The sequence below is a fragment of the Molothrus ater genome, chromosome 5 (genome assembly GCF_012460135.2).
Source record: "Molothrus ater isolate BHLD 08-10-18 breed brown headed cowbird chromosome 5, BPBGC_Mater_1.1, whole genome shotgun sequence".
Taxonomy (NCBI): domain Eukaryota; kingdom Metazoa; phylum Chordata; class Aves; order Passeriformes; family Icteridae; genus Molothrus; species Molothrus ater.
In genome coordinates this window covers 50679395-50816417 of record NC_050482.2, presented here as the reverse complement: position 1 = coordinate 50816417, position 137023 = coordinate 50679395, and the positions used below count along the sequence as shown (strand labels likewise).

Below are 137023 nucleotides of genomic sequence, written 5' to 3'. Positions count from 1 at the left end.
GCTCTGTCGCTCTGGCTTCTCCAACATCCCCTCCCCGTTCCCTGGGTACTGAGCCGCTTCCCGAGCCCCACGGTGCCGCATGGAGAGGAGGGCCACGCTGGCAAGGACGACTGCAGCTCCAGAGACACCGCGGAGGAGCCGACGGCCCATGGCTCCCGAACCGATCCTGCCGCAGCCCATATCCTCCCGAACGGGACAAGCTCTGCTGCACCTCCACGCGACGCTGGCTGCTCTTCTCGAAGCCTCCGAGGGGGCAAGATTTGTCAAGAGCAAGGTCTGAACAGATGTGGTCGAGGAACAGGGTGGGCAAAGACCAGGAAGCCAAAGAGTCAGCCGAGACGAAGGATCCCGCTGAAGCGGGGGGGTTTCACAGACTACGGAGAGCTCAATGACCCAGCGAGGCAGGGACACACCGCTGGAAAACACTCCGAGGTGACAGCACGTGGCTGGCACAGGCTGCCAGCAGGAAAGCGAGCATCCCTGCTTCCGAGGGAGAGGCTGCGTGTCCCAGGCAGGGTGTTGAGGGGGCGGCAAAAGAGGTCAGAGCCATGAGGGGGAAGCCTGGACCGAAGGCATCAGAAGACACCAGCGCACAGGGGCGAGCCGGCGGCTCCGGCAGCAGGCGGGCGGCAGGGACGCGGTGCAGTGTGCGGCGGGGCTGCTCGCCACCTGCTCCCCGCCGCAGCCCCGGCTCCCGCCCGCAGCCCCTGACCCTGCCAGCCCCTGCTCCTGCCCCGCAGCCCCTGCTCCTGCCCCCGCAGCCCCTGCTCCTGCCCCCGCAGCCCCGGTTCCGCCTCCGGGCACGGGGCGGGGCGGTGGCCCCGCGGAGGAAGGATGGAGCAGGAGGAGGCCCGTGTCTGACAGCGGGTTTGCCTCACCAGGGCAGCCCCGCTCTGAGACACCTCCGAGGTGACAAACGGCAAGTCTGGATGACAAACCTGTTGCCTGACTGATTTCCCCGCTTCTCTGTGACAGCTCGGCCCGATCTCTGCGGGCCTGCTCATCCCCCTGCTCTTGAGAGAGGAGGGGACGGTGACACTGATGTGGGCTCTGGTGAAGTTAAGGTGCGGGGTCCTCTGTGGTTCTTGCAAAGAACGATTTTTCCCCAGGAATTCCCTTAGCCCCAAACTTTTCCTATGGATACAGGTCTGAGTTTGCTGCTCCTGCCTTTCAGTCCTAGCTTGCCTCCCAAAGCAGGATTGTGTATTCCTTGCTGTCCCTCCTGCCGCCACACCCCAGCCTCTCAAGCTGGGGTGTGACCCCCACTTCTGACACCCATCTCCCTAAACCATGACTCTGCTCCAGAAGGTCCCTTTTCCTCTGCCTCCAGCCCTGCAACCCCCACTAGGATATCCAAGGACATTCTGCTGCCCAGGTGGCTGCAGAACCAGTGACACGCACAGGAAGAGGTGCACCGGCAACCAAAAGCATGAGGAAGGGCGTACTGCCTCCCTTCCAGCTGTAGAATCACAGAAGGACTTGGGTTGGAAGGAACCTTAAAGATCATCCAGTTCCAAGCCCACTGCCATGGGCAGGGACAGCTTCCCCTACATCAGGTTGTTCAGAGCCCCATCAAACCTGGCCTTGAACACTTCTGGGGGAGCACAGGTGGGGGCAGGGGGTGCAGTGTCACTGCTGAGTTTATATCCCACCCAGGTCCTTGCCCCCTGCAAGAACTGCAGCCCCTGCAGGGCTGAGCTCATCCATTTGTCCCTTGTGGTTTTCGTGCTATCCAAGATGTTGCTTTCCTTTCCCTAGGAAAGGAAAGGGAATGTCCTCTATCTTTGGAAAACCTCAGAGACCTGCAGGCACAGCAGCAAAGTGGCACCTCCAGCTCCTTCCTCATCCCCCACCTTCACCACTGGTCTCCCCTGAGCCACTTTCACTTCCAGCCCACTGGGTGCCAGCAAGGGACGGGGATATCAGAGGATAGAGACAAGGACAGAGACCACCATGGAAGGGAAATTTTGGGGTGAGTACCACAGATTGCTGCATGCTTTTGCTGGTTCAGTTAGACATGGGGTAGGTGACCATGCAGTCCCCTTCACACTACCTGCAGGCCACTTTACAGAGTGGCCAGAGAGATCCAGAGAGACCACCAGCCCAGGAGGGGGGATGATATCCATGCCCCCATCTCAGCTTCCCTGTGCAGCAAGCATGGGGACAGCAGGATGGGAGTGCTCTACATAAGCTGCTGAAATCAGAGCACCTCCTCAGGGAGCTACAAGCTGTGGGCATCCAATCTCAGCATAGCAAAAAAATAAAAATAAAAAGTAATAAGTTGGGGCCCAGGAGAATTGGCAGGGGTGTGGAATGGCTCCATGTTGAAAAGGACACCCCGCCCCATGCACATGTCAGATCATGGGGCCTTATAACAGAGGGGTGGGCAGCCTGCCAGGGTCCCTCTGTGCCACACTCCCACCATGTGTCCAGCCACAGGCACTTCCCAAACACACAGGGAAGATCTCCCTGCAGGGCTAAACCCATGTGCTCAGTTTCTCCACATCACAGACATACTTTCACTCTGCCCCTGTCCCTGGCTACAACTTTTTACTTTTGTAAGGGAGAAACCATTGAATCCACTTCTCTTCCCTCCTCTCCTGTATTTCTCTAAGTCTCAAAACTTCTGCCTTCCCCTGAAGCAAGAACGTCTCCAGAGCATCTCCCATATCCCTTTGGAGAGTCCCTGCAGGTTTTATTTTTAGATCCCTTTGAATACTGATGCTTTCTTACACTGATTTGGGGCACGGGGGGAGTCATTCACCTTCAGGCCTTACATTACTGCAGGGATGTGAACCTGGTGTGACTGGGATTGCTCACACGGCTGGCCAATGCTCCTGAACCAGAAAGTAACCTCCCTGAGTGCTCCAGCCACATGCCAGCAGCCTCAGGCACCTGTAAAGGAAGCTTCTGTAGCTCCAAGGCATCCTGCAGCACGTCACAGCTCTGGCTTAGGAGATCATTTGGGAGGCACAAGTGGGGCACAGGCAGGGCCCCTTACTGATAGCCCCAGCAGACATAACAAATACAATTCAAAGCTACCTCAGGAAACTCTGCTGGGGCAGGGGGCCACTGTGGACTTCCCAGGGTGACACATGTGCCACCTCAACAATCCTCTCCCTGGAGAGAGAAATCTTGCTCTCAGTGACTCTTTACAGGGGTTTGCACAAGGCTGTTACAGCTGGTAATTGGTGCCCAGGGCTGCTAATTGCATTGTGCCTGTTACCTAACCCGTGACTCATTCCTCCAAGCAGGCAGCCACCCACCTAGGAGGTAAAAAAGTTGGGCTGGAGTGTGCAGGGCAGAGAGGGTCATTTATGTTTGCCTTGGAGCCCTCTGCTCCACCCATGTCCAGAACAGGTTAAGGCTGGATTTTTAAAGCCTCAGGGGAGAGAAGCTGGATAAAGAGAGAGCCTGGAAGAAGCCTGGGAGCAGGGGAGGCAGTGCTGCTGCTGCTTGGCTAGCTGGGCAGTGCCAGCCTGCCTCCCAGAGCCTCCCTTTGTCTCCCTTTCCCCGTGGCTGAGAGCACTGATGGCCCAGGGAAGTGCTGGGGATGTGATTCTTTGGGAGGGCAGCAAGGGCTGAGCTGGGTAAGCACATGCTGACTACCCAGGGTGGAGGGGCTGCTTTTAACCCCCCATAGGGCTGGGCTGGTTCCCAGTGCCAGCAGGGACAAGTTTGAAGCCCTGAGTCACAGCGCCTCAGACACAGTGTTTTCCCTGAATACTCAAGCACTACTTTTGCCCAGCAAAGATGCAAATTCCAATCTCCAAATCCATGACAGGGTGAATGGGAACTTGTTTTGGGACTTGTCTTCTCATCAGCTCAACAAGAATCCCACTTTGTTTGCCTGCAGGGCAAGCACCCTCCCCGGGGACTGGCTGTGCTGGAATGCTCAGGCTGCATCCCCTGGAGTGGATGCCACTTGGGAGCTTTCATCTGGAGCCCTGTGTATGCCAGCTCCCCCTTCCCTGAGAGAAGAGTTGCATGGCTCCAGGGCAGAGCAAGGATTCTGCTCTACATTTTAGTGACTGCAAGTTAAAAATCTTCATTTTCTTTCCTCCCTCCTTCACTCTCGTCCTCATAAAAGACACAGGCAACTGGTTTAGAGCCTGAAATAACACCTCACAGGGGACTCGTGAAGATCAGCAAGTTAATCTTTGCTCAGAGCTTCACAAATGCATGCCACCAGCAGTGCCAAACCACAGGGGCAGGGGGACACAGAGGGGACCTGACTCTGGTGCTGGCTGCCCATCTTCTCCCACTGAGCCCAGCATCAGCAGACTCTGCCTGACCTCATGCCCCAAGAGCCCCAAGCCTCCCAGAGACACAGACTTCATTATCCTCTGGCCTGCCTCAGGAAAAACCACCTACCACCACAACCACCACCTCTCCCCAGCATGGGTATCCTGGCACCTCTTTCCTATGGCATCTGCTAATGGTGGCTGCATAACAGGATTTGGGTCCATGCAGTTTAAGTGAGCACTGCTGTGGCTGCCCAAAGCCTCCATCTTCCCCCTGCCAGAGTCTGAACCCACTCTGGCCCCATGTCAGGGTGAGAACCCCACCTTGCAGGGGCACTGTCCCCCTTTCTCCCAGCAGCATGGCTGGGCTCAGTCTCCTTGCTGCCCCCCGGAGGCTGAGGTAGCTGGCTTGTCACATCATGCCAACCAGGGCATGGAGGGATGCAAAGCTCTAGGGACCCCAGCCAGACACAATTCAAAACTCAACTGAGTTTTTCCCTGACTTTCCTAAAGCACTCTGACCAACATCAGTGCTGGGGAGAGCAAGGGACTGAAAACCAGGGGCCAAGTAGAAAAAGGAGGGGACTTAGTCTGTGGCACGCTTAGCCTGTCCTCTCCCCACACTTCTTGCTGCCCTACAAGAGCAACGTCAGTGCTCCCTCCCTCCCCTGGAGAGCTGGGCAGTTGGGTCTCACCTAAAGGAGGAGAAAAATATCCCATTGTGCATCACCCACACCTTCCCAGTAACACACAAGCCCGCAGCCTGCCACCCATTCCCATTATGAATGGTATTTAATTCTCCTTTACAGGCGGTTTGCCAATGAAAGGCTCCATTAATAATTTACAAGCAATAAAGAGTACAGCTCTACAGCTCCTATAAAACGAGGGTTTGTTGCAACCGGAATGTCACTCCAGCCGCCGTGGGTCACAGGTGTATGAGCCATGCTCCCTGTGCCTTGGGGCCAGAGACGAGGTAGATGGGAAGAGACGACCCGGAGCACACGGTGACACCGGGCAGGGGAGATGGAGGTGACAGGAGAAGAGCTCAGGAGCTTGAAATCTGTGTGAGAAATGCTCCTAGGCAGCCTGACTCCACACAGTTCCCCTACGTTCCCTGTCTGTCAGTCTGACCACGTACAAGGGCAGCCCAAGGTGACAGGGAACAGCCCACAGGGGTGCTTTCCACCATGGTGGTGGAAGATGCCTTTCCAATGAAATACAGGAAGCTCAGACAGGGGAGGCACTGTTATCTGTTACTTCCTGGCTCTTGGTGGCCCTCAAGGGGGAAGAAAGGCTACCCTGGGGAGCCTTTAGCTACCAGCATCCCCTCAGGGAGGAAGAACACACTACCTGGAGGGGCTTGGGAAGGCAGGGACCTCTGAGAGCAGCTCTTGGGGACAGTAGGTGGCAGGAGCCATTCTGCTACCCCCCCATTCACTCTTCGCCCTCCTCAATCCACAGTGGGCGGGTTTGCTCCTGGAAGATGCAGCCACGAACCACCTTGGGCAGCTCCTGGGCATGGCTCCAGGCGTGGGGCTCCACCCGGGCCCAGGAGCAGGGCAGGGTGTGGAGAGCCCGCTCCAGAGCGCGGCACATCTTCAGCACCTCCGAGTCCCGCTGGCCCGCCTTCCCCAGCAAGCTCCTACGGAGAACAGGGACAAATGTCACCCTTGGCATAAAGAGCCAGGGTGGAAAAACCACCCAGGAATGTGCTCACATGTACAGAAAGGAATTGCTCCCCTCACAGCACTGAGCCCAGCACACACATCCAGTGCTCTCGCCTGATCCTTGTCCTGTCTCTGATCAGAGACCAGGGCTTCTCTCTCCTCCTGTGACACCCTCCATCCATGCCATGCTCTCTCCTCACCTGAGTCCTCTAACGTTCTTCTCAGTGACCTCGACATGGATAACGATGGGGTATATTTCACTTTTAATTAGATCCCTCACACCCTCAACTCCCAGCTCTAGCAGGCAGTGTTTATTCTGGAAAGGAAATTGAATAGATTTACTGATTTAAATGGAGAAAAAATAACCCCGGCCCCTGACAGTTACATTAAATCAAACCCCATACTGTGCAATATCATTGCTTTTCCAATACTAATTCAATTAAAAGTGAGATTTATGGACAGTGCCAATAGAAAAGGAGAGAATTAAAGAGCAGGGTCACCCACTCCATCACTGCCAATCCAACCCAAGAGCTCACTGGACCCCTCTCTCAGCCACAACTCATCTTCACATCCTCTTTGTCATCTCTGTCACCCACAGCCTCACATTTCTGCCCTGAGCAGAGCTGTTGCCACTTTGTGAACATGACAAATGTGAGAGCAGGGAGGTCACTTCTGAGTATGGCACGTCCCACTACCTCCCCCACAAATCCCCAATTCCCATTTATTTTATCTGAGCTTATCAGAGACTCAGGGAAATGTCCATATCTGTTGCTCCACAGCTCCACGACACCTTGACCTGAAACACTCTCCAAATTACACAACCCCCAAGCAAGCAGCTCCTTTTCTATCACCACACCACTCTCCCTCTTCCCCCACTCAGCTGCCCCCTCCTCTCCTCCAGTGTGAATGAGCTGCCCCATCCTGTCCCTTTCTCCCCACACCAAAAGCCTCAGCACCTTCTCCATTGCCTCCCGGATCATGTGGATTCGTCCGCTCTCCCTCTGGTCCTGGCGGCCAGTTCTAGGCACAGGCTGCTCCTGAGCGTGGGTTGTGCTGGGATCCCCTCCTGCCAGCTTCTCTGCAAGCCAAGAGAAAATAGGGAGAGAGAGATGTCAGCCCCTTCTCGCTCCTGCACAGGCTTTCTACCTCAGATCCTACACACTGACTGCTGCACTGGTGCTTATCAAGTTCAGTGTTTACAGATTCTGGAGAGCAAGACTAATTATACAGCATCACACTTTGGGCATGGATCTCCTGCAGCTTTCTGGGAGGCAACAAGCAAGACATCACAGCTGAAGACACCTTGCATGGCAAGAGCAGCACCTTGTGTTGTATCACAGCAGCCTAAGCTGGCTCACAGACATTATTCACCCACTGCTACACTGTCCCAACCCCTCCCTAACAGAGCATGGCAGAAAAATAACCACTTTATCCTGCCAGATAGGGTTTGAGTGCTACACAGGCTTATACACAGCTCCTGTAAGTGAGCACCACGGCTGGGGAAGCAAGAGGAGTGGGTGTATGCTGGGTGAGTGGGAGGAAAATGGGTATGAGCTGAACCTCCTCTTGCTGGTGGGAGCCTGCTCAGAGGCAGGACAGCACACAGCAGCCAGCACCAGGAAAGCAGCAGAGAGGTGACGCTGGGACAGAGAACTGGGGGCAGAGCTGGATGCAGCAATGGTCAAAGCAAGGAGAGCCAGGTGCCCCTGGTAACTCCCAAAGGAGGCTGACACAACACACACACCCAGACCTGGCTTGGGAGCCACTGGGCCTGCACTCCAGTGTGGCTGAGGCAGGAGCCAGGCTTTACCTGCCCACCATGCTGCCCTAGGCAGCTGCCCACACTGCCACAGAAACATGAGGAGGCATCATAAAAAGGCTTTTAAGAGCTGCTTGTCCCTAAGATGGAAATAAAATAGTAGTTTTAGCAGAAGGCATGTTTGGAACTGGGTCCAGAGCATGTTCCAGTTATACCAGGTTCCAGGCTGGCTGGGCAACCTCTGCCTGGTGACACAGTACTTCCCAGGCAGACCTGGATCCTGCAAAGCCGTGTTTCCTTGCAGGCTCTCCTGGAAGATTGAAAGAAAATACTGGCAGCAAAGAAAAGAGAAATGGCTTGGGGCTCATGGATTATTTTCCTTCCCTCGCAGCCAGCAAAACTAGCAGGGGACAATGGAGTTTTTGCCCTCAGTGTAAGCTCCCAATCACAGTAAAAGCTTGGAAGCAGGTGCCCTGTGCAGTGTGAGGGGAACCCTGCAGAGGGCTCAGCAGGACAGGATATATGGCCAAGTCACTCAGCTGAGAAGCCTAGCAGCCAAAATTTTCAGAGCCATCCTTCAGCAAACCAGAGATTTTTCACTACCTCCATCATTACCCCGCAAACAAATAAACCAACTCATTTTTCAGTCCTGCAGTTGGCAAAGAGAGAACTCTAAACACCAGGAAAAGAGAGCACTGGAGAAGTGAGGAGGAAGGAGGAAACAGGGAGTTGTCCTCTCTGAATATTCCCTATGGGAGAAATGCCCTTTCCCCAGCAGCCTCTTCAGCCGTGTGTCAGCATCACATCTCCTGGCAGAAGAGGGGGATAACAGCTCCAAGGTTGGAGCCTCCTATTCCTGGGCAGGAAGAGCTGGCATGAAGTCAACCTGCAGATCCCACATCAGCGAGGGTTTTCATCTCTGGGAAGAGCCACCCAGAGCAGCAAGGCAATGCTACACCACTCAAGGAAAGAGAGAAGAACCCCATGTCTCAGGTGACCAGAAGGGAGGGCTGGCTTCCCAGTGGGCCAAAGGGATAGGACACAGTTAAAAACAGCAGGTAACATCTTGCAGACACTCAGCCCAATGAAGTGACATGTCAACAGGCATTACATGGGAAGACCAAAAGATTCCCACACATATCCTCTGAAGAGAGATCTCATGGGCTTTTCAAGACTCCGATGAGACCATAACTCAACCTTCCAAGAAAGGAGCAGCTCTTCAGTGAAACAGACTGAGCAGCCACATGTTTCTGCCTACCTGCTGGGCACACGTGGAAGTCCAGGCGAGAGGTGGGCAGGTCCAGCAGGTTCCTGATGAGCCGTGGTGCAATGCAGCTTGGCAACAGCACCACGGGACGGGGTGTCTTGACCACCACAGGGCGCACCAGGCTGTAAGGCTTCAGGTTCGTGTCTGGGTCTGGAAGACAGCATTGAAAAGAGAAAGCCAAAGGTGAGAACACAGGAGACCAGGACAGCCTACAGACCACCCCAGCGTTCTGTACCACCTCCTCATCCTGAATCATGGAGGCACCTACCAAATCATCTTATGTCCCAGGAGAGACCCTACCCTGGTTACAACACTCACTCAAGGACAGATACCCTGGATGTAGACCCCCTGCCCATTTTCTGGGACTCCCTTGAGTTACGCAGCAGTATATTCTCCACAAAAAGTTGGATGGCCAGGGGACAACTGGGTCTCCAAGGGTGACAGAGCAGGCACAGGGCTAACAGCTCACCTGAGCAGGGGTCCAGCCACAGCTGCTGGGGAGGCTGTTCTGGGCTCTTCTGTGGTTTGGATTTCACCAAGCGCAGCTGGCCCAAGGCCCGTTTCTTTAGCTGAGGAGAAAGTGAGGGCAATTAGGCTGAGAGCACTGCCCTTTTCACACACATGAAGAACTGGCTGCAGAACATCCTCTGACAAAAAGGATGGAGCACCCTTACAAAAAGCAAGGAATTAGGACTGCCATCCATTAGGTTCAGTCTGGGAAGTGGGGAAGTGGTAGAAAAGCAGCCACAGAGCAGTAACACTGCGTGGCCTAAAAGCTTTGTTTGCTAACCCATCTGCCACCTCTGTACAAGTTGGTTTACCAACAGAGTGGGGCAGATTGTCTCTGAGGTGGTGAGATGGCCATGGGCACACACCACAGCTATCATCATCCGCTTCTTTGGCTTACAGTATTTCTGTGGCCTCTCTGCTGCCCGGGCATCTGGCGCTTCTCCTGGATCTTCAAAAGCTGATGAGCCCTGAAAAGACAAAGAGCTTGCACTCAAGCAACTCCAGAAGCCCCAGGGACCATAGCCTGCAGGGATCCTCTTCACCAATCCCACACACCTGCTGAAGCACAGGCATATCAAAGCCCTCACTCAACCTCCCAGTCCCTCAAATGCTCCCAAACACTACCACACTGGTCCCTGAACAAGACTTAGTCATGCTACACCACCAAGAGAGCCCCAGGACTGCTAGGGGATGGCCAGCACAGACAAGGGGCAGGCAGCCCCTGCCTCCCTCCTCGTGCTGGTTACCTGCTGTAGTTGGGCACCGTGCCCTTGTCCAGGTCCCGCAGGGTCAGGGGGTCGACGCGGGAGCAGTACCACTCCAGGCGGCCCCTGTGCATGGTGTCCGTGACGTGCAGGATCTCCCGACACCTCACACACAGCGCGTACGGGTCCGACGGCTCCAGGAGCGACACGTTGGTGCGCACATAGAATGAGTCCCCGGAAAACTTCTTCCCTTCCTCCAGGGCTGCCCGCAGAGGCTGGTATCCTGGAGCACAGAACACAGGGCACCACAGGTGGGGACGCAGTAGACAACAGTCACCAGTAAGAAAGCCAAGTCCCCAGCACAGTTGTGACGCTCTGGATTGGGGTTGGGGTGCAGAGGAGGCAAACAGACAGAAGGTCTGTACCTCTGTCCCGAAACTCAGAGGATGCACAAGTCACACCAGAGAGGGAAAGCTACTGGAGCTATGGCCAACCCCTGTGTCTGACATGGTGGCCTAGGACCAAACAGGAGAGGAGAGAGAATAACTGAGATTAATCTCCAGATTTAGGTGGAGGGTCTAGAAAGGGAGGCAGAAAGCTCAGGTTCAAAGCTGATGTAGCTGCCAGCACCTTACCTTCTAGGTCAAGCTGAAAGATGAGACTAGACGGTTCATCCCAGTGCAGCAGGCTCAGGTAGGCAACCTCCCGTGTGCAGTTCTCCAGAGAAAGCACCTCTTCCTTCAGCAATGGCACCCTCAGCTAGCAAGGACCCGATGCCGTTAGACCTAAGGGCTGGAATAGCACGCACCCCCCAGGCTCCCTCACCCATCAGGGTTACACAAAAGGTTTACAGAGTGAGGCAGGTCTGGGAAAAACTGTATCTGAGGACCTGGCATCCTCAGTCTGCCTCTGGCTGATACCTGCTGCCAGCCATCACCCAGTCTGGATGGTGGGCTGTGAAAGGAAACGTATGTGTGCATGAACATGTGTGGGAGCAGGAGCACTGGTTTGTTTTCAGTTACAGGTGGGATATTAATTCAAGTAGTGCAGCTGTATTTCAAGTGGTGTCATTCTTGGCAAAAGAAATGCCCTTCCCTCCTTCCAGGAGCCTTCTTCAGAGCAATTATTCTCTGTAACTCAGGAGGGTCACAAAGGCCTGAGAAATCTTGCTCCAGAATTGATTGGTTTGTGATGGGCATGTGCAGGATGCAAACTGCTCTGAAAAGCCACAAGGTGACAGACACAAAGGTGAGGGACACAAAGGTGTACTGGCATCTTAATTGTGTGACTCATTTTTGTTTCTCCCTTCCCACAGCTCAAGGAAGGGTTTCAGAAGGTCTTGGCATTTTTACATGCACAGGTACACTCAAGTACTATGAGACCTGGGTGGGTGTTTGTGCTGTGTAAGCTCTAGACAGGGGGCAGCCCTGGAAAATAAGAGAAATAGAGGTGGACTTCAAGCTGGGGAGAGGTCATCTTGCACTGGGGATCACTCTGCACTCCTTGCATCATCTCAGGTGCTCTGCAAACCCACAAAAGGAGCCCATTCCCAGACTCACCTCAAGGAGCCGGCACCCTTCCCTGAGTCCTGCTTTTTCAGCCTGTGAGCCCGGCTTGACCCACTGGACATAAATTCCTGTCCTGTTCCCTCCAAGGATGGAGATGTCTGCTCCAAGCCTCTTCTCCTGGGGTGAGGGGTGGCTGGGATGACCCACACTAGTGAGCTGCACCACCAGTGACCTGGCAAGGAGAAATGCCAAGTCTGGCAACTGAGGTTTACTGCCTTTTCTAAGAGCCAGTCCCCCAAGCCTTGTGTCCAGCTACAGCAGCACAGAGCTCGTGACTCACTAGGGCACACAGAGCTGACAAGGCCCCACAGCCTCTTCTATCCCACCAGCCCCACCACCAAAGCCAAGCTGGGTTCCCACAGTCCTTCCCCACCTAGGCACTTGCATGTCCAGCCCAGAGCAACATCTCCACCCCTGCCATAACCAATAGGATGGTGCAAAAAATTGAAGTCCGGCTAGGAAGCCAGGACTGTAGGATCTTCATTTCTCGCCTCTCCCACTAGCAAGAAAGGGCCTGCAACTGCAAGGGAGGGGCAGAAAGGAAGGGCCTCCCAAGAATGGTCCCTGGCACCACAAAATGCCCCCTCAAGCACCACCACAGAGTGCCCAGCTCAGAGAGCAGCAGTCACCTCCTGGTGACCTCCTTGCGGCTGGAAAGCGTGGACAAGCAGATCTCCGACTTCACCCTGGTGTAGGTGCTGCTGGAAGAAGAGGAGAAGGCCCCCAGAAAGGTGCCAGGAAAACTGCTGCCTAGGAAAGAGCAAAAAGGAGAGGGAGCACTTTACCTGTGCTAATGCTAGAGGTAGCTCATGCTCTGGGGGTGGCAAGGGTCTGCCATCCTCTCCTGACCATTTTCTAGCATCTAATTGGGAAACTGAGGTTGCAGGGAGGCTTTGAATAGTCATCCTTAATAAAAGGGTTTCCCGTGTTTCCTGAGAACAAGCAAATATTTGTTCCCTTCATCAGCATTTTGGTCAGAAGGCAGCAGCAGCCAGGGCCACCTGGATGTGCCCTAGAGATCAGCCACCAGCACCCACCACAGGACCTGCCAGCACCAGGAAGCAGGATGCTCCTATTCACTCCAGGAGACTTACAACCCATCACACAGGTAGTAGCAGGTGAAGGGAGCATCCAGTAACACCTCAGGGCAAAAGTATTTCCCTCTTCTATTACCTACTCCCCTCAACAGCTCTCCATGAGCCAAACAGAGCTGATGCAAACAGCTACCTGCTCTGCAGAGGAAAAGCCAGCTTTTCCAGCTGCTGTGCCTGACAAGGCACGGGGGGATATGAGGGGCCATTGTACCAGGCTACAGGTTCAGAGCCCTCACAATGAGCTGCACAAACCAGAGGTGTGAGGGAGGGCCACTTGTCCAACCCCTCTCCCCACAGCCCCCACTCCTTTTTAGCTAAGCCCGTTGAGGAAAGCCTTGTACCTGTTCCATCTTCCATGCTGCTAAAGGAGCCACAGGACAAGCTAGAAAAGAGACACAAGATGGATCTGTAAGGTAGTGGCTTTTCCAAAGCCTGTTTGCATTCCATTCTCAATCTCAACTCCACAGACTTCCCCACCATCCCCAAGCACCCCTGGAGCCACCACACAACCTCCCAACAGCCCTTCCACTCAGTTCCCACTCCAGGTTCTCTCATAACCCTGCCAGGCATCTCTTACTGGACACCAGGATGCCGACAGAGGAGCCAAGCAGCCCTCAGCAATCACCTTTTGTGGGGCATGCACCTCTCCTCCCGCTGCCGACGGAGGATGGAGCCGATGCAGGGAGGGAAGGGGAAGGTGGAAAGGCGGTTGATATCCTTCTCACTGTCGGGAGTCTCATCCTTGGGCAGAGTGAGAGACATGCATGCTAACACCAACACCCAGCACCATTTCTCCCCTCCCTTCAGGCCAAGGGAGCAAACAGCTCCTTGGCTACCACAGCCCTCTTTGGGATAATCCACATCCCTCCAAACTCCTGGGGGCACCTTGTTTTCCCTAGCAGATAGCTCAGCTAGAGGTCCATGACACTGCATCCCCATCTTTTTGCAAAGCACAAGCTGTGGGAGCAGTAGCAGATGAACAGACTATCCAAACCTAGTCCTTATATTTCTGTTTTAGCCACCACACACCCAGAGGTGTGAGTAACCTGTGGCACTGCCCATTTCAGGGTGCTCTGGGACGACAGTTCAAGGAGTCAAAGGAAAGAACCTGACTCCATTAAAAACACGATGCTGCTACAGAGTTCAAAAGAGTCCAGATTTCTCCTCCAGCATGTGTAGATTAAACAGCATTTTAGGGAGGATAGCATCTTACACAAGGCTGTTGGTTTCTAGGGTGTCATATGGAATGAAGGGTTTTCACACACTTTAGGGCAGGACTGGCCAGTTTGTTAGAGACTGAGAGCTTCACATCTGAGATCTGCTCACACCTTACACACCAAGTCTCACGATGAAGCCACTCCAATGCCGGTATGCTCTTCCTGAGCAGTGTCTCCACTACCTCAGCTGAGGGCCAGCCTCACGTGGTCAAGCACTCACCATGCTCTGAATGGCTGAATCTCCTGGGAATGGGGTGACAGAAGTCCCCAGGGTATCCATGAGTCCATTTGCAGGGCTGTCTATGAGGCTCCAGGTGCTGCTGAGGTTGGAGCAGAGGGAGTAGGAAGAGCTGCACATCTGGGAAAGAAGGGACTGCATCATCCCATTTGCATCCTCCAGAAATCAGCCCTGACCCCTTTGCCTTCCCTCTTTCCCCTTCCTTCTAGCCACCCTCACCTTGCTGAGGCTGCGGCTGCCTTGGCAGCGCTGCAGCTGTGCCTCCAGCGTGCTATTCAGCCCTTCTGCCTGGCTCAGTTTGCTTAGGAGCTCATCCCGCTCCTCCTCCAGGGCCCGCACTCGTTTGCGGTACTGGTCCTTCTCAATCAGGCTCTGGGAGTATTGCAGCTGCACCCCATCACGGCTCTGGATGGCCTGCAAGGAGCCAGAGAGCGAGAAAAGACACAGAACCGCACTGCTGATCCACACCTCCCACCCTGGCATGGCTGCACGAGATCCACTGGGGAAGGAGAGGTATCTAGAGCCCTGTTCTTGCTGGGCAGTCACAAGCAATTTACCTGGTCCCGCTCTTTTTCGATCTCCTCCAGCTGCAGCAGCACCGTGTTCATGCGATGCTTGTAGAGATCACAGTCCTTCTGCAGCGTTCTGTATTTCAGCTGCAGATCTTCCACCTCCTGGAGGTACTGGTAACAGCAAGCAATGAGCATTAGCTTTCCTGAAAGCAACTGCCTTACAGCATCCCTCCCCTCTCCTCCAGGCCCTGCTTGGTGTGCAGGGACAGAGGTGGTCATGAATGCTCTACCTTATCCCTCAGCTCTTCAGCCCACTGCAGCTCATTCTGCAGGGAGTTGAGTTTCTGACAGAGATCCTGCCGGTCGTCTTGGGCTTCCTTCCAGTCATGCTCCAGGATGTCCAGGAGGATCTGCTCAGAGCCTGGCACTGGGCCCTCACCGGGTTTCTAAGAGGCAAGAAGGCACTGTAACTGCACCACAAGCACCAAGGGAGCAACAGAGCAGGGCAGTGACCGGCAGATTGGAACAACTGCCATCATCATGCAGCATCAATCTGCTGTGCACTCCAAAGCACAAAGTCACACTTGTGAGCCCAACCAAGAATTCCAGAGCAGGAAAAAAGCACCCATCACTACCTGGACACAATGGCAGCCATCACAGCCAAGCAATATGCTCGAAGGATGGGACAGGCCAGCCCAAACCAACAATTTCCCCATCTTTCCAGTGGCTATGTAAACAGCACTGGAGATGGCCCAGGAAAGGAGGTGACCTGGACCCTGCCCTGCCCTGGCAGGTACCTGCAGCATGCCCTGCAGCTCCTGCAGCGATGCCGTGAGCCGCTGGTTCTCAGCCCACAGCTCAGACACGGTGTCAGGCTGGCCCCGCTCCTCCGCCTCTCGCTGGGGCGCTGCCGACGCCTGTCTGCGCAGCAGGCTGCACTCCTCCTCCAGGCTGGACACTTTGCATTTCAGCTGGTCCACCTGCAACCCAGGGAAGAAACAGTCTAACACACATGGCCCTGCACCTCTGCCTTACTAGGAGAGTGAAGCAGAGAAGGTGCTGAGAAGAAAACAGGTCTGGAGGCAAGTAAGGCATGGGAGGCAACCACAGGCAACCATGTGAAGGAGTGTCCTACTGCTGGGCTGAGGTTAGAGCACAGCTGCACTCAAAAGCTTCCCCCTCAGGGAAAGGAGGAAGAAGCACTTGCACAAGCATATTCAGGATCATCTCTTGGTGCAACAACTTTCTTGCTACCCCGAGGGCATCCACAGTGCAGCCGGACTTGACCGTGGGTGGACGGGGGACCTCTGGCGCGCAGCTGTGAGTAACTCAAAGATTCCTAGAGCAGCTGAGAAACAAATTCACAGCAGCAAAATCCACTGGAGGCTACTCAGTGTGGGAGGCCACCTCTGGCCTGGGAGGTGTTTGAGGCTCAAGCTGCTGGAGGCTGCAGAGTACTACAGGGGCATCATCATTCCCTGGCCTGGTCCCACCTTCCTCCACCAACATGTCTCATCAACAGGAGACAGCAGAGGACAGTGACTTTTAAGGATAAGAAAGGTCCTCCCAGACCTGTAATGAATGATAAGATCGATCAGAGAACCAATTTCACAGGTAAGGCTTTGAGAGGAAATGGGACAGGACAAGCCTATCAAAGCCACCAAGAAGCACTGCCAAAATTACAAAGGAGGGATTCAGGAACTGAATTACTTCTGTGAATGTGCCCAAAAGACCTACAATGACTTTTGGGGACCAGACACTTCTGGACTCAAGACTCAGGAGGGGAAGGCAAGCTGAGACTCTGCTTCCAGGGGGATTTCTTCAGCCCACAGTTACCTTCAAGTGATTCATCTCCCTGTTCCAAAGAGGCCCAGGGGAGCTGGCATTGTCAGGAATACAGAAAAAAAGGTAGGGGAGGATCCTGCCACTGGCAGAACAGAATGAGGTATGAAAGGAAATCACAAGGCTCTGTGAGAGGTCCAGGCCCATACTGGTAGGGGGAATGCCAGGAGGCAGCAGAGCACTTAAAAACACAGGTTATTAATAGGTTCAAGGTAGGGCTGTCCTTGCCCAGGCAGGAAATGGGTGCATGTTTGCAGGAGGTGAGAGCCTGGCAGCTGGAGTGCAGTGTCATGAATTCCTGCAGCTATGCAGGGCATGAGTCTTACAAACGTCATGAGAGACATGAGGAGGCGGTGGGGAGTGGCAGGGGGAATGGAGTCTAAGCCAAAAGGCTCCTAAGCTCAGCAAGGCAGGCTGGGCAGCTCCAGGCAGCACACATACACACCCAGTGTGAGTGGCTACACAGCCACTGGCCTCCCTAAGGAGAGGAAAATGCAAACCCTTGAAGGGGAAAAAGTAAATACAAACACACAGCTTGACAGCGTGGAGCTGCCCGCTGCCTGCCTGTGATGCCCAGAGAGCAGTGCAGGCAGCACAGGCAGGAGCACACAGGGCATCTTGTGGTGCCAGCAGCCAGGCTGAGCATCAAGGGATGCCAGGGAAGACATCAGCCCTGCTTCTGGCTCCTCTAGAGATATACCTCCAACCACACCAGGTGGCAGGAACTGGTGATGTATCTCCAGCTGCCCCCAGTCATGGTGAGCCTCCTGCACTGTGCCCATGCCTCAGCCTCTCTGCAGGGCACATTTCCACCAAGAGCAGGGCAGGATCCCCATCACGCATCCTGTGTGCCATCAGCTCCTTCACGCTCTCAAGCCACCACGTGCAGACATCCATGGGCCATCAGAGCCCCACCACATCCTGCTGCCCACCCCTGTGCTCCCTTCCCAGGATCCCACCAGCAGCTGCAGGTCCCTGCTCCGCAGCACAGCCACGTTCTTCTCCTCGCAGAGCTGCGCGTAGCGCATGGCCATCATGTAGTTCTCGTCCTTCAGCCTCAGCAGCTCCACGCTGTTGGAGTCCCACTCCTCTCTCAGCCGCTGGCAGCGCTCCTGCACCTTCAGGAGTTCCTTCAGCTGCTGTTCCAGTCGGACCTGCTCTTGCTCCAATGCCTGGTTTTTCACCTGGAGCTGGTGTTCCTTCAGCAGGTGCTCTTTCCGCTGAGCCCTCACTTTCTTCACCTCCATCATCAGGAACTGAGTTAGTCCCTCAGGGCCTTCCTCATCTGGGGAGAGAAAAAGGAGAACCTGTTCCTGGCTGCTGAAACAGGGGTAACCCCAAGAAACAGATCTGCCCAATGCTCTGTTTTCCACAAGGGGTGACAAGTTCTCCTGAGGGTTTGCAGCCCTTGCTGTCCCAGGCTTATGGCACCAGTCTGTCACACCTGTATACATGGCCCCCTCCCTGCCAGTTCCAGAGTACAGAACTGTCCTCACACACTGGCAGCATGAACCTGGTTTTTAAGAAGACACATGAACTTGCACAAAATTTTCTGGCCCTTCCCATGCAAGCAGCAGCTGAAGGGAGAACAGAGCACCTGCTCCTACCCAGGATTATAGAGCAGCGCTGGGCTGGCTCCCTCCCCGTGAGCCGTGTGTAGTGCTCTGGGTAGTAAAACTCCAAGGATTCCAGGAAGGCTTCATAGCCTCGCTTTCCACGGCGCCGAAGGATGTCCATCAGGTAACCTGGAAGAACAGATAAAATACTTAAGTAGGATGAATTCCCTGCAAAACAGAGGACACTGTGTATCCTCATTTCATGATATGAAAATAGCATCTCCATCAGTTCTACTTCCATCCACAAAAATGGGAGTGGCGAGAGGAGGGAGAATGAGGTGAGAGCACTGCCCTCTTCTGTGTGCATGCAGGGGGAGGCCCTGGGTACAGAGCACCTCAGAGAACAACAAAGCACAGTGTGTGCAGCATCCACTCTGTGTCAGAACCACGCTATCCCCCCCAAACCAGGCCCATCCAAGTGCAAGTTTGTGTCTTCTCCCACCTGTCTGGTTGCTCTTGCAAGGGAATCGGCAGGAGTTCAGCACCTCCTCCTCATCCTGCTCGTCTATGACACGGCACTGGCGCAGGTACGGCGTCAGCTTGGCCGGGTTCAGGGAGCGGGTCAGCTGGTGTCGGGCACTCTCAATCTTCTCCCAGATGGTGTCCTCCTCCTCCTCCTGCTCTGAGAGGCTGCTGGCTTGGAGAGGTGCATTCTCCACGGCTGGAAGGATAAAAGGAAAGGAGAAAATGATGAGGAATGATGGAGAAGCAGGGGTAGAAGGCATAAGTAGGCATGGGACAATGTGAGTCCAGGTATGATCCTGCAAATGATCCATTTGTCCAATCTTCCAAATGGGACACAGATACGATAGAAAATATTTTACACACAAATGGGTTCAGGAGCATCTTGAGTGTCCACCTAGAGCCTTAGATATGTAGAAGGCAAGTGGTGCATAAGGGAGTTAGAAGCCTATACAGTAGGAAGTCTAGAGAAGATATAATCCTTATCTCTCAAACATTCTTAAATCCTCCCAGCCATCACACACCCTCCCTTTTGTCCCATCCCTGAGAACGAGAAACTCTCAGGACCAAGATTTTTTGCAGCCTGGGACATGCTTTCTCCTCCTTGGAACTGGAAATTACCCAGCAAATGAATCCCTGGCACTGTGCAGCAAGCATTGGTGACCAAACAAGTTCTCAAGGGCACCATCCATCCCACAGAGAAGCTTGGCTACAGGTACTGGAATCAGCAGGGAATCATATGAGCATATCTTTGTTGTATCTTCCACACAGCTGTACGGAGCCCTGAAAATATGTAGCAACAAGGCAAGCACTCTGCCAGCCAAATAAAGCAAGAGAGAACCCCTCAAGTGAATGGCCAAAACCTCTCAGAGCCATGGTGAAGCTGCTCCATTAAGTCCTAGAAGCTGTGATGGAGCAGGTATGAGCAATGTGCTCTCTCCAGCTATGGATCAACTCAAACAGTGTTATCTGTTTTCACTCGAGGAATGAAATCTGCTTCACAGGCCACCACAAATCCTTTTAGCTGTGAAGGCAACGCACAGCAAAGATCTCCTGAGACTTAGAAGGATTTCTCCTCCAACGTGTGCACAGTTGCCTGCTGCTGTGCTGCTGGCATTAAGTCTAGCTTTGGAAGCCAAGGCACACAAACATCCCCAGGGGCAGGGCAGAGGTTCACATTCCATGGGGAAAGGAAATGTCCTAGTCTTTTTCCTTTTCTTTGGAAATTTGAGGGTGGAGTTCTGTTTGTTGGTTTCGGTTGGGTTTTTTTGGGTTTTTTTTAACTTGTGGTGCAAATTATAGTGTGCTTTTTCAGACTGACAGCCAGCACAACAAGGAGGATGGCTAAGAGAGCTGTGCAGAAGTGAATCCTCCAGATACAAACACAAGAGGCTTGGGGTCTGATGGATGGAAGATAGCAGGAACAGAGAATTGTTGACACCACAAAAGATTCCAAAGTGTCTCATTTTCTGCACCAAAGAGTTTAGGAGCCTAAATACAAATACAGATATGGATTGTTTTATGTTGAGTAAAACCAGTGTTTCTTGCAGCAACTGAACTCTCATTTGAGAGTCTTGTCACACAGACACAAGTATGCTGGAGGAGGACACAGCAGCAGGTCACAGAAGTTGAGCTGTTTCAAACTGTACAGCAGATTTGTCCCTTTAAGTCAAACTCTTTCTCCAAGAAACTCAAGCCGGCTGCACAAGCCGCGACCAGCTTCTCGGCAGGAGGCTGGGCAGAGCTGGAAAGGGAGAGGGAGGGAGAGAACGAGAGGGGAGGGGTGGGCAGAAGGTTCCAGAGCCGGCAGCCCCGCTCCCGCTCCCGCCCGGGCTGCCCCCCTCCCGCGGCGGGCGGAGGGAGCGCTTCCCTTTCGCGGGTCTGAAGGCGCCCTTCGAGAAACGCCGAGCCGGAGGCCATTCCAGAGGAGGTGCCGGGCGAAGAGGATAAGGAGCGCAGACATCCCCCACCACCACCACCGCTCCCGAGCCGGTGCCAAACTCACGTCCCGGGGCGATGCCGACGAGCTCCGCCGCCTCCGCGGCACAGGGGCCCGGCGGGGCTCGCCGACCCGGGAGCCCGCTCCTGGCCGGGGCTCGCCGCCCCCGGGACCCCGTTCCTGCCGGGGCTCGCCCCTTACCTGCCATCCCCGCTCCCCGCTCCGCTCCGCGCTGCCGCCCCACCGCCCGGCAGGTGTGTCTGAAGCGCCCTGCCCACCCCCCGCACTTTCCCACCCTCTTTCCCTGCCTGCCTCCCTCCCTCTCCCTCCTCCCCTCCCTCGTCCAGCCGGCTGGAGAGAAGCCGGCACCCCCGGGCTATGCAGAGTTCAGCTCTGCCCACCCCCGGGGGTCGCGGGCCACTCACCGGCGGGGCGGGGGCGGATCCCCCTCGGCCACTCCCGGGTCCTGAGAGCTCCAGCTGCTCCTCACCTGGGCGAGCCAGGGAAGGGTTTTTCTCTGCGTGCGTCCTGTCCTAACCCACCTCGGTCCCCAGCCCCGGGACAGAGCTGTTCCCCGGAAGGATGTGGCTCGCCAGCCACTTCTCTTCCGAAACGCCCCCGACGGACCGGCGGGGGAAGGAGGTGCCCGCCTTGGCCAGGACCCTGCCCGGACGGGATGGGGGTCTCCTCGGCAAGGCACAGCCCCCCCGCGCTCTTCCACAAAGAAGAGATTCGTAAGGAGAGGCTGCCTTTGGTTCCAGGGCTGCAGAAATTGTGGCCAGGCCACCCAAGCTGTAGGCTAGGTTCTGGACTGGAGGGGGGATCCAAGCAAGGGGAAAAAGTTGAGAGTGTTGGAAGGATGCCTGATCCAGGTCAAGAAGAGATCCCACAGGCTAGATTTTGGCCCCAATCCTCAGCTGTGTCCGTGGGTGGAACTGGGTGTGGAGACACCCCAGGGCAGTGTGATGGAGATGTACTCCAGGGCATGCAGGGGCTTGCAACCTGGGCCAGGCACAGTGGATGCTGGGAAGCCTTCCTCTGGTCCAAGTGGCCACAGCAATCCCAGGAGTGGACCTGCATGTCCACAGAGCATCCCAAAGAGTTTGCACAGAGTACCCTCCACACCTGCCATGTACTCAGTTGCCCAAATCTATGCATACCACTGGACAAAGAGGGCTCTGGGAGAGATGGAACTGGACACCAACATCAACCCTCCCTCCCCCTTCAAAGCTAAGATGTTCTTCATTTTCTCTAGCAACCCTATTTCACTCTCATTTCTTCATTCTCAGCTGTGTCAGACCTCAATAGCCAGGCTATGGAGTGCGGGCTCTGTACAAGAAATTCCCAATGCATTATTGAGCTCATAAGAAATGGGAGTTCCCTGATTCTCCCCAGCCTTGGAGTCAGCCCAGGGTAGCACAGAGTACTGCTGTGCATCCCTCCAGGCTCTGAACACAACATGAAGGAGGTCTGCACTGCTCCTGCCCCTGCCAACACACTCAGAAAAGGGAAGTGCCTTTAGCACCCCACCACTGCAGCTTCTAGACCCCACCTTTCCACGGAAATCTTTCTCTCCTCATTCACATAAGTGAAGAAGCAGATGTATGAACTGGGCCACCCTTCCCTAAAGAATTTCTGCTGCACCCAAACTGAACATCTTCATTTGTTTCTCCTCCAGGGCCAATGGCAGGGTTCCTGCACCAGTTTCAGTGAGGTGATTTGAGGGAAGGGAGGCTTCCATGAGACCCTTTCCCCATGCTGCATAGCTCCTGTCAAAATGAAGCACAGCCACCACCTGGGAACTGAGAGTGCATCTGTGTGATGCACAGAGCACACAGCCATTTTGTTGCAAAATATACACAAATACTGAGCAAATGCCCAGCATGTGCACAGAGGTGGAGCTTTCAGCAAACTGCCCTTGGATGGCATCCATCCCAACAGGCACTGGTTGACACTCTGAGCACATGGATTTGTTGTTGACTCACCCACCCTGAGAGGGGTCCCAACAGCCCCTCCCCTCCCCTGTAAGCCCAGCACTGTACAGCTCCTACACAGAGGGCACATGGTGACCCAGGAGCACCAGCAGCAGGGCACAGCTCCTCTCTCCAGCCCTTACCTCCAGCCAGAGGCATCCAGCTGAGTGATGAAAAGCAAGTACAAGCAAGGCTGCCCGCTGGAAACCCATTCTGACTCAGCACATGTCAATTTTTGCCTGCTAGGTATGCTCTCAAAAACAACTCAGGTCTCTCTCTCTCCCTCTCTAGTGAAAAGACTTCCTGAGCTGAGTACTATGTGGTGATAGAAGATAAGATCTTCACAATCATGATAAAAGTCCCAAAGCAAGAGTTGGTTTCTCTCATTCACACAGAGACCAACACAAGGCTGATGACAAAGAAATCCTCTTCCTCCACCCACCCTGACCCCACGGGCAGTGGCTGCACTGCTTTGTGACTCAGAGCACTCAGACATCAGACAGAGCAGGTCTCACATCAAGAACAGCTAAAGAAATATCTTCACCCTAGGTTGCCCACGGAAGAGTCTCAGACATCCAAGTCCAGGGAAAAATAAATAATTCAATAAATGACTGGTACTGCAATAAGGGCAGGTCCTTAGACTGACTAAGTGACTAATTTCCATAATTTTTTTACAAGCTCTATTACCTGTTCTCCTTCATGGAGAGTCTCTGTACTTGACAGGTATTCCACAAGCAAGAAGACCACCCCTGGCTCTGGGCTGGGTAACTGATTCCAACAGCTCCTGAAGAGCAATAATACATTCCATGTTTTTTTTTTTGGCCAGGGTGTGGGGGCACAGGGATGCAAAGCTCATGCTTTGGAGGGAAGCTTCAGTTGTATAAGACAACCCCAGTTTGCTGGAGATACACAGTCCCACCAGACTGTACATGCTCACAGCCAGATATCACATTTCCAAAACAGCTTTAGCAGCAGCACTTGCTTTAGTGCTGGCACACTTGAGTTCACACTAGGAATGACACGGGGGTGTTTGGGTGGGGTTTTTTTTTTGTTCTTGTATTGTTGGTTTGGTTTGTTGTTTTGGGTTTTTATCAAATCCTAACCAAAATAGTTGCACTGGTGAAACTTTCCCAGCCACACAGGCTCACAGAGGAAATCTATAACAAGCTAGCAAATGGTGAGCCACGAGTCCTTTCCATCACCAGAAGATGGGCTTAGCACACATGGCCACAGAGTGTGGCAGCTGCTGGGTTTTCTGCAGAGCCTTGTGGTGTGGGGTGACACTAAGAGGTCAGAGGGACCTGCCAAGGCGAGTGAGCCCGTGCTGTGGAGAGCTGGGCTGGCCATGCCTCAGCACTGCATTGTTTGCCCCTGCCTGGAAATAGCTTTAGGGAGGTCTGCAGCGGGGCAGGAATTCAATAAATTCCTGATTGTGTGGCTAAAATGCCATTGGTACAAAGCTCAAGCTGTGGTTACAGATGGTGAGCCGGTTTTGGGAAGCACAGTAAATTCACAAAGCTCAAACTGCCTACCCACAGTGTCCAGAGTGTGAGCCAGTCAGAACATCTTCAGCAATATATTTCTTACTTGGTCCTTCTTTTTTTTTTTTTTTTTTCCTCCTTCCCCAATCGAAATAAGCTATTCTTCTTGCAGCCTGGTGATTTGCAAAGACTTAGAGTTTCCATTGAAGTTTTAGGGGGGAGGTTTGTTAACGTCTCTCCAGGGTGATCTCCCAAGTCAGGTTGAGGAAGTGAGTTTGAAATAATTCCCCTAATAATAAAAATTTCCACCCTGCAATAGCTGTCCCAACACGATTTGATGTCATGAAAAAACTCTGCAGTTTCTGTTCCTGTGTGGAACAAAATAAATGCCAAAAACACAAAAGGACTTGTGAAACAGAATAATCGACTCCAACCTGGTCTAATTGGCTCATACACGGCTTCACGCTGGATTAGTTAACACACGGAGAAAAAAAGCTTCTCTTAACGACTCTCATCAAACTCAGTGTTTATATTAACAGCCTTTGCAAGGACTTTGACTACCTGCTCTTCTGCCTGACACTTTTAACAGCAGATATTAAGACCACAGCAGCACTGACAGTGGTTTATTCCCTTCACAGCAGTGGCTGCAGAAGGGAGGAGGAATGAGGTCCCCCCTCAAAAAGCGAGTGGCCTTTACAGCAGGAAGGAAATGCGTGTGTCTGTGTGGAGATAGCAAAACAAGCAAATATTTCCTTCAGCATTCCTCCCCCTCACCACATGGACACACCCATCGCCTGGAGCTACAGGAGGCAAAAGCATGTGGGAGCCCTTTGGTAAGGCATTAGCAAGAAATCTGTGTCCTCCTTAGGGCACCAGAGGTGTGCAGGGTCACAAGGAAGACCTGAATTAGAGCAGAATGACGGGATTAGAGTCACTGGGATGAGCTTTCTCGCTCCAAGGCTGCCCGGCTGCCCCTGGCAAAGGGGCTCCGACTCAGCAGTTGCTTTATTCTTAAACCATTATCCCAGTGGGATTAGTCTCAGCTTTTTTCCCCTCGCTCTCCAGAATACAAGCCAACCAAGAGTCCATCTCAGGGGTCATTGTGAATCTGGTTGGTGACCCTTTGAAAGAGGACCATTAAAGTCTGCCCTCAGCTGCATAAGAAGGGTCTGTGAATACAGGTTACAGTGAACACAGGGGAGCAGTCTGGTCTCCCCAAATATGACCCACTCTGTCTAGAAACTGGGAGTGAATTCAGTTCTCCAACAAGGGATCCGCCTTTGTTGCTTACTCGGCTGTGCACGAGCAGAATTTGTTTCTCAGGGAGAGGAACTACATGGACTGAGGGTGTACTCACAAAGAGTGGGTACCTGCTTAGAGAGGAAAACAAATTACTGTCCAAGAGGAGAGGTGGTGGGGAATGGAGCCTAGAGAAGGAACAAACACAACGGCATTTCAACTGCAGCCAGCAAACTCACCAAAGCCAGCCCGTCTGCCTTAGTGCCTCCTTGCACGCCAAGGCTGCAGCCACCAGAGGTCAATGTGACCACATGAACCTCACCCAGCTGCTGGCTGCTGCACCCCTTAGAAACTGGGACGTCGAACACACGTATGAAGTAGTGTTTTCCACCTCTTAGGACATAACTTTGGGACAGATTTGCATGTAAACCAACATTCAAAGCATTAATCACAAAAGGGCCCCAGCATTATCCTGGGAAAAAAAGAGCTTGGGAATGACAATGTCTCCAGTTAGCATCCTGCAAGCCCACTGAATTGAGACTCTTACCTGGCTGTGGTCCCCACAAGTGCTCCTGACACCCCAGACATGTCTCAGTCCTTCTGGTTTCAGTGTCACTCCGGTATTCTCACCAATCCCAGCCTTGGGAGCAGGAAAGGGGTGGAAATGGGCAATCTGTCCTTCCCGCTTCTGCTTTCTGGGTTATAAGTCTGTCATAGTGAATGAGGTCTGCCCCAGATCCAGGCTGGCTGGATAACCAAGTAGCTGACTTGCAGCAATGGGTTAAATGGGTTAAATGAGGCAGGGTCATCAGTCTGGGTTAGAAGTCAGAGAGGGATGATGAGACTGCAGAACATGTGAAATCAATGTGTCTAGATAGCTTTGGACCAGCCAGCCATTCCTCTGCACTCCCATGTGTACCAGTTCTCCTCTCTATCTCCCCTATATCCTCCCCTAGACCTCCTCAAACAGTCACCGAGAAGCCCTTTCCATCCTGGCCTCCCAACCCCTCCATCACCTCTCACCTAATCAGAGCAAACAGAACACTCCCACTCCACCCCAGCAGAGCTCCAGCCTTGTGGGATGGACAGGTTTCCCCAGACAGCACACATCATCCTCTCCAAGAAGACTCCACTGCACTGCAGGATCACCAGTGACCCCCCACAAGGCCAGCTGCCCAGACCAAGTGTGTTTCCACCATCTCCCAGGAACACTAGCTTAGGATGGGAGCAAAGAAGCACCAAGAGGCAAACCCTGGCAGGGCAGCTGAAGGCAAAGATACTGTGACAGTGAGAACAACCAGCTCAGATGTCATCATGGAGATGAGCAAACTGTCTGTAAGCAGCTTAAATTCAGAAAACAAATTGTCACCAAGACATCAGCTGCTTAGCTGGCAGCTCTGCTCACCCCCATTCAGAAATACTCTGAATGATTCAACAGGAGAAAAGGAAGAAGAATAGATAGAAAACACCACTTCCATCTTCCCTTCCTCTTCTCTGAGGTGATCCAAGTCCAGTATGGCTCCTCTCCTGAGCTGGTACATAAACATGCTCCAGGGTGTGCTGCTGCCAGAGTCCCTGGGTCAGTGTCAGCCTGAGACTGGCCAGATGCCGATGGAGGAGAGGCAGGAGGGGTGATACCATCCCACAACGCTCATACTAAACATGTGCCATATCAGGGAAAGGGACAGGTCGGGACTATATCAGGAGCTTTTCCTCTTGGTTGGAGAGCAAACCTGTCCAGGACATGAAGAGGGGAAGAGCTGAGTAGATGCTAAGAGGACAAAGTCTCTGTAGAGAGGGCAGAGAGCAGCCAAGTGCTACCATCGCTTGTAACACTGCTCCAGAGCCAGAGGGTGTCACCACCCCACCAGCCAACCCTTGGGGAAGGAGGTGGTTGGGCAAAGCCAAAATGCTTTGGGTCAGCCTGGCCTTAAACTGGAGCCCTTGCAAAGGGAAGGATATAGGGAGCCAAGGGCTGTGCCTGTTCCTGACCCACAGACGTGCCAGGGCTCCTTGCGTCTGACTGTGTGACCTTTCCTAAGACCTTTCATGGAATGGCTTTAAAATGCCAGAGAGCAGGTTTACATTAGATATAGGAAGAAATTCTTAACTGTGAGGGTGGTGAGGCACCAGAACAGGTTGCCCAGAGAAACAGTGGATGCTTCATCCCTGGAAGTGTTCAAGGCCAGGTTGGATGGGGCTCTGGGCAACCTGATCTAGTGGGAGGTGTCCCTGCCCTTGGCAAGGGGTTTGGAACTGGATGAACTTTAAGGTCCTTCCAACCCAAGCACTTTTATTATTCAGTGATTCTATGACCTACACTGCATTCAGCTATTTGTATCCTGCAGCTGCTGCACTGAGCCAGGCCCGGGCTTACTTGTGGGACTGCAAGGGGCTCCCATCTGCCCCTGTTAGTGCTGCCTAATGGTGTGTCCTACAGGGCATCCACCAGAGGTGGCACAGAGCACACCTCCACCCACGCTCAGCATGAACCAAGGACTACAAACCAAAGCTGAGATATGGCAAATTCAGTACAGATGTGACCTAAGCCAGAGCAGTATTGTGCCAGAGGTGAAGAAAAGAGCTTGGCATCTTGGACCTCATTTCCTCCTCCACATACCAGCACGGCCACACCAGATGCCCTGCAGGATGTGACCCTAGATAACATGGAAGGTCTGTATGGGATCTGTTCTGGAGCCATCGTGGCTGAACAGGCACCCTCCCCTAAACATTCCTCCATGCCTGGCATTCCTAGTGCTCCCCGTTCCTCCATCCCAAAGCCAGAATACCCAGCTACCTCCTTGTCTTGGCCTGAGTGGGTCTTTGCCCTTTAGACCATCCCACAGATACCAGCATCAGCCAGAGACAACCATGGGAGGAATCAAATCCTGGCATGTAGCAGGAGCTGTTCCTCACTTCCCAGGAAGCTAACCACAGTCTCTCCCTTAGAGCAGAGCTTCACAAGGCCCAGAATGCAAGCCTAGCCCTCCCTGGAGCTGGATGCCCATTTCCCCTGCAAACAAGTCACACCCTGCCACATAGATGCAATCCCTGGGCTAAGAGTCGCAGACAGTCTCTTGCTGGAGCCCGCCCAAGAGCAATGAGCTTTCCAAGCCCTTTCCCTTTCTTGGGGGTCTGATAGTCACATAAACAGGAAGAGCCTGGCCCTCTCCCTCCCCCTCGCAGGGCTCTGCCTCCCTCCCTGCTCCGCGGCGGGCGCCGGCACGATGCAAGGCCCAGCGCGGGGCTGCGCCCCTCGGGAGGAGCTGCGGGCTGGCCCCTGACCTCCAGGCTCCGCATTTCCTGTGGAGCCCGCGAGGGAGACGAGGCCCCTTCTTCCAGACGCTGGGGCTGGGCGTAAAGGGGCCTCTATGGGCCAGCCTGCGGGGAAAAGGAAAGGTCATGGCGGTCCTTTGCCTGCAGCAGCCCGAGGTCGGAGGAGGCAAAGATGGCAGCAGCCCCGGTGGAGCTGGGAGCGTCGCTGGGACACAGCCGTCCAGCCTCAATGACAGGGTGAGGGCCCTGCTCCCGCCCCCGCCGTGCAGCCAGCTCTCCAAACCCTTCTTTATCTCCCGGCGTTTATTTTTAAAAGCTTTGTGGCCTTCTGTCCCAAAACCAAAGGCAGCCACACCAGGTCTGGGCTGCTGCCCAGGAGGAGCAGAGCCCGTGCCTGCAGGAGAAGGGTGCAGCTGCAAAGCCCAGCACTGTTAACCCTCAGCAAGCTAAACCCAGCTGCAGGAATAGGTGCCCGTCCTAAAATTGCCTAGGTGGGTGTTACCCCTTTCCCCCAGGTCCCTCTAGAGAGGAGTAAGCTGAGATAGGCGTCCCCAACTCCTCCTCACATCTCCCATGGGTCATGACGGGGAACAGGACTGAGATCTGCAGAGGGAACCAGGAAGAAGGACAGAGCCTTGCTGAAGGCATTCAGTTTAGGAGGCATATCCCTGTCTCTGGGTCCCCATCCACACTCGGGCTCTGTGCAAGCCCTGGCTTCTCAAGGCCCAGGATGCTGAGCACAGGTGATGCCTGCTCTTCACAACCTGGCAAGAGGTGCCGGATGCCTGGGGAGAGCAGGGAGGAGGGAGGGATGGCATCCCGGATGGAAACCTCTGGTATGCCTCTGCACTGATCTCCACTCTGCCCTGGAATGTGCCGGCCAGCAGCATGTGGGAAAGTGGAGGCAGCAGAGACCTTGGATGTGTCAGCTCCCCGGCTGAGTAAACAAGAGGAGTCCTGGCAAGAATTCAGCCCCAACTATCCAAGACCTTGAAAAAAGGGGGCTGGAAACAGGGAGGTTCTTCTGTCCCCTTCTTGCTCAATCTTTGCAAAATATGTCCTAACCTCTCCCCTACCTTGGGTGCTAACACCACCTCCTCATATCCCTAGCAAGTCTGGAGAAGAAGTGTGGGGAGAGACTCTCCCTGCGGAGTTTCCAGCACCATGCTGTTAGATCTAACATCCGGGAGAGACACTACCTCAAAAGGAGGGTCTGGAGAAGAAAGAGGTAGGATAAAAGGATTTATCACCCCCCACCATGCACACATATCCATGCCCCTTGGCAATCTCCCAGACAGCAGGGAGCACAGAGCATGGAGAGATCTTCCACCAATACTGGCAGTGCCTCAGGGAGCACAGTGACAGCCGGGACAGAGGCACAGTACAGCTCCCAGACAAATACCTTCCCAGCCCCACCTGGGGACATTCCCATTGGTGGGTGCACGCTCCAGCCTCACTCCAGGTTTCAGAGGCTCAAGAGAGGCTGACAGTGCATTCCCCAGTGCTGGTTGGAAACGTGTTCCCACTGCTCTTCAGGTTGGCAGCATTGCCTCCCTGGTCTCCTCTATAAAGTGCACCCACTGTGAGTCAGCCCCTCATCCCCTCTGCAGCCAGGCACAGGACCCTGGGGAAGAGGGGTGGGCTGGGGAAGGTCCCCCTGCATCCTGCAGTGGAGCCCATCATCTCCTGGGGGCTGAAGTCCTGCAGCAGTGGCGCTAGGAGGCTGTGCCTTCTGGCCACCATCCCGGGTCCCCTATCGCTCCTCCGCAGGCGCAGACTCCCGGAGAATGAGCCATTGTTCCCCAGCCCTGCAGCCTCTTCCTGTCCCTGTAGGGCTGTGAGACAAACAAAAGCAGAGCCAGACGCCATGGGGAGGAGGCTGGGTCTGCACCCCTCCTCCAGATCCCGCAGCAACCCCACAGGCAGGCAGGCAGGCAGATGGATGGATGCCCGCCTTGGGGGAATGGGCAGGGACACCCCTATTTTTAGCTGCTCCTGCATCCCCACCCCCTTCCTTCCGTGGGCCAAAAATACATGGGCTAGATGGACAGGCAAAATCATTAGGATAAAAGAGTTGTCCAGGCCTTGTGTCCAACCACGCCCCTGGCTTTCACCTCTTCCCTTTGACCAGAATGGGTTCCCCAAGCACAATTTCCCACTCCCAACATGGATGACTTATCTCTTAATCCCCATTCCTTATATCCCCACATCCTCTCTCTGTATACTGTACTCTTCCTCCCCCCTGCATGCCACTCCCCCTCTGCTCTATGGATGCATCTCCCATTCCTTGTTCCTTGACAGTCCCCTCTCCCATGCCATGCCAGCCCTGGGGACCTAGTCCCTTCCCTTGAAAACCCACAGCTCCTCCTTTCCCCAAAACACCTTTATGCACCTCCTCATGCAATTCATTTCCAAAAGGCCCTTTCCTCATAAAGGCCCAGAATTTCCCACTCACCCCCATCCCCTCCTTCCCCCCCGGCATCCCTCCTACCCTCACCATCTCCTCCTTTCTCTCCCCACCCCAACAACCTCCATCCCAGCTCCTTCCAGCCTGCATGGGCTTTAAACTCCTGTAGATGTGCTCCCCCTCCTTGTCCTGCCAAGGGAATGTATTTGAGGGAGGGCAAAGAGATTCTCAGATCCCCCTGCACACAGAGAGCTGCTTCTCCAAGCACCAAATTTGTATCGGAGCCCTCCCCCCAGTCCCTCCTGCTCTGACTTTTACAAGGTCTGTGAAAAAGAACTGGAGAATCAAGGGTGGGGTTGTTCTGGGGAGATGTAGTCTACATATATAAATATATATCTTTATATTTACATCTCCTTTCCTAGTACGTGGAATCACAGAAGTGTTTCCAGGCCACAGGCAGCTGTTCCTGGATTACTTCTCGTTTATGCAACATCCTCCCTCCCCCTCCCAGCTATGTCCCAAACTCCCCCTCCCTCCCCTCTGTGCCCATGTAAAACTTGGAGGGAAAGCATAGATCAGGGTCTGTCCTGGGGTCTGTCCCTCCATCCTCACACCCACCACCACCCCACAACCCCCACAGCAGCCCTACAGCATCCCACATCCCTGGCCAGCAGACAGGAATAGCATACCAGGAGGAAGCCGGGGAGTGTGGAGGGAGGAGGAAAGATGAAAATATTTGGGATAGGAGGAGATGGGCAGAGGGAGGGAGGCAGCCCGCCAGCAAGCCTGGGAACTCATCCGTGCCTCCTCCTGGGCTTTGGCAAACCCCGAGGCTTTGAGTTCCCAGCCCTGCTCCCAGGGGAAAAGCACACACTCCCCCCTTTGCAAATCCCACAAGCAGGACGTGGTCAGTCCCATTCCTTCAGCCTCCCACTGCTCCAGGGGAGGGGAGGAGCTGGTGGGTAGAGTCAGAAGTGGGTGTTTACAGGGTTGTCCACCCCACTTATAGCATGAGTGGGTCTAAGCCAATGCTGCTGCCTGCCTGGTGGTGCTCACCACAACCTCCCTGCTCTCCTTCCCCAGTGCAGCACAAGGATTCTGGGAACCAGAGCACTCCAGCCCCTTTCCCTGGTTATCTCAAAGGCAACAGGCACAGTGTGGGGAACTCGCAGCAAAAATGGGCCGAGCCTGGCCGAGCACATCTGGGGGTTCAGCCAGAGGAGAAATCACCCCAGTGGAGAAACAACAGGGCATGAGGGACCCAGTGCCTACAAAGCCAGAGCTGGCATCAGACCAGGGATGCTCTTGGCAAGACGCTGGGTGCTTGCACCTATCCCTTGCCCCAGGCTGTCACCTCCTGCCACCACTCTGGCTTGCTCACCCTGAAACCGGCTTTGCCTTCAGCTCATCCCCAGGGCAGTGAGACATGGGCTGGAGGCAACACTGAGGGCTGTGGGCTGGGAGCAGGGAGAAGGGACCTGACAGCCCCAGGGTGAGGGGGGAGCTGGATGAGCCATGCCAGGCAGGGCAAGGGAGCTCTCTGCACCCCCATCCCCATCGTGGCAGGGCTCTGTCCCCCCTGCTGCTGGCAGTAATCCCCATACCCATGTGGTATGTGCCCTCACGGCCCCAAGAGAAGAATGGAAACATCTGGAAGTCACCTGCAAATGAGCAGCACTTTGAGTTAATGAGGAAATATGAGCCAGAGACCCTGGGCAGCAACAGGATATCTGCTTCTTGTGCACTGAGCAAGGCACCCCCTTCCCAACGAGCCCCCTGCCTGCCCGCCCTCTTCAGGAAGTTTCCAGCACTGTTGTGCTCTTGGAGGTCCATCCCTGGAAATTTCCCAGGCAAGGAGGGCAGGTGGGAAGGCAGCAAACTGAAATGGCAGGGAATATAAACCCGTGGGTGAGCACCCTGTCACAAGCTGGGATGCCCTCATCACCTTCTCTTGGCTTCTCCCAGGCACCAGGGAGAGGGAGTAGAGGGATTTTTCTTTACTGAAGGGGAGTCCTGTATCAGTCTCCTTCAGGCATTGAGCCTGTGAGTGGAAGGCACTGCAAAGTGAGATAGGATGAGGGAGTGAGCACCAGAAAGTATGGGGCAGAGACTTCAGCCCCCCCACATCCATCCACTCCTCTCCTCCCCATCACATTCAGTCATCCATAAGACCTCAACCCTATGTTGGAGGGATGAGTGCTGGGAAGATGAGGGGATGCAATTTGCACAGCCTTGTCTTTGATGTTGTGGTAGTTAAAGCAAATCCTCATCTGGGAAAGCTGCTGGGCCACTTGTCTGCTCCATGATAAGCCCAGTAGCCAATCTCTCTGTCATGGTGAGACTGGTACTGCTGCCTGGGGCTCAGGGTTACAGATGGGATGAAAGATTGGGGTGACTGAAGGTAAATGGGGTAGCTGGGCTGGGAGGGGTCCAGTTCCTGCCCAGGGCACCCACGGGTGGTACAGTGACTCTGCAGCACTCTCCGGCCTCACAGCCACCTCTCCTTTATCAGCTGAGGTGGATAAATAGGCTGAGAAGCAGGATTGAATGGACTGACTTTCCAGGCTGTTGTATATAAAGAAGGGGGTGTAACCAAGCAGCCAGAGGCCAGGATGAGTACTGAGACGCAGAGCTGGCACATCCCCTGACCCTTGAGGTCACCAAAGTACTTCAGTGCTAGACCTAGAAGTACAAAAGTCAGAGCTTGGCTGGCATGGCTGCAACATCACAGGTTTGGGGAAGGATGATGAGAAGGCATTTCCAGATGCTTTCCTGGAAATGAAGCCCATCCTGGCCTGGAGCACAGAGATACTAGGAGTAGCACTGAGAAGGAGGCAGTGGAGAGCTGGCCGCTCTGCAAGAAGCAGAACGTGGCCCCTGTCCCATCTGGAAAAGATTTGTTCTGCATTCTCCAGTGGAGGTGGCTGCCGTGGCCAGGGCTCTGCTTCCTGATGCAGCCTCTGCTGCAGGGCACAGGGATGGGGGTGAGGGAGAGCCCCTCAGGCAGGGTGGGAGGAAATGCCCTGGTGGGCCATGCAGAGGGAGGAGACCCAAAGAAAGGGTCTTTTCCTGCCTCTCCCTCCACCCCAGTTAGCTTCCACTGAGCAGGACCTAGGGGAAGGAATGCCTACCATACCCCTGGCAAGCTGGGAGGATGCATGTCATGATTTCTCCTCCTTTCCTCACTGATGGCAGAGCTCATCTCCTATCAGAGCTAAACGTCCGTCTTCCTCCAAGACACAGACCCGCTTAAAGTACCAACATGCACATACGGTCTTAATTCCTAATGGAGAAAACTTCCACAGAAGGTAGAAACTCCAACTTCCATTTCACAGAAAAGAAGCCAGAGAACAGTGCCAAACCCTACTGCTGCTGCTTAGCAAAGCTCTGAGCAATAGGGTGCTCCTGCCTGGCACCCCAGCACAGGCCACCCGAGCCCAGTGAGCGGCCATTTTGACATCTCCTCTGCAGACATCTTTTCATCCCTTCAGCCAAGCCCTACTTAACCCCAACAAGTCTTGTCTCGCCTTCACCTGCAGAGACACCTCCCTTCTTCTCAGCAGGGCCCTGAATAGGTGCTTGTACGTGGCCAAGTGGTCCCCAGCAGGGCCACCAAGCCAAGCCTGAAGGCCATGAGGGTCACCACTGGCACAGATGATGCTACACCCACCAGCAGGTTGCCCCTATTGGCACTGATAGGGTCTTCTGCCCTATTAGTGCCAATAGGGACTGATCAAGGGATAACACATGATGCCAGAGGGATGTGGTGTCCCATGTGTGGGCAGAAGCTCTCCCTTGGTGCACCAAAGAGCACCTCCTTGCATTTATCCACAGCCACCAAAGAGCACCTCCTTGCATTTATCCACAGCCACCCCCTCAGCCTGGTCTGACACACTCTCGCTGGTATGACGCTTGTCCTGATGCACTAATGCTTGTCCTGACCCTGTAACAAACACCAGCCTGGCCCAGGTGGCCTTCAGGGAGGCTGTCATCCTGCTAATGCCCACCCCAGTGCTACCCACAGCTCCTGGTACCACCACCCACCCGCAGCCCCCAGTCCTGACTGGCAGTGCTACACCCCTGGGAACTTCCTATCCAATATGGGATCAGGGGACCCTGTGTGATACCCGAGGGGTCAGACACACACACAGAGGGTTCAAGTCCCTCTCCTTTGCCCTGCAGCCGGGCTCCTCTAACTCGGTTAGACAGCAGCCTGGCCTTCCCCCTTCCCCCAAAGCCACTGTAGCCGGCACCCGGGAGCGGGAGGCGGCCAATGCCGGCAGACGGGAAATGGCACCGGGGAAGCGGGGAGGAGGAGGGGAGCGGCAGAGAAGTTCCTGAAGTTTTCTGTCCTGGATAGTTGGAATAAATCTCATTTTCTCTGGTCTCCCTGCCGAGGCGAGGATTGGCTCGGCAGTGCTGCAGCCCGCCCTCCTCCTTCCCACGTCCCCTCCCCGCCAGCTTCGCTCCCTCTCTCCCGTGGCATCAGGGCGTCAGCCTGGGAGAGCCAGCCTTGGGGGGACAGCCGTGGGAAAAGGAGGGGACAATGCCTCCCCTTTCCCCCCCACTGCATCCCGGGGCACAGCACCGGTAATCCTTGGAAGAAGTTACACTGCGGAGAGTGTCTCGCAACTTCTCGTCTGGAGGACGGGGAAAAAAATAATAACCCTGGTTCGAAAAAGGTAAATCCTGAAAGTTTTGGTTCATCAGTTTGTAGAGCTGGGGGCAGGGGAGTGGTGGGACCAGAAGGAAAAGGGTGGAGAGGGTGTTTGGAGAAGGGAGAAGCGGGAGGGATGGCAAGGCAACAGAGACGGGAAGGATGGTAAAAATAAAGGGAGCAGAAAGCAGGAATGCAACAGGAAACTGGGAGTGAGGAGAGGGGACGCGGCACGGGGGGAGAGGCGGGAAGGAAAGGGAGTGAGAAGAGGATCCCACGGATGGGGGAAGGCAGGAGGACGCTTGTTTCCCAAACCTTGCTCCAGATACCCCTCAAAGCCCCACAGGCTCTCGGCACCTCAATTTTAGGGGTATGGAGGAAGAAAGGGAGCACTTTTTCACAAGTGGGCAGGGAAGGGATGGATGGAAACTGCCCATCTCCATAGCTCCAGCTTCCCTCTGTGTCCCAGAATGTCTGCTTGGAAAAATATCCTTGTTATACAGAGATATCACTATGTGTATATATAGCAGCCAGCAGCACAGGAGTCAGATTTAGGCGTCTGCCTACTGCCCGGCTCGGCTCCAGGGAAGCTGAGAGAGGCCCAGCCCAGCCAGCCAAGCCCCTTTCCCCCTTCCCCAAGAGCCCGTCCCTGCTGGCTTTCCTCATCCCAAAGCAGTCACCCAACAGGGGAATTCTGCCTCCCTTCCTTCGGGGAAAGGGAGGTTTTTCATCACTCAGGAAGGCTGGGAAAGCCTTCCTGGCCACCCACAGCCATTTCCACCCGCTCTTCCTGCTGTTGAGACCACCCCAAATTTCTTTTGCAGTATGTCCCCTTTGGGGGAGGGAAGAGGCTGCTTTCAGCAGCTCTATCCAACTAGACATCTGGATTATTTTCCCCCCCTTCTGGTTTCCGCTCTTCCCAGCAAGCAGAACAGCTCTGGCCATTCCCAGCTAGTGGAAAACCAGTGGTAACCAGCTGAACTCGGGGGGGGAACAGGCTGGGAGGAGGAGGAGGAGTGCTGGCAGTGGGTCTTTGAAGGCAGGGGGCTTCCCAGAGGAGGGAAGAAGGAGCTAGAGACAGTATGCCAGGGAAGGGGAGGCCGTGGTGGGCTGTGGGCTTGGCTTGCCAGGAACTGGCAAACACCAAGGGCTGCCAGATGGAAGAGGTGGCACCCAGACAGAGAGAGGGCCAGGCAGAGGGTCCCTTTGCCCAGTGGAGGAAAGGACAGCACCCAGGTCACCCTTTGCCCACAGAATCACGAGTTCCCCTGGCCTGGAGGAGTCTGTTCGGGTGAAGGGGAGGGCTCAGAGGGGGCAGGGAGCCACACCAGGGGCAGAAGGAAAGAAAAGAAAGAGTGAGATTGAAGGAGGAAAAGCCCAACAGGCCTGCCAGAAACCTGCCATCCAGGTAGGGCTGGGCACCAGCTGCTTCACTCCCTCCCTCCCTCTCTCCCTCCCTCCTCTTCCCAGCAATTGCTGCCTGCCAGCAGCAAGGAGAGCCAGGGGCCAGGAGCTGCTGGCTTGCTTCCCTGTGGTGACCAAGGGACAAGAAAGGAGAAACACTTTTGTCAACCCCACTCCCTCACTCAATAGTTGTCCAGACAGGGAACAAGGGGATGCTCTCCTCCCACGTCCTCCCTTTTCCTTGCCTCCCTACCCCATCCCAAGGTGCAATGTCCCCCATAGGGGGGTGCAGGGCAGCTGTGTTGTGGGGGGATCTGGGGTGGGGGTAGGAGTAGCCCTGCCTGGTGCAGTACATGCTAAAGGGCACAGTCCCCACTTTGGGTTTCTTAGGGGCTCCAAAGTGCAGAGGAAGGGGAAAACTTGAGGGCTGTAGCTCACCTAATCCCCTCTCCCAGAGTCACATGCTTTCCTTGGAAGATCCTGGGGACAGCTCAAAAATATGGTTGCATCTCTCTCCCTGTGCTCCCAGGACCCCAGCTGTGCTGCAGGCACCACCCCAGTAGTTTCCTTTGCCGTCCAGGAGAGCCCTGACCCAATGACTATGGGTGGGCTTTCACCACAGAAAGGAAATAGCTCCCCAGTAATGCCCTCACCCCAAATCTGCCATGTGCCTGGTTTGTCCTGGCTGCAAGGCAGCATTGCACGGCATCTGTGGGCAGGAGGAGGACATGAGCTGCAGGACCTGGGGGCCAGCAGGAACCCAACCTGCCACCACTCTGTCCCTGCTGCCACCAGCCACTGCCACCCCAGGAGGCCACTGCCACCCTGGGAGGCAGCCAATGGTGCTGGGCGCTGCTGGGGGAGGTTTGTTTTCCCTTCCCCAGTCATTAACCCCTGGAAGATAAGAGAGGCCCCGGGTGAGCAAACAAGGCCAGGGCAAAGCAAAAATGCATCTAGCCAGCCAGACGAAGCAATTTCATGTCCAGGACTTCCCTTCTCCAGAGCTTTTGCCATCCTGGCACTGCCTGGCTGCTCCAAGGCGATGCACGGACAAGCAGAAGAGGCAGGAAATGTGGCAGGGAAAGCCATGCAGCAGTGGGGGTCCCAGCACATGGAGATAAGAGATATGAGGCTCCTGTGTCACCTCTTGGCATGCTGTCCTCCACAGCCATCCCTGCTGGAGGGACTCAGCTCTGTCTGATGCCCCAGGCACAGAACTGAGCCCAGGGAAGGATGCGTCCCCAGCTGGCTTCCCAGGCCACCAACACTCTGAGATGTCCCAAATCCTCTCCTTTCCCCAGCCCACCCTCTCCCACTTGCTATGCATACCAACAGGGGATCTGCTGATCTGACAGTCCTCCCCACTGACTGGGAGGTCATCACCCTGCTGTGCATCCAGTGCATCCAGCTGCTGCTTCCTGCCTGCCCCTCGCTGCCTCTGGGACCTGCCTGAGTGCAGGGACCCACCCCACCTTCTCTCTCCTCCAGCCTCAGGCAATCACCTCCCTTGCCATGCCTCAGTTTCCCCTGTCTGCAGAGCAGCTTCCCTCCCCACACTGCCGACTCCCTGCTTCTCCAACATGTCTGCCCAGCTCCCAGGGACCCAGCCAGTGAAGGACAAACAAAGCAATATACAAATACTGCATTTTTGCTTCCCACCACTCCTCCCGAGAAGCACATGGGCCCCAGGCCTCACCCTCTCCTCAAGGGTTCATCTGAATAGCAAAAAGGAGGGAGAGGTTTCTCGCCCCAGGAGCTTGGGCAGCCAAGCAGGGCATTGCTCTGGGAGGAGGTTCTGCCTCGGAGGGAAATCCTCAGCCTGTGTTGTGGCGTGGGTCTGGCAAAGCTGCTTTGCAGACGGGAAACTAAGGCATACTGAGGTAGGTCAGCAAGGTGAGGGAGAGCACATGTTTTTGGAGGAAAGCCTTTTTCTTCCTCCCCAGGAGAAGGGCCAGATAAAGGGGCAGCCGGTAGCAAGCTCGCCACTGCCTTATGCACCGCCTTTAACCTCCCCAGGCAGTTCTGTGGATACAGCCAATGGGATTGGGAAAATCCTGTCCAAGGCTTTCACTGTTCCTCTTGCCTTGTTTAGGTGGCCAACAAGGGAACCAATGCTCTTGCCCTGCCAGTCCACCTGAAGCTCCCTTTGCTGCCCTGATGCCCCATCCGTGACTGGCTCCCACTCACCCAGCGGCAGTAGAAGACAGCAGATTAATCTCTAAGTCTACGACCAGACACAGCCTCCAGTGACCTCTGCAGAACAGGGGGTGACCCAGACACCCCCGGGGACATCTGTGTGCCACCACTGTCCTCACACTGGGGACGTACCCTCTGAGGGTGATTTCATGAGCGCGACGTAGCGCAGGGAAGCAGGAAACCTGCCGAGAGATAAAGTGCCATGCACTGCCACCCCAAGAGCATCAGAGCAGAAGCAATGGGGAGGCTGGGGATGTGACAGAGCACCCCAGTGCTGGAAGCCTGGTGAGGGCTGATTTTTGGAGCTTTTTCAAAGGCAGGCTGAAGGGTGCAACATGAGCCTGGGGAAGCTGCCGGTGCTGAGCTGGGTGTCAGGCTCCCATGGCAAGCGGCGGCTGAAGTCGGAGCTGACGCCGGACATGATCAGCCCGCCGCTGGGTGACTTCCGGCACACCATGCACGTGGGGCGCGGCGGCGACGTCTTCGGGGACACCTCCTTCCTCAGCAACCACGGCGGGGCCGACACCGCCAAACCCAACAGCTTCTTGGCGCGGACGCTGCGGCACGTGCGGCGCAGCCCGCTGAAGAGACGGGGCAGCGGGGGCCAGGTGGGTGCCTCGCCCGCGCCCCCCGCCATCTCGCCCATCATCAAGAACGCCGTCTCGCTGCCGCAGCTCAACGAGGCCATGTATGATGGAGACAGCACCAGCAGGGGCTTGACCAGCAAGTTCTCCTTCAAAAGTGCCTCCAACAGCTTCTCCAAAACACACCAGGCCTACGGTGAGTGCAGCACAAGGCCCAGGCTGGTGCCCTGGTACTGAGCACCCTCTGCAGCCCTTCTCCATTGCTCCATGCCTCAGTTCCCTCCACAGTGAGGAACTTAGGGTTTTAAGGAGAAATGGGATATTTGAGACCGCCCGGTCTTGACAATCCCTCCAAGCAGATAATCCTAACCTTCCTCCTGCCCTTGGAAGGTGTCCTTCCAGGGTGTCCCTCAAAGCAGGGCAGGGATGATTTCTCTGTTTCTGCCCCTCTCCTGTAGCGCTACACAGCTGGCAGCCTGTGTGCAGATCCTGTAAGGGAGCACCCCCCATCTACCTTTTCACTTGAGCAGCCTCCCTGAGGAAGCCAAAAAGGTGCTGGGACAGTGCAGCAATTCCCACTCCAAAGTAGTGAGGTCAAGGGGACCCACAGCATGGCCTTCCCCACCTCCACACAGATGCTCCAACCCTGTCCTTAGCTGTGCCAACCTCTACATCTCCATGTGCTGCTCCTTAGGGATTCCATCCACCCTTCTCCACCGTGTCCACATCCCTCCCTGCCAGCCAGGGTGCCCTTTGGGGAAGGGTTGCGGGAAGGATGGGACAGGACATCTGTATGGCTCCTCTCCAGCCTCACTGCACTGGGCTGTGCTCAGCTTTTCCCCAGGGAGGGAGGTCTGGAGCAGAAGGTCTCAGGGTGGGGGTTGGATCAGGGGTGCCTGCAGCAGCCGGGGGAGGTGGCCGGGCTCAGAGGGAAAGGCAGGCTGAGGCAATGCTGCCATCTCCTGGTCTCACCTGCCTAGCTCAGCCCCACTGCCAGCTTATGGAGCCCAGAGCCCACCTGGAGACCCTCTGCTGTAACTCTGGGCTTTGGAGATGTCCACAGAGACACTGACCTGTCCTTTAGAGGCCAGTGCCACTGACAGGATCATGACCTGAGCCACTTTGTCAGCAGGGTCCCTTTTCCCCTGCAGAACTAAGTCAAGCTTGCTCCCTCACCAGCCATACCTTCTGCCTTACAGGTCTGGAGTCCGGATTTTGTACCATCCCTCGTGTCCCTCGTTTGGAAAAGGCCCAAGAGAGCACCTGTCCTGGGGAGGACGAGCTGGATCGCTCCGACTCCCTGCTGTCCTTCCGCCTCGACCTGGGGCCCTCCCTGATGAGCGAACTCCTCCAGGTGATGAGCTTCTCTGAAACCAATGGCAGCGAGGTGGGGGAGGATGGCCCACACCTCCTGTGTGAAGAGGGGACCAAGGACAGGGTCCCTCCAGCAGTTCCTGCATCCCATGAAGAGGACAAGGCAGCATCCAGCTTCTGGGACCACTCCAGGCAGAGCAACGTGCCAGGGGCCAGCTCACTGCCAGGTCTGTCAGTCCATGCCAACGGAGAGGCACGTGCCATCGAAGGTGCTGGAGCGAACTCTGTCTGGGCTTCGGGGCCAGGGGCAGTGTCCACAGGGTCCCCGTGGCAAGGCCACTGGAACGACTGCACCATTGAGGCTGGAGAATTTGACCGAGCAGCCCAGGTCCTGGCCCGCCATTACGGTGGGACCAGCACCCCACGGAGCTCGGAGAAGGGTGAGGGTCCCCGGCAGGCCCGGACACAGACCCCGTGGGAGAGCCCCAGCAGCAGCCTGTGGGGGTCACGAGTGACAAGGGAGAGCCGGTCCCCTGAGGCCAGCTGGAACCAAGGAGAGGAGGAGGAGGAGGAGGAGACCAAGCTCTCCAGCCTGCAGGAAAGCCACAGTGGTGCCCGAGGGGGCCGCAGCAATTCCTTCGAGTATGCCGATGAGGAGGAGGAAGAGGACGATGAAGTCAAGGTGTGAACAGCCATCCCGCCCATCACAGGCCCCACCAGAGACACTGGTGCCAGCATCTCTGCCCTCCTCCCTGTGCCCCACCCGCTGGTGCTGGTGTCACCAGCAGGCCCAGTGGGTGATCTCCTTGCCAAGTGGGGGCACTGGGCAGGCCGGGGAGGGCAGGAGGAGAGCCCATCTCCTGGGGGGCTCCCTGGGGCTGGGCCAGTGGGCTCCACAGAGCCAGGCATAGCACCCTTCCTCCAGCCTCACGGCCCTTAGACATCAAAGGAACAGTCCCATATGCCAAAGGAACCCCGAATCCTTCCTACCACATCCCACTCTCCCCAGCACCCCCTCTCTCAACCCCCATCCTGGCTCCACCAGCATATCTGGGGACATACTTCATCCTTCCACTGATGTCCCCAGCCCTCCTCTGTAATGGCAGGTGTGCCTCCCCAGAGATATTCCCACTGATAGCTTTGGCACGTAGGGGATGGGGTTTCCCCAGCTCCAGCTGGTGCAAGACCCTTCAGAACAGCACATCTATCAACAGGGGAAGGTCAGCTGGGGTCCCAAGGGACAGGCAAACCCCACAGAACTGAGCTTTCTCTTTTCCCCCACCTCCCTCAAAAAGCTGTGTGCTTGCTGTTCAGGAGGTGAGAGCATGCACAGAAATAATCAGGAATGTTTCCACTTGCCTCCTGCTGCTGGGCATCACTTAGGACAGCTTCCTTCCTGACCCCCACTCCCCTCAGCAATTGAGACGGGAGAAACTTCTTGGCTGACTGGTGGCAAAGGCAGGTTGTCAGGTCACCAAATTCTGCAGTTCAGGCCCTAAAAATCCCTTCTTTTCCCCCTACCTCAGAACAAGGAGACTCCTCTGCAGCCACTTGGTTTGTGCCACCATCCTCGTGGTGGTGGTGGCACAGTTTGTGTCTCCATCCTGTCCCCCTGCCCATTCCCCACACACACCCCTCATTGCAGTGCACCCTTCCCAAGGGTGGTGTGGAGCATGGCTGATGTGCCCTGCCGGGTGGCCCTGGGTGACAGAGCTGCCCTGGAATGAGCTGTCCCCACGCTGGCCCACGTGCAGACTGGCCCTCACAGAAGCGCCTTTGTGCCATGGTGTGGAGCCAACATGCTTGGGGGCTGAGGTCACTGGGGGGACCCTCACAGGACCCCCCTTGTTCTCTGGGACAGCAGGGCGTGTGCAGTGGGAGGAGATGCTGGGCCATGGCTGCAGGACTCTGCTCCCACACGTCTCCCACCACCCAGCTGCTTTCGCTGGGAAGCTCTTCAGAGCAGGATAAAGAGCTGCAGGGTGTGCACATACTGCACGTGCAAGTGCCACTTGCAGCCAGGCCACCAAGGTTAAGGACAAGCCCATGTTCCCCAACCTCCCCAAGGGGCTGCCTCATGCCAGCCACCAGCAGCAAAACAGGGCAGGCACCAGCTTCAGGAAGTCCCCAGGTCTGGCCACTGGCAGCCAGCAGGATCAGCCTTATTCTCCCTTGCACCTTCCAGGGTGGGGACCTGGGCTCTCAGGATGAGCTCCCCTCTGCCCTCTGCTTCCCAGACCATAACACAAGACCAAAGATCCATATCTGTGGAATTATCCTTTCTGCCTCCCCTCTGTATCCCATGCACTTATTATTGTCCCTATTAAAACAGTTTTGATACTAACCTCTGTTGCGTCCCCTTGGCTGCTGTGACCTTATTGTCTTCCTTGCTATGTCTGCTGGAGCCCCAACCCAGACACCAATCCCTCCATCTTTGGCAGTGAGGAAGTGGAGAGGGAGGGCAAGGACACTGCCACCTTGCCTTGGACCAGGCTCTCTGTAAGATGCTCTTCTACTCTGCTCCCCTCCCACCCAGCCTGAAGTGTCCCAATGTTTGCTGTCACACATCAGTCTCACTTTTGAGTTGGCAAGGTACTTTAGAATTAGAGCAGCAGCATGTAATAATTGGGACTAATTGCCTGTAGTCCTGTGCTAGGAGGTACTGAGCCACATGACTGAGCCCAAATCCCACTGCCTCATTTTTGATGAGTAGGATCTGCTGTGGAAATGTCAGAGTAATGGCTAACCTGACTGGAATGTGCCAGCAGATAAGTGAGGTGAGGTAGAAGGGAAAGTTGGAGATGATCTCTTATCTATGGCAGGAATGTTGGCTGGGGGCACACCTGTGCTGTCATCCCCATGCCACCTTTTAATGATGCACTTTTGTAGCACAGAATGCCACATCAAATGTCACTTCATTTACATTTATGCCTTCCTTCCCATTTCACCATCCCCTCTTCCCAAAAGCTCGGCTGCAGGAAGTAATGGAGCTTTGTGAAAAGATTACACAACTGTTTCTCCAGCAATCATATGGTGTCCTCATCCTGGACCCCACCTACAGCCTGCTTTGGCCTACCTACCATCCCTTCAACCCCACAGCCTGTTCTGACCTGGAAGGTACCTGGCATTATCCCACAATGGCTTCTTTCCTATTGGTGGGAGAACCTTGGGCTTGGTCAGTGGCTTGCACAAGAGACACAGAGCTCTCACAGAAGACAAAGCAGCTGGAACAGCCAGCCTTCCACTGGCTTGGGTTTTTATTAGAGCCAGGAAGCAGTGCCCATCAGGTGAGCTTGAAGGAGATGATCCTTAGGCCCCCCAGGATGCTTACATAGGTGATGTTGCGGTAGCCGTGCCGGTTGGGGAAGCACACCTCATGGCCATCGGGCAGCTTCACACGGAACTTGTCTGACAGCATTTCAATGAAGAACTGGGAGAAAAAAGAGAAAGAAGGGCAGGAATTGGGAGCAAAGAGGGTATTCAGAGGTCAGCTTTTAGGCAAAAGGCCTGACTGTTACATTAGAGGGTCAGACCTGTCCACTACAACCTTAAGCAAGGTGCTGGGGGTTGAGGTAAGGGTGATTCAGGAAATGAGCAGTTGATATCAAGGGTCTAAGCAGGAATACAGACTATGACTGGGGACAGGATCTCTCCCAAGGCTGTTTCAGGTACTCAGACTGTAAACTCACAGCAGCTAAACCCAGGTGTGCCTTTACATGTATTCAGAGAGCATATGGAAGGTGTACCACCACTGTTCTCCTGAATAAACCTGACCCCCCAATGCCCTCAGCAGCTCACCAGGACTCAGAAAAAGGAGCTTTGCTGATAAACGTGCACAAGCAGACAGGACAAGAATGCATCACCGGTCATTGAAAACTAAAGGCAATGTTCCCCAAAGCCGTCATCTCACTACCCCTTCCCCTAGAGCCATTTCTAGCTGAGGAAACAAGCTTTCTCTCCACAGATATAGGAACTACTCCTAAATGCAGCCCTGTTAGTGATTTGGGACATCAGATAAGGCGAGGCAGCAACTAGGACAGCATCCCTGGCAGGAAGAGAGGAAGGACAGATTGGCAGCATGGATCCAGGAGTAATTAGGACAGAAGAGTTCAGGGAGAGGCTTTTGGGCATTGCTCCAAACTCGAGGTTGCCTTAAAGCCTGTGTTTACATAGGAAGGAGGGAGAGAAATAAGGTAAACAGCAGCAAAACCCTACTTCTTGGAGACTCGTTTACTTTCATACATGCCCCAGGTACACTCCCCTGCTGGGCAGATGGAGGGGCCAGGAAGCACTTACAAAGCGTGAGACAGACAGGGCACACTTAAAATTCCCAGAAACATTGCAATTTTGAAAGAGGAGTGGAAACAGCAATCAGGACCAAAAACCCAGAAGAGGGACCATGGTGAGGGAGCAGGAGGTATTCAGTGGGACCGGGAAAACTATGGGAATCTGCTAACCAGGAGCTTCCCCTCACACCCTATCACCCCAAACACACCCCACATATCCCCTGACACCACGCTGGCACCCTCACCTTTACAGTGCAGCCCCTGAAGAAAGGGAGGTGGCGGTCACGGAGTTCCGTCTCCCAGGAATCAGAGCGCTTGGAGTTGCAGACGATGACAGACTCGTTGAAGCGGGGATTGAAGTGAAATGCCAGATCTCTTGAGCTGTAGCCAAGATTGATGCTGAAGCTGTAAAGGAGCATGAGGAAAGTCATATGCATGGACAGGAGAGGGTCTTGGAAGACTTGATATCCAACACACATCTCTGCACCCAGTTCCTCCATCAGTGTTACAGGTGGCACAACAATGTGCTATTTTGTATCTGGCAACCTTGGAAAACTACCTTCCTCTATAGCCCACCTTCAACCCTGGCATGGCAAGATGGTTTCTTTGTACTTACCCAACAGTATCAGCAGATATTTTGCCCTTCACCTTCAGGGTGTTCCCAGGCTTCATATTCAGGTTTAAGATTTCAATATTTCCCTAAGGCAGAGAAAAATAGTCTGTGGGGCTCCTTCAGCCATTCCTCCTGACTTGGCACTGCAATTGAGAGGGTGCTGCTTGGAGGCATCCCAGCCAGGAGAACATAAATTGCTCTCAGCTGGTGCTCCTCTCATGACAAAACCCTCCATGCTGCAAGTCTTGCATGAACTTCTCATTCAGTGAGAGAAGAGTGGGCTGAGTGAAACCCGCAAGAGAGAAGAGACATCCGAGAGAGAGGAAGTGAAAACTGTCTTGTCCTCAGCAGAATTAAGAGAAAGCAGGACAGCAGAGATACAAAGAGGGTTAAAGCAGAGGGGCAATGTCCAGGGTTTGGTGGAAAGCCGATGCTGCCCAAGAAATGCAAATGGTGAGAGTGGCTATGACTCTGCCAGTCTCACTCAGCCTTGCTGAGCTGAGGACCCTGAGTGACAGAGGACAGGAGCAGCAGCCCTTACAGGCATTTTCCTCAGAGGGCAGAGTAACCAGGAAGGGAGACACCAGCAGTTTAGCTCAGAAATGCTTTGCACATTGGACCTTACAGCTCTAAACTTCACTGTGGTTTACACATTAACATGACTTCTGCTTCTAAAAAGTTCCAACAGCTGCTATTAAGCCAGAAGACTTTGATGCTAGGAAAAAACCTCCATATGTACACTTCTTACTAGGGATTCCAGCAAATAAAAGCAAATCCCAGCCTCCTTGGTGGCTCCCAGGGGAAGGACTATGACACAGAGCCCTTAGGGGTGCTACTGTAGACATGAGCTAGGACAAGCATCTTCCCAGCTGGCCAGGGAGGTGTGACCACCATGTTCCCTTCTTTCCTGTGTGTAACAGCTCACCTAAAAGAACATCCCATCCTTCTGTGGCAAGGGGCAGCTCCAAAATCCATACCAGCAGACAAAAATGATCTCCATCATCCTTCCCCACAGTGCTCTGAGAAGGGCTCAAAGGGGCTTGGAGGAGAGGACAACCAACACATCCTCTCTAGATGGCTTGAGTTATGGAGTGTCCTTTTCAGGAGTGACAGAGTGGCATCCCAGCTTCTTCCCTTCTTGTGGCTCTAGATTCAGCTGTGTGGATTGCAGTACCCATATGTGCCAGCTCTCTGCAACCTCCCATCCAAACCCAAACCTTTTAGCCTGAGGAGCCACACACCAGGCCACACCAGGTTCAATAGTCCCATGTAGGGGGATACAGTATGGGTAAATGAAGGTGGTATAGAATGCAATCTTATCCCCTAAAGAGTTGAAGGTGAGACAATTACTAAAGATCAAGAGCAGTCCTGATGTTAACAGGCCACATTTTTAGCCAATAAAAAGAGTGTTATAAAAGAGTGGATTGGTGGGAAGTGGAGTCAGTTGGTTACTGTGAGGACAAGGAAGAGTCAGTGCCTAGAGGAGCTCCCTACAAGAAACATCAAGGAGGTATGAAACTCTAGCAATATGGAACTCTTGCAATGTAAAGATAATAGAACTCTTGCACTATAAGACAACAGTCCCATCCTTCCTAACCCTTAGATCTAGGAATGTTGTCCTCACTGGAGAGTATCATCCCTGCTGTATTCTTCCCAGGTAAGAGCTCAGTAGACAGTGCCCCTGCTTTCTAAGACTCCAAAAGTCAAGTGGAAGAGGGAGACAGAGGAGGGGGTTAAGGCTTGGGAGACCAGTCATCCCTCAGTCCCCCTCCCAAGCCCTACAGAGAGCAGCTGAGTGCTCCTGCTGCTGCACAGACAGCTGGTAGACAGCTTCTACCCTTCCCTAAAACATTCTGAACAAAGGAGAAGTAAGTGCTGATAAGCACTCCTTCCCTGGAGTGTTTCCCACAAGCAAGGGGTCATAAACTCCAGCAGGCTTGGGAAATTTGTTTACTGTGGAGAACCTGAAACTGTTGGTGAAACCTCCAGGGCTGAGCATGGAACCAGCAGGAACCAGTGCTGGGGATGGTGTTTTCTGGCATTGGGTCTCTTTCCCTCCACACTGCTGTGTCCACAGCACACCTGTACACACCTTCCTATCACACTACTGCCCTGCAGCCATCTCAGGGGTAATACAGAGCCCAGGGTCCCCTTCTCAAATATTGGAGCAAAATTGAATGGCTGGCTAAATTGCACAGTTACTTGCTTTTTATCTGGGGAGTAAGGACTTGCTGTCTGAACAGTATCCTGATATTCCAGTCTTAGTAAATATACCCATGAGAAGGAGGTTTTCTGCAGACTTAGGCAAAAGCAAACAAGCAGTAATTGCTTATTTTCATTAAGTATAAACATATTAAACCAAGGTATATCTTTCCAACACAGTTTATAAATGTCATACTTGTTAACCTTCATTACTTGCTAAATTTGTAAACAAAACTCAGAGATACATACACAAATTAAAACCCCCAGAACACAGTACACAGAAAAGCTAAAAACTGCTGTGGATGCCTACGGTTGGAATAGGAGAACTCTCAGCTCTAGTTGCAGTTTCTGATATGCAGGATTCCTATAACCTGGAAAAACCATAAAACGGAATCACTCCGTTTCTGTCTAACCAGGGCACAGTGGGTTAACAGCAGGGCATTATCCATCTGACAATAATTTGATGGATTTTGCCAGAACTATCTTTCACTTCCAAGGGTAACACAGAAAACTTTAGCTCTGTCACCACCCTATCAATACCTGCAGCAGCGGGTACTGTTAATGGAATCAAGTCTTGGTTTAGATTTTGGCTTTGCTGTGCTGGTATAAATTTGACAGACCCACCAGGGGGGTTCAGGTGGTTTCTCAGAGGTTGCTCCAACCCATCCCATATGGCACCAATAATTCCCTATTTCCTGGGAGAATTCATACCAGGTAGGTATGTGAATTTGGTCTATATGTGGTTATGCCACTGCTGCAGTAATATTCATGGTGCCATCCATTTGTATGTGAATTTGATACAAACATTTTCAGCCTATCTGAAAGGCCACAGAGGGGAGAAGTTAATAGGGCTGGACTGACAGGAGCTACTATCAGGACTCGCCTTAATTGATGTTGCTTTCATACATTGCTTAAATACACACTGCCTTTTGCACAGAGGCTGCCAGATCTGAGAATCCTGTCGTTTTAAACAGCAGCAGGCTTTCCTGTGTCCTGTCTATGCCCCCAGCCCAGCAGGCAGCTCAGGTAGTCAATGAGTAGTTATGGTTACCTGGGGTAGCAGTTAAAAATACTCTATGTCACCAGAATCTTTCTGCCTCTTCCTCACTCAGCAAGATCTGATCTCTGCCCATAAGGGAAACTTGCATTCAGTTTCATATTCCCCTGAACATCTAGAATGTTCTTCCAGTAATGTATCTTACTCTGCAGGGAACCGTAGTGTGGGTTTCTCCACCCCCCTCATGCACAGTTTCAGTTTCAATTAAAGGCTGACCTTTTTCTGCTTTTGGGGTAGAGTGAGAGTCTGCCTCTAAATCATCATCATTGTACCAAATGTCCCCATCCCATGTTTCAAGATCCTGACAATATACCACCCCATAGATATGCTGGACTGAATTAAAGGATGATTCATGTGGGATTTTATCAAGTAACTTACCTAGATTTTTCTGCATCTGTTTTTCTCATATTTCAGCTGCAGACAGTAGTTTTTCTAATTGCTAATTTTTATTTAAAAGAATATCTATTAGTTTTTACAACTTCTCCTGTGCCCCTTTCTCAAAAGACAATGCTGTTCTAAGAACCTCATTTTCTGACTTCAAACTCATGAATTTTAGATCTGCAACCCTTTTCAGGTGGCAGGTTTGATTTTTGCACACAAGATGAAAAACCTCCCAAAACTGCACAAATAACTTACCTTCTTACCTTTCATGGGCAACTTACCTTTTCCTCATCCCATTTTTCATTCGACCTGCAAACTAGTCATGTGGTCAGCTATTGCCTGTACATTATCACAATTAGTTTATACCCATTCCAACTCTAGAGGAGAGAGGCAACTACCAAACTTCCACAGGAGAGAGTAAAATTTTAGCTTTACACTGGTCACCCTTGAAAACCATTTTGCCTTTGGTCTCCCTCAGAGAGAGATGACCTGGGCACACCAGGCAGGAGAAAGCTGTCACCCACAGAGGGATAGTAAAAGTAACAGTAAAGGCTTGGTCAATCTCCCTCAGAGGCTTAATCTCCCACCAGGTAGGAAGAACAGTCAAAGTTCGGAACTGTTGAACGGTACTTTGGACCAGAAAATGGTGATGCCAATTAAAATGTTACGATTCGCTGTTGAAGTCATCTGCCCAAATTATGGTGGAAAGAAGACTAAATGCCAGTTCAACAATGCCGACTTTATTTTACAAAATTAATCTTATACGGGAAAGAGAATTGGAGAGAGAAAGAGAGTAGGGGAGAAGAAGCAAGACAGGTCAAGTAGAAGGTGGTCACCTCCATGGATCTAGCAGCCTCCCGTTGGTCCTTCTGTGCCTTGGGATTCTTGATGGTGGGGTCTCATCCAGTTCACTTAATTTCCTCAATAATTCTTATGCAGTCCCTTATTAGGGTAAAAAGCAGAGGTAGAAGTGGCTTTCAGTTCCACGTTAGCATGTGAGGCAGCAGTAGGCGTGGTTCTGCCATCGCGCACACTCAAATCTTAATTCAACGGCCACCAGGGGTTTCTGGGGGTTGTGTGAGACAAGTACCTCAAAAAATAAGTGTCCTATTTGTGACCCCACTTCTTGCACTTCCACAGTAGTTCACTTCTTATCCAACACACCACAGCTGAACTTTGACCTGAACAGTTTTGGTTCAGTTAAACTGAACCAAAACTGAAACCTTGCTTCCTTCATGGGTTGTGCACAGGCACTCGTGACTTTTTTTCTGCAACAAGTTCACCACCAAGCCCTTGTTTAAGGCATGTACTGCAAATTACTAACCCTTTCCTTACAGCTGCCTGAGAGGTAGACCAGTATGTGTCTCCTAATTGTGTCCAGTTCTGGGCTCCTCAGCACAAGAGAGACATGGAGCGCCTGGAGCGGGTCCATCAGAGAGCTAGGGAGATGATGAAGGGACTGCAATGTCTCTTATAAGGAAAGGCTGAAGGAGCTGGGCCTGTTCAGCCTTGAGAAGAGACAACTGAGAAGGGACTTCACCAATATCTATCAGCATCTGAAGGAGGGTGTCAGAGGGATGGAGCCAGGCTCAGTGGTCAAGCAATAGGACAAGAGGCAACGGGCAGAAACTGATTCACAGGAAGTTCCACCTGAACATGAGGAAGTGCAGGTGAGTGTACAGTGGAACAGACTGCCCAGAGAGGTTGTGGAGTCTCCCTCACTGGAGATATTCCAGGACCATCAGTATGCAATCCTGTGCAATGTGCTCTGGGACAATCCTGCTAGAGCAGGGAGGCTGGGCAAGGAGGAGATGAGCCCCTGTGAGCCCTTCCAACCTGACCCATTCTGTGATTCTGTCTGAGGGATGAGTAAAACTCCCTGTGCAGAGAGTTGAGTGCAGAGCCACAAGTACCGAGGATGCAAGAATATGCAGAGAGAGAGACAAGCAGGAAAGAGGCACGAGCTGCTCAGAGAGGGGCCATGAGATTTTATCAAGATAACATTTACCCCCTCCTACAATGCTCAGCAGGGGCGTTCACCCCCCTTTTATTTGCCATTGGGAACAATAGTGGGAAGCCACGCAGCAACTCTGCCAGCACTGGCGACTTCCTTCGTCTGCAGAGCTGAGCCTCCATGTGGTCACACACCAGCCCTGTGCAGATGGTCTCCCTCATGCAGGGGTATGTGCTCCCCACATCAGAAGGGGATGAGACTTTAGGGACCCCAGAAGAGTCAAAATTCTCTACTGCAGTTGGAGAATTTTGGAGATGGCGATTGGGATGATGAAAGGAGAGTGACATGGGCAGTTGATATTTCCCTGCTGACACTGCAAAGCAGAAAGCCTGTGGAAACAATGATAACATGGGAATGTAAATCCCAAAGAAAGAGGAAATCCGGCTAAAGAGCATCTGCAAAAGAGGTGGAGTATCTGTGCAGTAAGGAAAACATAAACAATAGCTGAAGAAGCTGGCAGCTGCTGGTGCGAAGGATCCAGGAACCCTTCACTCCCCAGAGAGATGATCCTATAATAGGATACCTGATTGGGAGCACCCCTCCAGGGCTCCCTAGATTTTTACCCAGGCCAGAGGGCAGTTGTACTGGTATGGGACACCCATGTTACACCACTGTGACCAGAGGAGCATTTGCTGCATTCCCAGAGGGACAGCAAAGACCCAACAAGCAGTCACTTGGTGTGAGGGTGGGGGGTCACCTGTGGCCCAAGGGCAGGGTGAGCTTCCAGCAGGGAGCAGGCAGGCCTGCAATTTTGCATCGAGAAAACAAAATAACCCCAAACATATTTTAAGAAGGGAAGAGCCTAATGCAAGCATGTTGGCTTTCAGCCAGGAGAATGGTAGGGCAGGTCCTCTGCAGACAGCTTTCACCCCATAAAATGCAGCAGTTCTACTGCGGAGGTCCCACATGGTAAATTTTGGGGTCAATAATCTTTCCCAGCCTTCCTGCTAGTCCTGAGGTGGTCTCAGGCCACCAGGAGCACCAAGGAGATCTCAGGACCCTGGGTGCCTCCAGACAGCAGCACCTCATGTACCATAGCCTAGAGCTGCCACCACAACCACAGGGCACCACACAGCTGTTGAGAACAGACCAAATGCCACCCTCCCCAGCAGGCTGCCAAGATCCTCGGCAGTATCCTTGCTGGCAGCAGGATTTATTTTGTTTTCTTATTTGGGCAGGAGATAAGCCAGCTAGGTGTGAAGCCCTGAGGAAAACCACAGACTTCCCCACTTCCCAGCCAAAGTAGACTCAGCAGTTAGAGGATTCTCAGGGCCTTCTGTGGCAGAGACAGCCCCCAGAATCCACACCACCACGCCAAAATCATCCCCACTCTCTCTCTCAACAGTATTCTGAGGAAGGGCTGCAAGGGGCTCAGAGGAGAAGGCAGCCAACACATTCTCTGTAGACAACAGGAGCTATGAACAGCCCCCTGCAGACTGACACGGGTCACCACCAGAGATAAATGCTCAATCCAGAAGGCATCAGGAAGATAGAGGAAGGCAAGGCAGCCATTCTGGGTGCATGGATGCATCTTCCACTGTCCCCACATCAACCCAAGCTCTGCAAGAAGAGGGCAGAGATCCCTTTAGCACCCTCATGAAAGGCTTGGTGCTAACTAGGCACCAAAGAAGTGGCACTGGAGAATGGCACGTGTCATGGTTTGACACTGGGACAATGCCAGTGCCTCCATGAGAATACTCTCTCCCTGGTTTCTGCTGTGAGATGTGACCAGGAATAAGCAAAGCAGGCTCCCAATTAGGAAAAAAAATTTATTAACTAAACTACAAGGAAAAGGGGAAAAAGAAGAAACACACAAGGAAAATGAAAACTTCACAAATACATCTCCTCCTCCTCCCCACAATTCCCAATACAATACATCCCCCAAATCATCGACTCTCGGTCCAGCACCACCCTTCAGAATACTCAATCCTCAGTTCATCAAGAGGAGGAGGAGTCCTTCTTGTGCCAATGGTGACCTCTTCCTTTCATGTCCAGTGCTCTCACCACTGAACAAGGACCAGAGCTGCTTCTAGGGTTGTCTTTTAAGGATGCTTCGTCCCACTCCAAAAAGCCACAGTCTCAACTTTGGGACATCTGTCCCCCCATATTTTTCACCCCTGAGGCCGAGGGGTACCCACACGGAACCCTCTTGGTCCTGAGGCATTGCCTCCCCCTAGAATGCAGTCCCTGTATCACAAGGAAACATGGCTCTGTCCATGGCTACACACAAAGAGTCCAGCAAAAGCTACTCCATCAACTCTTCCACCTGAGTTCTTCTCTATTTCTCTCGTGGCCCATTTCCTCTTATCTCATCTCTATCTCTCTTCTCATTCAGCTCCAGGAGGATTAGCATTTGTAAGGTTTCCATCATCCAAGAAAAAGGTTAAAAATCTGAGGCTCTGTCTGTCCAGAACTCCCACGGCTGCCCTGCCAGGCACCTTCTCGCCACATCCCCCCCCCACTTCTGCTTCTCGGCTGGCCACTATTAAATTTCAAGGTGGCACAGGCTCTGTCTCTCCTGGGAGGGGGTGGTGGCTGCCCGATGCCTCTCAGTGCTCCTCCACCCTTCCATCCTGCAGGGGCCTTCCCCTCCCTTCTGTCCAGGCCCGGCCTCCCTCACCCGGCCCCATGGCTGCCCCTGCCCCGCCCAGCCCGCAGCCGGGCAGGGGAGCTCTGAACCCTTCACTGACCGGAACCCAAGAGAGCCTCCCAGGGCAGAGCCCTGCTTTAACCCCGTGGGCTCAGAGGCGCATCCAATGACCCAATGGCCACATTAGGTGCCAATATTAAAATCTGAGCCCTGATTGGCCTGACCACAGCATCCCAGAAAACATATTTCCTGTCAAACCACCACAGCACGGCAGCATGGATAAGGTACCTGTCCCACGTTGCACTTCAGGCACCGAGGGAGCCTGTGCCTTGGACCAGGCTTCAGTGTCTGCTCAAGGCAAAGGGAGCTGGAGAGATCAACCATGCATTCTTTCTCAGAGTAGCAGCTGCTTACTCTGCTATTATTTCCTACTGCTTCATATAATTTGTACTCCACAGCAAGCTATTGTCCCTTTCCACTGGCTATTTATTTCCTTGAATAGCCTCTGGGGAAAGATTTCAGTGCGAGAGTAAAGAAAAAAGAAAAACTCCACACAATAAATCTCAAGCAGTGACCTGATTTAAACTGTGTTCTCTGACCTCATCTGGGCCCTGGTTGTGGTTCCTCATGGCAGTTGTGATTAAGGCCTGTTTCTGCTTTGATTTCCTCTCTTCATTAAGCCTAGGGGGGAATGACCCCTGCCTTAGAGGGCTGTGGGGTGGATTTTCAGAGGCCAGGGCTCAGGATACAACTGAGCAGAAGCTTCCACCACCTCCTAAAGGAGATGCTCAGCCCTCCACCTGCCTGTACAGAAATTCCTGAATAGGACTAGCTTCCCCTTTAGTCAAGAGGTGTTGGTTGGTCTCTCAGAGAGTGCTGCAACCTACACCCAGCTGATCCCTGAGCTCTGAAAGTCAGCCAGCTTCCTAACGGAGGAGGACCGAAAGAACAAAGTGTACTTACCTCAACCAAACACTGAGGTAAGCAAGAAACAGGGTAAGCAGGTCTGTGGATCTGAAGGGTGTTTACAGGAGACAGTTGTCCAGGAGATGCAGGAGAAGCCAAAGCAAGGATAAGCACAAGAAAAAAGTGCCCAGGAGCACCAAGCTCCTGCCTAAGATGTTACCCAGAGTGGGATGGCTCCTCTAGAGAAAGCACTGGTCTCCACATTCAGATCAGGTAAAATGGGAAGGAACAAAGGACTAGAGGTTAATCTCCTGCCACTCCTCCTGCCTCAGCTCCCTCACAGTGCATCATCCAGAGCACCTGTGGAAACTACAGAATAAGCATGCATGATCTAAACCAGAGGGCAAGACATCAGAGGCCATCAGCATCCAGTAGGCTCCACGAACATCACCCCTCTTCAGCTGTAGGGCGCAGTTTCTCTTCCTTAGGAAGTGGGGGAAAAGAAGGAAGGACAAAGATAGCTGAAGAACTAAAATGTGGGGGAAACCCTACTCCTTTCTTCAGAGCTAAGGGCAGCAGTGAGAAAGGGAATCTGCATCAAGCAGTGGAGCAGATGAAGAGCACAGGGAACAAGTACAGCCTCAGACTCCATCTCTCTCCCTCCTCTGTCTGAAGGGCGGTGGTGCCACGGTGGCTGGCATCTCCCATCTCCATGGGAGAGCTCAAATGTGCTCTGATGGATGGTTTCCAAGTTATGTCCTTGAACCTTTGCAGGGAATGTCTGTCCCAGGCAGCTCTGAAGTCTGTAGAAACATTTCTGTGTGGTCAGAGCTGTGCACAGGGAAGGGGAGAAAGGTGGCTCATTTGCAAGGAAGTTGGTCGATAAAGGGTCATTTTTATCAACCCAAGCAGCCAGATGAGTCACATCTTCTGTCCCCAGCTTGGCTGAGGGGCAGGAGAATGAACACAACTGGCAGAGGGTGGAGAAGGGAGGTCAGAGCACTGATGGCATGCCACCCAGTTCCATTTCCAGACTTCATTTCTCCAATTCTTTCACTCATAGGTGCATGCCAGGAAATGCGGGTTGTGGGAAAGGCTTTCAAAAACACGCCTGGAGATAATAATTCACTTGTGTTGAAAGCTTCCCTACTGGAAAATAGAAGATGTATAGAAAGCTCACAGCTTCTCTCTCTCTGGGACTTTTGGGATCACACAGCTCTACCCACAATCTCTAGATGAGATATGATTAGCTTAATGGGAAAAGGATCTTCCAAAGAGCACTCCACAAAGGATCAGCTTCATGAGGTCTTATGGTCCACTTGCATCTTCCACCAAAAGATTATCATCTGCCACAGTTTTATCTTACTATTGAGCAAAGAAGATGGCAGCTCCCTCACAAGAGGAAACTGAGGCACAGACACCCAAGTCCACATCCAAAATCAACTCCGCCTGTTTGGATTCTCATCCTAAAGTTTTCATGGCCACAAAATCAAATCACATAAAATCAAATCATTTTGCAAACCTGTGCAAAAAGCTAAAAGGAAGCTGTGCTCCCCTAGCTGATACCGCTGGAGTATCAAAGATGATGATCTCTCATCACACCGACTACTATCAGCAGAAGGTACTGAGGCATTCAGTGCATCTGGAAAAAATCAGCCCTTGGGTGAGTCCAATTAAGTCTGAAAACCAGAGGCATTCAAAGAACAGAAGTCTTCCTGCAGTGGAAGCCATGGCACTTCCAAGATGCCCCAAGCCCAATTTCATTGAGTTCAAGGGGACTATTTCCCACAACAGAGGCAGCATGAGACCAGCTGGCTGGAACTAGAATAAGCAAAAAAGAAATGCAGCATTGCACCATTATACAAAAGGTCCTTGGGGACCTCCCTCCACAGAGCAGCCATCCTGGATTCAACCCCCAGCACAGCAAGGGCAAGAAGTGAGAGTGCCTGCCAAGTCTCCCTTTCAGAGTGATTCTCACGGCTTCCTGCGCTCAGCCCAGGCAGGTTGGACAACTCTTGAGGACTTGCAGGAATCTTTCAGACAAGCAGAATCCATCTGAGTCACACGCACGAGGCACAATGCCAATGGTGGCTCATCCACTGGAAAAAAAAAAAAGAGAGAGAAAGAAATGTTAAGGGAGAAATAGCAAGTTTTGAAAAGCCACAAGAATTAACAGCTCATAGGCTGGAAAGAAGGGGAGGAAAAAAAAAAGTCTGTTCTTCCATGCTCACGTCACTAAAGCCAAGTATCCTTCATCTCCACTGGGAAGCAGCAAGCCACCTTACCACACAGCAGCTTTGAGAGCATCTGAAGGGGCAACCCACCCTGGACCTAAGGCCATGACTGAGGTCTGCAAAGGAAGGGGTTGTCAAGGCAAAACTATACATTGCTGCCAAATCAGCGTGAACAAACTTTGATGGCACTGCAAAATGAAACAGTAAAAACCAAACCAGATGAACATGGGAAAGAAAAGCTGCCAAAAAAAGGGAGTCCAAATCCCCAAATGACTGACTCAGTGCAGGAAATGGGCATCTAAAGAGGGACCTGCAGGCATCTGAAGGAGATCTAAGAAAAGATCAGGGCCCGCACAAATGACTCTCCATATTCCTCTTCTCCCATTTTCCAGAGGGAAGGGCACCAGAAATACCTATGGACCTTCAGAGTGAGACACAGGAAAAGAGCTGGGCCACAGCACTGCCATGAGGTATTTCATCTCCACTAGATACTCCAGGAAGCAGGGCAGTGACTGTCCCACCTGCTTTGCACTAGGTGGGACACCTAGTCTCACTTTCCAGCACTACACTGGGCACTCAGGCACACCCTGTCCCACACAGGCGTCCTGTGCCTTCTCTGGACTGCACCCATGAGCCTCTACTCTTGTTTCTGACCCATGTGGCCAGTAGTACATAAGCCCTCATTGGAGCACAGTGGATGTTTATTTTGCATTCCCAGCAGTCATGCCAAGCTCTTTGTTCTCTCTGGCTCTCTCTTTCCCTCGCTTCCAGTTTGTGCCTTTTCCTGCTGTCCTTTTTTTCCTCGCCACTGGCAGCATGCAGGGGCCAGAACCTGGCTGTGTCTCTCTAGCTGCCCCCAAGTTTCTTTGTGCTGCTCCCCTCCTGGAAAGCCCCCAGCAGCAAAACAAACACCAGGCTTTAATTGCAGTCAGATTCCTGGACGGAGGATGCTTGCTCCAGAGAGAGGAAAAGAATATTTGAAACTAAATGCCTTCAATGCGACTCACCCCAGACTAATCTTATCATATGCCAAGCTGAATAGCCTCAAACACCGTTGCCAACAAACAGATTCAAACAGACTTCCCAAGCTGGGAGATCTGATAAGCACAATGTGAAGACAGGTGGCTTCAACTGCCAGGCAAGTTCCCATCTGCAGCAGATATCTTATCTCTTCTGTCAGGATAGGACACACATCCACACAGCAGGGAAAAGCTAGTGGAGACCTGCTTTCTGGTCCTGAACGTGCATGTAGCACTGCTTACAACACCATCCCTGAGGAACATCTCTATTATTCACTCAGCCTCATTAGGAAAGGGGTGGGAATCTTTCCTGAACATCTCTGTCAGAGACATAGCTTCCCTGAGAGCTGGCTCAGGATGAGCTGAAGAGTGCCTCGCACTAGCTCTGGACACCAGCAGGAGCACAGCAGTCAGAGGGAAGAAGTCTCATAGCCCACTCTTGAACCATGCCATGACACCACAGCTTTTAACCCTACCAAATCCCAGTACCCTCCTGAAATTCAGCCGGAGCACTGCTGCTGGGAACCAGGCTACTCCAGATGCAAAGCTGCTCTCTTTGGGGAGGAGCAACCTCTGTGGAAAGAGGAACAGCCTCTGCTAGGAGCATCTCCCTCCTCTCCAAGATGAGGGGGCTTGGGCTGCTCATCAGGGACAGCAAAAATACAAGATGGTTGCAGCAAGATCCAGAACATGGACACTGCCTTTGAAAAGCCTGTGGAGCTGAGTGGAACGGTGAGTGGCTTGAACAAAGCCCCTCCAAGTGGAGACAAGGCAGAGGCTGGTCAAAGGCACCTGCTCCTTCTTCTGGCAGGGAGACACGTCTGTCAGCAGCACGTTAAATGGGGGATACATGAGCTCTGCCCCTGTTCTGCTCCCTGGCTGAGCTCCCAAACCTGATGTGGCTTGGGGTGGCAGGGAAAAGAGGACACAGGTGTGTGTGCATGGGAAGTTCTTGCAGAAGCATGTGCTCCATGGGCTCCTTGTTCTGCCAGCCTCAAGCAGGAGAGCCAGAAGGGCAAATTCCACGTGCTTGTATGCCCAGGCCTGTCTGATCCCTGCATCAAGGAGCAGGCCCACACACTGACCTCATTTGCTTGGACAACATTTTCTCCTAATATCTCACCCACCCCACATGACAGAAGGTCAAATGCAGCCAATGATGCATAGCATGGAGTATTGGATACTGAGTCACAACCCCACAGTTCAGCCATACCCAGCAGACAGAGCATTTCCCAGTTTCAGTCTGGCACACACCTCCATCCCACACACTCACCCACGACCTGTTGCATGACATTCCCCAATCTTCGACGAGGAAAACGCTGGAAAATTAGAGGATAAATATACAGGCTGCAGGTGACTGCACTTCAAAAACCTGTCTTCTGAAGGATCTGGGCTTACAGGGTGTAGCTGTTTCACCCTTGGCCCCAAAAGCCAAGGAGCAGAACACAGCTCCCATCCATGGGGTTAAAAGCATGGCAACAAGGCTCTGTTGGGAACAGCCCCCAGCCCACCCTGTCCCCCAGCCATGCCTGGGCACTGTGGCACTGCTCAAAACCAAGGCAGGGGGAAGGCTAACAACTGCACGGCATAAGCCTGAGGCAATGCTCAGGCCCAGCCCTGCTCCTGTTGCACTTACTAAAACAGATGAAGCCAGAGGGACTAGAAAGGAGCCTATGAAAAGCCAGGTCCACCCTTGAGTAATCTGTGTATGCAAACTCAGCGTCTCCCTCCCCCTCCTCTTGGGTCACAGCTTTCTTTTGATCCCTGGCTCCACATCCACCATGCCCCAGCACTGGGATCGCTCTGCCCTGCTGCTCCTCACCATCAGCAGCAGCAGGGCAGAAGCTGGCTGTAGTGCCAGGTGGCAGAGACTGAGCAGCCAGGCTGGAGGGAGGGCACCGCCGGACTGCCTCCTCCTGCTGTTTCACAGCCCAGACTTCAGCCAGCACTGGAGTTTTCTAGGGAACCTGAGGCAGCTCCAGCCAAAACGAGATTGCTGGCAATGGGGGATTTTCAAGCCTGGGCCAAAACCCATCTATTCAAGCTCATCATGGCACACTTGAGCCAGCTGCACAGCTGAGTACACGTGCATTTGGCATTGGGGCACTCTGCAGTGGGAAAAGAGACGCTGCACACACCTGATCCCTGAGCTCCTGGGTGGCTGCCACATTAACCATCCCCAGCAAACGCTGCACAGGGCTGATCCCTGAGCTCCCAGGCTGCTGCCACATTAACCATCCCCAGCAAACGCTGCACAGGGCTGATCCCTGAGCTCCCAGGCAGCTGCCACATTAACCATCCCCAGCAAACGCTGCACAGGGCTGATCCCTGAGCTCTCAGGCTGCTGCCACATTAACCATCCCCAGCAAACGCTGCACTGAGGCACACTTCGCTGTCGCCGCAATGCGGGGATGTGTTCATCACCCAGCTTGGGAATTTGCTGCAGCTGGGCTCCCCGATTTGCTTCAGGATACTGAGCTTCGTGTTGCCAATTTCTGCTCAGATCACGCTTGGGTGCCCATGAAAAATGCCTTTGCAATAGGATTTTTCTCCTTCTCCCTCCTGCTGTTCTTTAGAGCCAAACTGTATCTCAGCAAAATCCAGGCTCTTGAACTGCTTTTCTCCCCCCAGTACTTGTACTCTCTAATCATGCCCCTCCCATCTGCCAGCTGCAATTCTGCAAGCAAGGGGTAAAGCAAGAATGGGTGAATCTGTTCACGTTTTCCAGCGCCTCTGCTGACTCCTGAGCACCGAGTGCACAGTATCGGTCATGGATCTGTTCCAGTCTGGAGCTGATCTCATCAGCAGTGCTGCGAATGACTCCATCGAGGCTCCCCCTTGCGGGCTCAGGGCCCTCAGCACTCACTTCAGCCCCATAAATTCAAAGCAGCTCGCTCTAACCTGGCAGGTCTTCCTCTCCTTGTTCAGCTTCCAGCTACAAAACCTACCAGCCCCCAAGCCACAGCAACAACGAGGGCTTCTGTCCCATCAGTTTTATTTCATCTTTGCCTGCTGCAGATACAGCTCCTCAGCAGCAAGAGCATTCCCATATTCTTAGAGCACACCCCAAATGCCTTGGACTTTGTTGGAAAGAAGTTATCAGCATCAGCAAACCCACTTGAGCCTTCCCCAGGGTGTAAAGAGACAGTTTCACTCCCCACACTGCACAGAAAGGCACTGCTGCCTGCTCAGTCAAGGAATAAAGACGCCCCTTGAGCTGGGAAGTAAGGCTTGAACACAAGGAAACAAGGAGCTGCACAGCTCACCTCTAACTCTGGTATTTGCTTCTCTCACTTGTCTCGCTGAGCCAGTTGCTCTAATGACAGAACCAATTTGGAAAGGAAAATTGGTGTACAAAGGTCAAGGCAATTCCCCAACGGAAGAAAATGAAATTATACCCCCATGCTAACAACCAGGGAAACTGAGGCAGCAAGATTAGCTGAGTATTTCCCTGAGTCTTGCTTCAAGACATGCTTAATTGCAGAGATCTAGCCAGCAGGTTTTCTGATCCCTTATGCAGCATCCTGTTTCCTCATTCTGCTCCTGTAGCTGCAGAAGGATGCCTTTGATCACCGGGGACAGCTTCAGTCTTCCTACAGCTGAAAGGGAAACTCCTGAAAGAAATGGAAGGGAGCAATCCTGGTAGATGATTGCATACAAGAAAGTGCTGCATATGAAAGGGAAGGAAACATTTCCTATGAGATTAAAGGAGCTCAAACCTGCTCTCCCTCTACAGAAGTATGCAACTCTATACTTGCCTCTCTAATTGCAACCCTCTCCTGGGAAAGGTATTGCAAAAGGAAGGAGAGGAGCCAAGGTCAGGGAATGGCAGGGCTGCAAATCCGGAGGACTGTGTAAAGAGGTGCATGGTCCGAGGTGATGTCAGGAGAGGTGCTGCCTGCTTGTTCCAAGTGAAAGTGGCAGAGTGAAAACTGAGCCAGCCCCCAGGAACTGGCTGCTGGAGTCAGCCAGAGCAGGAAAACAAACAAACAAACAAACAAACAAACACACACACACACACACACAAAAAAAAAGTAACAAAAGATCACAATACCAAACTTCAGGAAAGTGAAAGGTCTCTGGCAGAACACCTTGCTAAAGAAAGAGGAATCTGATGGGGAAAGGAGCGCTCAAGTCCTGGACCAGAGCTGATGACCCTGGAGGAAGCACACACAAGCACATCTGACAAAGATCACAGGGTTCACATAAACACACACGGCAGAGAAGCCAAACAAACATGGGAACTGACAAGGGGTGACAGGGTGGTTCTGGCCGGCAGAAGACGACCGGGCAGGTGGAAAACCCCTCTCCCAGGAGGACCCGCCATTCCCCTGAGGCCTTTCCTTCCCGATGGAGAGTGACTTGGCTTGTTTGGGATTCACCTCGAGTGCGCAAGCAGCAGGAGCGTTTGCTGAGCCCGGGCTGCTCAGACAGGCGCTCCCCTGCCTGCTGGTGCCCTCTGCGGGCGGTGCTGCGGAGCTGGGTACCACGGGCTGCATCCCTCTGCCGAACCTGGGACTGTGCCCCAGTGCCGAACCTGGGACTGTGCCCCAGTGCCGAACCTGGGACTGCATCCCTCTGCCGAACCTGGGACCTCATCACTGTGCTGAACCTGGGACTGTGCCCCAGTGCCGAACCTGGGACTGTGCCCCAGTGCCGAACCTGGGACTGCATTCCCGTGCCGAACCTGGCACCGCAGCCCCTGTGCCCAACCAGGGCCACGCTCTGGCCCCATGAGCTGTGCTCATCCAGGCCTCTGGCTTGCACGCCACCACTTTCCTCCGCAACTGGCTCCAAGCTAATTATAGCTCCGGTACTTTCCCTCTGGAACAGTGTTAGTTACAACTTAGAGCGCCTCACTCCGTCCAAACCTAGCTTACAATTCCAGCAGTTAGTAAAAATAAATCGAGGGGAGAAAGGTTGTTCCTCACACATCATCTAGCCGCTCTTACAGGGAGCAAAGATTCACATTCCGATCTCTTTTTCCATTGGCTGCACTTTGGGTCCCTGCTATATGGAAAGCAGATGTACCAAAGGGGAAAGAGACTTGTAAATCTGTGAGAAATGAAAGCAAGGTCGCCGCTGAGAGGACTGTTACGCACGAGTTCACTCGCCATTGTTTGCAACCAGCCGAAAAGAGGTGCAGCCTTCCATTCATCCTGGACTTGCTAACCACTGGGTGTTGCCAAAGACAGGAAAACAAACAGGCTCGAGACTCAGACGGACCGAAACCTGAGCAAAAGGGGGCTGTGTAAAACACCGGCCTGCGAAACCTCTCATTCAGAGGCATCGCTGTGGGGGATGGAGCGGTGCGTGCCTTCTATGCAGATCGTACATGACCTGGAGGGCTCCTAGAGATGACTTCAGGATTCTCAGAAAAAATCAAAGGAATAGTGACAGGCAGGGCTGACTCATAAGATTAAAATAATCTGCGTAAAACGTGCCTGAACACAGCAAGGGGAAGGATGTTGCAATTTTCTATGAAAAGCACTTTAAAAGGGCTTTGTGATGCAAGGCAGTAAGTTAAAAAAAGAACTACATTCAGGCGCCAAAAAGTGCTTTTTAATGGCCAAAAAGCCCTTACCAAAACAATGGCTATCCATCAGGAAAAGCCATTAGGGGTGACAATAGGGCAGTTCCTCCGTCAACCGCGGGATTAGTGCTGTAAATGAGTAACCCAGCCCGGCAGCGCTGCACTCAGACGCCTGTCTGCACATCAGAGGCCGGAACGCCGAGTTGCGGCTGCATTGTGCTCTTATCGCCGAGGCCCTGGCCCGCCCCAGCCCCAAACCCGCCGCCCTCACCGGGCAGCCCTCACACAGGCGCTCCCCGAGGTCGCTCGGGATCTGAAATGCAGGAAAGCAAACTGCGAGTCGGGGAGTGCTGCTCCCGGAGCACAGAGAAAACAGGCGCTGTTAGGTGCCGCAGTTGGCTGGCCTGGATCACCAGAGCCACACGGAAAGCGGGGACAAACGGAGTTTGTATTCCTGGGACAAACTGAGTTTGTTTTTCTGGAACGCTCCAGCGGGTTCTGGAGCATCACCAGCACCCCCATCCCCGCCCGCCCCACATGCTGCTCGGCTAGGCAGAAGGGCCAGGCCAGGCGCTGGCCAGAAGATCAGCTGCTATTTACAGTACAGTGCAGGGAACGGCACTTGCTGCCATTTATATTTATATTTATATTTATTACTGGCCGACACCCGGCCCCGGCTGGACTGCCGGGCCCCGGCGGGCGCTCACCGCGCATGCGCGGCCCCGGCCGGCCCGTGTCCTTTTAAAGGACACCGCTGGCCGCCTGCCGGAAGTGCCCTGTTCTCCGTGACGGAAGTGGCTTCACCTGCCAGTAACACGGCTTCTTCCGGGAGGGGCCGGCTCGCCCGGTTTCCACGCGGCGCTGCTTTCCGGCGCTCCGCCCCGCCCCGCGCCCGCTTGCCCTCTGTGTCCTTCTCCGGGAGGGCCTTCCGCCTCCCTCCGCTTCCTTCCGCCTCCCTCCGCCTCCCGCGCCCTTCCCTGCCCTGCGCGGTGAGCTCATGGTGCAGCGGGAGCGCGGGCCGGCAGGGGGCGCGCTGGCAGCGGAGCGGCGCTCCGGACGGCCGACTTCCGGCTCTCTGTGGCCAGAGCGATCGCGGCTCTCCATGGCGCGGCCGCGCCGGGCCCGGCAGCAGGGCGGCGGCGGAGCGGCGCTGCCCCGGTGAGGAGCCGCGGGCCGCCGACATGGAGCCCGAGACGCTGGAGGCGCGCATCAGTGAGTGCGGCTGCGACCACCGCTGCCCTCCCAGTGGGGCGGGGAGGGCGTGGGCGTCGGGGGCGCAGGGCTGTGAGGGAGGGGGGCTGCGGGCGCACCCGGCGGTGGCGGTGAGACCCCAGGGCCCAGCCGGAGGCAGAGGTACGGTGGGTCAGCAGGGAGGAGGGAGCTATAGTTGGTGCACAGGGCTGCCGTGGGAAGGGGCGAGTGGACACGAGTGTGTTTCCCCTCCCACGCCGTCCCCTGCTGCTGCACCCGCTGGAGTTGGCAGGGAGGGAGTGGCATCAATGATGTCCTTCCACAGAGTAGGAGCCTGTTGGGTTTTTCTTCTCACCGTCCCCTCCTCCTGCCCGCAGACAAAGCCACAAACCCCCTGAACAAGGACCTGGACTGGGATGGTATCAATGCGTTCTGTGAGCAGCTCAATAAGGAGCTGGAGGGGTAAGTGCTTTGTCCTTTCCCCAGGCTTCTCCAGGTCACAGGCCTGGTTATGATTTCCCACCCAGCAAAATCCAGTGGGATTGTCCCAAAAGCTGAATAGTCATGAAGGCCCTCGAGGTGGGGGTAGGTGGGGGGTCCACTAATGGAAGGTTTCCTCCGGATTTTGAGGTGTCTTAGTGCTTTATCAGCATCTTCAGCTTGCAACATGCTTTTCAGCTCTGAATTCCCAGACAGAAATGCAGGTACCAGACATTTTGTCAATAACCGGCGAGCTTTTCTTTTCCCCTCACTCCTTCCAGTCCTCCACTTGCCACCCGGCTTCTTGCCCACAAGATCCAGTCTCCACAGGAATGGGAAGCTATCCAGGCCCTCACGGTAAGGGCATCTGCAGGCTGGTAGAACTAGATGGAGGGGCAGGGCGTGGAGATGCTCCAGCTTGACTGGAGAAGCACGGGAGCCTTTGAATTCCCTCTGAGAAAGCCCTGGAGCACCTGGGCCCTTGGGTGGGAGAGGGACTGAAGGTGGTTCCACAAGTCAGGAGAGGTTACTTGGGAAGGTTTTGTTCCTAGAAGGATCATAGCCTGTTGAAGTTGAATAGGAAGCTTTTTGGCTTTTGTTGTGGTGGCCTTGGCAGTGCTGTGTTAATGGTTGGACTGTATGATCTTGATGATACTTTCCAACCTAAAGGATTCAATGATTCTTAATCATGTTGTGGATCCCTACTTTGAAACCCTGGTGTTTGTGACCTCTCTAAGGGTAACCCTTTGGATGGGCTGTTAAGCCATCTCTGCAAAAACTGGCCCCAAAGATGGGACTCTTTCTTCCCTCTGGGAGGGTGCTTGAGCACCTGGGAGGGAGCAGGGGATGTCCCTTTGTGCTGCTGTGACAGTAGCCACAGGCTCTGTACCTGGTGAGGGGCAAGCAGGAAGGAGCTGGCTCCTGATCCTGCTGCTGGCCCCATGCTGGGACTAACGTGGCCCCTCTCCCCAGGTGCTGGAGTCGTGCATGAAGAGCTGTGGCAAACGCTTCCACGATGAGGTGGGCAAGTTCCGCTTCCTCAATGAGCTCATCAAGGTGGTGTCCCCTAAGGTGGGTCTCATGGCATCGTGCTGGAAGGGAATGCTGCCCGGTGGCAGGAGGGCTTTGGGAAAAAGTGGTGGCTGAGAAAAAAGGGCAGACACCCACAGTGAAGTGGGCGAAATAGGGCAGTGTTAGTAGGAGATCTAGTCCTTGTTTCCTGGTGAGTTTTCTGGTGGGAAGTGAGTTTTCACCCCACTGTTCCAGGCTGATTCTTGTAGGAAGCTGAGCACCAATTGGACATGGTGCAGCCAGCACTTGTGAGACTACTGAGCCTGCCTGGAGTCACCTTCCCTGCATCCCTGTTGGGCTCTGTCTGTGCTGCATGTGCTCAGGAACCTCCCCCAGCTGCGACAGGACCATGTCTCTTTGGGGTGTCCCAGCCTGACTGAGACACCCTTGGAGGGCAAGCCCAGGCTTGGTCAGGGGTGTTCTGGCGAGTCCATCTGAAGGACCAAGTCAGTACCTGCTCCTCTGCTGATACTGCTGTTCCTGCAGCAGAACAAGCTGTGCGGGCTCCCCTACTTCAGTCAAGGCAGTGAACACCAGCAAGGGTAGAGTTAAGGGAACACAGGCTAAATATGACTAAGGAAAACCTTTGTCTGCCAGTCACAGCTTGTGATCTGTGATGATGAATAGCCCTGGACAGTGACAGCAGCATCCTAAAGTCCTCTTACTCGGCACCCTAGAGTATGTCCTCTGCCTTAAGCCACTTGTTTCTGGTGGCACAGGCACTGTTTCTACCACCAGTGCTCCCATCAGAGCCATGTGAGAAGGCTGAAGGATGATTGCATGGCACCTGCTGGGTGCTGGTCAGCTGGGGCTCACCTTGCTCGGGGCCCTGCCTCAGACACCATTACCCACATCCCTCTCCCAGAGGGCTGCCTTGCTGAGCAGCTTCTTTTCACAGGACCATCCCTTCACAAGGTGACAGGAGACCTGCCTGAGCCTTCCCACCTGTTCCTGTGTGTCACTGAGGAGCTGCTGCTGCAGCATTTTTCACATCTCTTGTTTTTCCTGTGATGGAAACCAGGCACAGCATAGGATGTGTTGCAAGGCCCTCATGAGCTTTCCTGCTTGCTTCCTCTTTCCTCCTTGTGCCATTGGGAACAGTCTCACTTCTCCTGGGGGGGCAAGGAGAGGAACAGGCCAGACTTGCAACGGCTCAGATCAGCTTCACGCCTCCTCTTTTCTCTTCCTCTAGTATCTTGGCAGCCGGACATCAGAGAAAGTGAAGTCAAAGATCCTGGAGCTGATGTACAGCTGGACATTAGGGCTGCCTCATGAGGTGAAGATTACTGAAGCCTACCAGATGCTGAAGAAACAAGGTGAGAGGCAGTGGTCTGGAAGGGGCAGTGGACAAATGGTTTTGCTCACCTTCATTTTTTGTCTGGGAGAAATCTGAAACAAGCTCTCCCTTCCCTCTGCCCAGACCCAGGTCATCCATCAGTCTGACTCAGCACCAGGGTCAGAGACAGAGCAGGTGCCTTGGGGCTTCTGGCTGAGCAGAGGGAGTTGCTGGGTTGGAGGGCTCATCTGCTTGCTCACATGGGAGATGGGGCACTGGAAAGGTCTGGGGCTGAAGGGCTGCAAGTACTTTGGCAGTATAGGCTGGAATTTTCTAAGCAAGGATATTTATGGGGAATGGAAACACAATCCAGGATCTTGTTTAACAGGAGCTAACCCACACACCCTCAGTCCCAGCTGGATTTGGTGGGCCATTAGGGAAAAAAAACCTGGGTGACAGTGCCATCCCTGCGTGGGTGAGTCCTCCTGATCTCTCCTTCTACTGCAGGAATTGTGAAGTGTGACCCCAAACTTCCTGATGACGCTCCTTTCCCACCGCCTCCTCCTCGACCCAAGAACATCATCTTTGATGATGAAGAAAAATCCAAGGTAAGGGCTCTGTGCAAGAAGAGGGACAGTAGGCATCATCTTCCCGCTCCAGCACCTTATGTCCCCCTGATGTGAGAGAGTTAAGGTCCCTGCTGCACATGCTGTCCTTCAGAAAATGCATCACAGGAATGCTGAGGGCCTGTTCCAAAATCATGACAAAGGAAATATCCAGAGGAGTGGGGCATGTGGGTCTGTTTGACCTTTGGAGCACTTAGCTGCAGGATGGTGCAAAGGGTGAGGCACTGACATTGGCCCAAGCAGGTCTGGGGAGGTTTGCTGCTGTGAGCTCTCTAGACTTTGGAGTTATCTGGCCATGAGGTTTAAATCTCAGCCCCAGATGCTGATGCTGTTATCTCTTCCCCCACCCCCAGCACTGCAATCTGCTTATTGCCCAACCACTTATAGCCACCTGGACCCATCCTGTGTTGTCTTTCCATCAGAATTGTGTCACCACTCAGGCAAACCTCTGCACTATCAGTGCTGATACATTTAAGCAAGTACTGGGCTCCTCTGGATCTAGTTCTACAGCAGGAGTGTGATGCCTGTTTGCTGTAAGGGATATAATTTGCCTCCATGGGTCAGAGTCTGCAAATGAGGATTTGAAGATGGGCAGTGGGACTGTTCACTGACTGGAGAGGAAGTGGGAGCTCTCTCTCATCGCCAGCAAAGAGGCATGTGAACAAGTCCAAGTAGGAGTCCATTAAAATGCCCTGGCAATTCTTGCATAAACCAGGCTCTCTTCCTGTCTCAGTGCTGCTGCACTCCAGACTCTCCATGGTGGGTAATGGGCAGGCCAGAGCAGGTTTTGAATGCAGGGGATCTTGAGGGAAAGACCTAGCTTGCATAACCAGAACTACAAGAGGAAAAGCCAAGCCAGTTGTACTTCTCTCCCTGGTCTCTGATAGCCCACAGGCTCCTGTGGCTGGGCTTTCTAAATCATTGGAGTTGTCCACTGCCAGATACAGGTTTGGGATGGGGGCAGCTCTTGGCTCTAGTGATGCAAGAGTGACTCTGGCTGCCATCCCTCAGCTTGGGCTCAGGAGTACCTTCTCTTTTGCAGACTCTGGCTCGCCTCCTGAAAAGTTCCCATCCTGAGGATCTCCGGGCTGCCAACAAGCTCATCAAGGAGATGGTTCAGGAGGTGGGACTGGGGAAGAAGGGAGCTGGGGGGTCATGGTCTGGGTGGTGATGGCTGGCACCAAAGGAGGACTGGCTTTGTGACCTCATGACCTCAAGACATACGGAGCTTCTGCCCAAAATTTGGGTGCAGCAGCTATCAAAGAGTCCTTGTGTGAGTTCTACCATCCCCTGGGTACTTGGAGGAATGGCTCTGAGTGCATTCTGTGGCCCAAGCCCTGCTGCAGCACAAGATCCGCAGCAATTCCATCCCTGTCTGGCATGTTCCTGCCCAGAGATGACCTGGAGTTTTCCATGGAGTGGGAGCTGTTTGAGGGCAGTGTTGCTGGGCTTTAGTCCAGGCTGGTTGGTCGGCCTGGCCTTCCTCCTCTCCAGGTGAGGACATCCTTCCCCATGTGCTTCCCCTCCAGGACCAAAAGCGCATGGAGAAGATCTCCAAGAGGGTGAATGCCATTGAAGAGGTGAACAACAACGTGAAGCTGCTGACAGAGATGGTGACAAACTACAGCAAGGGGGAGACAACGGAAAGCAATGAGGACCTAATGAAGGTGAGGAAAGGCAATCCCAGAATCCTCCTTGGGCTTAGCAGAAATGGGTGACCCTTATCCCCTCATCCTCCTGCCTATTTTGCAACTCCAGCTGGAGCATCCTGCTGCTCAGGATGCTCGCCTCATCACTGTTTCTCTGCTGCCCCAGGAGCTGTATCAGCGCTGTGAGCGCATGAGGCCCATGCTTTTCCGGCTCGCCAGTGACACAGAAGACAATGATGAAGCTCTAGGTAAACATATCTGACCTTTCTCCTTCCTGCTGAGCCTGCCCTGGAGGTGTCAGTGTACCCTGATGCAGCCTGCAGCAGCAATGGTGAAAACCATCTTTGCAGTGGTTTTGTTTGCAGCAACTTGGGCCTTGCTTGGGAGAAACAGACAGATTTAGGGTATAAGAGTTACTCTCTTCCCTATTTCACACTTGTTTTCAGCGGAGATTCTGCAAGCCAATGACAATCTGACCCAGGTGATCAATCTCTACAAGCAGCTTGTACGGGGAGAAGAGATCAATGGGGAGATGGTGGCCAGTCCCCTTCGAGGTGAGGAGACTTGAAGAATGGGGACAGGAGGGTCAAGCAGAGGGACCCTGTTGCTGGTTTCCTGCAGAGTAAGAGAGGACTGAGAGAAATGGAAAGGGGATACCTGCAGGAGCTTAGAGTGGGGCTGGTGAGATAAGGAAATGGCTTGTGGATATGACTGGTGCATGAAGAAGGGGAACTGGAAGGGAGAGCAGCGGGTGTGAGGAAGGATGGGAGCAAGGCCTCACCACATTGCATAAGGACTGGACAACATTTTCAGAGTCTTTTCTTTTTGCAGGCAGCACCTCAGCACTTCTAGATCTGTCTGGCCTGGAGCTTCCAGCAACATGCCCTTCCTACCCAGCCTTGCCCACCCTTTCAGGTGGCTCAGCAGTCCCGGTGCCTGACCAAGCTGGCTCTGTCTCCTTGCTGGATGATGAACTCATGTCTTTAGGTGAGAAATCCAGAGCAAAAGTTCTTCATTCTTTGACTCTAGATAGTTCTTCTTTGGCAGGAACATGAATAAGAAAGAGCTCTGGTAGAAGTGAATAATGAAAGACAAAGAGGTTCTTCCATTTAGTGTGAGGGAGAGGAGGGAAGGACGCTGCTACGATTCTGAACTTCAGTCCCATGGTGTTTTCCTGGCTAGTCAGAGAGAGCCTGTAGGGATGTGCCCACTGATTTGCTCTGAGTAAACTGACCTGGCAGGTAAATCAAGAGTGATGCAATGGCCATCCCCAGATGGGATCACAAGGGTTGGTCACCCTTGCTCACTTGCTCTTGAAGTCATGAACTGACAGCAGATGCATGGGACTTCCAGGAACTGTTCACATGAAATCATGTAAAGTGTCACTCCTAGAATGCTCTAGAGTCCTGCTTTGCACAACAAAGTGTCTGTTTCCTAAATCAAGTGCTTCTGAGTACAACAGCATCAAGTAGACAACATGGTCAGTCAGATTGATCAGCTCAGTAGCAGTCATTTTACTGCTGATTGCAGTGAGACATGAACTATAAATGAAGCTATCTGGACAGAAAAAAACCACTGTCACCCTCCTGGCTCTCCCCCATGTAAGGATGGGGGCCAGAGATGGAGACAACATTGGCAGTTCTGCCCTGCTGCTTCTGTGTCTTACTCAGGCCATATTTAATGCTCTTACTGATTTGGTAGGTAAGCTTCATGTTTGCTTATACTCCTGGCAGGCCTGAATGACCCAACACCACATCCTGTCCAGGCCAGTGACAGCAGTGGCTGGAACAGCTTCCAGGTAATGCTCTGGGAGCTAGGGCAGAGGGTGGGGAGGGTGGTAAAAGCCCCCTCAAATGAAGGCAGAGAAACATGCCACAGCTGATGGCTGGTGCTGATACGCAGCCCTGCTTTGGGGCTCTCCTGCATGCTCTTTTCACAGTCATCAGACAGCAATGAACTCAATATCACCCCTATCATGGCAACACCACCAGTCAAAGCAGATGCTGGTGCATCCTCCCCAAAACCATCTCCTAGCAGCAGTGGCCTGGATGACCTGGACCTCCTGGGCAAGACGCTGCTGCAGCAGTCTTTGCCTCCAGAATCTCAACAAGTGCGATGGTAAGCACTTGAGTGCAGTCTGGCATCTCTCGCCATTGTTTCCATTTCTGGGTGCTGGACAGCATTTCAGTGCCCTGTTCCACTCCTCGATCTCTCTCCCCCTGTAGGGAGAAGCAGCAACCACCCCCTCGGCTCACCCTGAGGGATCTGCAGAACAGGAGCAGCTCTGGCACCGCAGCCCACAATCCCAGTGCTCTGCCTGTACTCCAGAGTACTTCCCCTAACCCCACGCTGCCTCTGACCTCAGAGCTGCCTGCTCCTGCTACACTTCCAAAAGCTGCCACCACACCAGCAGGAAGTACTGCAGTGCCACCACGGCCTCCTGCTGCTGCGCTGCCCCAGGAGATCTCACTGGCCAACATCACTGTGCCTCTGGAGTCAATCAAACCCAGTGAGCTGGGGAAAAATAGGGGGGGCAGGCATGGGGGGATTCAACCCTGCACACATGGAAGGGAAGAATGTGAAGAAACTTCTTGCTTGTTAGATTTTGTGGAGGCTGAAGAGGAATGGTGTCTCTGTCACTAGTATGGATTGGAGTTAGGATGATGGGGAAAGGTGCTCTCAGGCCAGTTCCCTCCTGGCTGACTGCTCCGTGTCCCTGCCTTTCCCACAGGCAGCATCCTCCCTGTGACAGTGTATGATCAGCATGGCTTCCGTGTCCTATTCCACTTTGCTAAGGATGCCCTGCCTGAGAGGCCTGACGTGCTTGTGGTGGTGATTTCTATGCTCAGCACGGCCCCGCAGCCCATCCGCAATATTGTCTTTCAGTCTGCCGTCCCCAAGGTAAGACAGCTGCTGGGGCTGAGGTCCCAAACTGGGCCAAAGCATGATTCTACTTCTGCAGGAAAACAGGGTGGATGGAGAGAGCTCCATGGGCATGGGAGCAAATTCTGATGCCTTCAGATTAGTACAATGCTTTTCTCTTTGACTAGGCAGCAAAGCTTCCCAAGTGCAGCAGAGCTTCTGGCTGCCAAGTCACTCTCAGGAATGTGGTCAGTCTCTCCTCTCACTCTTTCCCTAGATAATGAAGGTGAAGCTACAGCCTCCCTCAGGCACAGAGCTGCCAGCGTTCAATCCCATCGTCCACCCCAGTGCCATCACCCAAGTCCTGCTGCTCGCTAACCCGCAGAAGGTAACAGCATTGTTCCTGGGGCATGAACAGGGGCTGGTCTTGGTGCTTAGGCAAAGCCTCACTACCCTATCCCTGTTCCCTCTACTCAGCAGCACCTGAGATGTAAATGGTTTGTGCCTCATGCCTTTCTTTTTCTCCCATCTCCAGGAGAAAGTGAGGCTACGGTACAAACTGACCTTCACCATGGGAGAGCAAACCTACAATGAAATTGGGGACGTGGACCAGTTTCCCCCACCAGAATCCTGGGGAAACCTCTAGGGCCACATGTTGCAGGCACTACACTGCAGATTCCTTGGGAAGCCAACCCTGTGGGGCTGGAGCAGCCAGAGGAAATGGGAGGGTGGCTGGGGGCTGGTGCTCACACTCTATTCTCCAGATGGCCGGGCAAGGGCCAGAGGGAGCATGCCTCAAGGAGGAGAGCAGAGATGCCAGATGTTAATCTCACAGGACTAGAAGTGGAGTGGAAAGCTTCATGTGTGAACAGTTGCCTTCCCTGCTCTTCTGAAGATGACACTCCCTCCCCAGTCTGTCCAGCTTCTCTTCTAACCCTGCTTTCCGCTTTAGGTGCATAGGGGAACAAGGATGAGGAGCTTTAACAGCCTCAGCCCAGGGCAAGGCCTAGCAAAGGAAGATCTTTTTCCTTGTCTGCCCCCTCCACACTTCTCAGCCCTTCAGCTACTTTGTGCTCTATGGTGCTCTCTCTTGCCCCCTTGCCCCCTCCTTAGAGCTGGGCCCCAGTGATTCCATGTGGTGGGATCACACTGGAGCTGATGAGGAACAGGGCTGAGCAGAGCCTAGGTATCTCTCCAGCACCAGAGAGCAGACAGCTGTCTCTGCTTTGGGGGGGTCGGGGGAGTGATCATCACATATCTCTGCCCTAGCTGCTCACAGAGCTGTTGGTGAGAGGTGGGGCCTCAGGGGCTGGGAAGGGCTTGCTCTGTGCCTTCCCCACCCCTTCAGCTGGCGTCCTGAACCCCTACAGCATGGTAGGAACCATTCCCACAGGCTTTATCTATCATAGCAAGCTGTGGGAACGGTGGCCAGAGAGGGGCGTGCTCTGGGGGTTGAGACTGCCTGCAGCCTCCTGGCAGATGGGGAGAGGAAGCAGCAGTGAGACTTCCTTTCCCCGGCTGGGCTGGAGAGCTCGGTGGGGCAGGGGAGTTTTCTCAGCTCTTCAGTGTCCTCTCGCAGAGGGGTGAGTGATGGGCTGGGAGCTGGGGGGAGATGGGAGCCCAGCTCATCACCACCAGGCTCTGCACTGGGGCACGGGGGGGTTCAGCTGTGCCTTGTGCACCTTTGCTGCAGCTGAGGGCAGGCCTGGCTCCCCGTGGCGGGGAGGGGGCTCACCCCAGCCGCCTGATCACTGTGACACAAGAGCTGGGATCTGCAGGCACCAAGGAGACCGAGGGTAGCACATCCCAAGCAATCCCCAATCCCATGAGACTTAGGACCATGGAAGCTGCATCCCATCCCTAAGCTGGTTTGGAGAGAGCCTGATCATAAAAAGCAGAGGCAAGCTGTGCTCTGCATTGGCTTGCCAGAGGTGGAAGGAAGCACGTGAGAGATGGAGACAAGCAGGGTGCCTCGCACTCGTGGCTCAGGCAGCGAAGGTGATGCGTCTCAGAGCTGGGCACAGCAGGCAGTAAAGGGGAGGGGGAAGCAAGGTCTTTATGCTGGGATTCTGCTGTCTTACTTCCCTTTCCCGTCTCTTCAGGGTTTTGTATGGGTTTTTTCTTTGCAGATCTTGTTTGGTTCTTGAATAGACTTGTATATATTTTCAGTGCAAAATTCTGTAAATGGAAGAAAACAAACATTTAAACGAGACGCCCGGCGCGAAGAATCTGCTGTATTTATGGGAAATAAAGAGTTCTTTCCTGATCCTGCTCCTGTGTCTTTTGACCCAAGGAATGCATTTTCCCCCTTACTTTTCCTGGACCCCTGAGGAGCTTCTCTGCACCCTGTCTGGCTCAAATCCTGCCCCTTTAGTCCTGTAGTTCATCCCTCAGTCACTCAGGCCCTTGTCACAATGATTTCCCTGCTCCCATGAGCAGGGTTGGTGGAATTCCCCTGGCAGTTCTCAATTCCTTTTTTGAGAGCAGTGACTTCCAGGCTGTGAACGGGGTGCTGCCCACTTCCCTCGTGCCCCATGGAGAGGCAGTGGGCAGGAATGTGTGCCTGACAGCCCACGGAAAGCAGGGCTTGAGCTCACTCCCATGCCTCACATGACTGCAGCTTCACCGCTGCTGGTAGCAGCACTTGGAAGCAGCTCCACGAGACAGTTTTATTTCAGGAGTACAAAGGGGGATCTCCTCTGACAAGCAGCAGCCCAGGGCTGGGAGCAGCTCTGATACTGCGTATAAGAATTGGCCCAGCTCCCCCTTGATGCAGCCAGTGAGAATCTGGGGGGCCTTTGCTGCATCTTTGCAGCAGGTGCTTGAAGGTGCCTGTTAGGAGCACCCACGGCTTGATGGTGGGGGATCAGATGTGCTCTGCCACAGGTTGAGAACAGCCTGGTGTTTTGGGCAGGGAAACAGTGGTGCTCTGTCACCCCATAACCACTTGAAAACAGCTGCCAGCACCACTTTGCTAGACAGTAACTGAAGACCTGATCCTTGCCAAGAAGCACAGCCTAGCAGCCCCCAAATTTTTGCTCCTCTGGCTTCAGGGCACACATGGAGTGGCCCTTCTGCCTTGTTTTCCTTTGCTGCTTGCCTCTTCTGCCCACAAGCTGACCGCTTCTTGTTTTGGCTTGGTTTGCTGCTTCCTTTGCCAGCCATGTAATCCAGCTAACAGCAACCTCTGCCCTCTCTTAGTGCAGGTGAAAAGTCCTATCTGCAGGTAGCCAGAAATAAAATGAGATACACATCTCAGAGAGTCAACACCAAAAGTCGTGGTGGTGTGGAGTGGATGTTTTTCGACAAAAAGAGAAAAGAAAAAAAAAAAAAGAAAAAAAGGATATGAGCTCTGGTGCAGCTCTGCAGAGAGCAGGCAGCAGCTGAGCCTGAGAACCGGGAGTTTGCGGTCCCCGTGCAACTGCGGATGCTGCTGGCCCTGCTCGGAGGAGCTCCTCTGGCGGGGGGAGGGACCTCCCGAAGGCACCAGGCAGCAGCCTCTGGCCGCAGCTTTGCGGTGGCTCCGGAGAGCCTCAGCGACGGCAGGGAGGGAAAGCAGCGAGAGGGGTGCAGGGGTGGCTTTGCTGCTTGTACCTTGCTGCTTTTGTCACAACAAGGCGGTATGTCGCAGGGCAAGAGGGTGGAGCTGCACCCGTGAGCATGGAGAGGTGCCTGAGCAGTGCTGGCAGAGTTGGGTGGCCAGGTAGGGCAGGGTGTACATCAGTACGAACTGCCCAGGCAGCTGGCACCGCACGGGCTGCCCCGCGGCACAGCTGCTGGTGGGCACGGGAAGGAAGGAAGGGGAACCACCCCAGCTGAGACAGAGCAAGAAACAGCGTGGGCCCTTCACTCGGGCTCGGCAGCAGCATGTGCTTGTCCTGCCTTGTTATGTGTATGCTGTAATAAAATTTCCCCTTTAAGGCTGGGCTGAAGTTATTTTTACTTGTGGGCTGGTGACAGGAGCACAGAACGGAGCAGGAGCTCTGAACTGTTCTTACCTGATCTGTGGCGGAGGGGCGGACGGAGGAGGAAGGAAGCTCAGAAAAGGAGAGGGAGCAAGAGAACGAAGCTCAAGGGAGGGGAAAAGAAAGCAGGCAGGGCATCCCTAGGGAGGGACTAGGGAGGGGACCAGCTGGGGAAACTGAAAAAGAGGGAACGAGGGAGGGAAGAAGAGGAGTAAGGAGGCAGAGGTGCTCTGGGAAAAGCAAAGTGGCTCTGGGGAGAAGAGGGACTGCAGGCATCCGATGCCTAGCATTACCGAGGGGAGCTGAGCGGGTACAGCCAAGCAGAGCAGCTTTTGTGGTCTCCTCCCGACTCTCAAGATGATGAAAAGACAGTTCAATCGAATGCGCCAGCAGCTGTCCCATCCCAATGCCACCACCAGGTAAGGACTTCTCCACCAGCAGTACCGGAGGGAGCGGGATGCACGTCCTGGCTTGTGCGGGGGCTGGTGGCCTGGGAAAAGGGCAATGGGGGGGAAACCTTTAGGGTTTAGAGCATCTTCAGCACAAGCTGAGGGGCTTTGTGAAGGCTGCATTGGTGCTGTTCAGCAGTAAATGATCCTCAAGCCCAGCAACCTGTCCCAGGGCCCACATTCCTGCATTCACCAGGAAATGGGACTTTCCCAAGTTTGGCTTCGCCAGGATGTGGGGCAGTGGGGCAATGGGGAGGGACCTTCCAGCCACATGCCCCTGGCTGTGCAATGACCAGGAGTGGGATTGGGCTGGGACCTGCCCTCCCTGCTGAGTCTGGGGTGCCCCACAGGAGCCCAATGCCCTGCATAGCTCTGGCCAGCCCAGCAGCGTGAGCAGCCCAGAATGCCCTTTGAGGAGAGAACCAGGGGCCCTCGGATGGACCCATGGAGGACTTACAGCTCCACACAAAACCCTCTGTCCCTGTTCTACCTCTGCCATTTCCTTCTTTTTCTCTTTGGCTTTCCAAAGCTCTCCCCTTGCAAAACCCAGAACTGAAATTACAGGGCTGGGCCCTCCCTGCCCAGCCCCCTCACTCCCTTTCCTACTGCCACCTCTGTAGGTTCTTAGCACTGGGTGGCTAAGTGGGACCAAGTGTGTCCCCTGAACCATTGAGGTCCTTCAGCCAGCCCAGCAAATCAACCATGAGGAAGCAACTCCTATATGCTGGTGGCCTCTTGCTATCCTTGCATTCCCTGGAAGGGATCATGATGCCCCTTCCCATCCCTCTTCCCTCAAGATTTCATCCATGTCAGATGCATCTCCCTTTTGCTTCATGTCAGGCAGGCGAGCCTCAAGCATGTTGTGAAGTCCAAGAGCAAGCTCTTCACCTGCTGAGGAGCCTCTCCTCTATGGACCATGACCTCACGTGATCTTGCTTGCCTTCAACCAAACCGCCCATGTTTCCTGCAGCTCCACATCCTCATCCCACATTGGTTTTGGCAGGCAGTGAAAAGAGAGAAATGTGAACTGGGGAAAAAGCAGCAGCAGATGGAAATCAAATGGGGCTCCTGGGACATAGCAATGATAGCAGGCTATGAAGCAAGGCTTCCTCTATAGGAGGCATCAGGGAGGCTTTAGAGTCATGGTGGCTGGTGGGTTTGGAATTTGGTTTTGAGCAGAACCACAAAAAGCTGGGTTTGTGAGGGCATTTCTGGAGGGGATGGTGTTGGTCTTGGTCCCCAGTTTGATGACAAGGACACCCTTGCTCCCGCACCAGTGGCCCCCACTGCTACTGACTACCCAGGCCTGCAAAGACATGTACCAGACTGCAGCATCACTGCCCTGGATTCACCTTCAGGGGAGAGATGGGGCAGTCAGGGGCAGTAAACATCCTGCTCCTGTTGTGGCTCTGCTAAGCACTCTGACTCCAAAAACACAGGTCACACCTGGACTTTTTGACTGAGGTGCACAGACAGGAAACCGTGTCTGATGAGGTGTCCACCAGCCAGCAAAGCTGGCTCTCTTGCCCTGCTCCTTCTACCCACAGCTTTGTATCTGATGGTCCAGGCTACAGCCTGTGTCTCCTGCTCCCAGGAGCCCAAAGAGAGGCCGGGAGGATGCACAAGGACCTGCCTTCCCAAAGAAGCTGGGTGGAGGTCATCCCCATTCACTTATGGTTCCTTCTCCTTCCTCTGCAGAGCCCAAGAAGCAACTGAGCTCCTGTCAGAAGATTTGCTGCAGGTGAGGTGTGGGCTGGGCTGGCAGGCGTGTGTCTGCTTGTGCCTGGGCGTGGGAACCTGCCCCGCTCCTGCTGCCATCTGCCCTGCCGGCACATCCAAGTCATGGGGCTGGGACCTGCCCGCGTGCCAGAGGGTGATTTCAGGTCCATGGTGTCAAGGGATTGGCAGGCTCCTGCTACCAGCAAGGGCTTTCCCAGGTGCTCACAGAGGAATGAATCCTGACCAGGAGTTGTGCTCCCTTTTCACTGGACCAGATGCTCCGAGCTGTGGTAGGATGCTGGGCAGGTGTTGTGGTTTGACACTGCCCAAATGCCATTTACCCACAAAAGTTGCTCACTCATACTCCCCTGCCACAGCTAGGCAGAGAAAAATTTAATGAAGGCTTCATGAGTTAAGGACCAGGAGAAAACACTCCAAGGGCAAAACAGGCTCGATTTAGAGGTACAAAGTGAATTTATTGCTAACAAAATCAGAGGAGGATAATGAGAAGTAAAATAAGCCCTTAAAAACACCTTTTCTTCCCCCAACCCTTCCCTCCTTCCCACTGCCAGTGCAGGGGACAGGGCATGGGGGTTTTTGTCAGTTCATCACCCAAGATCTTCTTCCTCTGCTGAGGGAGAGGAGTCCTTCCACTGCTCTGCTGCACCCTGGAGTCCCTCCCACGTGAGACTCAAGTTCTCTGTGAACTTCTCCAGCCTGGCTCCAAATCTCATGAGCAGCAGTCTTCCCAAAACTGCTGCAGCATGGCTCACTCTTCCACGGGGTACAGTCCTCCAAGGACAGGCTGCTCCAGCCTGGTAGCAGGGGCCCTCTCTCCAGCGGGTCTCCCATGAATCACAGCCTTCTCCTGCTCCAGTGCCAGCACCTCCCCCATGGGCTGTGGGTGGATCTCTGCATTCCCCCTGGATGGATGGTCTCACCATGGGCTGCAGAGGAATCTCAGCTCCAGTGCCTGGAGCACCTCCTCGCCTCCTCCACTGGCCTTGGTGTCTCCATGTTGTTTCCCTCACATGTTCTCACCTCCTTCTCTTCTCTGGCTAGGAAAAAAATGTGTCCCCACTTTGTTTTGATTTTATTCTTAAACATGTTTTCACAGAGGCATTACCACTATCTCTAATTGGCCCAGGCTTGGCCAGCAGCATGTCCACCTTCAGAGCCATCAGGGATTGGCTCTGCTGGACATGGTGGAAGCTTCTGGCAGCTTCTCACAGAAGCCACCTCCATAGCTCCCCCTGCTACCCAAAACCAGCCCATGCAAAACCAGCACAGCAGGCCATCCTCACCCAGAGCAGGGTAGTGGGGAAATGGCCTGGAGGTGCCATGGCTGACAAAATGGCTTCTCCAGTCCCATTTTTCTGCCCGCAGATTGAGCAGAGGATTGAGCCAGCCAAGCGAGCAGCTCACAGTGTGTCCAAGAGGCTCCAAGCCTGCCTGCAGGGACAGTGTGGCTCCGAGATGGACAAGCGAGTGGTGAGAAAAATCTTCCCACCACAGCCTGTGCTCACCCCAGCTCTGTCCCTTGGCAAAAACAGGGATGCCAGGCCCCTGCTTTGCCAGCTTTGCTGAAGGGTGGCCCAAAGCTATGCCAAGCCCAGGTCCCATTGTCAGCAGTGGCCTCCAGCATGTGCCTGGGATGAGCAGAGCAGAGCAACCCCTTCAATCATTGCTAATTTAGGACACTCCTGAGAGACAGTGTCTTTGCATTGAATAACCCTCCAAAGACCTTGCTGTCTATGTTCCTTCCCAAACCCCCATGAACTCTGGCACCCATGGTGCCCTGTGGTGGGGAGCACCACAGTGTGGCCAGGCACAGTGGTGTCACCATTTCTCTCCCAAATCCTTGGCTCTGTGCAGAAGAAGCTGCCTTTGATGGCTCTGTCCATGGCGATGGCTGAGAGCTTCAAGGAACTGGACACAGAGTCCAGCCTTGGGTAAGTACTGATGGGAGAAAGTGCCAGGGTGACCCCAAAAGATGCCAGATCCTGGCAGTGACACTGTCTTGGCTCAGGGGCTGCCATGGCTCAAACCATGTCCCCAGAGCAAGCACTGGTGTTGCACTGGGAGAAAGGACAGCCAGTCCTTCAGCCTCCAATTGCAGAGGAATTGCAGGCTGGGGGCTGGCTCAGGGTCCCACGTGGGTACAGGGGCAGGGGGGGATGTTGGGTCAGACAGGGGCATGGCTCCAGCCTGCAGTCATTCATCTCTGTCCCACACAGGAAAGCCCTGGAGATGGGTTGCTGCATACAGAGCTCACTGGCCAAAATTGTGGCTGAGTTTGAGATTGACCTGGAGCACTACGTCCTGCAGCCACTCAACAAGCTCAGTGAGGTACTCCTGGCTGCTCTATGGCTCCACTTTCCAATCCTTCCACCACTCCTTCCTGTGTCCCCAGGCCTCCCCCACTCACTCTGACCCTCTCTCCCCCAGGAGGAGCTCCCCACCATCCTGAAGCGCAAGAAGACCCTCCAGAAGTTGATTTCTGATTGGAACACAATCAAGAGCCGGTATGGGGCACACTGCAGCCCTGGGGCCCAGGGCATACCCAGCACAGCCCCCAGACAGCTTGGGGGAGACAGGAGGATAACTGCCCTGGAGACTCAATTTCCAATAGCTCTTCAGGAGCACCCAGCTAGCTCCTCTGTAGGTGCATCCTGCTCTGGGCTCAGATGCTGATTCCAGCACTAGAGAGAAGGCTGCTAAAGGCAGCAAAGTGCCCTGGTGCTGCTTGGGACACTGAGATCACCTCGTTCCAACTCTTGCCGGGGTAGCCCTTGCCATGCCAGATTTCTCTGAAAGTCTGCACACCAGTTCTACCCAACAGTCCTGGCACTGAGACCATAAATTCACCTCTTCTTTCCCACCCAAAGGCTGAATCAAGCTGCCAAGAGTTCCAGTAACAGCACTGGGGCTGGTGCTGGCCCAGGGGCATCTTCTGCTGCCAACAAACTGGAGATCTTGAAGGAAGAAGAGGAGGAGGTGAAGAGGAAGGTGGAGCAGTGTAAGGTGAGAGGGTCACTTGCTCTCCCCCATGGATCAACTCCAGGGTTGCAGACCTGCTCCCCTCCACCAGTCTTGTCCAAGGTGACCCCACGCTGGGATGGACTGCAGCCAGCCAGCATGTCCTGCCCTCTGAAAGCAAATGGGGCCCTCAAGCAGAAACAGGGAGATGGCCCAAGCCCAGGGAAGAAAAAGAGTAAAGGAATTCCAAGTGCAAGCTGTTGCAGAGAGGAGGGTCCAGGGGCTAAATCAGGGAGCATATGGGGTTCCCTCAGGCTGGAAAACAGCTGAGCTAGGATCTGTCATGGGTGGCAGGGAAGTTTCACATCAGCTTTCTCCACTTCTGCCCTGTGTCTCTGAAAAGCCCAGCACCTTGTCTGGCAGAGCTCATGAGCTTACTGGAGCTGAAGGTGCAGAGGCCTCTTGCTCCTGAGCCACTTGTGCCAGGACTTTGATCATGGGGCAGGTTGCTGCCACTACCCAAACACAACTAATGGAAGCAAGGAGAAAGCCCCACTCCCCACAGAGACCCTGTCTAGACCACTCACTGGCCAGATGAAAGGGCTTCAGGGAGGTGTATCCTCTTCCTTGGGTGCGAGGGAGGGGATGGAAAATTGTTCTTTTTTGTCTCCCTTCCTAGGATGAGTACATGGCTGACCTCTACCACTTCTCCACCAAAGAGGACATCTATGCCAGCTACTTCATCAAAGTAAGTCTTCTGTCTCACTTCCCCCCTGTGAGTGAACGTCAGCTGCAACATGTCTGAGCCCAGTCTTGCCCCCATCCACACCAAGTGCCCCCAAGCAGGGCGGGGGACAGATCAACGCATCAGCAGATGGCCTTGCTCCTGCCACTGCAGGTTAATGCCACCACTAGCACCAAGTGCAAACAAGCAGCTTGTCCTGAAGATACCCCTCTCCAATCTGCCCTCTACGCCTCACTACAGACACAGTCCCACGGACCCCAGGGGGGCTCCCCTTGCAGCTCCCTCTTTGCCCTGTCTTCATGTGGGTGCAATGTCCTGGGAATGGGCACCTCTCCAAGAGGGGCTGGTGCCAACTGAATGCTGTTTGCCTGTCCCCTGTCTGGCAGCTATTGGAAATCCAAGCCCAGTACCATCGGCAGTCACTGGAATCTCTGGACTCAGCTCTAGCAGAGCTGAGGGAAAGCCACAGACAGACAGGTACTCTCTGGCTCTCCGTGCAGCCTGGCAAGGGCTGCAGCTGAGCCTGGGGGATACAAGTGTGTCCAGCAAAGCTGGAAAAGGCTAATTTTCCCTCCCTACACCTGCTGCTGCCTACCATGTTGGGCTGGTAGGTTGGGGATGCAGCTTGACACAGGCTGGAGATGCTGCCTGTCCTGCCTCTGCCTGTAGCCAGCCAAGTTCAGCTTGGAGCAGGACGTTGCCATGGCCAAATGCTGGATGGTCCCAGGGATGCCCCACCATCCCTCTTGACATTTTCCTTTCTCTTCCAGAGCCTTCCTTCACAACAGACACCCCAGTGGCAGGGTACTACGGTGTGTCCCTAGAAACACACCTCAAGAGCTTGGGCCGGGAGATTGCACTTCCCATCGAAGCCTGTGTCATGATGCTGTTGGCTTCCAGCATGAAGGAGGAGGTAGGGAGTGCTCCAGACCCCCTCATCACCTTTCTTCCCCCAGATGCACTCCTCCCAAACTCAAAATGCACCTCTTCCCTCTTCATGCCATCCCCAGGGACTCTTCCGGCTGGCAGCAGGCGCCTCGGTGCTGAGGAAGCTGAAGAACAGCTTGGCCAGCGGCTCCCATGCCCTGGAGGAGTTTTACTCAGACCCCCATGCTGTGGCTGGTGAGTGCCAGCAAGGCAGGGTGGGGGCACATGACTGGGCAGTCCCTGCCATCCCTCAGCTGCCATCAGCTCCACTGCTCCCCCTCTCCCCCCAGGTGCACTGAAATCCTACCTGCGGGAGCTGCCCCAGCCTTTGATGACCTTCGAACTCTATGACGAATGGGTCAAAGCAGCCAGGTGGGTCCAGGCACTGGGGTGGAAATCCCTGGCAGGTCTCAAAAAGCCCCCACTCAACCCCTTCCATCCCTCCTGGCACTTGGAGCAGGGGTGCTCTGTCTCACTTGGGGAAATACAGACACAGAGCCTCCGTGCATGCCTGCCTTCACTGCCCTGTAAAGCAGGACATCTCCACCTCCAGGGCTATGGTCTGCACGGGGCAGCCAACACTGCCCTTCCTCCTTGTCCACTGTGTCCCCCTGTGCCACAGGGAAAGGCTGAGCTCTCTGCTCCTCCTTCTCTCTTACAGCCTAAAGGACATTGACAGCCGCCTGCAGAGCCTGCGAGACACCTGCAGCCGCCTGCCCCAGGACAGCTACAACAATCTCAGGTGGTTTGTCAGAACAGGGCTTCTTCAGCCTCAAGCAATCACCAGGGGTAGCCATTTCCTCCTCAAATCCCTCTCTACTAAACCCCTGCCCTCCTTTCACCCCACAGGTATCTGATCAAGTTTTTAGCCAAGCTGGCTGAACACCAGGAGGTGAATAAAATGACCCCCAGCAACATTGCCATTGTGCTGGGCCCAAACCTGCTGTGGTCACAGCAGAACACAGGGTAAGGTCTGGTTTGAAGGGGTGGGAGGCAGCTCCCTAGCCCCAGCTGGGGTGCCCTGAAGGCAAATGCCATGGCAAAGGCTGATCCGGCACTTACAGGCTGGTCTAAAGCATTTACACCTCTTCCATCCTCAAGTCCTTTCCCTTGGTCCCATGCTCTCCAGGTTGCATGTCCCCTCACCAAGCACATGTCCTCTTAGCCACTCTGCAAAGTAGCAGAGGACGGGGCTGAGACCCAAAACACTTGTGACATGGCTTTCAACACCACTGGTCTCCCACACCAAACCAGGGTTTGGTGTTGGAGAAAAGAAAAGCCCATCATCCATGTTGCCATTGCCCTTGGCTGGGCTGCCTTCCCTTCAGACCCTGACCCCTGTGGAATGAACACAAAAACTCATTTGGAGTTAATACCCCCAAACCCTTTTTCTGATGCCTCCCCCACCCCTGTCTCTCAGAGACCCCATGCAACTGGACTTGGCCTCAGGTCTCCTCCATCCAGGCTGTGGTGGAAGCCCTCATCCAGAACGTGGACACTCTCTTCCCTGGAGGTAGGGCCAGGGCATCACTTGGTGGGCCACAGCAGAGAGTGAGAGGGAGTGGAAGGGAAGGGAGCATTTCTCCATCTCCAGGAGGGGAGAAGCGGGAGGCTGCTCTGGCTCTCTGCTGTGGGGTCATTGCTCTGGGTGGCAAGTGCTTCCTCACAGGATCTCCTCCTTTCTCTTCACCCAGAGATAGACTTCAATGTCTCAGGCATGTTCATGCCGCCCACAAACACCAGACTTTCCAAGTCTGTCCCAGAGGAAGAACCAACTCCTGCGACCCCTCCAGCCAGCACCCCCACCTTTTTGGATGGAGAGGCGTAAGTCTGATGGGAGCTAGAGGCTCTGGCTGTCCCAGCTCTCCCATGTCCTCCCTCCATCCCACCCCACACCAGGGCCATACTCTCACAGGTGGCTGCAAGGTGCCTCACAGCCAGGACCACTATGCCCAACCAAAGCCTGACTTGCCTTGTTCTCTGCACAGCACCTCCAGGGACCCTGAGGCCAGGTCCCAGCCAGCATCCCCAGGACTGCCCAGGCCACCTCCTGAAGCTGCAGGGCCACCAGCTCCAGTGATGACTGACAACACCACCCGCAAAGGTTAGGGTGCTCCACATGCTTGGGAAATTACACCCCCCCAATGCCACCTCCTGTGGTTTAGTGATCATCCTGCTGTTCCCCACACAAGTGGGCACTGGGGATGTCCTTGTCACCAAATGAAGGGAAAGGCCTCTGGCCAGGGCAACATGGCCAGGATCAGCCAAGATGGGACCGTGGGATGGACGAAGTATGTCCTCCAGTGTTGGGTTGAACACCTCCGTTAGAGAGGTGTCAAAGCTTTGTGAAGGGAAGAGGGAAAAGCCCCCAGAGAAGCTGGTGTGTGCTTGTGTCTTCAGGACAGGAGCTGGGCAAGGGGAAATTTGTCCGACCAGCTGCCTGCAGCCCCCTGTGCCCTTTGGAGAGCCCCAGTGGCGAGGAGCCCAGCCCACCTCAGCTTTCTTTCCAGGCAAACGCCCAGCTCCGGCCCGGCCCGCAGCGCCCCCGCCGCCCGTGGCGCAGCCCCGGGGCACGGCTCCTGCCCGGGCAGCCAGCCCCAAAGCCCTGCCGCGCCGCACCGCGCCCGGCCGAGCCCCCGCCGTCCCGCCGCCGCTCCCGCCGCAGCCAGCGTCCCGCCACAGCCGAGATGATGCCCCACCAGCCTCCAGGCCTTCCTCTGCTGAGGCTGACACAGCGGCTGCCGGGGACTGTGTGCCAGGAACCACAGAGGAGGGGCAGCCACTGCCTGCAGGAGGAAGCCCCCTGGCCACATCGGCCCCAGAAGGACAGCCCACAGAGAACTGAACAGGGTGAGAGGCATGGAGGAATCACAGGTTGGGGAGATGGGATCTGGCACCTCTCTGGGACCCAGCAGATGCTGTGGAAATGCCAGGGTGGCCTGAGGGATAGCATCTCTTGGTCTTCCACCTTGTTCCCTCACACCACCTGGCATGCTTTGCCTGCCCTCTCTCACTCCCCCATCTCAGTGTCCACCTCCCCACACTACCATATCCCTGCCAGAGCCCAGCCACCAGATCCCTGCCCAGATCCCTGTCCTGATCCCCCACTGCAGGCCCAGACACTCCTTGCAGCTCTTGGACAGCTTGGCCCCACGGAGCCATTCACAAATGCTCAGCCATGATCCCAGCCCCATTTTGCCTTAAAATGCATTGCCCCAGGAACACACAGATGGATATATAAAAATATAGATATATAGAGATTTATATATAGATATATAGATATATATTTGGAGTGCATGTTCTGTTAGGCTGAGGGAGCTGGGGTTGTTCAGCCTGTAAAAAAGGAGGCTCAGGGGTGCCCTGATCACTCTGTACAGCTCCCTGAAAGGAGGCCGTAGCCACGTGGAGCTCGACCTCTTCTCCCAGGCAACAAGAGCACATAGTCACAATCTGCACCAGGGGAGGTTTAGGTGGGACAGTAGGAGGGAACTTTTTCACAGAAAGTGATTATACATGGGAATGGGAGGTGCTGGAGTCACCGTCCCTGGGGGTGTTTAAGGAAAGGCTGGATGCGGCACTCAGTGCCACGGTCTAGCTGACATGGTACGGTCTTACGCTGGACTCGATGATGTTAGAAGGCTTTTCCAGCCTAAGTGCCTCTGTTGATATTTTGCCAATCTTTGAGAAGCTGCTGTCAGAGCCGCAGGCCGGTGTGAGCAGGGCACACTTGGCAGTCTGAGGTGCTGGAGGGTGCAGCCCGTGGGCCGCAGCGGGGAGGGCAGGAGGCGGGAGCGCGGCCGGTGCCCGGGGCCGTGGAGACGCGGGCCGGGCCGTAATGGCGGCCACGCTGCCACAGCCCCGCCAGCCGGGAGGGGGCGCTGCGCGGCTGCGCGGGCACGGCGGGGGGCGCGGGCCGGGCACGGCGGCTCCAGCCAATGGGCAGCGGCCCGGGCCTGTCCCCGCCCCCTCCCTGCCGCGGTCACTTTGGGGGCCGGCCCTGGGCCCGGCCCTGCCCCTGGGAGCGTCAGGGCATCCCATTGGTGGCGGTGGGGGGGCTGGGGGGCGGTGATTGGCTGCGCGGTGGGGCGGGGCCCGGCGGGGGGCGGTGATTGGCTGCGCGGCGGGGCGGGGGCCCGGCGGGCTGCGGCGGCGGCGGCGGCGGCAGCATGGCGAGCTGCCGGCGGCTGAGCGGCGCGGGGCTGCGCGAGGTGCTGGGCCCGGCGCAGGGGCTGCTCTTCGACTGCGACGGTGTCCTGTGGGCGGGCGAGCGCGCCGTGCCCGGCGCCCCCGAGCTGCTGGAGCGGCTGCGGCGCAGCGGCAAGGCCGCCCTTTTCGTCAGCAATAACAGCCGCCGCTCGGTGGCCGAGCTGGAGCGGCGTTTCAGCCGTCTCGGCTTCCGCGGCGTGCGCGCCGAGCACGTCTTCAGCTCCGCGCTCTGCTCCGCGCTCTTCCTCCGCCAGCGCCTCCTCGGCGGCGGCGGGAACGGGAGCGGGGCCGGCCGCGTCTTCGTGCTGGGCGGCGAGGGGCTGCGCGGCGAGGTGCGCGACGCCGGGCTGCGCCTGGCGGGCGAGGGCGAGCAGGCACCCGGCGAGCCGGTGCGCGCCGTCCTGGTGGGCTACGACGACCAGTTCACCTTCGCCAAGCTGGCGCAGGCCTGCGGCTACCTGCGCGACCCGCAGTGCCTGCTGGTAGCCACCGACCCCGACCCCTGGCACCCGCTCAGCGACGGCCAGCGCACCCCCGGTGAGCCCGCGCCCCGTCCCGCGCCGCCCCGGGGGGAAGGGGCTGTGGCGGGGGTGGCCTCGGGTGGGGTTCGCTGTCCCAGGTGAGGGCGAGGCGGTCCCCTGAGCGGCAGGGCGAGCAGGGATGGCCTGGCAGTCCCTTGCCAGCTGCCGAAGCAAGGCTGCCAGCATCCCTGTCCTGTGGCGGGGCCCGCGTGCTGAGCTTCCCGCGGCTACTTCTGTTCCTCCTGCTTCCCTCCCGCAGGGACTGGCAGCCTCACAGCCGCAGTGGAAACGGCTTCGGGCCGCAAGGCGCTGGTGGTGGGGAAGCCCAACACGTACATGTTTGATTGCATCGTGGAGCGTTTCGGGGTCGACCCGTCCCGCACCCTCATGGTGGGAGACCGTCTGGAGACAGACATCCTGTTCGGCAAGAACTGCGGCCTGGCCACCATTCTCACCCTGACAGGCGTGTCCCGCCTGGAAGAGGCGCAGGCCTACATGGCCAGCGACAGCGCCGCTGCCAAGGATCTGGTGCCCAATTACTATGTGGACAGTATTGCAGACTTGATACCAGGCCTGGATGAGTAACAGGTTGTACATGTGAGGGCAGAGGGGTCAGTTCCCCATCCCAGATCTCCATCTGTTCCCATTTCTCTCTCACTGCCCTATTCCCTCAATTTCCAGTTTCTTCACAGGCCAACATCCTTCTTTGGGGGCAAAATGGGAAGGGGAGTGGCAGGAGGGGACAGGTTTCAAGTTGTCTCCTTTCTGCTGAGAGCTATCCCTGATGGACAGAGTTCTTGTCTCCCTCATTGCCAGCTGCCAGCATTTTTGGGAGAGAGCTGGAGGCCTTGAGGCTGCTGGGGGGGATCAAATCAGTGTCTGTGTGGCCTCTCCAGGGGTTAGGGACTAGCTGCTTTAGTGTTATTTTTCCCTTGGATAACCAGTGGCAGCTTTTACTGCTGTCCTTTGACTTGTAACTCTTTAATTCTGAGCAGCTTCCCCCCAGTCCTTGTGGTAACCCCCTCCTTGCCAGGGGATTGGCTGGCACTGTCACCCACCTGGTGTCTGTCAGTGCCAGGGCATGTGGAAGGAGTGTGCCAGATCTCTGGAATCGTGAATGAGAGCATCTCTGCCTCCCACAAGTGAAAGAGAGCATTGCCTCATCTCTTCTCTCCCCTGTTCCTTAGAGAAGTTCCCCCACTACCCCCCTGCCCCGACCCAGTTAATAACTGTGCCAGTGTCCATCTGAAGGACAGAAGAGACCAGTTTGAGGGTTTTTTCCTGTGCCAAACAGACAAGCTGTGACTGCACAGTGGGTCTGCAGTTGTACCTTGTTTTCAAGCACCCTTTCTGAAGGGGCTTTTGAAGGACAGAGGGCTCCTAGACCATGACAACACAGCATTAGTGAACTGTATGACTCTCCCTGGCTGCCCCTTCTCAGTTGGATTTTGTCATAGTACAGTGAGAGAAAAGTGCTGATGGGGGTCTGTGCTCCAGCTGCCGGTGTGCAGGTGAGATGGTGATGGTGTTGTCACTGCTGTGAATGTGTCACAGTCCTCAAAATCATTCCTTGCTGCTTTGTCTTTCTACGTTTTTTTTAATTTCTTGATCTAATTTATCAAACTTATTTATTGTTGAAATATTGTATTATTTGTATAAATTATGCTGACTGGTTGCACCAAGGGGACAGAATGGAGTGCCTTTGGGCATCCCCTTACTGTCCATGTCCCATGTTGATGTTCTTACACTCACTGTGTCTCTGTATATAATAAAGTGTGAGCATAGGCTGGAAATTACCTCTTTTTTTTCACTCATGGTCCCATCAAGATGAAACTGCCCTGGGTATCTTTGAGCCCTCACAGGTGAGGACGTGGCAGGACCTTTCCTCACTCAAGGGGGTGCTGCTGGGTAGACAAGACAGCTGGGTAGTGTCTTTGAGCTGCACTTTGCTGGATCACTGGTTCCTCAGCACCGGCTGGAGGTGGCTGGTGGGGCTGCGGTGTAGAGTGCAGGGTCCAGCCAGGCCACCTGGAGCAGTGAGCAGTGCAGCCTTTGCCAGCTGCCTTTGCATTTCACAGGGAAGCTTGCTGGGGAACAGTGACCTCTTGTGCTGCACCTGAAGGCTGCCCTCAGCTAGCCAGGTGGGCCCCAATGATCTGTGTGGCCCTGCTGGGCTAGGGGTGAGGTGCCACCTCTGTTACATGCATAGAGTTTGCAGGGGGCTGAGAACTGCCCAGGCAAGGTTTGCTGTGATCCTTCGTGACTGTGCTATGCTTTAAGTGAAAGGGAGATGGCTGTGACTGTAGCCCTGGGGTGACCTTAACTGGACTAAAGCTTGCCTTGTCCTGGGTTTGTCCATACTCCCAGCCCAGAGGGAGAAAACGGATTGGGTAAGAACAGTTGGAAGTGACTCAAATGTACTTTGCCTCCATTCCCCATACAGGAACCAATCCTCCCCTTTGTCTGTCAGACCCCTTTAACTACTGTTGATGGCAACCAGGCATCACATCTCCTGCTGGAGAGATCAGCATTGAGTGTTCAATAACTGCTCTGTGTCAGGTAGTGCACTGTCAGCTCACATGGGAGGACTGGATGCAGCTTATTGTCCCTAGGCGAGTTCCAGGTGCCAAGTGCCTTCTTTGTTTTTTCTGTCCAAAATAACCTAGGAAAGAGCCTTCCAAAATAAAAGAACATCCAAAGAGCTTTCTGAAGATTGCCTGTCATCTTAATCAGTCCCCTTTGTATATGCCCATTTCTCTCTTTTGTCTGTCCCGTGTCCAATTAGGCCACTAGAGGACTGGTAGTCCCTTAATGAGTACTTGACCAACACTTGCATCATTAAGTAGAGCAAGATTGAGACCTAATGTGTCTGCTAACTTGGCTTGCCAATCTAGAGATACCCAGAGCCTGGTTTATTTTTCAGAGCTCTCAGTTTTTGTATCAGGCTGAAATTTGAAGCACTGTTGTTGTGACTTTGGGGCCACAGCTGAAAATGCTCAGTTATGGCTGCAGATTTCCCAGGCTGAGTTGGTTACATGTGGGTGTACAGAGGAGACTGTGCACAGTGAGAATATTCCCAAGACATGCCCCCTTTTTTCTAGGGTGCTTTGAGGATGAGCGCTTGCCTGCTCTGTTCTTTCCAGTTCTCCCAGACAGCAGATGGGATGCTGGAGGCTGTAGTCTACCAGGCTGGCACACTGGAAACAAAACAGGAAATTCAGTAGCTGGTCAGAGAGTCCCAGCCTGTGTTTGGGCCCTCTCCAAAGATACTTTGGAGTTTGTCCTTTGGATTCCAAATGGTGAACCTGCAGAGTAGGTTTTTTTCATGTGACTGCTGCTGAAAACACAGCTCAGCAGGGGTGATGGCTGATTCCTATCTCTTGTGATCATGTAGCTTCTTTTCATCTGCTGTGTCTCTCCATGAGGGCTTTGCTATGAAGCAGAGGTGGACTTGGAGCTGAAGGGTTTATCTGTCCTTCCCTTGGTTCATCATGTAGGTGAGGACATTAGATAGGGGTGACTTCTGTCTTGTGTACATCAGTGCAGCTGCTCTTGTTCTGAACAGGGATGGAGCAGCACTGTAGGGGTCCATCAGGCCTGCCAGGTGTTGATTTTGTGTGGTTTCACCCTGCTACTATTGCTCCTGCATGTAATGGATGTGCATGTGAGCAGATCTTGTTAGGAAACTAGACTGACAGCACTCCTGGGGGTAAAGAGCTCCCTATCCAAGCCTGTCAGACATCCATTCAGCCACTGACAATAAGGGGTCTGTGATCCTCAGGGGGTTCAGGCTTTGGTTCCCTCTGGGATAGGTCTGGTAGGGCTGCAGATAACATCTGCTGTTTAAACTGAAAAAAGCAATGCTTCTTGCCTCAGTCAGCTGATTTCTTCTTGTCTAGTGCAGCTTTTCTTCTTGGGTTGAGTGTTTAGGGAAGCAGTGCAGTTGCCAGGGAGGACAGGGCTGTGAAGTGTAGAACTGTAGCAGCACACAGGAGGGTGGAGCAGATGGGAAGCCCCACTTGGTGTAGTTGGGTAAAGGTATTTATTTTCTCATCCTCAGAAAACTGCATTGCCCTTTCCTGCCATGCAAAAGAGACAACACCCAGACAGGTGGCAGTTGTTCCATTAGACCAGAAAACTCCTATCCTCCATCCATAAGTGCAGTTACTGTGGCAACCACTGGCTGGATGATGTCAGCTGCAACTTGCTGAGCATTGCCTGCTCTGGGCAAGGCTTTATTCCCTTAGTCATCTTCGTGCCCCTTCTCTGGACTCTCCACAAAATGTCTCTGACTCTCTTGTACTGGGAGCCCAGAACTGGACCCAGCACTGGACCCCACGTCCTTTTCTGTTGTGCTGCTTTCCAGCTGGGTGGTCCCCAATATTTACTGGTCCCTGGGTTACTGTTTCCCACGTGAAGGACTTTGCACTTCTCCTCATTGAATTTTTTGAGGTTCCTGCCAGCCCATTTTCCCAGCCTATTAAGGTCACTCTGGATGGGACCACAACCCTCTGGTGTGTCAGCTGCTCCTCCCAGTTTTGTGTCACCAGCAAACTTGCTGAGGGGACACTCTGCCCCATCTTACAGTTCATTAATGAAGATGCCAAACAGAATAAATACAACAGTATTGACCCCTGGGGGACACCCCTAATTACAAGCCTGCAGCTAGACTTTATGCCACTGATGAGCATTCCTTAGGCCCAGATGTTCACACAGTTCCCTGTCCACTTCACTGTTAGCTCAGCCAGCCCATACTCCATTATCTTCTCTAGGGGAATGTTGTGGGAGGCGGGGCCAAAGGCTTTACTGAAGTCAGGGTGTATGTTCACTGCTTTCCTCTCATCAGGCAAGCCAGCCATTTCATCATGGAAGATTGTCAAGTTAGTCAAGTGACTGACACTTCAGGAAAACAACAAATGGGCCCAAAGATATTGATTGGTGAGTAGATGCCTTTAACATGAGGAACTAGAGATCATCCTGGCTGGGAAGCTCTTAATGTTCAGCCACATGACATGGTAATAGAACTGGGACAATCTGGAAGGTGTTGAGACTGGCAGGACAGCGGAGGTTTTTTTGCATGGGAAAGTGCCTCCAGAGCCAAGAAAGGATCATGATCCTAGGAACTCGCTCAATACTTGCCCAACCTGATGTGAGAGTCCCCCTCTGCCAAGGCAGGCAGCTCTGGCGCCACCCTGTCCCGCAGCAGCTGGAGCACAGAGGAGGAGGAGGAGGAGAAGGTGAGGAGCAGCAGCCTGTTACTGCCTGCCCTGCCAGCATTTACTCTTCCTCAAGCAGAGGTGTGGGTAGAAGTCCCTCTTCTGCTTCCCTCTCCTCACTCTTTACTCAAGGCATTGTCCCATCCCCGCTATAACATGGGTTTTCAGGTTCCCCTTTGCCATCTCTCTATCATTATCCATTTTTTTTTTCCTTCCTTACTGCTGCCTCATTTGCTCTATGGACTCTGACCCCAGAAAACTCACCAAGCAGCCCAGGAGAATAACATGGCTATGCACATCTAGGAACTGCTGCTCTTGTTGGACTCTGCCTGGGAACTGTGTGTGGATAATGTATTGGAAGTGCCCCTGGCAGACAAGCTGTTTTGGTGTTCCTTATACTCCCTGGGAGATGGTGAACTTGCTGAGGGAAATTGAAAACCCTTAAGAACTGCACCAGCTTTCAGAGTTGTACTGCTCTTTGTAGCTTCAGTATCCCACTGCAGCAAAGCACTGTCAGCTCTGTAAGCCTCCAGCATGGAGACAAAGGAGAAGTGATGCCAGAAACATTCCCAGATCACAGGAGAGCTTTCTGTGACCATCCAGGTTGTTCTGCCCTGTGATTTAGCCTGCTGGATGTGCAGCTCCAGCAGCTAGCAGTTTCCAGTCTGTATAGGATATTGCTGAGCACTGAGATGCTCTCTTCACACATTGTGGGTGAGAGAAACCTGTCCTTTTAATGGTTGTCCATCAGGTCACTCAAAAGTCCTGTGCCAGCCTTTCTGCCCTTGCTGAACTTCTAGCTTGGTTTCCACAGAAGCTGGACAGAAAGTGGTACCTAGGTAAAATTTATGGCAGGAATTGCTTCTCTACTTGACCTGTTTCAAGCAAGATGAAACAACTCAGGTCTGTGTTTCTGTTTCCTCCAGGTACACTCCACTGCCATACTACAGCTGCCTATGTGCAAGTAAGGTGGTTTATCCCTGCAGCACAGAAGCTAGAGGAAACTGAGTCTTTGTGGGCTGTAGATTGGAGATTTCCCACCTGCTGGAACAACATGATTGTGGCCCTGATTGTGGCCCTGGCAAGGCTTCCTTCATGAAACAGAGGTGTTCCTGACTTGGTGTCCTTCTCTGGCCTAGTGTTTGGAAGCTTTTGATTCCACTGGGTATGGGCAGAGCCAGTCAGTGGCACAGAGCAGTGCCAGTCCCTTTTTGTGCACTTGCCAAGGCTGGGGGTAGACATGTGAAGAATGGCAATATGCCACTGTTCAGCACTTGAGTACAACTAGAGAACCATGTGCCTGCCACAGTCTTGGTTACCTGGAAACTGACAGCTCAGCAGACAGGGTGGCCATACTCCTCCAGGAGAGTGTAGGCTGTGTTTAGGTTGTTTCATGATGCTCACTGCCTTGCAATTCATTACAGTCTCATTAGCTGCCTTCCCACAACAATTTCAGGGCTGAAAGGACCCATGTCATTGGGCAATCCGACACTGTGTTTGACTTCTGTTTGGCCATAAGCAACTCTGAATGCCCTTGAGCCAATGTTGCTGGAAATCTGCCTGTTGGTTCAGGTTCTTGAGCTGCTTTCTTGTCAGTTATGCCTTATTAAGAATTATTAAGGTATTAAGGATTCTCATAAGAGCTTCCTACAGAAGTAGTCTTCCTCTTGGTCACTGTCACTTGCTGATGACCCAGCAGCAGTAGAACAGTCCTTCTAGAGGAGCATTTCTGATCCTCGGGTCAACCCAGGGATTGGGGTGGCAGGTAGCACCTGGTCCTGGCTGGCACACCCTTTAAGTAGCAGGATCTGAGGCAGACCCCATGGTAGTGCTTGCTGCTGCAATTCAAATCTCTGTCACTACTCCTTTGGGTGTGTTACGAGTTTTCCAGGACAGCATGTCCAGCAGTGGGACACAAACAGCATCAGGAAAACCTGTCTGATTCCTGTAGTGACTTAGAAAGAGATACATCTACCTGGAAAAGGAGTACATTAATTACCCTGGGACTTCTTCTGGCAGCAAGCCTGCAAGCTCAGAACATGGAGGCATCCTGTCTAATACCCATAATTCCTCCTTTTTCCTGGCAATGTTCTGCAATGCAGAGGGGTAAGACACCTGCAAAGGATCATCCTTATATGCTCCTTGTCTCTTGAACTTGGATGCTATGCCAGGTGCAATAAGTCAATTAGACAACCCTGGTAAGGCATCAGTCTAGGGATCTCACCCTCCCATCCCCTGGACTATTGTTCTTTAGGCTGAAAATAAATCTAGAAGTAGGAGGCTCCTGTATTGTGTTCCCATTATGCTGGCTGGAGTTAATTGACACCAGATTTTTCTTCCATTTCATAAAAATTCCCATGAAATGTTCTCTTTCCTTTTACCTTTCTGTTACCACTTCCAGGGCCTCCACTGCCTGACTGTTCCTTGTATAATGGTGTGAGTTGTGCATCCCTGTCACCATCCAACCCACCAAGACCAGCTGTCACCCTGTCCTGTAGCACACAGCTGGGTGATATCTAGAGGCCTCGGTGTGGGCATGGTAAGAGACAAAAATATAACTGATTAGAAAGAAGTGCAGCTGAAATTGCTCTCCAGCAAGACCTCACTTTCACTGTTGCCTGAGCCTACTGTCTGTCTGTCTTTCTCAGTAGGAGGAAAGGAGTGGGAGGTTCCACATCAGCGTTTCTCCATAGATCTGTAAACCCAACACAAGCTGGTGCTGCAAAAACCACAGTTATTTTCACATCAGTCTGATGCTCAGCAGCAGGAATGCTTTCACGGCAAGACAGGAGGCTTGCCAGGCAGGGGTGAACAGCTGAAGGCTGCAGAGCAGAATGGGAAGATCTGGGGTGTCATCCCAGCTGATATGAACGAGCTCACAAAAATATGAGTTGATAAATGGCAGCTGGTTGGGGAAAGAGTGCGAAATCCTGTCCCTTTGCACAATCAAATCTTGCATTCTTCTTGTTCAACAAGACCCCTTCCCATGAGCTGAAAAGCTGGATTTATACCCACAGACAATTTTGGCTGTACTTCTGGTGTCAGCTTCTTTTACTAGACATTGTTGACACTGCAGGGCCCTAACTACTGCTGGCTCCCTGGGTGCAGGCAGCCCCCTGCAGCTGCAGCTCCCTGCTGCAGAGCTGGTTCTCATCACAGCTCTTTCTTACTTCAGCCCACAGCTCTGCTCGGCAGCGGCTTGGTCACACAATCATCTCGCTCAGGAGAGCTTGGCTGCTGGCAAGCACAAGGCTGTGTCCTGGAGAACAAATGGCACACAATGTGGCCAACAGCCCTGCAGTCTGCATCCAAGTCACAGCTCTCTTTTGTGCATGCTTAATCAGCTCCTTCTGTGCCGGGCATTTTCTGTCATACTTCCAGGGGACCATGCCCTCCACCAGTGCTCTATAGTTTAATTGCTAGAGATGTATGCTTTCCAGTTTGTACATTATCCTCCTTTCAAAAGCTGACTTATGCAGTACTCTTCATCCACTCCTGATGAACACCAGATACACTGCTTGCTGCTTTACTTGTTGCTCCATCAGCTGCATCACTACAAGAGTTTCATCTATTTTTCAGAACCATAGTACATTGGTTTTGCCTTTCCAAGTCAACATGAAAAAGGATGTAATCCGTTCAGGCACTGCTGTAAACCCCTTTAACAGTAGTTTCAGGAACTTAAATCTCTGTGGAAGGAGCAGGATGGGAGAAACATCCATAGCCACTTGCAATCCCTTCTGAGGGGTACAGCAATCCCAAATGCATGTGCAGTGCCCATTTCCAGACTCACATGGAGGGCAGTTATTGATCCAGCAGGTGAGCAGCCAGATTGCACAGAACAGTGCCCCTTCTCCTCTGCAGCTACACAGGGCTGGCCAGGCAAGGCGAAGGAGAGCACCTGGGACTGTGGTTGCAGGATGCTGGAAGCTGCACGAATGCAAACTTGATGATGTAACGGCAGCCTTCACCTTCATCCCAACTCATTCACTGGTGCCCAGCAGGTTTGCCCTTAAGCAGTGATGTTTCAACAGGAGGAGGCCACAGACAGCCAGAGCAGGGCAGCTGCCACACCACTGAGGTTGCCACCACAGCATGCCCAGCTCTCCCAGCCCTGGGAGAGCCAGGGCTGTGGTCACAAGTCCCACAGGCACAGCCAGCAGTGAAGCTGGGCTTGGCACCCTGATGCAGAGAGGGAGCTCCTGCACTTCCTCAGGCAGAGCTGAAACCTGCCAGCTGGGCAAAGGCTTGCTGGGGAGCTGGGGCCTGTCAGTGCTTGTCCTGGTTGCAGACAGACCAGGACAGGGACTTGGTCCACCTGCAGCCAGGGTGGTGTTGAGATGCCACCAGCAGTGGGAGCCAGGGGAGCCGCCTGTGCAAGGCTGTTGTTTGTGAGAGGTGTGCAGGTGCAGGTGCAGGTGGGTGAGAGGCAGGCTTTCATCCAGACACCCAGTTTTCCTGTGATAACAGCCAGCGTGCCAGCACTCTGCAAAACATACAGCTGAAATTGTATTGGTGGGTTATGGGAGGGACCCATGGTAATCCTCCAGGAAGGAGTTGTCTTGAGAAGTCTCAGGATTCCTGTTCTCATCCCAAAACACTGCTTGCTCACGGGCCATCCTTTCTCCCCCTGACCAGGCCAGCTGACTCTCTCTTGTGCTACATGTTTAAGCCTGCATTCCCACCAGCACTGCTGGTGCTGCTGAGATCTGATCCATAATATGACAGTGCTGGATCATTCTCTTTAGGAGATATCATGCTGTTTCTGGAACCATGCACACACAAACCAGAAGACTGAACAGCATTGCATTAAAAAGAAAAATAGGAAACAAAAGCAGTGCATTTCATGTTTCAGCCTCTTGGAGGGTCCAAAGGGCAAACTGTCTTTAGAAATACTACAGAAAGCTAAAAAATATGTATGAGCCCAGCTGTGAAATGTAATACATTTCTGCTTTCTGGCTTCTCCAGGGATTCACCTCTCCCTGCCCACTGCAGGTACCCATACCCTGGCACAGTTCTGGGGCTCTGCATGGCTGGGCTGAGCCACCCTTGCTTGGGTACTCAGCACAGAGGGAGGCCCTGCAAACATACAGGGGTGTCATTCTACCTTCGACAGACTGTGCCAGGCCAAAAAAACCCAAAGGACACCAACTTTTCTGAACCATGCCCAGCAAACTAGGCCATCCCATCTCCAGCAGCTCTCACCCCCTGCCTAGAGAGTGCTCGTGGCACATTATTTGCCAAGAGCTTTCCTTTCTCAGAAAATGTCCAGTGTCCCCATGAGAGCATCACTCAGAGCCAAGTTACCCTCCTGCCTAAAGAGGGATGGTCAGCTCACAGCATGGCCAAACATATTCCCACTTCTGTATGGGAACAGCAGTGCAGAGCCCAGCATCTCAGTTTCACCCTGAGAGGTAAAACCATCAGTCTCCCAAGTGAGCTAAGATGCACCATGTGCTAGGCACGGCCTAACCTTTCTGCAGTGGGAAAGCAAGCTTCACAAAGGGGAAATGGCAACTTGATGAGGAGCTGGTTAGCATCCAGGGTCAGTCCTTGAGACTGCTCCCCAGGCACCAGGAGCCCACCAGCTTTGGTCAGTCAGCTCTTCCCTCACATTGCATGCTTTCAAGAGATTGAACCCAGCATTTCTGAGGCTGACCTGACCACACCTCATCAACCCTGTGATTCCCAAGAATGGGTCTGATGGGTTGGGTTTTCTCTGTCAGGGCTGCTCTGAGCAGAGCCAGGGATAAGGAGATGGGAATGCAGCAGCAGCAGAGGCCCTGCATGAACGTCATCTCCTTCCCAGCCCATGAGACACATCACAAGGATGGTTCAGTCTACACAGAGCTTGTAGCAAGGCTCAGCAGTGGGTGTTTTCTCCAGAGAGTTTTCCAGAAAGTGCCAGGTGCTGCCTGTGGTTTCTCTGCTGTGTGTGGGGTCTATGCAGGGCTGGTGGAAGGAAAAGAGTGGATGAAGCAATGGTGAGCTTGAAGGAAGGCCAACTGAGACACCCTGAGAAACAAAGCAAGTAATAAAATCCCAGAGAAAACAGCGCTCCGCACCCAGCCGGGCCCTCTCCTGGAGCTGCCAAAAAGGCATCCTTGGCTCACAGGTAAGCAGTCATAAAATGCAGGGAGAGACTTCCCAGGGAGGGAAGGTTTTACCTGTCGAGCAAGTTCATGGGTACCCTCACCCACCAGCAGGGAGAGCTGAGCATGGCAGGCAGACATCCCACAGCCCTCAGCACTGCAGGAGGAGAGGGGGAACAGAGCCCTCTTTCCTCTGTGGCACCCAAGCAAAGAGACTGGCTGGGTCATTCTGAGAGGGGACCAGGCGTGGCTGGGTTGCCAGCTTGGAAACACTGAGTGCCTTGGCTGATTTTGACACGCTGATGGTATTTTTGATCACCCTCCTCAGACCCAAGCCTTCCTGCCTGGAGAAGCAGTTCCATCTCCTCGTAGGGCTGTCCCTCAGCAGCCCAGCCCCACCAGACCTGATGGGTCCTTCTCCCAACCACTGCTCTCCCTCCACCACTCATGCCTGCTTGCTCATCCCTGCTAGTGGGCACAGGTCCTCATGGACTTGCTCAGCAGGTAAAACATCCCCTGCCCACAAAGCTGAGCTTGCACCCCCAGGGCAGATTAATAAAGCACCACGTGGGGCAAGGCCTTGTTGTGCTCTCTGCTGTTTCTCCTTCCCTTTGCCCCAAATAAACAGAACACCACAAAAAGAGACAAATGCCTTTGTTTTCCAGGGAAGGACTGTCAGAATGGTGTGTGTCCCTGCATCTTGTTAGGGGTTAGATAAGTCCCCAGGAGCCATGGGGAGCTCTGTCACACAGCACAAGTCCTTGCTGACAGTACCATTGTTAAGAAGGGGTGCATTTTGGGAGGGCTGGTGCTTTTGCTCCCTGCTTGTTTCTCTCCAAGAAAGTCACGGCTCATGCCTGCTTGCCCAGGGAGACTTCCCTCCCCAGCAGCTCTTATCCTGAACAGACAGCAGATTGGCAGTCACCGAGGGGTGTGGAGGCTGGCCCCCATTTCAGGACCTCTCCACATGCCCCTGGGCTGGCAGGCACTTCATGGGGTGCCAAAACTGAGCTCTAAAGAAGTTGCCTTCTTTTGGACTGTCCAGCACCTAGTTCATAGTGCTCCAACCAACATCTGCACCCAGCAGCGGCCCTTGGATTGCTCCTGCCAGCAGCAATCTCCCTCTGCTCCCAGCAGAGCCAGTGAAACAAGTCCAGGATGCTCACCCTGCCTGGTATGGGGGATGTCTTGCCCAGAGCTTGGCTTAGGGCTAGGTCCTGCAAAGATCCTGTCCCACTTGGGGCAAGGTTACACAACAGCAGACTCTGCAGAGATGGAGCTTTCCTCTATAAGGTTACCTCCTTATCATGGGCTTGACCTGGGGACTTCTCTCATCTCCCATCTTCCCTTTAAATGAGAGGAGGTGGATTATATCACAAATTGAACCTGCCTGACTAAATATAGCCAGTGCAGAGTCCAGGAGAACCTCCCTGGTTTTCCCCTGTTTGCTTTGGTGGGAAAATCCCAGGTGTTGCCTGCTTCTGGAGCAAATGCCTGAGGACCTGGAGGCCAGTACCTCTCAGATGTGCATGGTTTTTGAACATAATCCACCCTGTACAGGGAAACTTTTAGAAGGTGCAGTGGCCCTTGGCTTCATGGTGAGCCGGTGAGCCTGCTGTGGGTTGAACAGACAGTGTGGACATGTCTCACAGACTTGCAGCCTATGGGGAAGGGGGGCTATGTCCAAAAACACCTGGCTGGCTGATGGACCCTCCCTTACCTTCCATGCTGGGTGAGAAGAGCAGGCGTCATGCTCACATGAGCAGCACTAGCCACCAAAGCACTGGTGTGTGGATGCTGCAAGGGAACGTCCATCCCTCTTCCCCCAGGTTCCCACTGTGACAAGGTGAATCAGAAACTGATATTACATCTCATCGACTCCTTGCTCAATCTCTACCAAAACATCTCTCAACCAGCAGCCCATGAGCTAAATATGCTTCATAAAATCCTCAAAACTGTCCCACAGAAAAGCCCCCCACCTCACACATGGTCAGGCAGTTGGCTGGCATGTCAAGATTTGCTCCTCTGGCAAAAGGCAGGAGTTTGTCAGTGCTTGGCCTCCATGTCCATCACAACAAGAGCAAGACTACAATCCTGTAGAACAAAGCCATGTTGTTCATTTTGGCAGTAAGTGCATCAACATGCCTCCTGCCCTTCTCACAAGTCACCCACTTCTACTGGAACATGAGCTGGTCCTTGGCCTTCTTCTTGAAAAATGACCCAATCTTTGTCTGGGAAAGGAGCTTCTGCCCAGGAACACAGGGCAGAAGAGAGGGAGAGTATGTCTGTGCTGCCAGTGCTGGGGGTGTGTGAGCTCGTGCTCCTGACAAAATGACCTGCATTACCCCCCACCAGCTGCTGCTGTGAACCTGCCCAGCTCAGGATCTCTAGGAGGGAACCAAGGAGATCTCCAGTGTGGATCCTATCTTTTGCATGAGGTGTGGACAGTTGACACCTGGACTAGGCTGAGCACCAATGGTCAGCTCTTCCCAGGTGCTGCAGGCTGGCAAAGCCCAGCTTGGGTGTTGATGGGCTGCTTCAGCACCTGCTCTCTGCCCAGGGTGCAAAGGAAGCTGGAGAAGCCAGAAGTGAGGGAGAGAAGGCCCTTGGTGTGGGACATGATGATGGGTGGTGGATCTTCTTGGTGGCAGCAGCAGAAATGGCTGTGCAAAGGGCTTCTTTGGAAGAAGGATCCATTTGCAAAAACTCCCAAAAGAGCACCGCAGCCTCACCACAGCAGTGATGTGTGCATGCCCACCAGCCTCAAAAGTGTCTGGGCCCCCTTGGAAGGGAGTGGGAACCGGCAGCATGGCAGAGAATGACACATCCCAGTGCTTTGCACAGCCTCCAAACTGTGATAGCATCAGTGCCCTGCACTTTCTCCCCCCCAATAGTGTAAGCCTCAGGGAAATGAGGGTGCCAAGCCCTGCTGAAACACCCTCCCATTTCATCAGCTGATCCTGGCAGATAACAGACAGCTTACCAGGATAATTGTTCCAGCTGGCTCTAGGGTGGCAGGCAGCAGCTGCCTAACAGAGCTCACTGACATCTAAATGTTTGGGGCACCCAGTGAAGGATGGCACATGTTACTGAAACCCCCAAGGGCGTTTTGGGGGACTCAGGGTCCCCTGTGGAGGACAGTCCCAGGCTGCACCAGCTCCGTCCCTGCCAGAAGGATGCATCCATGCTGGGGAATGATGAGCTGTGCCACCCACCCCACAGGACCCCCAGGAAGAGCAGCTGCATGTCTGCCCAACACAATTCTGTTTTCTCCAGCCCTTGCTGTCTGGTGAGGCCCCATTCCCCTCTGGAAAGGCCAAGTTGGTCTTTTGCCTGCCTTGGCTTCTGTTCAGCTCTGTTGATGCCTTGTGGTCCCATGTGCTTTGGAAGCTCTCCAAGCACGAGATGTGCCCCTAATACCAGCTCGTGGGCTGGCTGCAGATGAATGCAGATGCAATGGCCCAAGCAGGGTTTGTCTCAGGGAGTAAAACCTGATGTGCTCAGGCTCCCTGCTGGTCTCACCTCCTGAGCATCTCTGCTGCTGTTTCTGACATGTGTGGAGACTAACATCACACCCTAGGTACCACTTCCCATAAACACAAAAAAATACCAAACAGGTGTTTTCAGGCTTCTTGTCATTCCTGGCAGCAAAGCCTGCTCACGGCAACCCTCTTCTTCGGGATTATCATTCCACACTGGTTTTTATGCACATTGCTTGCTGAAAAATGGCATGCAGCTGAGTTTCGGTCTCAAGGGTGTTGGAGGAGGACGTGCCTGTGTTCCATGAACATATTTCTCCTGAGCACTGCTTGTTGGAAGACCTGAAACCAGCACCTGGGTTGCTGCAACATGTTCAAACACAGCATCCACTTACAATTTGCATATTAAGTACAGCAAACAAATTTCTGCCTGGCGCATCTCAAAAGTCACTTTAACAAAAGACAAAAAGTGAGACAGCAAATATGCCTCAGCAGGTTGTTTCTAGGCTTGAAATAGGCTCAATAAATGGCAGGTTCCTTAGGCACCTCAAGGACACCAATTTGTGTGTTGCAGCAGCACAGAGCCGGTGGCCACAGTCAGGCGATAGCCAGCAGCTCTCCTGCTCGGGCACACCTGTGATGAAACATCTGACCCTCATGCATGGAGCTACATTTCCTCACCCTTGAACTTCCAGCACTAATGAGCAGCACAGGAATAATTCTTGGCGTCATATTTTAGCACAATTATACTTTTCAGTCCTGCAGCGTGGTGCTGGGCTTGTATTGCAGGCCCTCTGGAAGTCATTAGCCAACATCCAGACAAGCAGTGGCAATGTTTGCCCCTCTATAGTCAGCATCTGCTGAGCTTGCAGCCCTGCTTTCAAAATTTGCCATTTCTTATAGGTTACGTTTGAAGCTTTGCCTTCAGAACACGCACAACCTGAACAACACATGCTGCACCCCAACTCACTTTCACTTCTATCTTTACCTTTCCTTCTATGTCTTTGCCTTGATTTATTTGAAGAAAATTGGAAATTCATGCCACCGGTCAGAAGTAGATTTTCCACTTTTTTAAAATAAGAAAAATATTATCAGCTTCAAAGTCAGAGTTGTATGAGGTCCCTAACTGTACTTTGTTCACAACAGAACTTAAGACTCGCTCCATTCACTGTCCGGCTCTTCCCAGTTTGCTGTTCCACTCCAGCTCAGCACCAATTGCCAGGCTTTGTTTAACCTGCGTTTGCAGCTCTTGGAAATACTCTACATGCAGCAACCCACTGGTCCAGCCTATGTCATTGTGAACAACCTCTCTGTGTCAAAACCAAGAACGTGCTTTCCTGAAGCGTTCCTCCTTGACTTGCCTTTGCTGTGCTGCCCTGGGCCAAGCACCCTTAAACTGAAGAGCAGATGGCCTGGAGCCTTCCTGATTAAAGATCTGCTAACCCATGCTCCAGCAGCCTGGCAGTCAGGATCCTTCACTCCAAGGTAACCAAAGGCTTTTTTGTTGTTCTGTCAGTATTTCCAGCATGGTCAGGTGAGGAGTCCCTCTGCCTGTCACCCCAGCAGATAGAGGAGTTAGCCCTCATCAGTGGGCGTCTCCTCGCTGATCTCACATGGCAGAACAGCACTTGAACAGCTTGGGCCAACCACCTCCATGGGCTGACACAGGCTGGTCCATGTTGCCCATGGCCACAACCCAGCACCGAGCTCCCTCCCTGCCTCCCTGGCCAAGGTGCTGTGTCTATCCCACAGCCACAGGGATGCCACCCCACTGACAGACCAGGACCACTCCCTTCCCCACTAAGTGCTGCAAAGACGGCAGACTTTGCACCCAAAAGGCAAGATGGAGCCCAGTGTGAGCAGCCAGAGGTGCAGGGGAGGAGGTGGGGACCATGGGTTTGGGAACCTCTTGGGATGCACCCAGAGGTGTGTCTAACACATCCCCAGCATCATTAGTGCAAGGAGTCATTCCTGCTTCCCCAAGCTGTAACATCAGGCTCGCCCAGATAAATCATTTGTCCAGGTATGCTTTGATAACATTTGCAGGATTATCTTCACCACTTGGGAACATATTTCCATACTGATTTAATGAAAGCAGGGATTCTGGAGTCAGCAGGAGTTGGAGCCTCACAGACGCTTCCTAATCCAGGAAATTGGATGTGGTTGAAAATGTTTCAGCAGTCAAAGCTTGGGAGATCCTGCTGTGGCTCATTCCTGATGTGAGGCTCTGTGTCCGCAACATAATAAATCTGAGTTTAGCACACCTAATTCTTAGTTTAAAATACCACAGGCCACATAATACAAAGTGGCTGAACAGGTACAAAGGCTCCCTCCCAGTGGAAAGGTGTTGCTAATCACTGCAAGAGTAACTGCAGCCAAAAGAGGCTTTTGCCAGTTGAAGAGTACAATGTACAAGCGGGCTTTGGTCCACAGGCTTTTTAGTCAGGCCCTTTCCCAATTCCTCACAGGTCATCACTCAGGATGCCCCCTCTATTGCTGCAGCCCTCACACGAAGATCTGGGGCAGATCTTTGCTCTTTTGCTTCAGACACTTGCCTGACTGGGTTTCTCCTTTGGCAGCTGCCAAACCACCTTGTTTCGAGCCGCCCCTCGGCTCGGCCCATGTTTCAACTCAACCCCAGACTTGCACTAGCTGGACTCCAGCCCTCAGCCCGCAGCACCAGTCTGACTATGCTGAGGCACACCAGTGCCTATCAGCCAGACCAGAAGGCATGCTCTAAATCAAAGCTACTCGCAGTGATGAAACTCTCTCTTAGCAATCATGTTTCCCTCTTCAACCTAAGGTGTATTGCAGCTTGGAGGTTGGGAGGTGTGAGATGTCCATGAGGGAGGCTGTGATCTCAAGAAAACGTGCCATCTCAGCATAGGGAGATCAGCCTGGGATCTTTGAGTGCCAAGGAGAATGTAGGAAGAAGGCTGAGGCCCTGAGAGAAAAGCCCCAGTGAGCACCATGAGCAGCCCTAGGGACAGACAGGGATATCTGGCCCCTTGTATGGGAAAGTTGGGTCACAGCCAGCACTGGGGGATGGGTTCAGGCCCCAAAGACATTAAAAGCTCGAGGACTGTCTGGGATTGCTCACAAGGGCAATTTGCACTTTCCAAGGAGAGTGAGCAGATTGTGCAAGGAAAGGCTAGCGAGAGGTTAGCCAGTTGCTCCCAGGAAGCAGGTGACTGAAGCACAGGCCACACTGCAGGTGCCCATGGTCAGGACCTGAGTGGGGTGCCTACACCTAGCATAGTACATGCTTGGTGGGGTCTTTGCTGTGATGCCTGGGCATGAACATCTGTGTGAATTTGGTCTGTCCCCATCATGGCAGCTGGCTCTTCTACACCCCCTTTTCCTGGCCCCGTCCTGTCCAGGACACAACCCCAGTTTGCAGAAAGCAGGTGCAGATGCAAACACCATCTGCCTCACCCTCATAACCAGAGGTGAGGCAATGCTGAAGTCATATCCCACAGTCATTACTCCTCTCTCCACACTCATGGCTCCCTCTGGCCAAGAGTTTGGCATGGACAAGGGCGCTGTTTGAAGCAACAGCATCACATCCACTCACTCCCTTTGGACTAAGCAAAGAAGACCTTTACCCCCCAAGTTACAATGCAGATCAGTGACTGTCCCTCTAATACAAAGCTAGGATTTGAAATGTTATGCAGGAAAGCTCTTCTGGTGAGGAGAGGCAGGAATGGTGGAGAAGAGCCCTGTCCCTGTGTAGAGTTCCCACACAAGCCCACAACACTGAAGTCTGTTGTGATCTGTCCTCATCTTCCTCATCTGCATCCTTTGCAGATCAAATGGGCTGCTAAAATGCTGGCACATCCCCTGGCTGGCCCACTGCACACTGATAAGGAAGGATGTGATAGGTGGATGTGATAGGATGTGAAGACTGCCAGCTCTAGCCAGTCTGGCTCTACCCTTCCCAACCCACAGTGGCTCTTCCTACACCACATTGCTCCTGAAAATCACAGGCAAGCACCTCTGTGTCTCCAGTGTGGTGGAGTAGGTGTCAGTACACCTGGGGACACCATCCCTGCCTGCTGTGACACCAGGGTAAGCAGGGACCTTTCCTCCCCTCAGTTCAGCCATCCCTTGTGAGGATGCTGATGCTGAAGTTTTAGAGTTTGTCATCTCATCATGATGTCTCCAACAGGAAGGCAGACGTGACATTGTCCTGATGGTGGTGGCCCCTGGCCTGCAGGCAATGGGACACCCTGTGGCCCCCTTGCCTGTGGTATTAGCCTGTTGTGCTAATGCTATTTAATTCAAGGTTTCATGAAAGCCAGTGGAGACAGCTGGACTTCTATCAGACAAATACAGGCTGCCCGAGGTAGACTCAAGCCTGAAACCAGAATTTCCTTGATGTGAAAAGCTCTTTAAGCACCTTCTCTGGAATGGTAGCCCCTCCTTCATTATCATCTCTTAGCCATTAGCTGGTCTCTAATCTCCCCAGCAGCATTTGGAGAAAGGTCCCTGGACAGACATAACTCAAGGATTTGGTGGCTGCTAAGGCTTGGTCACAGTGCCCAGCTGCCAGAAATGCTGCAGAAAACACAGAACCTACCCCATAGCTTTTAAAAGGCCTCCTCCACCTCCGTCTCCAAGAGAGCAAATATTTACACATTTCCCTTCCCCATCCAACAGTCCTGACTAGTCCAGCCCCCTAGACCATAGCTCCAGCAGCAGCTCAAGTACTTGGAGAGATGCCTGGGGTTCAGTCCCACAAAACCTTGGATTTGAAAGGAATTGATTTAATAACACACACATCCCAAGTAGAGGGAGGCTGACTCTATTTACTTTTTCTCCTCCTCATATGAAGCACTTCTTGTCCTGCACCACATGATCCCTTGATCAGGCTCAAGACTGAACCCCAAGGCAAGTGAAGAAGGAGAATGGGGGAGCAGGCATGTCAGAGCAGAGAAGACCAATTTGGCCTTTACTCTAGCCCTCTTGTGTCACGGAGCGATCAGCAACCTGGACAAAGTCTGGGGCCTGTTTCTGCCCTCTCCAACAGGCAGGCAAGAGGGTCTCTCTGCTACCTCTGCTGGCATTGATGGCATCAACTGGAAATACTCAGTAGTGCCATCCTCAGGGGTCATACTGGAGGAGGGTAACAGGGCTGGGGACTCTCACATCCTCAGCAGAGAGGGAACTGATGGGCCTCACAGTCATGGAAGAAAAAATTGTTTCAGAGAGTTTCAGTTCTGGGCCTCTTAAGGAAATCACAGAGCGTCTTGTGACTTAGAGACAAATATGCAAGACAAGGAGAGCTCTAAGCCACAGGCTTGGCATGCTGCCTGAATTTTTCCCTCCTCTTTCAGTGTAATTACAGTTGAGCCATGTAGTAATTGGGTAACTTTTTCCAAAGGAATCCTTTCACCCAGTGAATCATACTTGCCACAGAGAGAACACAGAGGCAGATAAAAGACATATAGATCCTATAGCTTATTGTGATAGAAGCATTTTGCCTCCATCCCCTTCTTCCTCGGGCCCCTAGCTGTGCTCAGGGTAGAAGCAACAACCAGGCATGGCACTTTTCCAGATAATTTCTTCCCAACCTTCCAAGGCGGCTTCCTCCTGACTCACTCTGCCCTGCAGCCAAGATGAACTGTACAGCTTTGAAGGTACCTATGGGTTCTGTAGAAAAAGGACTATTTTCCCTCCTTTTGTTCCCATACCTACAAAAGTGGGTGGTAAAGGCTGGGTCAGCAGCTGGGCAGTCTCTGGGGACAGAAAGGATTCATAGTGCAGCAGGGTGACTCTCGATGCAGCTTCAGTCTTCTGTTACTGAGGTTTCACCTGGGCTACAAAGAGCTTCTGAGGCACTACGTGTGCTCAGTGACATTTCTTCTACTCCTGATTTAACCAGAGCTGAAGATCCCCCCCTCACTACAGACCCTCCCGCCAAGTCTTGATCCATTTTCCATGCGGGATAAAAGCCTTGGATAATAAAACATTCATTATAAAACTATTTTCCATTGGATTCATAGCCACACACAGCTGGATCTCCTCCTGGAGTGGCCCACAGCCTGCTTGTTAGGGCTGCGCTCAGCATCCAGGAGAAGAGGCTGGGTGAGTGTGGGAGGAGGCAGCTCTGTCTAATAGACCCTCCCTCCTCCCAAAACCAACCCTGCTCCCCTTCCCATTGGTGCATGGGGTGGAGAAGGGCTGGGTCAACTCAGCTCTCCATCTATTTAAAGGCAAGGGTGGGGCTCTGGGAGTTACTTGCCTGGGACTCTTGCGCCTCAGCGGAGAGGAGCAGTACCCTGCAGAGCAGCACCATGTCTTGCGTGAGTAGGGAAAGGGATGGGGCAGCTTTGCTGGAAGTGGGACTGTGTTGGCTGGGTGTGAGGGTGCTTGTGCTGGCCTGCACATCGACCCCAGTGTCAGAGGGTCTGTTAGAGCTGGGTCGCTGCTGCATCCACTACAGAGCATTGGCTGCTATTTTGTGTTCTGGTTCTTTTTTCCTGTAGGATCCCTTTGAGGCGGTACGTGTGGGGATCCTCCCTGGGTTGAGTCCTGACCTGTTTTACTGCAGCTCTAGTCTGGAGAAGCTGCTGCAGTAACATTTATTGCTGTCTGAGCATCTTCTCTGGGCAGCCTTGCTGCTTGCTTTCTGCTGAAGTTTTCATGAGTCATTGAATTGTTATTCTTCTCTTTCTTGGAAGGAGTGTGCTGTACAGAAGTGTTCTGTGAATGTCAAGGACTGCATTCAAATACCTGAAGTTAGAGAGGTTATCTTAAGGGCAGGTATCAAGAGAATGGGGCCAGACTCTTTACAGAGTTGCCCAGCAACAGGGGAAGGGGCATGAGGCACAAACTGAAACAAAGGGAGTTAGAGTTGAATATGAAGAAAAACTTCCTCACTGTGATGGGACTGAGCACTGGAACAGGCTGCCCAGAGAGGTTGTGGAGTCTGCTGCTCAGGAGGTATTCAAAAGCCACCTGGACATGACAATGCAACCTGCTCTATGTGAACCTGCTTTAGCAGGGGGGTTGGATCTCCAAGATCCTTTCCTTAGCTGTTCTGCTAGGGAGATGCTTGTGTTAGAAGAGTGATTACACTTCTTTGACTTGATTAAGCAAGGATTGTCCCAAGAGCAAGCTTATTTTTTAAGGTGGGATAGGAAAAGATTTTCAGTATTCTTGAGGTCCTGGCTCTGCTGTGATGAAAAATGAATACATATGGGTTTGCCAGGATGCTTTGGTCCTCCTAGAGAGAAGGTGGGGGGCAGGTATCTCTGTGGAGCAGAAGAACATTCTTGGAAATACTGAACCTACATAAAAAAACAAGCTGAAGCCGTTGGGAGATGGGAAGCAAGGTGTCTGAGTCCTTGGACCTGGGCAAGGCTTGAAGTTCAAACACGAGCTAGGGGAAGGGAGTGGAATCTCCATCCGTGCCATCCATCCCAGACAGATTTGCGTGGGATGACACAAGACCCGCAAGGCACATGGGTGTGTTTGGGATGGGGTGGGTGTGATTGGAGTGTGCAGGTGCTTACACTTCCCTGCTGTGAAATACAGATATGTTGATGAGAGCAGCAGGAGACAGATTAGGAAATCGAGCTCCAATCAAAGGTACCATGTGATTGGGGTAACTTCTCTGGGATGTCCTTGCTGCCATGCCCTAGGGCAAGGGAGCTTCCCTGTTTCTCTGTGGGTCCAAAGCAAAGCATGTAAGGCAGCAGGGAAAGCTGCCAATTCAGAACAAGTGAGCCAGCAGGTACTGAGCTAATGTCTCTGCTTCCACATTCCCCAGGGACCAGTGTGCACCAACTTGGGTCTCAAGCCTGGCCAGCGCCTCACTGTCAAGGGGAAAGTTGCACCAAATGCCAAGAGGTGAGTTAGGCTGTGCTGCCCAGGCACAGCCTGAGCACCGCGCTAAGAGGTCTGCAAAAGGACTCTGTCCCTTGGGTAGAAGAGGAGAAGGGGTTAACACCAGCAGTGCTTCCAGTGAGTCATCACCTAATGCACACTGCAGACTCAGTACTGCCAAGGGGCTAAGCCAAAGCAGATGTGAAGTTCCAGCTGCACACGCTGGCAGTGACCACATCCTTCTAGTGCAGGGTGAAGGAAATGGAAGCTGTGTCTATACTGAGATCTGGTTTGAGATCATCTGCTCCACCACATCCTCTCCCCTGCATGAAGATGCCAGGAGTAGGGACATTTATGGTGCCCCCATGGACTTGGTGCTCTCACATGGCAGTGGGGAAAGAAGGAAGAAAGGTGGTGAGCAGGCAGGTGGGCAGAAGTGGAAATGTACCCCTAAATTGCAGGGACTGGGGTGGCTGGGATCCCAGTGAAGCCTGTGCAGCAGCCCCCAGCCCTTGTGCAGGTCTGTGGCTGGGGGCCCTTTGCAGGTAAGGTGGAGCCTGTAGCCGCTGTACCAGAACTAGCGGTGTTCCAGGAAACAAGTCCCAGCTCTTCCCAAGGCCTTTGAAGTTTGATACTGTCTGAGTGAAGCCTCCCAGGCTTTCTCTTGCCAAATAATGTGCCTCTTCTCATCTGGGTGAGAGGCCTGAAGGCAAGGTGGACACAAGGCTAGGAAACTTCCTCCCACTGCTGTTGCAGATACTTTGGGATGGCTAATGACATGGTAATTATTTCAGCTGCCTGCAGGATGGGGAGAAGGCAGTGGCTGTCAGGCAGGATGCAGCACTAGCGAACTGTTCAGGACTGAAAGGAATCTATGGAAAGCAACTAACTCCTTGGGAGTCGGTTTGGGTGTATGATAACTCTGTTCAGGGCACTGTGTACTGAACCATTCTCTTGTTAAAAGCTTTGAGGAAGTGGTGTTCTCCCAGGGATGGCACTCTGCAGCCTATCACCCCTAAAAAGTGCCCCTTACAGCATCATCTTTTTAGGGAAGCTGCATAATTTAGCAAAGGGTTTCTCTTAGGTTGCCCTCGGCAGGGCTTGAAGAAACAGGCCCAGGGATGCTCATGGTAATGAGAAACATGCTACCATAGTATTGACTTTATTTTTTTCAGCTGTATTGATGTCTGCTTTTTTTTTTTCTCTGCAGCTTTGTGATGAATCTGGGCAAGGATGCTACTCTCCTTGGACTTCACTTCAATCCCCGTTTTGATGCTCATGGCGATGTGAACACCATTGTGTGCAACTCAAAGAAGGTGGAAGAGTGGGGTGCAGAGCACAGGGAGGCTGTCTTTCCTTTCCAGAAAGGGGGCACAGCAGAGGTGAGCCATGCAAAGATTTATATATGTATATACACTCTCTGTACATGCTGTGGAGAAGGGAGGGTGTTTGGCACAGGCCACCCAGCTGCAAGGGCTGTCTCAGGGCTGTCTGTACAGGAGGTGGCTGGCTTCTCCTGCTTGGCCAGTGCCACCACTCAGGGCTCTGAGCTCTGATGGAGGGTGGGGATCAAATGTCTAAGCTCCATCTGTCTCAAAAATGTTGCTATTGAACAGAGCAGGGAATGGGCATCTCTTGGGAGACCAGAATAACACTCCTGCTGTTGATGAACAGGTTATTCTACTAAGCTTGTTCACCCTGTGAAGCAGAGGGTGGCACAGCAGTGCTGCAGAGGCTCAAGGAAACTTTCTCTAACTTTTCCATTTGCCTTGCAGATCACTTTTGCTGTCAACCAAAATGATGTGACAGTCCACCTGCCAGGCCACCAGTTCACGTTCCCTAACCGGCTTAACCTCTCTGTCTTTGACTACTTTGATACACAAGGGGACTTCACACTCCAGTCCATCAGCTGGGAATAACTTCCTCTGACAACTCCATCTCAAAGATACAGAAAAAGCAATCAATAAATAAGAGTTTTGATGTATTAAGTCTCAAAATCTAATCTGTTTAATATTGCGAATCCTCATGGGTTGGGCACCTTGCTGGGAGTGGGTGGATAGGGGTAGCTAGTGTTGCTGGAGTACCCTAAGTGGAGGCAATTGTCCCAGCCTTGGGCCTTGATAGTCATGGATGGAGAAGAGAATGAAGGTTAATAGCCTGGGAACACAGGTTAAAAGTCCAAGGAGAGTGGCAGGAGGAGGCATTGGGGCTAATTGTCACTCAGAGGAGAGTAAAAACATCCTTTAAGCAAGGTCACAAGCGGTTGAGGTCTAGACTGACACTTCACACTGCCTGAATAAATTACCTAAACTAAGCACTCCTGGCTGACATGAGACAGCATTGAGTGGCTGGGCTAGCTGAGCCTAGTGGGGCATGGAGTGAGGGGAAGTCCTCAACTGTGCTAGTTTTGGCTGCAGCCTTCTGTAGAGGCTGTAGGAATTCCTATTCCTGTATCTGCTTGGGACCTCTTACTGCTGTATGGAGACAGTAGAAAAGCTGCCTTGCTGGGTGTGGCAGAGCATGTAGAGGGTTCCTCATCCAAATCCTTTCTTCCAGTAACTGTAGGAGCACAAAGTGTTGTGCTGTGGCACAGGAGGGCAGTAACATGGAGGTGTCTGATTTTATTCTGCCCCTTCTGCTTTGCCTGTTCACATCCAGAGCTGAGGGAGGCAGCAATGTCCAGCTGGAGGGTGGGATGCTAAGGATGTGTGCTCTATGCTTTTGTTCCTGTTTTACTTGGCCCACATGAACCTGAGCACTTCTCAGTCTAAACTAAGCCAGACTCTGAGGACTGAGGCAGTCAGGCATGTTTGATGTTCCTGCATAGCTGCCTTGGGGTCTCTCTCAGTCTAATGCTGCCTTGGTGCTGCTGCTGAGCATGCTGTGCCTAGTGGGTGTAGGAAAGGTGGGATCTGCCCTCTCCACAGTGCACAGCAGTTAGCAGGTCGCTCTGGGATTAAAGGCTTGGCCACAAGCAACACAAAGCACTAGCAATTTGATGTACTACAGACTTCCCTGCAGGCCTGGCTAGGCTAATTCCTCACTTTAAGCAGTCTCCAGAGCAGCTGGAGAACAGGGACTTTCCCCTGCAGCAGCTGTACCTGCCATTCTTATTTCATAATTCATGAGGCTCTGCCAGGTCCTGTGTCCTGGGTGCCCGTGCAGAGAGAGGCTGGGCTGCTAGGAACTGTGAGTCTGAGAAGGAAGAGAGATGAGATGAGAGCTTAGCTGAAAGGTAGGGGCACTTGGGCCGTACAAGCAACTTGAGGCTCTGCAACTGGATCTCCCTTGAAGTCCTGTGTTGCCCAAAGCCCATCTGCTTTGGATGACCACATCACACTCTTTTTAAGGCTACATCTACAATTGTAAACATGACATCTAGCATTGCCACCCTGCACATAGGCATGGTAGGGGAACAGTATAGCTTGGGGACTCTTCCCATGGCATGATAAGGACACAGCCATCCTTTCCGGAGAAGAGAGGCTCAGCAGTATGGAAATGAGCCATGCTAGGCTAGATGGTCTCAAGGCAAGAGACCTGGCTCAGTTTACACAGTGCTGTTGGCACAGTCTGGCAGACTGGGGTACATTTGGTAGGCCAGAGAATTGGGTGTTTCCCTCAACCACAGCAGGGCCATGGTGCTGGTGAGGGTGCCATGAACTGTCATGATGGACACAGAGGAGAGCTCTCTCCTTGTAGCTTCCTCTGCTGGGCTGATCTTGAAAGCTGAGCAGAGGTACTGGACTCCCTGGACTGTACTACAGGGGAATCTTGCAATGCCTCTTAATTGCACTTCGCAATCTTTCTTTAGATTCTTCAAAGATTTTCTGTGACGGTTTCTTGAAGAAAGCTCAGTGGAGGCTTTACCACAGGAGTATGAACCTTAGTGAGGTCTCCTGCTAGCGTGGCTGTTTCTTGCAGTGACTCACCATTCTTGTGAAATCTATGACTCACCGTTGTCCTGACTTTGTTATGGCTTGGCCCGTTGCTAGCAAGGAGATGAGGGGCGGCAAAGGTTCCCCAGATATATAATTTAGACATATCGAAGCTGACTGCTCCCTTCCACCCACTCCCCAGCCTTGTGCAAGGTGGAGGCTGCAAAGTGTGTGAGCTGATGGATCTGAGGATGGAGTCAGGATCCCTGAGACAAGCACTCTCCCCACCCAGCTGAGCAGGATGAGCAGCCATGCAAAGGGGAAAGCACTGCATCAACATTGATGGAAGACACTGCATGCTGGCATGGAAGGTGGCACACTTTTATTTCTCAACATGACCCAGCCAAAGGTCAGATGTTCCCAGCCTGCTCAGCCCTCACTGTCCCTCACAGACCTCGAGAGCTCCCTGAAAGCCAGGGGGATGCTGTGGCTCCCCGCAGCCTGCTGAGAGGGCGCTGCAGGCCGCACCATGCCCGTCCCCGCACAGGCCACGGCTGCCGGCGGTGGCTGCTGGCAAGGAGGGTGTACAGGAAGGGGTTGACGCAGCTGTTGCCATAGGCCAGGCAGGTGACACCGAAGTTAAGGTAGGCCTGGGCGGTGGGGCCGATGCCCAGCCCCTCTCCCTGGTACAGCCCGGCCAGCTGCCAGGCCCAGAAGGGGAGGAAGCAAGCCCAATAGGCCACCACGATGGCAGAGATCCTGCAGAGGAGCCGCCGGGCCGGGGCCCGGCCGGGCAGCGGCAGCCCCAGCCCCCAGGCCGAGGACCGGTACGCCCGGGCCAGGCGGGCGTAGACGATGCCCAGCACGGCGCCGGGTGCCAGGACGCTGGTACTGAACAGCACGGTCAGGTAGAGCCGGAAAGCCGATGGCGTCCAGGTGGGGACGCAGATGCGCTTGCGGGGGCCGTCCCCCTCCCGCAGCTGAGTCATCGCCATCATGGGGGCCGTGAGCAGGAGCGAGAGGAGCCAGAGGATGGCGCTGGCCAGTCTGCGGTAGGCATTGCTGGCCCGCCGGGCCCGCAGAGGCTTGGCCACCGCCCAGTACCTCTCCAGGCTCATGGCTGTCAGGAGGAAGATGCTGGCGTGCATGGTGAGGAGGTCCAGGCTGAGCAAAAGCCTGCAACCCACATCCCCAAAGAACCAGTCGTGGGCGAAATAGGTGCAAACCACAAAGGGGATGGTGGAGAGGTACAGGAGGTCAGCCAGGGCAAGGTTGATCATGTAGACCCCCAAGGAGCCTGCTGAGCAGCCTGCCACCCTGCCAGAGGCCACTGCCACTGTGTAGATGTTCCCCACCATCCCAGTGAGGCACATGACCAGCAGCACTGCACCCAGCGGCCCCGTGACCAGGCTGTCCCCTCCCAGGACATTGCTGTCATCACCCCCACCACTGCTTTCCTCCAAGAAACTGCCACCCTTGGGATCCTCTCTAGGACTTGGGCTGATGAGAGAAGTGTTGTAAGACATCTTTGGGTAAGTTAAGCAAGAGCAAATCAAGCTCTCAGAGACCTGCTCCTTCCTCCTGCCTTCCACCCTTGCTGTATAGGACACGACTATCCTTAACAGCAAAGCAGCCAAGGGAAGAATGGGGAGAGTTCATCAGACACAGACAGGGTGCTCCAGAAGTCTATTCCTCACCTCCAGCTGCCCAGTCCATTTTGCTGATGTTGTCCATCACAAGCTCTGTCCGGTTGTTTTCCTTAACCATGGAAGAGCCAAGAAAGGGACACTGCCTTTTCCTTCAAGACCAACATATGCAAGGTAACCTCTGCCAGCCAGGAGGAAAGGTCTCTTTTCTTCACTAGCTTTGTTGCTTCTCCAGAGTTTGCTGGGCCCGCAGAAACAGTGGATGAACAAGTAGATTTCTGCTCCTAAGTCTGTCAGCTCAGCTCAGACAGACTTTGGAGAGGTGGGCCCTGCCTCACTGAACCAACCCCCTGAGAGCTACCTTGACCACTGCATGGAGGAATGTGCCTGACTCACAGCTTCACACACCGGTGTGAATACATTTCCAAATTTATGCTGGGCTTTTAGCCACTAGCTGAGGAGCCCCACTGGCTCCCTCCTCTTTCTGGCAGACATGCTTTCTTCCCCCATATCTTCCTTTATCCTGCTATATCTTCCTTCTTGTTCTTATTTCCCTTTCTTTATCCCATTTCTCCTTGTACAGTTGTCTTCATTTGAGACAGGAGACAACTGAAAGACAAGACTCCATAATACGGCAGAGAGGGTGGAAAGCATCAGGCTGTGGCTTTAGAAGGGAAACAAGGGCCAGCCCTGGAAGTGCAATAGGCAGGGAGCAGCCACACAGCTCTCCCCAGCCAAGCCAGACTGAAAGAACCTGTCCCTCGCTCCCTCCCAAGCACTTCAGGGCCCTTTGAGGTTTGGGTGTTGTGGATGTAGTCCCCCGTTTGCCAGCAGGCCCACCAGATGATAGGACCTCTCACATTGTCTGTCCTGGCCCTTTTCCACCTTTGCCCTCAAGTCAGCACCAAGCTCGTAGAGACTCAAAGGATTGCGTATTTTAGAGTCTGTTTTTCCTTCCTCTCCACAAAGACCATCCTCCTCCTCTAAGCTTTCCCCCTCCTTCCCTCGCAGCCCCGGGAAGCTGCCCCGCCGCAGAGCAGGGAGCAGCAGCCCATTGCTAGGCACCACCGCCTTCTAGCGAGACACCGCCACATGACACCCGCGCCCGAAGCTACCCGGCCCTTTCCTCACTCACATCCTCATCTGAGCCTCCTCGTCTCAAGGAAGACACGGTGGGACAGAATTTGCGGAACAGAGACAGATGTGCCATACTACATGTACTCTGCTGTTAGTTCAGGGTTTCAGGCCGCTCCAGCCACACTCTTTTGCATCATCAGTGTATTGGCTTCATTGTGGCTGAGTCAAGTGCCTCTGCTCATATCCAGCAGTGGTAATTCAGCAGCAAACAGGAGGAGGAGGGGCATCCCGTCAGTACTCCCCTCACTGTGCAATGACCTTTGGTTTTCAGGAAAATTATGCTCCAAACTAGGAGGGATCAGCAAAATGCAGTGAAAATATACTTTTAGGTGGATATTTCCATTGCACCATGGTAGTAGGGTGAGAGATGCTTCTACTCATCCAGAAAGTTGATGCTCCCAACAGATTGTGGTGATCTTGGCACACAGCGGGGTCCCCAGAGAAGCAGAGGGACACCGTGAGTCTGCCCATTTGGCTCTGATGGGAATAATCACTGTCCACATGCCCCAGGAAATACAATGAGCAGCTATGGCTTTTTGTTTGATCGTCTGTACTTTTTTCCAAGAAACAACCTCATACCTCAGCAGTTAACATGTCAGCTAATTTAGGACTTTAAAATAAATTACAATGGTATTTTTAAATAATTTCTTTAGGAGCTAATTAAAATACTCACTGGTTGTCTCATTAATTCCAGTTAGCTCCCCTTAACATATGAGATACCTTCTCTCACACTGCCTGATAAAACTGCAAACACATCAGATACTAGTCACCAGCAGAACTCAGCTACTCCTCCCAGCATGTGCAGGGGACAGCTCCCAAGAGAGCTTTAGGAGATGAGCTTTAAGACATGAATCATGGGTTGCTTTTGTGTTTTAGGCTAACTCTTACTAAGAGAACAGGAACATACAGATATGTATGTGTGATGAACAAGATAAACATATGGCAATGTGCAGTTTAGAATGAAAGTGCCAGGCCTTTGACATACAGGGAATGAGGGAGAAGAGATCCATGTATTACCATATTCAGCATCAACCCTAGGCTCTAGTAGAGACAGCAGACTCTGAATTCTATACACGTTATCAGCTCCTCTCTGCAAGACCCAACCCCTCTCCATTGGTCTGATAGAGACTCAAGTTGGGCAGCTGATCTTCAGTGGCATGAAAACCCCTCACAGTATTTTCCCTAGGGCAGTATTCTACCTCCATCACTTTTTGTTATGTGTGTGCATGCACACGTTATCCACATACACAAATGTATATCCACATTATTTATCCACATACCCAAATGTATATCCACATTATTTTTGAGATGATCTCTTACTCTTCTCTGAAGCATTTGGTGGAAGGTCTGCACACAAGTGTCAACTGAAGAAGCTTTCAAGCCCATACATGGCAGAAGGAAATAAGCCTCACATTTGGCTGTTTAGGTTACATGTTTTAAGTGACCCTTCTCAACCACTGCACTAACTGGTCAAATATCTAGATGTTTCACATCTCTGTCACCCGCAGATATGGTATTTCTTGTAAAGGAACAGGCTCTTTTAGTCCAGCAGTCCCTGTAACCCGCTGTGGTGCCTGACTCCAGCCAGGCAGCTCTTTTCTTGAATCAGGTGGGTGCCTGTCTGCAGTTTCATGCAGGAGTGATGCTGGGTCTCACGTCCAACATAGTAAGTGCCAAAGTTTTCAAGGCCTGACTGACAGGCAAGACCTGTCAGCATCCAGCCAGATGACAGCAATTTAACAGGGACAGGTTGTACTGAGGATTCAGATGCACAAAATCTTGCACTTGAAAAGAAGCAGCTTAATCGGGCCCTCAAAACAAAGTGGATATCCTATGGGGGCAAAAGTGCTTCAAAGGGTGCTCCAAGAGCACTCTGTTTCTCTGATGTCAATCTCCTCTCCTGTCCTGACAGCCACCCAATAGGACCAGGTAGAGTTGAGTCATAGTGAGATTCCTGCATGGCTTCCTAGGATTTAAACTTGAAGTAGGCTTCAACTGTAGCGAAGAGAAAAGGTGGTGCATTAGGGCAATACCCTGAATGGGAGTGGCAGGAGGGGAAGGAAACAGCATCCAGGCACTTACTTGCATATTCCTGTGGTGTCATGGCCTGGTTGATGACACTCGTGAAGGCTCTGACCCACTCCAGCTGGTCAGTCTCTGTCTCGCAGGTGAAGAGGTATTCCCGGTCAGGGGTGACAATGGTGATGCCGTAGTGCCAAGAGAAGTTGCCCTGTGTCCCTGAAGGCAATCCCTTCTGGACACTATATCCATTCTCTCCACTGCCCACAAACACCTCACCCTTAGCAAAGGCGTCCTGCACATCAGGAGGGAAAGACAGTGATTTATGGAATCCCAGAAGAACAAGAGAACCGTTACAGGGGCACCTAAGGACAAGAGGAGAGTGTGTGAGGACTGGGGATTAGCAGCAAAAGGTTTTGGAGGTGGTCAGGGGTTCAGAAGAGCAGTGAGCCTGTGCTCAAAGGCAGTAGTGAAAAGGAAAAAATAAGGCCATAAATCTCAAGAGGTCTGAGAGAGGAGCTGCTGTTCTCATCTCTCTGTGTCACCCTCCCATCACCACCTTTACACTGCTGCCCTCTCTGCTCCCATTGTTTGCAGGCAGTGAAACAAACACAGAAAGCATGTGATGAACTGAAAGGGGTGGAAAGGGGAAGACCTGGAGTCCATTCATAGCAGCTGGGAAACCTGCAAGCCGCCCTCACTGCAGAGCACAGGCTCTGTGTGCACTTTGACCCTGACCCCAGCGCCGCTGCCTGCAGCTGCCGGCGGTCGCATCTCCCTCTCACCAAAGGATCCTTGAAGTACATGAGCCTGCGGTGATCCAGCGTGAACCAGCGCTTCTTAAAGGCCTCTCTCTGCTGTGAAGGGAAGAGGTGACGTGTGAGGGGACAGTGCCCTCTGCTGCGAGCAGAGCGAATGGATACCCCAAACTCATCCCAACCGCGTGAAGCAAGCCCCTGCCGTAACAGCAACCTCCTCCTCTCCCTTTCTGAGCTGAGAGTGCGGTCAGTATCAGGTGATTCACTCCCAGCTGCTGTCCCCAACTCCTGAACTTCGATGAAGGACCCCAGAGTTGAGACAGGAGAAATGTGGACACTAAATACCTGCAAGGTCACACACACACAGACGCATGCAGAGAGATCTGTTGCTCTGGGAGAAAAAGGGACTCTGGCTTCATCTACTTTCATATGTGTCCTTCCCCTTCCTTTCATTCTCCCCTCCCTTGGTGCACACACTCTTTTCCCACGTGTGTCTAAAGAGTCAGAGGGGAATGAGGAAACAGCAGGAGAAAAACACTGAAGTAGGGAAAGCCAGTGGTGCTCTGGCAGGCCCCTGTTTGATTTTTTCTACCATAGCAGCTCACCTTGGGACCAGTCTTCTCCATGTATCCCTCCTTCAAGAAGTTTCTGGTCAGACGATTTTTGATCTGACAAAATAAACGGCAAGAGTGTCATTCACTTAGCTGTGCCTCTTCACTATTCATTTCCTTCCCCCACCCTTCTATTCCCCCAAATTCAGTCACCTTCTAAATTTATATTTCCCAAACTGCCTAGCTAGGCAGCTAGGCATCACTTCTGCCTCCAATATGCCCAGAAACAGCAGAGAGCAGCTATTTTCTGACTACCACAGGCCCTTTTAAAAACACCTTCTCATCCCTCTGTCTTTACCCTGCAGTTTCCACTTCCATACCTGGGGTTATAACAGTAACTAACGAGCTCTTTTATCATGCAAGCAGCGGGAGACTCAGGAGGAGCTCCAGTGCTGCCTTACCTCATTATCGCTGGCAATGGGAAATGCCACCTTCAGGTAATGGAACTGCACTGAGCGGATGGCGTTGAACCAGTCCACTACCTCCTGAGGGTGGAACAGGACAGGACAGAAAGCTTAGCCAGAGCAACAGAGGGGCATCTAAATTCACCCAGCTGCACCCAGCCCTGAGTTAGCTACAAGCACAGTCAGCTCTCCCTCTGCAGCATCTCCCTCACATGCACACAGCCAGCACGGCTGCCCCATTCCCCACATGCACAGGCAGCACATCTTCTATAGAACTCCTCCCACACAAACCAACTCAGCCAGTGTTCCTGCCCTGCTCCCTGCAGCAAAACTCTCACAGATACACAAACACGGAGCCAGAACACCCACCCTATTACCTACAGCAACTCACACTCACACACCCCATCCTACCCCTGCTTCATGCTATTTAATATCAGCAGCTCCTCAAAGCACCTCAATGGCTTTGCAGGGTTTGATGCTAAAACCAGATACCTTTCCACTTTCATGGTAGACAAATATATTCCGGGTCTTATTGTCTTTGAGATAGGTGATCTGCAGGCCATTGGGGTTCCCAATCTTCTCTGGCTGGAATGTAGCATTGATTACATCTATTTTAACATTGATTTTGGGTTCTTTGGCCTGAAAACAGAATGGCATTGACCATGCATGAGCAATCCTAGAAGGAAAGAGATCTGAGCTACTGATTACCTGGGGTAAGGCAGGGTCAGAGGCCTGACCAGGTGGAGAACCTTGTACTTGGCTTTTTTAAACCTTCTGAGGTTCATATCAGCCCACTTCTGGAGCTTGTCCAGGTTTCTCTGGATGGCATGTCCTGCTTCTCCCTACCCTGAGCCATTCCCTCCCTTGTGACAGCATTTTAGCTCTTGCCCCACTCATTTCAGAGATATGAATGAGCAGAAAAGTAGCCCTCCTCAAAACCAACCTGAGAAAAGGTTTTTGCCAACTTGGCTCACAATGGGGTGAGGTTGGTTCCAGGAATGGTGCAGGATTACACATCCAGGATAGGAGTGAAATGGAAGACCAGTCTTTTTCTCAGTAGTGAGGGAAACACAAAGGGAGACCATGAGGAAAAGTCACTCTGACAGTAGGAAAGGGACCCTTCTCCTTAGTGACATGTTTTGTTCTCATCTCTGAGCTGGGATGAACAAGGCAACCTCAGAAACATGTGTAGGAAGTCAGAACATCTCTGTGACCCCACTGCTCCAGGTGCAGTACACACTGAGGTGGGAGTTGACCACCATACTCACATCCTGCTTGGTGAAATACTTCAGACATCCCTCTCTCTCAGACAAGAGGAACTTGCGGGGTAGGAACTGCCCGTTGTCTCGGCCTCGCTTCCAAAGGATGCCTTCCTTCACCCCTTGGAGCAGAAAAGCCACTTATAGTAGCATTCCCCACAGGCATGGTAGGCACCAGAGGGCTGCATGCAGCCTGGGGCCCAGCCACCCCTCTGGGACAAAGAACATGATGGGCTATTGCTGAGAGTAAACACTTCAGATGTTTCACCTCTGACTTACAACTAAAGATGGTGTGTTCCCATGTTTGCAGTGCAGATAAGTGCTCACCAAAAGACATTCCCAGATTCTTCCCACCTCCTAGTCTTGCTCCTACTACTACCTCTGACATTGTGAGAGCTCTCTCCTGTGACCACTAGAGTCCTGACCCATGCAGACTCTGGCGTGGGACCAGAACTCTTCCACTCGACTCTGCAGGCTCTTGGGCTCCAATGCCCTTTGTCACAGGGCTCACAGTGCCGATTCAAGGGCAACTGACAGGGTTATAGGGGGTGGCATGCAGCAGGACAGACATTCCTTATTGCAGATGTCTGTCTCCAACAAGACAACAAATGTCTTTGAAAAATGCCACCTGGTAACACCAGGCTTCTAAGCTACCTGTGGCAGTGCCAGCCTATGTTGTCCACAATTTAACGCCCCCAAAACGAAGCCCTGTAATGACCACTTGGGTTCTTAGGAGTACTTGTGGGATTTGCAACACTGACACCTCATGATGCTCAGAAGTTTCCAGAAAAGACAACAGGCAGGATGTTATGATGCTGTGTTCTGCTCTTACCATCAGAATATGGCAGCTGTTTTCCCGGCTCAGTAAATTCTTTGCGTTCATATTTGGCCCGTATCCACTGTTCTCTCAGCACTCTATGGAGAGAGGGGACAGGTGGCTCAGAAACAAACTAGAGGAATTAGAGGAACAGAGAATTGCCCTTCCCCCTTTTCTTCTGCATGCAGCAACTTACTGGCAGTCATTGTAGGTTGGCTGGTAATAGTAAATAGGGATGTGAGCTTCATATATGGCTTTAGTCACAGCATTCCCATGCTTAGCCAGAAACTGCAGAGTTAGACAGAGAGTTAGTGCCTTGCCTTTGATGCACACTCATGTTGGACCTTTTCCTTCCTGACCCACTACAGAGTCAGATGCATATCAAACTCTAATGGAGCATTCTCTTTCCCCCCTCCATTGCAACATCCCAGCAGTCTGGCAGCAGGAAGGTGGGTCTCAAAGGTCTCATATACTCTCAGACATTACAGTGGTTGCACCTGAATCAACAGAGTGCCATAAATGTCACTTCCGTAAGGCTGGGTGCGCACACATTCAGTGGATTTGCTGCCGTGCTCCACATCTCCTGGTGAGCTCAACAACAACTCTGCAATGGCATCTGGAAGGACATTCCAACCTCTTCCAAAGAGCAACAAGACACAGATTATTCTCTTTGGATCTCCAGAAAATATTTTCAGTCTCCCGAAAATTAGTGAGTTGAGGAGGATGTAACGGGAAGAAGTCAAGTTCTCATAAGTGCCATTTTTCTCAAGAGATTGTATTATATATGGAAACTTTTCTTGGAGAATAGCCCAAGACTTTCCCCTTGGACTGCTGAAATCAAGAGGAGACATCGAGGCTGGATGGTCTTGGCAAGTGGAAAACAAGTAATCTGAAGCAACAAAGACCCTAAGCTTTAGTAAGATCCATTGCAAGAGCTCTGCATTTGCCATAAAGTAACAGGACATGCAGAGACACATAAGGCAAGTGTGTCCTCCCTCTCCCAGTGGGTTGTGGGGAGTTATCCTTGATTTTCATGAGTAGAAAAGAGACTGATTAAACCAGATTACATTCCAACTCTGTGAGGTCAAAGGACTAATTTTGCCAGGACACTGAATGTATAGCCTAGTCCAAACCACCTGCCCTACCCATGGGGATAAAGATCTCACCTGCACCTGAGCATCATCCCAGTAGTCCATCTTCAGGGATTTGACTTTGCTGATGCTAGGGATGTTGCGGTGAATTCCTGAACAGCTGAGGCATATAAAGACACCCAAAGTAGAGGATGCCCAGTCAGGATCTGAGAATATGGAAAAGGGTAAAACTAGAAGTGGTGAATATCCCTGGGATATATGCCTCACCTGAGAATGTAGTCCTGAGAAACAGGGAGCTGATGACGACAGTTTCATCTGAGCTGGGTAATTAACGCCCAAGGCATGGATGCCAGTCAGAAAAAAAACACAGCTATTGGTCCCTCATTCCCTGTTCCAATCACTTTGATGGAATTTTTAATGACCTGTATCTTGAAAAACCCCAAAGTGCTCTGTGAACTCCCTTTGTGTAAAGGATGACCCAGAGGAAAATGAAACCACCTCTGGGAAAAGACCCCAGGAGTTGTTTAGTGCATCACAGCAAACCCCTAACAGTGTTTAGCTCAGGAAGTGGAAAACAACCTTGAATCTAAAATTCTCCTAGAGTAGTTAAATAGGGCAAAATTGTACTAATTTGCCAAGTGTTAATTTGGCTTGGGTAGCACACTCCTTTTGGAGATATATGATGGGTGGTTTTAGCAGCACTTGTAGGACCTCAAACTGGGTACCCTTCTGAGAGGGCAAGCCCTTCAGTAAATGAAATTTCCTAGGCAGCTGTGGCAGGTTGTCAGTTCAGAGCTGAGTCATGGTGAAGACAATGCCCTCCTGAATCATGCCTTCTTTCTGGAGAAGTTAGGATTTCACTGCGAGCTTTCCTGTCAGGTCCTGACTGGGCATGACCTTGATTTGCATTTGCGATCTGACATGACTACAACCCACGGTGCTGCAGCTATGGAGCCCCTGCTAATCTGGCACTCCCACACCCCTGTCCTTCCCACCAGTGCTATGGCAGCATCTTCTCCCTCCTCCCTTGCCAACCCACCTGAAGGGAGAGGAAACGAATACCCAGAGCGATGCCTCTCCTTTCTCTCCAGCCCAGGCTCCTGTGCAGTCCAGATAGCCAGCACTAAGTGGCTGCTAGAGATCAGCCCCAGTTCCCTGCTTCCAACTCCTCCTGCAGCATCCTTCGGGGACTCACCTGGCTTCCCGCAGTCCGCACACAAAGAGTTCTCTGCTCTTTTCCATACTTCCTTCAGGGCCTTCATGCTTCGCTCGTTCCCTGCAGCCATTGCCTCAGAACGGTATCCCTCCAGGCAGGGCAGGACAGGGCCAGGAGGGCAGCTGCCTGCACCTTATGCACCTGCAGGCCAACCCACTGTGTTACCCAGGAGAGAAGGAGCCACCAGAGAGACAAGCTCTGGCAGCCAGAGAGAAAAGAGGAAGGCAAGAGAAGCCTACGGTTAAGGTAAATGGGAAGGGTACAGAGGCCTGTTGGTGCACCTGAGCCGGCTGAGCACAGGCAGAGGCAAAGAGGCTGGAGGCTGAAGTGCACCCAGACTATGTGTGAGGACTGAGGAGGAGGAGGAGACCTGCCCCATGGGCGTGGAGGGAAGTGCAGCAACTAACCACAGAACTGGTTTTTCCACATTTCTGCTGGTGAAAGGACAGACCAGGAAAAGAGCGAAAGCAGCAAGCAAGCTGATAAAGGAAAGCTGGCTGTGGACGAGTGACTGCCAGGCTGTGACAGGACTACTGTCAGGACTCGTCATGCTCTGTGGGCTGGGGGGGCTGGCTTCAGCTGCCCCCACAACACTTCAGAAGCTTCCACCTAAGTCAGCCGGCCACCACACAGGCATTACACCCATTGTTAAGGCAAGAACAGGGGAGCAATAAAGGCTCAGGAGCTCAGCCAATGTCTCTCTAAGCCATCAGAACATGGCAGTCTTTCTTGATGCCCCCACCAACTCACACCAGTACCTCTCTCCACCACTACAGAAATCATGGCTGTCCAGCCAGATGCTGCGACTTGGACACAGCATCAGAGCCAAGACCCATCTCCACAGCTGCCTTCCCCAGATAATAGCACATGCACTACTAACACCAAGAAATGACAATAGCTTGAAATAAACTCAGAGCTCTATTGAAGAATGCTCGGTTGAAGAACTGCAGATGTTAACTATTCGGAAGAGTGGCATGTATTTAAGAGATGTAGATGCAAAACACTCTGGAGTGTCAGAACGAGTCTGGGGCTACACTGTGAGAGCGGGTGCTACGCTGCCATGTTCTGGCTTAGAGTGGCCGGACAAGGCAGCGCCACAGAATCTTTTGCTGGGAGGAAGCTGAAGAGGAGCGTAGCCGGAGGCTCCCACGCCTGAAGCAAACCCCGTGCACGCCAGGCGGGACTCCAGGGCCGGGATCAGGCGCACGCCAGGCCCCTGGCGCGGGGCGCTGCATCCCGCAGGGCCGGGGGCGGCGGGCAGAGCTGCCGGCGTTCCGGCGGAAGGGGCGGGCGGCAGCAGCCGCGGCGGCAGCAGCGTGGGGCCGCCATGGGCCGCAAGAAGAACAAGAAGGGTCCGGGCGGCCGCGAGAGGCGGCTGGTGGTGACTTTCGACGAGGAGCGGCGGAGGTGAGGCCGGGCGGGCCCCGGGGCGGGAGGGAAGGCGGCCCCGGTCGCTGAAAGCCGGGCGGTTCTGTGTTGTCGGCGGCAGGGAGTACCTGACCGGCTTCCACAAGCGGAAGGTGGAGCGGAGGAAGGCGGCGCTGGAGGAGATCAAACGGAAGCTGAAGGAAGAGGAGAGGAAAATTAAGGAGGAGGTGAGGGAAGGGTCTCGTGTCCCCCCTCGCCAGGCGGGCAGTGAGCGGGGCAGGAGGGGCGGGCAGAGGCGCCCCATGACCTGTTTCCCTTCCTCAGCGGCACCAGGAGTATCTGAAGATGCTGAGCGAGAGGGAGGAGGCGCTCGGTACGTGCTGGGCCCTCGGTGGGGAGGGCGGTGGGCGCCCGTGGGCCGGCAGCCTTGAGTGGGTGTTGAGGGTTGGGGCAGGGATGCTCGCACACTGTCCCACAACAACAGCTGCTCGGTCCTGTCAGTGTTCCCCGGATAAGCTGGGCAGAAATCTGAGCTGTGACCCCGCAGCCCTCTGTCCCGACAATCATGGGGGTCGTACAGAAAGGAAGGAACAGGAGAACATCTCCAAGGTGTCACCAGGGCCCCTCAGGGGGGAGAAGCAGCTTGTCCTCCAGGCTTGCAGTGCCAAGGCCCTCTGCCCTTTATCCCTGCATGCCAAGGCCGAGTGTCACCCCAGCCCAGCATGGTGCATCAGGAACAAGTGAGTTTATCCCGTGAAAAGTTGGGCACTTTGCAGTGTAGGATTTCTTGTGTTCCCAGAGGAGGCTGATGAACTGGAGCACTTGGTGACATCGCGGACGGAGTCTGTGAACATCGACCACCCAAACCACATCGTAACAGTGACCACCATCAGCGACCTGGACCTCTCGGGGGCACGCCAGCTGGGACTGAGCAGCCCCCTGGTAAAGTCTTTTGCCTCCTCTCTGTATCACCTGTACACACTCCTAGGGCTGGTGAGGTAGGGCTGGTGGTCCCTGAGTATGTCTAAGGCCTTGCAGCTGGCTGGGAACAGGGATGAAAAGGGCAACTCGTAACTTTTCTATTTTTCCACAATTTAAACTGGACCTCTACAGAGAAGGAAATGTTCTGTATGAATAGCTCACTCCACACCTCTCTGGAACCCTTTGCTAGTCCCAACTGACCCTGGTTAAATGAAGTGTTACTGGACTGGATTGCAACAGTGTAATACTTTAAAAGCTGATACAAGACAAGCAGCAAGATTTCAGACATTGCCAAATGGTCTGTCCTTGACCTCTTTTCTGTGTCCTGGTCAGAAATATTTTTTCTCTCCATAATCTCGTGCTTGGACCACAAATAAGGAAACCATTCAGTTCTGTTTGTGGTCACTTTTATTCTCAAAATACACAGTAACTAAGAGCTTGTATTTCTTTCATAGAGAGTCTCGGGTGTTGGTTGTACTTATATTTGTAAGGTCATCTAATCTGAAAGTCCACTCAGAGACGTCTTGGTAGTAATTTAAGCAAAAGCCAAGACCTTTGGTTCATTCAAGTTTAAACTTCAATCGCATGGCTGTTAAGTTCATGCTGAAGATTTGGATCTTGGGGTGGATTACTGTAGAACATCTCTGGTTGTGCCTTTCTGTGGGACTGCAGTAGGAAACCTTGACACTTGGACAGTGAGGGGTGTGCAGAATTAAGACACCTTCATCTGTGACTAGTTAGTTCACAAAACAGGATGAAACCAAGAAGGCAGTAGAAACACCAGAATCACAAAAATGCTTTATTTTTAAGGGAAAAACTGATGGATCTGAAGAAGAGAAGGGGGAAGAGGTAGAGAACAAGCCTGTGAGAACAATGCCCAAGAAGTCCAGAAACCCCTTCCTGTCTGAAAAGTATGTAGAGATTCCTTCAGGCCTTCTCTGCTCGGCTCTGGGAGCCGATGGGAGTGTTGGGTTCCGGGACGCGCGGCGTGGCCGCCGGCGGGTGCGGTGCTGCCGGGGCCGGCAGGCGGCGCTGGCGGAGCGCGGCCCGCACGCCCCGGTGACGGCGGGAGGAGCGGCAGCACGGTGGGCTCCGTCCTCACCTCTCACCCGCTCCTTCACCGCGCCACGTTCCGCAGCGTGCACAGCTTCTCTCTAGGGCTGAAGGTCAGAGGCTCCTGAAGCTGAAACTAAGGCGTTCTCCACGTTTTTCACTATCCAGGTTTTACAGGTGCTTTGAGGGTGTGGAGAGTTGCTTTACTCTGTGGGGTCTGGGCAGCACGATGCTCACAACATTAGTTTTTGTTGTCACTGCACACGGAGACTTGCAGGTTTCCTGCATAGCTTAGAATTCCTCTGGGTCTTGCTTTGTCTGGCATCCATTCCTGCTGGGCCACACAGAGCTCTCCAGCTATTGTTGTGGTGTTGCCTTCCTTCTGCAAGCTTTGGTCCCCAAACCCTTTTCTCTTTCTGCCCTCCACAGAATCTCTTCTCTTACTGCCACGCTGCACATGCACAGCCAGAAGAAGACAAAAAGAAAGAGATCCCAACGTGGGCAAGGCCCACGTAAGAAGATCCAGAAGTCCAGCACAGGGCGAACCACCAAGACTCAGCGTCGGAGGCTGACTGGCAAAATGGGCCGTGACCAGGATTAACAGAGAAAGAGAAACTAATGTTCAGACCACCAGCTGGGACAGTGCTCCACGTCTGGGCTGCTGCTCTTTGGGATCCTGTCATTGTGGGCAAGCACCTTGTTTACATGGCATTCTGACTAGCCATTAACCCAGGCCAGTTCAGCCTTTCTGTAGCCTCCTGAGCACTGGCCAGGGTCACTAGACACTCTGCCCATTTATTTTTGGAGTGATCTCCAGCTAACTGTCTAGGTACCACAGAATCTCTTAAAAACTTCTGCTGAAGGTCATGTTCTCTACTTCTGTCCTTGCCCCCCCCTTTCAAAGCTGATACTTGGCTTTATCACAGAAGGGGATCTGGGGCAGAGTGCAACAGGCACATCATTGTCAGGGCAATTTGAGAGACTTGGGAGAGCTCTGCTTGCACTCCTGCATCAGTGCCCTGGCATTTCTCCTGTGCAGTAAATCCTTTTTCCATGGAGACATGGTGTCATCTTGTCTCCTGTGTTTCTTCACCACACAACACAGTGCCACACCTGAATGCAGGGGTACTTTTTGTTTGATACGTGTGCCAGGTGAAATTGGGTAACTTTGTGAATAAATTTGAAGTCATTTTGCTAAGAAAAAAAAATAAAATCTGTGACTTATTTGAAGCATTAGAGGAGCTGTGCTAACACCAGTACCAACTGGAAAGAGAGGGAGGTAATTCCTGGTGTTTAAAGGATATTGAAACCCACTGGTGCTTGGAAAATGGAATAGCTAGGAGCTATTTCTGTGGCAAGGCAGAGCCAGCTAGAGCAGGAATGGCTCATTCCATTGTTTGCTGAATATGCTGATCCTAACTGCGATAGCTCAGGGGAGTATGAAATGCCCTAATGCCCTTGCTGTGTGTGTGTGGCCCTCTCCGGGTGGGAGTGGCACAGGCTGCCCTTGTCCTTTACCTCAGGGTTGTTGCAGTTATTAGCAGCTAATTGCCTTTCTTCTTAGGACCTCAGTGTATGTTTTTTACTGTGCTTGCCCTCAGCAGGGGAAGAAAAAAGAATTGTATGGTTGGGATTTAGGAATATCCGTGGCAAAACTGTGAGTGAATCTTCTGAGGAGGAGAGAGCCCAGGCAGTATGCTGGCCTCTGTCCTGGAGTATTCTGCCTCTGTCAGCCAAGCCTCCTCCCATGCCATGTGTGCACTGAAAAGGAAATGACAAAGAAAGAAAAGGCCTATGTGTCCAAAACCCACACCAGAAAAATTTGCAACCCAGCAATGGGCAAGTAAATAGATTCCTCATGCCAGAAAAGGGAGGGAAAAGAGTAAAGCAGTGCCTGAGACTGTATGGAGGAACATCAGAACAATGCTGATGGCCACCAGCTGCTAAAGTGGATGGCAGCAGCCTGATGTGTCTCTCCATCCTTTCTTGGAGGGTGTTCACACAGAGCTGTTCTCCAGACTGTGAAGGGGGAGGGTTTGATCTCAACACTGACAGCAGCAGCACAGTTTCTGCTAGAGGGAGGCTTCTGGAGGGAACCAGGCAACACACAACACACGTGCCTGTGGTAAGGAATGGGGCTCCTTGCACTTCCCTTTCCCTTCTGAAGAAGGTAGTTGCTGGGGAAGTGGACACTGTTATCACTGGTGCCTTGTATGCTTGGATTCAGGGTCCCACCCTGGGCTGAGTTCTTGGGCACTAACACAGAACAACTCAGTCACATTATTAAGGTGTGTGTGTGGTTTTCTCACCTCACCTTTTAACACTGCCTCAAAGACTGCTCCAGAAAGGTAATGGGATTTAATGGGTGAGCTTACCTATCCATCTGTCTGTCACCTGGGGTTCTTGGGTGTTACAGAGCTGCAAAAATGCAACTCAGGCAAGGCCAAAAGTGTTATGCTGAACTGGATCTCAGCCAAAGTATCCAAGAAGTTCCGTGTGTGGAGCATAAATTATTTCTTGTTCTGGTTTGGGAGTTACATGCTCTAGAGCATTCTGTGCTTGGTGGGTTTGAAAGGGATGAAGGAGAGGAGGAGAGGGAGGTTCTGTTTGGAGAGGTGTATCACACCACGGGGACTGCAGCTCAAAGCTGGAGGACAGGGTGACATCCTTGTCTGGATCATACAACAGCTTTCCCTTCTCTCCAGGACATAGTGCCTTGTGGAGTGACTGTGGACAGAAGGTGACCTGTGTGCTTCCTCACCCGAGGAGTTTGCTCTGGAGCTGGGATGGCCACTGTAAAAGAAATGTACTATCTGAGAAATCTGCTGGAGTGTGGAGTGTGGAATGTGGATCAGTTGCCTTCCCCAGCCTGTAGGCAGCCTGGCACGGTAGCTGGGACAGAGCTGGATGACCTCATTGTATTCCGGATGAGGTGCTAAGAGTGCCTTCAATTTTTGTCGTTTTGCTGCTAGGTGATCTAGAAGAATCTCACTTTTAGTTTGCTGTTTCTCTGGCCTAATAATATTTTTGAGCCTTTCTCAAATGTCGGCTGAAGTCTCCAACAGCCCTTCCATGCTCTGAAATCCTACAGTTCCTGCTAGAAAATGAGTTTTCAAATTTAAAAAAAAAAAAAAGTGTATGGAAAAACTGAGAACAGAACTGTTAAATCCTGTACAGCATTAACCATCAGGATTGTTCACTACACTATTGATTTCTCCATTTGATTGATTAAAGCTTTATTCTGTAATGTGAATTACTGACTCAGCCCTTGTCTGCTGGTTTTGTTATGCACAGGGAATACAGTCAGGCTACCCCTGGATATATTGAAATGAGAATCTGAGTTTTAGCACACAAGTTAGTGAGTGAACTGTTTGCCAGACTCGTCACAGTTCATACCAGACTCTGGCTCAAAATTCTTCTTTGCTGCTTCCACTTGTTTTCAAGACAGATTTGAGCATTTGGGTTTTTTTTTTCCTTTTCCCTTAGCTGCTCAGGAGGATGCTGCTTCCAAATGTAAGGTACTTGCAGAATGTGAGGTACTTGCAAAAATCAACATGCTAGTGCAGTTGCTGCTCCATAAAGGAAAAGCAGAGACCAGCAGCTCCCGTGAAGCCCCTTTTCCACAGGCATTTCACACGTGGCTCTGCAGCGAGGTCACTTTGGGCACCTGCGCAGTGCTGTGCACATGCCCCAGGCTGGCACAGAGATGCAGGGCTTTGACATGGGCTGCCACACTGGGGCTGCCATGCATGATGGCTTTCACTGGCTAGACTGCAGTTACGCACACGTGCACATACAGAAATATAATTGGGATTACAGAGGATCAAAAGCAGACTGGGAGCCAAAAAGATCAGACAGTTGGGGGAAATTGGAGCGCAGCAAAAAGGAGGAATGGCTTCAGTGTGTGCATGAACTGTGTGATAATCAGTGCACTGTAGTTACTGCTTTTGTCATGTATCAAGCTCAAGGCTGTACTCAGTACGGTCACACTGCTGCTTGCAGCATTGTGTTCCAGAAATGAAATCGAGGAAAAAAGTTACTGGGAGTGATGAGAACTTTAGGGGACTAAAAGGGAGCTGAATAATGGGTTGTGTGAGGTAGATCGGTTTGAGGAGGGGATTGCAGACTGCCCCAATGAATGAACAAAAAGTGAAATTTAATTTTTTGTAACTATTACCAGCATCGGGAAGAGAAGGAGTTTGAATTATAGAAGGAGCAGTGGAGGACAGATGTTAAGGGCGTTCTGCTAGAAATAGCGAGGGTCAGGCAGGGCTTGTTCTTGGTAGGTAAAGCCCACGTTAGACAAATCTCTCTGAGTGCTGTGGGTAGGCGTGACACCCTGCTGGAGCTGTGCTGGGACACGGTGGCGTTTCGCTCTCTCAGTGCTCGCGGATAAGTCCGCTGCTTTGGCATCTGTTTCGGCTTCGGGATAACTAATTCTTGGGGTACTGCCTGGGAGGAGCACTGGGTAGCCCCTCAGCAGGCGCTGAGGCGGTCCCTGGAAAAGTGCAGCCGAGGGGAAGGGCTGGGGGCTGATCCAAAGCACGGTGCCGCAGCCCGGCCCCGGCCCCGGCCCCGGCCCCGGCCCCGGCCCCGGCCCCGGCCCCGGCCCCGGCCCCGGCCCCGGCCCCGGCCCCGGCCCCGGCCCCGGCCGCTCGATCGCCCGCCCGCCCGCTGCTCGCGACACGTGGGAGCCCGCGCCGGGGGCGCCATGGCCGCGCGCGCCGCCGGCCACTCAGGAGGCGGTATTCAAATCGCTGTCCTGCATCAGCCAATAAGAGGACAGGGGGCGGGGCCTCGCGCCCCGCGGTTCCCACGGCCGGCTTCATTGAGGGGGGAGCGCGGCGGGCGGCGAGGCGCTGGGAGCCGAGGGGAAGCTGAGGTACTGGGGATATTGGGAGGTACTGGGAGCACGGAGCACGGCCGACTGCATGCGTGCCAGAGGCCCTGGGGATCGCAGCATTATCCTGATTATCCTGACAATCGGCCCCAAGGGATGTGGGGAGTAATGATTTGCCCATCAGGCGCTGGGGTACCAGGGGCTCCAGCCACGGGTGGCAGCCCATGGGCAGTGGTGGGCAGCGATGTTGGCGTGTTTTGTGCTGCATCCCTGGCAAGGGAGTGATTAGGCTCCTGTCAAGCCTTTTTTTTGAACAAGTCAAGCAAACATGCCCCAGTGTGAGGAAGGATGCTGCAAGGCTGGCCCTAGTGCAACTTGCTGTACTGAAAATGAGTGCACTGGCAAACAAAAATTATAGCTTTGTTTTGGCATTGACGTTTGGCCTTGGTTGTTTTGGGGAGCAGCCATAGCCTTGATCGGCTGCTCTGACTCAAATGTCCATGCTTAGGGCACCAGTGGCATGTTCACATATAAGATGCTGGTCTGATTTCCTCTCCTTCCGTTGGTGCCTCCTCCAGGCAAATTAGGCAGAACCCTCCCAGCTGAGGTCACATTATCAAATCCGAGGACTCACTCTCAGACCCTGCAGGACAGAGGAGGTGATGGTGGGCAGGATGCTTGCAAGAAAACAGAACAGAAATGTGGATCCCAGCTGTTGTGCTAGCAATGCTTGTTCCCTTCACAGTCCACTGTCCACAGTTCCCTTTTGCAGTCCACTGTCCACAGGTCTCAACATTTTAGCAGGATTAACAAGAATCTCAGTGGGTTTCCAGATTTCCTAAGCTGCTTAGAGCCATCCCTTTATGACCAACATAATTAAGAAGAAAGGTTTAGGTTTTGTGCCTTTTAAGAGAGAAAAAACATTTCCATCAAACAAAACAGCAGGCCATGTGCATCATTCCCTCTGTTCACAAGGACTCCCAAACTGAGAGGTGTCAGCTGTTGTTTCAGGCTGCAGTACCCCGTCTAAAAGAGGTCTCTGCAAGAGCACATTCTTTTATTACCTGTATTTACATGCATCACCTTGTACCTGACTTCCCTTTGATTCCAGTATTGACAGCTGGGAGCAGCAAACTTCAGCCTGGAAATAACATTCCTGCTTCCACAGCTTCTTCTGCTGCTGTTCCTTCCTCCTTTTTCTCCTGGCTGGCCCCTGCCAGTAGCCCATCAGCCAAAGATCTTCGTCCCTGCTATGCACAATGTCTGGTTCAGTGGATGACGTGCCTTGCATGAACTTTGAAGCCAACATCTTTGCAAAGAGCCTGTGCCAGCACTGTTTCCGAGCCGCAGGGTCTCACCAGGATGCTGTCCAGGTGAGCTCCTCCATCCCACCTGCAGGCTATGGATACTTCCTTAAGGGCCTCTTTTTTCTATACTGGGACTCCACCTGCCTTTTTGGAGATAGAAATCCCTAAGACAAAGGCTCAGCCAGGATTTCTAGATTTCTCGGTGGGGAAAACCTCTATGGGCATTCCTTTCCAGGCATAGGAATGCTTAATTTAACTGTGTCAGATCAAAGCTAGGAACCAAGGTGAGCAGGGAAGTGCTGGACACTGGATACAAGGGGCTTGATAGTCTTTCTCTGGGAGGGAAAGCAGGGGTGTCACAGATGCAAAGCTACAAGGAGGGAATTGGAGACTGGCAGAGCAGGGACCCGCCCTGTATTAATCTCTGCTTGACGCTTGCCGGCATTTACAGCTTTGCCTCACCTTAAATATGGTCCTGGTCGATTCCCTATGGCCTCAGCTGCTGGCTTGGGGCCAGAGCTTACTTCTGTCCCTGAGGCAGCTTCAGCAAGATGTTCCCAGAGGAGAAGGCAGGAGAGGGGTAAATCTCATGGGGTTTTAGGCTCCAGACACCTTGATCCAACACAATCTTTTGGGACAGGACTGGACACACAAGCTACTTGGCTGTCTCTGACTGGGCAACAGCTGGTTTCATGTTCACAGAGGGTTTCGTGTTGTTTGACGTCCTCCAGGAGCGACTGGCCAGGGATGATGAAATAGTAATGAGCCTCCCTCTCTCTTTCTCACCCTCTCCCCCTCTCCTCCTGGCCTTGGGCCCTCTAAGGTTACCTCAGCCCTTCACCCTCGATCTGCTCAGAGCTGTCAGCTCTGAGTGAATCCTGGTGCAGGCGAGACGCTGGAGGGAAGCAGCGCAGACAGCCGGCTCCCTGGAGCCTCCCCCACTGCTGCTCATAAGCCCCGCAGGTAACGGGGGCCAGGGAGGATGCTGAGACGCCTGCAAGCCCTGACAGAGAGAGGCAGAGGCTGGGACTACAGCCTTTTCTGCAAAAATCTTCCTTCCTCTTGGCTCCACTGCCTCTCCCTGAGCTATCCCGCTGGTGAGGGAGAGTGGCTACCAGCAGCATCCGTGCCAGCATGGGGGGGGCAGTTTCCCTGAACCCTCATCCACACATGCAGTCTCTGGGATGTCCACAGCATTCAGCATCAAATAGGAGCATGCTGGGCCTCCCTGGCCTCTTGATGTAGGAGAAAAATCTCAACGGTGGGCTGGGAGAGATATCAAGAGCCCTGGAGGCTGGGCTGCTCTAGGAGGATGTAGAAGGAGCAAGCATTTCCAAGGGGCAGCCTTCATCCTGA

At 53.2% G+C, this 137023-nt stretch overlaps 11 protein-coding genes across 12 annotated transcripts in view; 6 read left to right on the top strand and 5 right to left on the bottom strand.

The window, feature by feature from the left end:
• Positions 1-425, bottom strand: part of MFNG (MFNG O-fucosylpeptide 3-beta-N-acetylglucosaminyltransferase) — an 11266-nt gene extending 10841 nt beyond the window's left edge. The window contains 1 exon segment of the mRNA XM_036401005.2: positions 1-425. This exon segment is cut by the window's left edge and continues 189 nt beyond it. Coding sequence (XP_036256898.2) covers positions 1-180 — 180 coding nt within the window. The 5' untranslated portion in view covers positions 181-425.
• Positions 426-5116: 4691 nt separating this feature from the next.
• On the bottom strand, positions 5117-18963 carry CARD10 (caspase recruitment domain family member 10). The gene is made up of 20 exons (XM_036401770.1): positions 18681-18963; positions 18230-18367; positions 17582-17907; positions 15578-15760; positions 15071-15226; positions 14826-14951; positions 14488-14682; positions 14251-14388; positions 13439-13554; positions 13155-13195; positions 12349-12469; positions 11711-11891; positions 10787-10910; positions 10194-10434; positions 9845-9914; positions 9407-9506; positions 8929-9087; positions 6868-6989; positions 6112-6227; positions 5117-5886 (listed from the first exon to the last, which is right to left on the bottom strand). The coding sequence occupies exons 1-20, from the start codon at positions 18961-18963 to the stop codon at positions 5679-5681; spliced, it is 3144 nt and encodes a 1047-aa protein (XP_036257663.1). The 3' UTR covers positions 5117-5678.
• Positions 18964-35510: 16547 nt separating this feature from the next.
• CDC42EP1 (CDC42 effector protein 1) lies at positions 35511-43514 on the top strand. The gene is made up of 3 exons (XM_036401798.2): positions 35511-35697; positions 39169-40052; positions 41056-43514. Exons 2-3 carry the CDS (start codon positions 39608-39610, stop codon positions 41856-41858), a joined length of 1248 nt encoding a protein of 415 aa, XP_036257691.1. The 5' UTR covers positions 35511-35697; positions 39169-39607; the 3' UTR covers positions 41859-43514.
• An 896-nt stretch (positions 43515-44410) lies between these two features.
• On the bottom strand, positions 44411-50651 carry LGALS2 (galectin 2). Its single transcript, XM_036401271.2, has 4 exons — positions 50546-50651; positions 46073-46155; positions 45702-45861; positions 44411-44600 (listed from the first exon to the last, which is right to left on the bottom strand). Exons 1-4 carry the CDS (start codon positions 50549-50551, stop codon positions 44454-44456), a joined length of 396 nt encoding a protein of 131 aa, XP_036257164.1. The 5' UTR covers positions 50552-50651; the 3' UTR covers positions 44411-44453.
• A 14298-nt stretch (positions 50652-64949) lies between these two features.
• GGA1 (golgi associated, gamma adaptin ear containing, ARF binding protein 1) lies at positions 64950-75426 on the top strand. 2 transcript variants are annotated; one of them, XM_036401159.2, is made up of 17 exons: positions 64950-65217; positions 65574-65658; positions 65958-66033; positions 66649-66747; positions 67940-68063; positions 68531-68631; positions 69692-69772; positions 70179-70316; positions 70465-70546; positions 70745-70852; positions 71130-71285; positions 72032-72096; positions 72238-72416; positions 72524-72807; positions 73030-73199; positions 73438-73548; positions 73696-75426. In XM_036401159.2, the coding sequence occupies exons 1-17, from the start codon at positions 65187-65189 to the stop codon at positions 73804-73806; spliced, it is 2001 nt and encodes a 666-aa protein (XP_036257052.1). In that variant the 5' UTR covers positions 64950-65186; the 3' UTR covers positions 73807-75426. The 2 variants fall into 2 exon arrangements, with proteins under 2 accessions (XP_036257052.1, XP_054370884.1); XM_054514909.1 differs by lacking the exons at positions 64950-65217; positions 65958-66033.
• Positions 75427-77399: 1973 nt separating this feature from the next.
• SH3BP1 (SH3 domain binding protein 1) lies at positions 77400-86817 on the top strand. The gene is given in 19 exon segments (XM_036401119.1): positions 77400-77544; positions 79273-79315; positions 80680-80784; positions 81169-81245; positions 81531-81642; positions 81742-81818; positions 82182-82317; positions 82952-83020; positions 83404-83494; positions 83788-83930; positions 84028-84139; positions 84235-84316; positions 84606-84686; positions 84794-84910; positions 85365-85392; positions 85394-85457; positions 85639-85768; positions 85933-86048; positions 86455-86817. Coding segments are annotated over 19 exon segments (1980 nt in total). The 5' UTR covers positions 77400-77482; the 3' UTR covers positions 86790-86817.
• A 1282-nt stretch (positions 86818-88099) lies between these two features.
• PDXP (pyridoxal phosphatase) lies at positions 88100-90464 on the top strand. Its single transcript, XM_036401550.2, has 2 exons — positions 88100-88687; positions 88931-90464. Exons 1-2 carry the CDS (start codon positions 88111-88113, stop codon positions 89254-89256), a joined length of 903 nt encoding a protein of 300 aa, XP_036257443.1. The 5' UTR covers positions 88100-88110; the 3' UTR covers positions 89257-90464.
• A 19247-nt stretch (positions 90465-109711) lies between these two features.
• Positions 109712-113269, top strand: LGALS1 (galectin 1). Its single transcript, XM_036401073.2, has 4 exons — positions 109712-109760; positions 111230-111309; positions 112496-112667; positions 113061-113269. Exons 1-4 carry the CDS (start codon positions 109752-109754, stop codon positions 113202-113204), a joined length of 405 nt encoding a protein of 134 aa, XP_036256966.1. The 5' UTR covers positions 109712-109751; the 3' UTR covers positions 113205-113269.
• Positions 113270-115589: 2320 nt separating this feature from the next.
• LOC118698178 (urotensin-2 receptor-like) lies at positions 115590-116776 on the bottom strand. Its single transcript, XM_036401281.1, is given in 2 exon segments — positions 115590-115715; positions 115718-116776. Coding segments are annotated over 2 exon segments (1095 nt in total). The 5' UTR covers positions 116687-116776.
• A 1584-nt stretch (positions 116777-118360) lies between these two features.
• Positions 118361-126592, bottom strand: LOC118697926 (arf-GAP with dual PH domain-containing protein 1-like). The gene is made up of 11 exons (XM_036400937.1): positions 126098-126592; positions 124978-125108; positions 124008-124099; positions 123827-123909; positions 123004-123116; positions 122228-122374; positions 121733-121816; positions 121326-121388; positions 120748-120819; positions 120026-120257; positions 118361-119938 (listed from the first exon to the last, which is right to left on the bottom strand). Exons 1-11 carry the CDS (start codon positions 126186-126188, stop codon positions 119910-119912), a joined length of 1137 nt encoding a protein of 378 aa, XP_036256830.1. The 5' UTR covers positions 126189-126592; the 3' UTR covers positions 118361-119909.
• An 808-nt stretch (positions 126593-127400) lies between these two features.
• On the top strand, positions 127401-132773 carry NOL12 (nucleolar protein 12). The gene is made up of 6 exons (XM_036401533.1): positions 127401-127525; positions 127608-127713; positions 127811-127859; positions 128286-128428; positions 129278-129378; positions 129950-132773. Exons 1-6 carry the CDS (start codon positions 127446-127448, stop codon positions 130119-130121), a joined length of 651 nt encoding a protein of 216 aa, XP_036257426.1. The 5' UTR covers positions 127401-127445; the 3' UTR covers positions 130122-132773.
• Positions 132774-137023: the final 4250 nt, after the last annotated feature.

Coding starts and splice junctions, on each gene's coding strand:
- CDC42EP1 (XM_036401798.2), top strand. CDS start 39,608: ATGAGCCTGGGGAAGCTGCCGGTGCTGAGCTGGGTGTCAGGCTCCCAT. Junction 40,053..41,055: donor CAAAACACACCAGGCCTACG/GTGAGTGCAGCA, acceptor TCTGCCTTACAG/GTCTGGAGTCCGGATTTTGT.
- CARD10 (XM_036401770.1), bottom strand. CDS start 18,963: ATGCCTTCTACCCCTGCTTCTCCATCATTCCTCATCATTTTCTCCTTT. Junction 18,368..18,680: donor TTGCAAGAGCAACCAGACAG/GTGGGAGAAGAC, acceptor CTGTTCTTCCAG/GTTACCTGATGGACATCCTT. Junction 13,555..14,250: donor ATTCAGCCATTCAGAGCATG/GTGAGTGCTTGA, acceptor ACTCTGCCCAAG/GATGAGACTCCCGACAGTGA.
- LGALS2 (XM_036401271.2), bottom strand. Junction 45,862..46,072: donor ATATCTGCTGATACTGTTGG/GTAAGTACAAAG, acceptor GCTCCTTTACAG/CTTCAGCATCAATCTTGGCT. Junction 44,601..45,701: donor TCAGGGGCTGCACTGTAAAG/GTGAGGGTGCCA, acceptor TTTTTCTCCCAG/TTCTTCATTGAAATGCTGTC.
- LGALS1 (XM_036401073.2), top strand. Junction 111,310..112,495: donor GTTGCACCAAATGCCAAGAG/GTGAGTTAGGCT, acceptor TTTTCTCTGCAG/CTTTGTGATGAATCTGGGCA. Junction 112,668..113,060: donor AGAAAGGGGGCACAGCAGAG/GTGAGCCATGCA, acceptor TTTGCCTTGCAG/ATCACTTTTGCTGTCAACCA.
- GGA1 (XM_036401159.2), top strand. CDS start 65,187: ATGGAGCCCGAGACGCTGGAGGCGCGCATCA. Junction 68,632..69,691: donor ATGATGAAGAAAAATCCAAG/GTAAGGGCTCTG, acceptor TCTCTTTTGCAG/ACTCTGGCTCGCCTCCTGAA. Junction 72,417..72,523: donor GAATCTCAACAAGTGCGATG/GTAAGCACTTGA, acceptor CTCCCCCTGTAG/GGAGAAGCAGCAACCACCCC.
- LOC118697926 (XM_036400937.1), bottom strand. CDS start 126,188: ATGGCTGCAGGGAACGAGCGAAGCATGAAGGCCCTGAAGGAAGTATGG. Junction 123,117..123,826: donor ACAGCTGCCATATTCTGATG/GTAAGAGCAGAA, acceptor TTCTGCTCCAAG/GGGTGAAGGAAGGCATCCTT. Junction 120,258..120,747: donor TGTACTTCAAGGATCCTTTG/GTGAGAGGGAGA, acceptor CCTGATGTGCAG/GACGCCTTTGCTAAGGGTGA.
- PDXP (XM_036401550.2), top strand. CDS start 88,111: ATGGCGAGCTGCCGGCGGCTGAGCGGCGCGGGGCTGCGCGAGGTGCTG. Junction 88,688..88,930: donor CGACGGCCAGCGCACCCCCG/GTGAGCCCGCGC, acceptor TCCCTCCCGCAG/GGACTGGCAGCCTCACAGCC.
- NOL12 (XM_036401533.1), top strand. CDS start 127,446: ATGGGCCGCAAGAAGAACAAGAAGGGTCCGGGCGGCCGCGAGAGGCGG. Junction 127,526..127,607: donor TTCGACGAGGAGCGGCGGAG/GTGAGGCCGGGC, acceptor TGTCGGCGGCAG/GGAGTACCTGACCGGCTTCC. Junction 127,860..128,285: donor CGAGAGGGAGGAGGCGCTCG/GTACGTGCTGGG, acceptor TTGTGTTCCCAG/AGGAGGCTGATGAACTGGAG.